The 144,179-nt window shown below is 44.7% G+C and overlaps 2 protein-coding genes across 13 annotated transcripts; one reads left to right on the top strand and one right to left on the bottom strand.

Moving 5' to 3' along the window:
- Nucleotides 1-36,728: 36,728 nt before the first annotated feature.
- CSNK1A1 (casein kinase 1 alpha 1) lies at nucleotides 36,729-77,868 on the bottom strand. 12 transcript variants are annotated; one of them, XR_004968154.1, is made up of 13 exons: nucleotides 77,149-77,868; nucleotides 76,421-76,527; nucleotides 62,294-62,420; nucleotides 59,483-59,581; nucleotides 57,102-57,185; nucleotides 52,544-52,683; nucleotides 51,297-51,375; nucleotides 49,950-50,024; nucleotides 46,980-47,086; nucleotides 45,876-46,024; nucleotides 44,121-44,150; nucleotides 42,112-42,515; nucleotides 40,785-41,389 (listed from the first exon to the last, which is right to left on the bottom strand). XR_004968154.1 is itself a non-coding variant. In XM_036312762.1 (12 exons), exons 1-12 carry the CDS (start codon nucleotides 77,269-77,271, stop codon nucleotides 39,163-39,165), a joined length of 1,128 nt encoding a protein of 375 aa, XP_036168655.1. In that variant the 5' UTR covers nucleotides 77,272-77,868; the 3' UTR covers nucleotides 36,729-39,162. The 12 variants fall into 12 exon arrangements, 7 of the variants coding, with proteins under 7 accessions (XP_036168655.1, XP_036168659.1, XP_036168656.1 ...); XR_004968156.1 differs by having other exon boundaries at nucleotides 45,912-46,024; XM_036312762.1 differs by lacking the exons at nucleotides 40,785-41,389; nucleotides 42,112-42,515 and adding an exon at nucleotides 36,729-39,170.
- A 19,321-nt stretch (nucleotides 77,869-97,189) lies between these two features.
- On the top strand, nucleotides 97,190-131,144 carry ARHGEF37 (Rho guanine nucleotide exchange factor 37). The gene is made up of 13 exons (XM_036313396.1): nucleotides 97,190-97,444; nucleotides 107,607-107,803; nucleotides 109,548-109,671; nucleotides 111,872-112,019; nucleotides 114,795-114,994; nucleotides 116,343-116,473; nucleotides 117,147-117,251; nucleotides 119,421-119,531; nucleotides 120,488-120,817; nucleotides 122,233-122,361; nucleotides 125,687-125,882; nucleotides 127,398-127,555; nucleotides 128,232-131,144. Exons 2-13 carry the CDS (start codon nucleotides 107,618-107,620, stop codon nucleotides 128,439-128,441), a joined length of 2,028 nt encoding a protein of 675 aa, XP_036169289.1. The 5' UTR covers nucleotides 97,190-97,444; nucleotides 107,607-107,617; the 3' UTR covers nucleotides 128,442-131,144.
- Nucleotides 131,145-144,179: the final 13,035 nt, after the last annotated feature.

Below are 144,179 nucleotides of genomic sequence, written 5' to 3'. Positions count from 1 at the left end.
CCTCAATCCCAGCAATTCCCTTCTTCCTAGCCTCCACCCCCTAAATTATATTTATGTTACCTAATCCAGTAGGTCCTCTACTACCCCATTTTACAGCTGAGGAAAGCCGAGGTTAAGTGACTCGCTGGAGGTCACCATGGAGGAAGTTGCCAGAGGCCAGGGACCGGATCTGCCCGGTTGGTTTAGTTTAGAGTAAAACCCTCCCTCTGGCTGGAGTCTCAGGAATGCACACAACTCATGGCTGTCCTGGGGAGGGGGGCCAGCTTGCTGGATGGATGCTGGTCAAGAACGTGGCCTTTGACCTCAGGGAAAGTACTTTCCAGGCCACTTGAAGTTCCCGTCACTACGCCTCCCAGAGCCACATCCTGCGATACATGGCGCGCCCACGCTGGCTTCGGCAGACCGGCTGGATGCAGAGGAAACTGCAGGTGGCCCCGTAGGGGCGTGGCGGGGCCTTGGTGCCGAAGGCCGCACTCTCACCTTGTCCTCACGGTCCAGTTTTCCCAGGAATCCCTTAGATGCTAAGATGGGGATTCCTGGAAATACTGTTCTTGAGGTCATGGCTTAACAGCTGGATTCGCCTCCTTCCCATCCCAGAGTTGCCCCCAGGGGCCTCGGCTGCAGCACGGCATACCGGTCAAGTGGAGGCCTGCACTGGAGGTAAGAGGGCTCTCGACTGTGTTCTTGACCTTTAAGTTGCTTTTCTTTCCATTTGGTCCATTTCGCAACATCCCTTTGAGCCTGGATGTGGGAACTTCACCACTGTGGCACTCTTGGGAAATTCGTGCAGGCACTCAGCTGAGCAGTGGTGGAGCCGGGACACCATAAGGCACCAGTTCCTTCCCGTCTCCACCCACCCTCGCTCCACTTCCCAGCATGCTGATGATAGGGACACAGTATCGTATCCACTTATTGATAAACTAATAAATGCACATCAATTTATTTGTAAAGTTTATAAAAGCCAGTCAGGTAAACTAAAAACCATGAGTCTTAGATCACTTTGGAATGCAGCTATAAAAAAAGGAAAATTTTTTCCAAGGTAGAGAAGACAAACAAAGCTCAGAGCACCCTCTTGTGGTGATGCCTGCCTCTACCCACTCCCGTAATACTGGGGTTCTGCGTGCGCACACAACCACTCACACAGGCACGCACATGCTGAGACTCCGTCCGCCCCACTAACCAGTGACCACCGTGGCCCCATCTGTCATCTCATTACCGAGGATGCTTCCATCAGCAGTGCACTTTTACTTCCATACCCTGGCTTCTCCTTCCAAGCTCCCTGAAGATCATGTAACTAGTGAGGCTCAGAGAGGTGTAGTGACCAGCCCAAGGTTGCCCAGATAACAAAAGGCAGAGCCAGGAATCAATTCCAAGTGCAGTAGCCTATGGCAGTTCCTTAGCCAAAAGTAAAAACTACAAGACACAAAAAAAGACTTTGTGAATAGACATATGGTATGCTAACAACTGAATGCCAAAGACTGGAAGTGGTCCAGGCACAGAGAACTTTTCGCAAACCCTTCCTGGTGCTTTTCATGGGGTTGGTAGAGACAGTAGGTTCTACGGCCCCAGAATCCTCAAGTCTGGGGTCTGATCCCCGTCTTCCCAGGGATCAGGCGGCTTCCACATGTGTCACAGGCTGTCATCCTAACAGGCCTCACTGAAGGCATGTCTGAAGCATGAGGCCCCTTCCCCGCAAACACCAAGGCCCTGCCACACCCCTACGGGACCACCAGAGTTTCTTCTGAATCCAGCCTGAAACAAGAGAAATTTATTCTCCCGAAGTTCCGGAGACCGGAAGTCCAAGATCAAGGTGCTGGCAGGGCCAGGCTCCTTCTGAGGGCCCAAGGGAGCGTCTGTGCCTCGCCCTTTCCATCTTCTGGCAGCTCCCAGCATTCCTTGGCTGGCAGCTGCCATGTTTAAGAATGATATTTTAAATATCTGCCTGTGTCACTCACTATAAATATTTAAAAATATTTTTAAAAAATTTTTTATTGATTTTTTTAAAGCTATACCTGGCTTCAGTCCTGGCTCTTACCTGGACTGAAGGTGAGATGTACAATCCTGACCAGGAACAACCAGTTGCTATGAAGTGCGTGGACATGCATGGCTTCAGCTGTCCTATTAGAGCTGGCCTGACCATGAAGAAATATGACTTGGTCCTAATAATAACAATAACAATAATAACAGTTCCCACTCACTGACTACATACAGTTTTCCAAACACTGTGCTAAACACGTCACGGGTGTTATCGCATTCAATCCTCACAACAACCCAGGGAGGTAGGTCCTATCACTTGTCCGTTTCACAGATGAGGAATAAGCCAAGACTCAGAGAGACTAAGAGGCTTGCCTAAAAATCACACAGCTTGTAAGTCATGAAACTGGAACCAAACCAAGTCTGCGTTGATGCTGTTAACCTGCCCTTGTCCCCTTCCTCCCACTGGCCTGGCCCGATGGGCGGGACTGTCCCCTGATGACTTCCTCTGGGGAAAGGGGGGAAACAAGACTTCAGTGAGACCCAAGTGGTCTCTCCTGTGCTCTGTGACCGTAATAAAGTGCTGGACCTTGACTTGTGTTCTGTTTCTTCCTGGGAACGTGGTAGAGGGAGGGAACTGTGGCGGGGAGGGGGGAGGGAGGAGTTGGGGGGAAGCAGGGAATGAACCTGTCTGTCCACTTTAGTTTGCTAAGACTGTCATAACTGGTGCCACAGACTGGCAGCTTAAGCCATAGAAGTTTACTTCCCCCGAGTTCTGGAGGCTGGAAGAATAGGATCCAGGGTCTCAGGGTTGGTTTCTCCCGAGGCCACTCTCTTTGGCTTGTAGATGGTTGTCTTCCCCTTGTGTCTTCACTCTGCGTGTCTGCGTCCTAATTTCTTCCCATAAGTACACAAGTCAGATTGGACTAGGCCCCACGCTAATGACCTCATTTAACCTTCATTATCTCTTCAAAGACCCTGTCTCCAAATACAGTCACACGCTGAGGTGCTGGGCGTTAGGACCTCAACATGAATTTGGTTGGGGGAGGTCCCAACTTAGCGCATAACAGCCCCCCGCTCCCCAGAGAACCCCGGGAGCCTTCACGTTGCCAGACTTTCCAGAGACCAGCACAGACAGCAATCAGGACCCACACGGGGGAGTCGGAAGCCCCAGGGAGATGCCATGACAAATCTGGGAATACCCACTGTGGAGGGTTAGAGGAGGGAGGTACGGTCCATTAGGGTGGGACCCAGGTAAGAGCCAGGAGCACCCAGGGCCCAGCCACACAGCAGCCGCTCACCTTCAGTCCCAAAGGTGTGACTGACCAGGTTACATAAGAGAGTCTGAAATCACACCCCACATGGGTATCAGGGTTCAGAGTGAACTCTGGACTTCAGCTGTCCCATAGGCATCATGGCCAACATGTGGGGACATTTTCAACACAGGTCCCCCACCTCTGGCAGGATCCTCCAAGTTCTGCTACATTTCCAGGAAAAACCCAACAGCCTGACAACCTCTTACAGGACGGTACCCGGGTTCCCCGGCTCCCCACGTCCTCCTTCGTGCCCCAGAACAAGCTGAGAGGACACCTGTGCCTGCACTTCACCTCTGAGGACCCCGAGGTCCGTGAGGGTGTGGTTGTGAGGACAGACTCCTTGGCACACACCAGTCTGGGCTTCAGCACTGCCCTTGCAGAATGTCAGCGCTGAGACCATTTCTCAGCACAGCCCTAAAGGAGTAACACATTCCTAAATGCTGTGCCATGGGCCTCCGTCCCATGGGGAGAAGGAACTGGCACCCCAGGAACAGGTCCAGTGACAGATCCCCAGAACTAGGCCCAGGCTCTACAGCAGTGAGGTAGGCCAGCACCAGATCCCTCCTGGGAGAGTGGCCACCGGGACAAGACTTGGGCAAGGGAGATGGTGCCCTCTTGTGACCAATCCTGGAAAATCAGGCTTCCTTACTTACAAGGACTTTGTGTTATTATTAACTAGAGGCCTGGTGAACAAAAATTCATGCACTCAGGGGGGGGGTCTCTCAGCCCGGCCTGCGCCCTCTCACAGTCCAAGAGCCCTCGGGGTATGTCCACCTGCCAGTTTAGGCCCACTCCCTGGGAGATTGGGCCTAAGCTTCAGTCAGACATCGTTAGTGCTGCTGCAGAGGCAGGAGAGGCTCCCCCCACACCGCTACTGCGCTTGCAACTGTCAGCCCGGCTTCTAGCTGAGCGGAGCTACCCCTGTGGGAGCTCACTAACCACCAGGGGGGCAGCTCCTGCGTTGAGTGTCTGCCCCCTGGTGGTCAGTGTCTGTCACAGCAACCGGCCGTTCCTGGTCAGGATTGTACATCTTGAAATGCACTTTTCATCCCACGACCTCACTTAATCCTTGCTCTGAGATGCATATCGTCATCATACTTTTGCCAAGGCCCAGAGAGGTCAAGCAATACCTATTAAAACAATAATAGTAGTAATAATACACCTATTGCTTATTGAGCTCTTACTCTGTGCCTGGCACTTTGAATCTGGTTTGTGAGAGTCAGAGATTTGTGAGACTTGTTGTCCTGGTGCAGATGAAGAGCAGTTCAGAGCATTATACATGTGTCTGGGGTCCCGTAACTGCTAAGCAGCTGCATTGGGAAGCAAGCCCCAGCCCCAGCCCCAGGCCAGCCATCTCCCAGAGGATCCTGAAGACAGCATTGTCCAGTCCGAGCCCCGGAACCAACAGCCTCTCTGGAGGGGCCAACTCCTGCCTCCTGGTGTGCCCCACGGAAACTGGCACCCCTGACTCAGTAGAGATTTTTTTCCTGCTTCAAGGAGAAGGCTTCTGGGCTCCCTGAGAGCTGCCTCTCTCAAAAGCAGACAACAGGAAGGGCACCCTGAAATTGCGGTAGGATGTGGTCTGATGATCCAGATAAAGGATGTGGAATGAGATGCTCTGGTCCTAAAAGAAAGCTGCTGACCGTGAGGCAGCCGGGGGAGGCCAGAGGAGGACAGTCTGGCCAGCTGGCAGCCCGTGTAAGCCAAGGTCATTGCTACGAAAGGACAGTGGCCAAAAAAGGGGATCCAGGCCTGTCCTTGCATTTTTCATCCAGACCGCCCCTCTCAGGGTCATGGGAGCAGGCAAAGTAGAAACCAACCTAGTCCAGACTTGCTCCTTGTATGTGAAATATGGGAATGGCACTCAAATGAACTCACTCTGGGGAGAGAGGCATGTCAGGTGTACTCTAGCCTGTGGAAGCCTGGAAGAACCCACAGCTCCGTTAACTTAGAGGCTGTCCCCTCTGACCCAGACCATGTAACACGCCTACATCCCAGGACCTGGCCTGCTCATCCCAGAACCATTTCTGACAGAGAGGCACGCACATGTGCTTGCATACCTCCAGTGACAAGGACCTCCCCACCTCCCCAGTCGTCGCTATGGTCTCAGTCAGCGTGGAGGTCCTTCCCTTGCTGAAGTGAAAGCCTTTTCATTTCCTCTGGTTTCTCCACTGCCTGTGAGATACAAATAGTAGCCCTGGCTTCCGTAGGTTCCTTCCTCTAGCCTGGCTACATATGCCCCAGGCCCCCAGTGGGCCTTGGGGACTGAATTTTTAAGCTTGTTTCCCTTCCTGCACAACCAAGCCCTGATTTCAAGACCCCACCATGTCTTTGGGGTCAGGACCCCTTTGAAAATCTAATAAAAGCTGTCAATCATCTCCATGAAAATCATGCATGTACACACAAAACACAATATACTAGAGCAGTGGTTCTCAACCTTCCTAATGCCGCGACCCTTTAATACAGTTCCTCCTGTTGTGGTAACCCCCAATTTCATTGTTACAAATTGAACATAATTAAAGCATAGTGATTAATCACAAAAACAATATGCAATTATATATGTGTTTTCCGAAGGTCTTAGGGGACCCCTGTGAAAGGGTCGTTCAACCCCCAAAAGGGTTGCGACCCACAGGTGGAGAACCTCTGTACTAGAGGGTCCGTGGACTCTAGGAACCCTCCTTTAGTGTGCGCCCCAGTTCCTAGAAAGTGGGCGGCCTTTAGGTTTAATCTCTGTATTCCACAAACGTTTACGGAGGGCTTCCTATGTGCCAGGCACTGTTTAAGGTCCAGGATGGAGGCGTAAACAAACCAAATTCCAGCTCCTCAAATTTAGTCTAGACTCGCAGTGGTTCTCAACCTTCTGGCCCTTTAAACACAGTTCCTCATGTTGTGACCCAACCATAAAATTATTTTCGTTGCTACTTCATAACTGTAACATTGCTACTGTTATGAATCGTAATGTAAACATCTGATATGCAGGATGGTTGTAGGTGACCTCTGTGATAGGGTCGTTTGACCACCAAAGGGGTCGCGACCCACAGGTTGAGAACCGCTGGAGAGGGAGACAGACACAAACAAGAAAACCAACACGCGGTCAAGATGATGTTAGATTGCAACAAATTGCAAGAAAGAAAGTGAACCCAAGGGCCACAGTGAGTAACAGGATGAGGATTGGGAGGTCAGGGAGGGCTTCCCGGGGGAGTGACCTTTCAGTGAGAACTGATGACAGGAAGGCAGTGGGGACTAAAAGGTCTGAGGGTCAGGCTGGAGCAAGCAGGGGAGTCAGGCTGAGGCAGGAGGAGCGTGGGATCTTCATGCAAGGAAACGGGGTGGGGGTGCTGCAGCCTGGAGTGAAGTGGGGGGTGAGGGACAGGGCCCAGGGCCCAGGGGCCAGGCCGAGTGAGTGCATATCTAAGTATAGTGAGTGACACAGGCAGATATTTAAAATACCGTTCTTAAAAATGGCAGAAACGTGCTCTTATATCTCTATGAAGAACCCTGGACAAGTAAAGAAGAACCTAATAAAAGCAGTTACCTAGAAGAGCTAGATTCCTCAATGTTTACATTTTAGGTTGTTCTGAGACTTGAACCACACGTGTATATCACCTGTACTGGCTTCCTGTGGATGCCATAACCAATTACCACAAACTGGGGGGCCTGAAACAAGAGAAATTTATTCTCCCGAAGTTCCGGAGACCAGAAGTCCAAGATCAAGGTGCTGGCAGGGCCAGGCTCCTCTGCGGGCACAAGGGAGCGTCTGTGCCTCGCCCCTTCCATCTTCTGGCGGCTCCCAGCGTTCCTTGGCTGGCAGCTGCGTCCCTCCAATCTCTGCCCCTCGGTGTCTCCTCTCTTGTCTGTCAAATATCCACAGTGTCTCTCACTTTTTAAAAAAAATTTTAAATTGATTTTTAGAGAGAGAGGAAAGGAGATAGAGAGAAATATCAATTTGTTGTTCCACTTATTTATGCGTTCATTCAATGTTCTTTTTTAAAAAATATTTTTTATTGATTTTTTAAAAGCTAATTCTCTTCTCCTTTTTTAATGTAGTTTTATTGATTTCAGAGAGAAAGGGAGAAGGAGAGAGAGATAAAAACATCAATGATGGGACAGCCTTTGATTGGCTGCTTCCTGCATGCCCCCTACTGGGGATCGAGCCCACAACCCGGGTATATGCCCTTGACCGCAATCGAACCTGGGGCCCTTCAGTCCACAGGCCGATGCCCTACTCACTGAGCAAAACCAGCTAGGGCCATTCATTGATTCTTGCATGTGCCCTGACCAGGAATCAAACCCTCTACCTTGGTGTATTGGGATAACACTCTCACCAGCTGAGCCACCGGCTAGGGCTCCCTGGTGTATCTCTTATGAGGGTACTTATCATTGATTCAAGGCCCACCTGGAAAATCCAGGATGATTTGTTCATCTCAAGATCCTTAGTCACATCTGGAAAGACCCTTTTTATAAACAAGATCAAATTCACAGATTCCAGGAATTAGGATGTAGACATATCTTTTGGAGTGCCACCATTCAATCCATCACAATACCTATTTAAAAAGATCAAAGTAAACTTTAAAATCTTGTTCTAGTTTGGCCGGTGTGGTCAATGGTTGAGCATTGACCTATGAACCAGGAGTTCATGGTTCGGTCAGGGTACATGTCCAGGATACAGGTTCAATCCCCAGTAGGGGGCATGCAGGAGGCAGCTGATCAATGATTCTCTCATCATTGATGTTTCTCTCTCTCTCCCTTCCTCTCTGAAATCAATAAAAATCTATTTGTTAAAAAAATCTTGTTCTAGCTCTGGGGTGTTGACAGACCAGTGGATGCCAGGATGGAGGGAGAGGAGAGGAGATGAGGGAGTCGGAGGAGGTTGGGTATGTGTGGAAACAGACCCACAGGACTCGCACAGGGATCTGACGTAGGAGGGAGGGAGAACAAGTCAGAAAGCGGCATCCTCACCCCCACAGCCTCCCTGGGTCTGGCTTGAGTCAATGGGCAGACTGCTGCTATTGCTGAGGCTGGGAAGATTGGAGCATAAGGGGGCTGGAGGGAGGTGGGCAGTGAGACACAGCAGGGAGAAATTTTAGACATTTCAAGGTAGAAGGTACCGCGTAGGTAGCTGGATGTGCACGCAGCAAGGGCTGCAAAAGCCTTTAAGGAAATGGAAGCCTTGGGTGGCCAATAGGCTCAGGTTGCCAAAACCTCATCACCTCCCACGTTTCGAAAGCACGGAGTCTGCTGACGAAGCCCGGGCTGCCGCGTGTCACAGGGGGTGGCTGTGACTCAGCTTGGGAAATCTAGGTTTCTCCCATCCTACACTTATGCAACCAATTCTTTGAACCTAAATGCAAGACTTCTTGTCTCCCATGTAAATTTCAAGATCCCTGTGACTAATCTTTCCGCATTAATTCTGCCTCCAAACCCAACAGGACAGAACACACAGTATGATCCCCCCCGTGGGGGAGAAAATGACTCTCTGTGCGCACATTTATGAAACGATGCTAATCTTCACGGAGGCGTTCGGCTGAGCGCTGCATACTTTCTTTCATTTAATTCTCTCAGTAACACTTTGAAGGCGGTGCTATCGTTATTCTCATTTTACAGAGGAAGGAAACGAGGCTCCGAGAGGTTCAGTAACTTGCCTACAGTCACCCGGCTGGTAAGTGCTGGGCAGGGACTTGGGCCCTGGCATTCTCGGCCTTTGTGTCTATAATCATCACGGTCACCCCCTCCTTCATGCCCCCTTGTGGATGTAGGTGCCTAAGAAAATGTCAAGGAGGTTCCAGAAAGCTGTTACAGTGGTTGGTTCTGAGAGCGGCGTGGGAGGGAGTACACACGATACGGTTCTGTATTGCTTTGAATTGTCTGCAAGGAACACACTTTTAAAATTAGGCATCTATTCATCCAAAGAAAAATCTGGAAGAACACCCACCGAAATGTCAGCGACAGTTAAATCTCGGAGCGTGAACACGGGAAACTGCCTACCTTCTACATTACATAGTTCAGTGTTGTTTCCTGCTTTTGTAAGCAGAAAAAAGTCATTAAGACCCCCCCCCCCCCCCCGCAAAAAAAAAAAGAAGAAGAAGGCTAGAGAAGAGGAGGGTGACTGGGCAGCTCTTCTAGGATCCCTAGCAGCTCCCAAAAGAAGTCCCATCTACTTTCACCAGCCCCTTTCCCACCTCGCCCCCTCCTTGCACACATCCTAACCAGAAAAACCTGCCTCTCTCCTCCCAGCCTCCAAACCAGGCTTCTGCCGACCAGATCCCACGTGGCTACAATCTCCCCTCCCCTCTACCAGCGGCTGTGTAGTTTATGGACCATCTTCCCAGGCCAGCTCAGGTGTTATCCCAGTGACACTGTGAGCTGGATAGTCTCATGCCCATTGTACAGATGGCAAAGCTGAGGCTCAGATAAGCTAAGATCCTTGCCCAAGGTCACATCACCTGTCTGTGATTGCTCCTGAGGCCGAATTCCCCAGCCAAGCCCTGCATCAGTTCAAGTTCCTGTCAGGAACTCGAGTTTCAGGACCCGAGGCTGACCTGTTGAATCTTGTTTAGCCACATGAAAGAGCAGCTGTGTTCCGATTCTCTGAAGAACCCAGCCCTGCGGCATCCCAGCATGCTCAGTGCAGACAGGCACCTGAGACTCACTGGAGCCTCTCCCCGCACAGCTCAGCCTGGGCCTGAGCCTGAAGAGAGAGCAGAATGGAAGGACCTTTGGGCCCAGACCAGGAGGGTGGGGAAAAGGCTGGAAAGGGGCAGACAGCCAGCATGCTGACAGGAGCAGGCAAACCCTCCAGTCTAGGGTGGTTAGGGTGTGGGCTGGAGAGGAATCCTGGGCTTCCTCAAACCAGTTCAGTTCCTTCTGGTAAATGTTTGCCGAGAGCCCACTCTGCCAGGCCCTGGGATAAGCAAAGGGGATCCAGGGATAAAGTAGACTCAGCTCCTGCTCTCACTTAGCTCACGAGCTGTCTGGGGAGGCCAGCCCGGAAGGAAGACCATGCCTATAGGCCTGCAGTGCGGAGGAATTATTTTGGGGATGGCACTGGGCCACATGGTGTGGGGCCTTCGATGCTAGACTAAGCTGTCTGGGTCTTCTCTTGTCTGCCCAGGAACCACGGGATATTCTCATGCCCATTGTACAGATGGCAAAGCTGAGGCTCAGATAGGAGGTCTTAGAGCAGGGGAATAGCTGGCCCAGTCATCTCACTTAGAAATGGAATCTTAGACCTTGGCTGGGTAGCTCAGTTGGTTAGAGCATCGCCCCGATGAGCCAAGGTTGCAGGTTCAATCCCTAGACAGGGCACATACAAGAATCAACCAATGAATGCATAAATAAGTGGAAAAACAGATCTAAGTTTCTCTCCCTCCCTTCCTCTAAAATCAATAAATTTAAAAAAAAAGAATTTTTAATGGAATCTTATGACCTGTGACCTGAAGGGCTCCTAAGCCATCACTGGGGCAGGAACAACTGGGGATGGGGTAGCATAGGAAAGTGGGGACAGACAGCGACCCCTGGATGGGACCCTCTTGGCTACAGTGAGGGCTGCAGGGAGACTGGGTGAGGCCCACAGAGGTTAGGAAGGGAGTTCAGTTCCAGAGAAAGAGCAGGCAGAGGTAATGGGGCTGCATGGGGAGTGGGGCTGACCACGGGGGTGATTTCACTTTCTTTTGGCTTTTCTGTGTTTTCCCCTTTCTGCACTGAGTAACTAGAAGAAGGGGCCAAGCTGGCATTGTTTGAAAATCCTGGGAAGGGAATCTGGTGGCCCTGCCTCACCCGAGGCACAGGAACAGCTCCTGGGCAGCTGGAGAGAGTGAGCAGGACTCCTGGTGGGGGAGGCTTGGTCGGACATGGATACAGGGAGCTGTGGCCCTGGGCAAATCTGGCCCCTCTGAACCTCGGTGTCCTCATCTTTGTGCGTGTGTAGGGCGGGGGGTAGGGGTGGGGGGGAGAAGAATGATGCTGTGGCAGAGGCAGTGGGTGGAGTGGAGGCGTCTGGGGGCCCCCCACACCCTCCGGCTCCCAGGTGTGTCTGTCCACGTCATCTTCCGCCCAGGCGTGGGCCAGCTCAGCACAATCTGGCAGGACCAGCCTGGGTGCCCAGCAAAGGCAGGCTGGGTTCTGGCCCCTTGCTGTGCCTCCCCAGCCTGGCCGGGCTGCCCCAATTCATGGACAGCCTATTTCTAGTGGGGCAGCCCAGTCAAGTGAGGAAGTCTGGCTCTCGCTGAGCAGGTAACGGCCAGGACTTGCTCCCAGATGAAGCCGTGGCAGAGCAAGCCCTGGGCACCGGGAGGGCTCTGTAGGAGCTCACTGAGTTCCCCTCTCTGGGCCTCAGTTTCCCCTTTGTCTACTGAACCAATCCACTCATTCACTTTCTCTTCTACTGAGTATGAGGCCTGCGATAGCATCCAGGACACCGTGAGCCCCTTCCCGGCCTTTGGGGGCGTCCAGCGGGGTCCCTCTGCAGCCCGGAGTGGCAGCAAAGCTGGAGGGGAGACAGCTCTGCTTGGTGAGGTGGGGCCTTGGCTTCCCTCTGCGTCCGCCCGGGAAGACGGCCAGGAGAGGGCGGCAGAGAGCAGGATCCAGCGGAGGGAGCCCGTGACCTTGGCCGTGCGCTGAGCGGAGGCCTGGAGAGTCTCAGCCTCACTGCTGTCAGGAGGACGTTTCGCAGGTGCCTCTGCTATGTCAGCGTTCTCTCACCTGGGCCCCAGCCGCCCGCACCCCCGCGCTCTCCAGCCCCGGGAGGAGCCCTCCCAGGGCGGCCTTAAAACTGCGGAGGGCGGTCGAAGGGCGAGGAGAGAAGGAGCAGCTGTGACCAGTGCGGACCATCCATGGCGCAGGGTCACGGGTCACCTGTAGGAGCAGTGGGCTCCCTGCAGGGTCTTTGACCAGGTCTTGACGTGATCCCTGTGTGTTTTCTACAGATCATGCTGGTGCTGTGGGGAGGACAGACCCACGCACACACTCAGACACACTAACACACACTTCCACACAAACCACGCCCTGCTCACACACTCAGATTCATATATGTACCAGCACATTCATATGCTAGCACACACACCCCATGAGCTACTCTGACACTTTCACACAAATACACCTGAAGGCACACACCCATTTTCACACCATACACACTCACAAGCACTCTCACACTCACACTTGTGTACACACACAGCTCACACACATTCATATTCTCAAACACATGCTGATGCACACCCATTTTATTTTTTTAAAAATATATTTTTATTGATTTCAGAGAGGAAGGGAAAGGGAGAGAGAGAAAGAAACATCAATGATGAGAGAGAATCACTGATTGGCTGCTTCCTGCACAGGGATTGAGCCAGCAACCTGGGCATGTGCCCTTGACCGGAATCGAACCTGGGACCCTTCAGTCTGCAGGCTGGCACTCTATCCACTGAGCCAAACCGGCTAGGGCTGACGCACACCCATTTTCCCACGCAGCTCACAGAAGTGCTCACACACGCAGCTCTTACATCTGTCACACTATTGTACACTCACACACTCGCACCCTCACACATCCACACATGTGGGGACCTCCCTGGAGATGAGCAGGTGGAGCCAGATGGAGGCTGTCAGCTCTGGACCCCCAGGCATCTGTGACCCACTGCCACCCATCCACTTCCCAAGGGGATTTGAGATTATGGTTTAGAAGATTACATTTCAAATAAAACAGGATAATGAAGAAGATGAACTTGGAGGCAGAAGCATTAAAAGCATAACCCTCGTTTCTCCAGGCCCAGGCCTTCGAACTTTGTGACTATGTGCTGCTTTTGACCATCTTTCCAGCCCTTGGAGACCTCTCTCTCCCCAAGACTTACTCCCTGCCCACATGTCTAACTCTGACTGGGGTGTTAGGGCACCCCAATGTCCACAGCTCCCCAGCATGTGAGTGAGGCTTCAGGATACAAGGAGCTTTGGATTCTGTGATACAATATATTATATGTCAATGCAGCTTGAGACACTTGGAATATGTGATAAGACTTCCTCACATTTGCATAGCAGCTTACACACCATAAAGCACTTTCATAATAGTAATAGTAATAGAAATAGTATCCCCTTTACAGAAATGGAGAGGAATACATAAAATGCAGCATGATAGTGCAAGTTAAAAATAGGAGAAGGATAAAGAAAAACAAAGGCAAGTGGATTATAAAATGTAAGAGACCAATAGATACACGTCATATATGCACAGAGCATCATGAGGTACTTTGCTGCCGTTTTTTTGGGCGCTGATGCTCCGTAAGACCCCAAATAAGCAGGGGGAGCAATGTCATTAAATCCTCACGAGTATCTTCCCAGTGAGATATTATTGCTACTTCACAAATAAAGACAACGAGCCTTAGGGAGGTTAGGGGCCCTTTCTAAGGCCCCAAGGGCTCTAATTGTAAAGTCTCCCCGCCAGACCCCATGTCTACCCTGCACTCTGGAATGTTCTTCCCTGCCCCTTTCTCGATGCACACACCCACTTCCTCCTCCACATCTCAGCTTAAATGTCACCTCCTGGGAGAGCCCTTCCCTGACCCCTCATCTCTTCCCTCTCTGATAGTTCCTTTGTAATGAGTGTTCTCCTTAGCATCCCCCACAGTTTATAATGAGGCGTTTACTCCACGCCCATCCCCCTCCCTCACCGAGCCGGGATGGCATCTGTCTCGTTTGCTGCTCCATGGGCAGCACCTGGATCAGAGCCCAGGACATGCAGGGGCTGACACGTTGGTGAATGAATGACAACCGTGCTCAAAACCATGAGATCACCTTGCCTTCCTGGAAGATGTCACAGACCCTTGACTCCCAGGACTGAAGGGTCCCTCAGAGCTCACCTCATCCCATCCCTGCATAATAGAAAGGGGAAACTGAGGGCAGAGAGGGCAAGGGATTTGTCAGGGTCCCACAGGGGTAGACGCAGAGCTGGGGGAGAGCAGGTCCCGTCCCAGGCCACGGGCGGTCCTAACTGGGTGAGGTTTATGAAGTGAGACAGGACAGCCCCCAAATGTAGCTGGGAGGAGGGGCTGCCTAGAACAATGTGGTCAGCCCGCGGAGGAGGTGGGGAGGAGGAGGAGAGGCCTGCTGGCCTGGCGGGGAAGGAATCCAGCAAGGGCCGTGCTCGTGCTGGGTTTCCTCCCTGCACAGGGGGAAGTAAACACATTCCTGGGCTGTGCAGGCATCCCCCGCTCCAGACGCCCCACTAGCTGTTGAGCTGCGGAGGGGAGGGCCCAGAGATGGTGCATGACTCACTCAGGGGCAGAGTGGTATATGGTGGCTGGTGCCCTGTGCCAGGCTCCTCCTGAGGACACAGTGTCTCTCTCCACACCAGACCTGTGCAGAGGACCAGGGACAGCTGGGCTAGGACCAGCCTGGCTGGGCTGCTCTGAGGATCAGCCTGTGGTACCCTGCACTGGCAGGTCAGAGAGGAAGAGGGCCCTGGGAACCTGGGACAAGGCAGGAACAGCTCCTGACATACAGATGGACTCACCAAGGCCCAGAAGAGCAAGGACTTGCCCCAGGTGCCACAGCAAGACCAGAACCCAGGTCTTAGGGACAATGATTCCGTGTGTCCCTGCCATCTCCCAGCCCCTGCAGCCCCTCTCCCCCACCCACCCCTTCCTCCCTTCAGCTGTCTGGCCCTCTGCATATGCTGATTCTTCCACCCAGAATTCCCTCCCTGAACTCTCTTGACCAGGCAAACTCCTACCTGTACTTCAAAACCATTCTGAGCTTTCCCAGCACAGGGACCAGCTGGCCTGGGGGCAGGGTGGGTCCCGCCACAGCAGCTGTCTCCTGATGCCAGCCGGGGCTGCAAGCGCAGCAGCTGTGAAACCTGCCTCTTGGCAGCAGCCAGGGATGACTCACGGGGAGTGGAGAGCCAGGAAGGCTTGGTTGTCACCCTGTGTGAAAAGTTTGAGGGCCATGGAAAAGTGCCCAGGGCAGAGACGGCGAACCTGTGACACGCGTGTCAGAGGTGACACGCGAACTCATTCGTTTGGTTGATTTTTCTTTGTTACATGGCATTTAAATATATAAAATAAATATCAAAAATATAAGTCTTTGTTTTCCTATGGTTGCAAAGATCAAAAAATTTCTATATGTGACACGGCACCAGAGTTAAGTTAGGGTGTTTCAAAATGCTGACACGCCGAGCTCAAAAGGCTCGCCGTCACTGGTTTAACTGGTGTCTCAGCTGCAATTGATTGATGGTGGCTGCGTGGGGCACTGTGTTAAGGAGGATTCAGAGGAAGGGAATCTGGTGGTAGAGCCACACTTATTTGATACCCCTGGGCTGAGATGTCCTAAGGGCCCTGCCTGTCCTATGATCTGAATCAGCAACTCTCAAGCTTGGGCAGGGCCTGAGGGCAGGCAACAGGGCAGGGCCCCACCCCTCCAAGCCTCTGGCCGCCACACCATACACACACACACACACACACACACACACACACACCCGCGCGCGCGCGCGCGCGCGCGCCTCTCAGAAGAGATAAGGGCCCTTCCCAGGCAAGTGGGCCTCTGCGGCCCTCACCTCTGTGGGCCCCAGATAAAATTCTTTCCAGCTTGTTCCAGCCACTGGTTTTCCTCCCGAGTTCCTGCTGCTGCTGCTGGATTATTTCCGCCAGCTCAGCACAGAACAGACTCAGCAGTGCATGAGGCTAAGCTGCTTCCTGCCTGCTGCGGGGAGGGGCTGAGCTGGGCTGGGCCGGGAGGAAGGAGCAGAGGCTGGGAGGCTGAAGTCCAGACCCCAGCGATAAGCAGCCCGTCACTGCCCAGAGAAGGATGTCCTATTGTGCTTCCTTCTTCCTCCTGAGGGTGGCTCTGGCCCCTCCTCCAGAGCCGTCTGTAAAATGAGGGAAACAGCACCAGATACACTCTGACAGAGGATGGCGAAGGGACTGTACTGGGTTGACTAGTGTACCCCCAGAATTCATGTTCAGCAAGAAGGGAACATGAATGAAGGGAATGAAATCTTGGCACATGTGAGCAGTTAAGATGGGGTCAGACTGGATTAGGGCAGGTCCCTGACTGGTGTCTTTATGGGGAAATGTGAGCACTGAGACCAAACACAGACACCCACAGAGAGAGGGCTATGGGACAACGGAGGCAGAGGTTGGAGTCGTGCTGCCACAAGCCAGGGAATTCTGGAAGCTACCAGGGGCTGGAAGAGCCAAGGAAGTGTCTTTGGAAGGAGCGTGGCCCAGCTGACATCTTGCTTTTGGGCTTCTGGCCTCAGGAGCTGTGCAAGGATGAATACTGTTGTGTGAAGCACCCAGCGCGGAAACAATACAGAGCTGCCTTCAAGCATGTGTCGGCCACACCGTGGCCACTCGATAGCAGGCGCCCCCACAACTGCGCCTGGTGCGTTCGTTTCTTGCCTGCCCCCCTCCTCCATCCCTTTGCCCCGCTGAGCGGTGTTCTTCCCCACCCACAGCCCAGGATGCCTCCCTCCCCGTGGGCAGCCTCCACCCTTGCCCAGCACGTAGCAATGCAGGCCGGGCAGGAGAGCTGACGAAAGACTAGATGTGTGGGGTGGGCGTCAGTCTCACAGAGGCTGGCTGAGACCAGGCCCCGAAAAGACCGGCTTCCCACCGTGTGGAAGACAAAGGTGGGCAGGGGCCCTCAGCCGCTGCTGAATTCTAGGCTCTGTTAAAGGACACAATTCAGCCGGGTACATTTGAAGATCTAATTGGCTGGGTGGAATGGTTTGTGAATCTGGCAGCATCCTATTTAGCAAGTAGGACACCTCAGGGGTTGTACAAAATGGAAGGTTTTACAGGCAGAAAGCGGGTGGGACAAAACGAGGAAAAGAGTGGATTATTTCAGGCAAAGTCACCTTCCCTTAGGGGCAGGCGGGGGTTTCTTACAGACAGATTAGCTCACCAGTGCTGACTAGGACATTCCAGACTAATTGATTTAAAATGCCACTCCTGGGAGCGGTTGAAAGTGTACTGAAGTTAAGCGTTCGGCCTTGGTGGCGCTTAGCAAAAGGGATTCCATTTTGGGTCTGCTGTTTCTATGAGCAACTCCCAGCTCCATGAGGGCAGGGGCCAAATCCACTTCGTTCCTTCAGCTCCTGACACAGGCCTGGGTTCCTCTGTCTCCACTGCTCTTTGTCCATCGAACAGCTTCTGTTTTTTCCATCAACTGTGCCAGGCCCCATTCTAAGTGCTTCTACAAGTAATGAAAGGCTAAAACCAGATTGCAGCCCGCAACAAACTCACACACGTTGTCTGAAAGCCCCATCCCTGCCCCCCACTGAAATCTGTTACTAGACCCCCAACTGAGGGCAGGTGTCACAGGGAGGATGCCATCCTCCACCCAAGTGGCCCAGGAAACAGTTCTGACTGGAGTTGCCTGTCCCTTTAGTCACCCCGACTCGGTGATCTCGCGACATGTCCTCAGGAGCCCACCGTGACATCCACAGCTGGAGACTGGGCCTGGAGCAGGCCTGGAAGGTGGGCTCAGCCCCCAGCCCTCAGCCTTCAGTGCAGGAAAATCCTTTGGCCAGAAACAGGTCCAGTGGGCTATGGGGGCCTAACTGATAAACCAGCAGGCATAGCTTTTGCCCCCCACACCCTGCCCAAGGGGACCCTCAGGGGACTGGTGTGTCAGGAACTGAGGAATTGAGGGTTGTCGTTCCTGGGTGTATCCTTAACCCACTCAGCTTCTCTCCTCTTTCTCTTTCTCTCTCTCTCTCTCTCTCTCTCTCTCCACTTCTCTTTGTTGATAGTACAGTTTCTGTTTTTTTGTGACCAACTGTCCTACTCTTGCCTTGAATTCATGTTTCCCAAGAGGATCTACTTGGGGCAGTTAATTTTCCCACCAGGCCACCCTAAAGGCTGGTGAATCTGCCTATAGATTGGGTCTTCACCAGGGAGGTGGGGTCACCTGGCACAGCAGGACTGCTTCTGAGGAGGCTGTGGGAGTGGCGGGCAGGCTGAGGCTGGCTTGGACAGGTGCTGCCAACTGTCTCCTTCACATCTCAGCTCTCCTTGTAAACTGCAGAGCCCAGCTCCCTCTCATGACTCCCTTCAACCCCAGGAAAGGCCTCTGAACTGCCCCACAGAGTAGAGTCAGGATGCGATTTTGGTGCAAACCCACCACCTCTTACTCTGTAACCATGGCAGGCATTACCAATCCATCCTAGCACTCGCACTCCACCCCGTTCACTGAGCTGAGCACAGAATCAGACTCGGAACCAACAGGGCGCTCCAGGCAGCAGTCGCCAAGAGATTCCAGATGACATGAAGGAACGAGACAGGACAGACAGAGTGGACAATCTCTGGAGCTGCCCAAAGGCACTGGTATGGCCTGAGTCTGAGTCAGCGCTTCGTTCCAAGCAGAATGTGCAGGCGGGCGGGGGGGTGGGGGGGGGGGGGGTGTCAGTGATCGGAGGGGAGGTTCTAAGGGCTCGTAACTTTGAGGATCTTGGCATGGGCCAGGCTTGTGAGGGTTGCCCAGGCCAAGAGCGACGCTGGGGGTGAGACGCTGACTCACTGGCTCTGGGTTTGAAGTTCATCACCTGAACTCCTTTTGTCTCTGTCTCTTCAGTGACTCAAACAGGCAGCTTCCCCCACACCACCGAGGTGCTCCTCAGCCAGCTCACTGAGATGTGCCCTGGGCTTTGAGAAGGTACTAAAACATCACCCTGGTGGGGGCCACCCCAAAGGCACAGGGACCAGGGTGTCTGTCTGCAGAGGCACCCACTATATCAAATGGGGCCCATTGTGCATTGGGAAATCGAAGGACTTCTCAGTGCCTTAATACATTCACGGCATCTGTGCAGGGCTTCCTCAAACTGTTGGATTTATTTTGACAGATGGACTACATAGGAGTTAAAAACGAATTCACCCACCTGTGGAAGGAGATAGAGAACAGAAATGAGGGAAGGGGGCCGAGTATAAGGAAATGGCCATGGTTAAAAGGCTCCTGAATGAGGAGCTCAGGGCTTAGCTTGTTAGAAACCAGAGCATTTAGGAGCTGGGACGACTCGTTTGCTACCTGAGGGCCCCGACCTAACCCCACACAAAGGTGGACTCCAGAGGGATTCATCTCCACGGAAGAGGCAAAGCTATACAGTTAGCGGACAGAAAGGGAGGGGAACATCTTTGTGACCCTGAGGCAGGGAACAATGCATTAAACAAAACAAGTATTTGATTATAACAAAATTCAGGATTTGAGTTCAAAGAACACCTGCAGGAAAGGGACTAGACAAAGAGACCCAGAGATGTACGCACGGTCAAAAACAGACAGGGAACTAACACGTAGATTACACCTGAGAACCCAGGAGAAACAGAGAGAAACCCGAGATGTAGCCTCAAAGAGCTCAGCTCAGAGCCCTGGTAGGCCCCCGAGTGCACCACAGTCTCGAAGTCTCAACCACATCCCACTCTTAAATATTAGACAAGATAATGTACACTAAATTCATCCAATACAACAGCCTTTGGCTGTGTCTGTTCGCAGCTCCTTCCTCAACCACTGGCTCGGCCCTTCCTTCTTGTGGCCTTTGAGGATGAGGGGAAGCAGAGAAGACACAGGTCTGGGCCTGGGCCTGGGCCTGGGCCCTGATCTCCCTGCCATAGCAGAGGAGGGGCAGGAGCACACAAACCCTCCAGAACTCTCCTGGGCCCACCTCAGCTCCTCCATCATCCCAGCTGTCTCTCTAAGGCTCTGGCAGAGTCAGAGTCAAGCCTGTTTCTTCATCTTAACATGTGGATAAAAATAGTCCCCACCTGTAATAGCTTGCCAGGGCTATTACAACAAAGGACCACAAACCAGGGGTGTGTGTGATGGGGGGGGGGGGGGGTGTTAAACAACAGAAACGGATTTCCTCCTAGTTCTGGAGAGTAGAAGTCTAAGATCAAGGTGTGGCAGGGGGTGGGGAGTTCCTACTGAGAGCTGTGAGGTACAAGGTGTTCCAGACCTCTCCCATAGCTGTTGGGGCTTTGCTGGCAATCTTTGGCGTTCCTTGGTTTTTAGACGAATCACCCAATTTCTGTCTTCATCATCACGTGGCCCTCTCCCTTTACAAGGTCATTGGGTTGGGGCCACCTTAATAACCTCATCTTCACTTGATCGTTGGCAAAGACCCTATTTCCAAAGACCATCATGGTCACCGGTACTGAGGGTTAGGGCTGCAACGTCTTTCTGGGACACACACAATTCAACCCATAACACCACCTCCAGAAATGTTGGATTTTTAAAAAATCTTATTTATTGATTGATTTGAGAGAGAAAGGGGGGGAGAGAGAAAGAGAGAAACATCGATTTGTTGTTCCACTTATTTATTCATTCATTGGTTGCTTCTTGTACGTGCCATGACCGGGAATCCAACCCGCAATCCCGCAATCTTGGTGCATCTAGACCAGCGGTTCTCAACCTGTGGGTTGCGACCCCTTTGGGGGTCGAACGACCCTTTCACTGGGGTCGCCTAAGATCATCGGAAAACACATATATAATTACATATTGTTTTTGTGATTAATCACTATGCTTTAATTATGTTCAATTTGTAACAATGAAATTGGGGGTCACCACAACATGAGGAACTGTATTGAAGGGTCGAGGCATTAGGAAGGTTGAGAACCACTGATCTAGACGATGCTCTAACCAGCTGAGCTACCCGGCAGGGCAGACATGTTGACTGGATTAAAAGAGCTAATACATGAAGTAATCGCTCAACAAATGTTCTTTGTTATCAGTGTTATTTCACTGCAGTGGCTGCCAGCGTGTCCCGTGGGGCGAGGTGACTGCCACAAGGACAGTGTGACTGTATCCCTGGAATGTGGCCGGTGGTGGCTCCAGTATTTCACTGTCAGGATGAACTTAAGGGTGACAGGGAGTTAGCAAGCTCACTAACAGTTCTTAACTCTCACGTACGAATCCACAAAGACAGAAATGGTTTTTTTTGGGTTTTTTTGGTGCCCTTGACCAGAATCGAACCTGGGACCCTTCAGTCCGCAGGCCGACGCTCTATCCACTGAGCCAAACCAGTCAGGGCCAGAAATGGCTCTGAAGACACTTAATGTGTGGCTCTGAAACTGTCAATGATCCACCACATCAAATACTATTGCTGTTGTTATCAGTCCTTTGTAATGGTTTGCAGGGGAGGTGATGGTCATCGCTGGTGGGGGGCGGGGTAAGTGCTCCCAAGGCACCCCTTGGCACAGCCACCGTGAGTGCCACGTCACTGTGGTCAGGCTGAGTCATGAGGTGACACTGAGATCCCCATAATGTACCCAGGCCCCCTCAGTGGGGCTGAGCTTGGTGTGTGGCCGCGTGGGTGGGGACCGCAGCTTTCTGTCTGGGAGGCACCAGACCATTGAAAGTGGGCGTGAGTGGCTCAGACCTCTGCATCTGCAAGGGCAGGTTGAGTCTCAACTTGGTGCCTGCCTCCTGCTTCTAAGCTACTTCTTTACTCAGCACTTTGTGAAGCTCAAGTTCAAAGTCCTGAATGAAAGATCTGATAATGAATGAATCCTCTCCAAGGAGGATACAATGGTGTCCTTATGGTGCTTGTAAAAGGCCCCTATAAATGTGTGCTTCCTTGTTTTTCTTCCGGGTTTCCGTTGCTTTCTGTGCCCATTTATAAAAATGTTTTAAAAGTTGGGGAAATTGAGGCCTGAGCAGGCAGCGGTAGGGGTGAGGGGAGACAGCCAGCAAATAGCTGTGGATCGGCAAAGATCCCAATAAAGACAACTATGGGGGAGTGCCTGGTGGTCTAAGCCATAATAAAAATAACTAGCACTTAGCAAGCCTCTGCTATTCCTGAGCACCAGACTCATGGATCGTGTTCTTTAATCTTCACAGCAATGCCACACAGTCATCGTGTAATTATATGTGTATTTTACAGATGAAGGAAGGAAATGAAGGGTTAGTGGCTTGCCCAGGGTCACCTTGCCAAGAAGTGGCAGATGAGCAATTTGAACTCAAGCCTGACTCCACGATGCCGGTTTGGCTTTGATGCTGGGCTGTGATGAGGTCCCCAAGGCTGGAGCAAAGCAACTGAATTTCTCCAGCCCACACATCCAGAAAAAGCTAGAGCCCAGAGGGCTGAGTGAGTGTGGAGGCTCCTGTGTCCCTGTTAGGCCTTAAGATGTGGAGAGGAATATGTATATATAATCTCCAATTCCTGTGACACAGGACAATGTGGGGAAGCCTTGCAGGCACAATGCTGGGCAGAAGACGCCAGACACAACGCACATCCCATGTGATTCCATGTAAGTGACGTTCTAATGGGGACAAAGCCAGTCCTGTGGTGACAACATCAGGAGAGTAGTTGCCTTTGAGGAGGCCTCCTGCATGATAGAAATTGCTCACCTCTTGACTTGGGAGGCTCGGACCCAGGTGGACGTACGTGGGAAAGGTCATCAAGCTGCACGCTCCAGATTTGAGCCTCTATTGCAGTGGTTCTCAACCTTGGCTGCACATTAGAATCACCTGGGAATCTTTTTAAAATCCTGATTTCTGGGCCTCATCCTCCGGAAATTCTGTTTCTTTGCTATGGGGTGGGGCCACAACATTAGTAACAAAGAAACAGAATTTCCGGAGGATGAGGCCCAGTAATCAGGATTTTAAAAAGATTCCCAGGTGATTCTAATGTGCAGCCCAGGTTGAGAACCACTGCCATAGGCACATACAAGAACTGTCCAGTGAATGCATAAATAAGTGAAACAACAAATTGATGTTTTTTTCCCTCTCTCTCTCAAATTAATTTTAAAAACTTTTAACATTCATTTATGCATTTCCTCGTTTATCTTTTCAGTGTTCAACAGGCTTCTGTAGAGGGCTTGCTATGTGCCAGGCACCATGCTGCATGCTGGGGATACACCAGTAAATAATCTGACAAAAACATCTCGTGTTGCTGTCCTCCTAGCCAAGATTGAGATTATTGGTACTTTAAAATCGTAAGTATACAATATGCTTGTTGAAGAAAAATAAAACAGGGAAAGGGGTGAGGCGTGAAGGGCAGGTTGCATCTTCAAGTAGCATGGTCAGAGAAGACCCTGAGAAGGTAACATTTCAGCAAAGATCAGCTGCAAGTGCAAATCCCTGAGACAGGTGCGGCACGTCTCTGGCCAGAGGGAAGCAGTGAGGGGTCAGGGTGGCTAGAGGGTGATTGAGGGGGAGCCATAGATTGAGGTTCGGGAAGTGACAGAGAGGGAGACAGTGTAGGGCGTTCAGACTTAGGCTCTCTGGGACTGAGGTTGGGTTTTGAATGGAGAGCTGCGTTGATCTGGCTGCATATTTGTAAAGGGAGACCGCTGCTGGCTGCCACCCTGGAAAGAGACTGTAGGAAGGCCAGGAAGCCCGAGGCCAGTTCTGGGCTCCCTCGCTGCACTGCCTCTCTGCTCTCCCACCTGTGCTTCTCCAGGGGAACCTTGACCTCTAGGCACTGAGAGAAGAGGAAGGGGCCTTGCTGTTCCCTGTGGAGGCCAACAGGACAGGCTAGAAGGCGGGGAGGAGCAGCCCCGAGCCTCTCTGGACAGGGTGTGCGAAGGCCTTTGGAAAACGCAAAATGCAGACATGGACTGCTTCCTTTCGATTCTCCTGGAGGCTTTCCAAGGAGGCAGAGGTTGCTTGACAAGGCTCCTGGCTGGAGCTAGAGCAGCAGAGGTGAGATGGAGGCTGACATCACCTCAGGCAGGGCTCCCCCCCTGCCCCCTGCTGCAGGAACGGCTGACCTCACCCCTCCTCCTCCAGGTGGGGAAGGTGCAGAGAGCCCTGTGGGGGCGGGACAAAGGGATCCCTCCCATAGCAAGGGCCTTTCTTCAAGGGCCGAAGGTGTTCTTTCATAGGGAAGTCTGGATTGAAGGGAGGACCCCTGCATCTGCAGGCCTGGCTCTCCCACCGCCTGCCTGCCTGCCCTGTGGCTTGTGGACATCAAGCTGTGACTGTGCAGAAATTCCATCTCTTTAACGTGACCCTTTCTCCTTTCTGTCCATCCAGTCCCTTCCTTAATCACTAAACCCTTAGGACATCAGAGTCAGGTCAGCATCAAACTATCTTAAGAACAAAGCCTCGGGTCTGCTGACCACAGAAACAGAGCTGTGGTCAAGCTAACGATAACTTCTTGACTTTAGTCATGTTTCAGCCCAAGGCCCATGAAAGTGGAACCACCCTATGGACCACACCCTCAAGAAACCAGACAGAACATGGCCCTGGCTGACGTGAGGCCTGGTCTGCTGCTCCCTACTCTGGCCCTGTGTAGGCAGTTAGACGTGAGCAGAGCTAGGATGATGGGCCAGGTACAGAAGGTCACCAGGGTGGAAAGCCCAAAGTGCCTAGCAATGGACAATCAATGGTAGGGGGGACCTCACCCCCAGGGTGACTCTCCCTTCCCTAGCATATCCCTGGTTGTGGGGTTTGGACCCTCTGACATTTCCTCCCTGGAGATAACATCTAGGCCTCAGTTGAATTTCAGCTCCAGGCCCAGGTAAGCAACAAAATCAGCCTCAGGATGAGCTGTATGGAATAATGACCCCTGCCCTGGTGCCGGCCAATCAATCATTGGAGACCACAACCCTGAAAGGACACACCTGGAGGACTGCTGAATATTCTATTGAGAGCTTCCCCCAGGACCTCACCTGAAATCTCCGCCCTTAAAACCCTTAGGGGAGGACCAGGTGTGCTCTCCCTGCAGGGAACAGGCTCTCTTGCTCACACCATTCCCTTCTCCCTTCCCCTCACCCCTCCCCGCCCCAGGCACGTTACCATTAGCTTCCTCACTCCCAAGCTCCAAGGGCCCCTCCTTTACTTCTATAACTTGTTTCCTATGTCCATTTCTTTTAGGAATCATTTTTCTACCTCTATGATTTACCAAATAAATGTTCTTTTACAGTTTGAGTCTTGGCTCTGAAATCTTTTCTAGCCAGAACCCAAGTACCAAGGTTGCTGAACCCAGGTTTGGTCTGACCCCACTGGTCAGACACCTGGTGCCGGTTCACCGCCTCCAACAGCCCCAGCCAATCAGTAGAGCCCATGACTCCTTTAAAGGTTTACTGGCCTCTTCCCCTATGTAACGCATCCTCTGGAAGCCATCAGGGAACCAGGTCGTTTAGACTGGCTTACCTGTGACTCCAGGCTTGGCACCATTTTCTTAACTACTAAACGACTTTCTTTGCTACAAACTCCTGTTTGAGTATGACTGGGCTTTGATGCACACAGGAGAACAGACCCCCTTAGTCTGGTAACCAAGCTCCCACTCTGGGCTCTTCTCCCTCCTGCAAAATATAGCGCCTGGTCAGAGTCTCCAGTGTTTTTTTTCTTTCACTTTACAACCGTATCCAGAGAGCCCACTGCACCCCTGGTCTCTACCCTGGGATCTGGGCCTAAAGGAACTTGGTCCAGGTGTGTCCTAGAGCTGAGCCTAGGGTCACCCACTGGCATCTTTCCTGAAGGGTGAAGGCTGAGGCTGTTACCTGCTGAGGGTGTGTCCAAGGTAGGCTGATGTTTTGCCTTGTCCTCATGGTCCATGTCAACTCCCCAAGGAACAGGCCAAGCTTTATATTTGAAGACACAGTAGAGCCCTGCCTTCCAGAGCCCTGAAGTCACCCTAACCCAGGGGTGGGCAAACTTTTTGACTCGAGGGCCACAATGGATTCTTAAACTGGACCGGAGGGCCGGAACAAAAGCATGGATGGAGTGTTTGTGTGAACTAATATATATTCAAAGTAAACATCATTACATAAAAGGGTACGGTCTTTTTTTTTTTTTTTTTAGTTTTATTCATTTCAAACGGGCCAGGTCCGGCCCACGGGCCATACTTTGCCCACGGCTGCCCTAACCCCTTGCAGATACGCTGACAGGCTCCCGGTGGCCTACGATGTAAAAGCCTGTTTCTATCATCTGGTCTTCGTGACCCCCACAGTTGGGGCACCGCCCCATCTTTCCCCTTCCCCACCTGCACTCAGCATTTCAGACCTCTCCTTGGCCTCCTCAACCCTCAGAGGACATCGCTTTCCACCCTCAGCCATGGCTTTGGCTCTGCCTGGAATGCCCTCAACTCCACCAGCCAGACATTTGCAGAGTCCTTTATATTGACCTGTTTTACAAAACATTATTGAATTCTCATAAAAATTTCATGGGGCAAGTGTCATCCCCTCCTTTACAGCTGAGAAGTTGAGTGATTTTGCCTAAAGTCAAAACAGCTAGTATCTTTGGGGCTGGAAGCCACGCCCAGACCTCCCTCCCCGCACCAGAGACTCCAGTGCTGAGATCTTAATCACACACAAGCTTCTCCCAGCTCCTGCCCGCAGGTGGGTCTCTTTGCTCCAATAGACTTGAGCTGTCCGAGGCAAGGCCAGGGCCTCCTCGGCCTCGGGGTGTGGCCCATGGTTGTCTAGCAAATGCTCTTTCCCCGGTGCGACTGGGAGCATTTCCCATTGCCCACCTGAGGGCTGAGAGCAGGCTCTTCCCTGGGCAGCCACCCCGGGCTGGACTGGCTTTCCCAGCCTTTTCTCCACGAGGCAGGTAAGGCTAACTGCTGCCCAGGCATGCAGCGCCATGACTCATCCACTGCAAGGCACCACCCCAGCCGCCCCCTGAGAGCTGGGGAAACCAGCTGGGTGGGTCCAGCTGGCAAAGCAGTTGGCCTGCTCACTTTCCCTACCAGCTCAGACCTCAGCCATGTGGCCCTGGCTATTCCAATTGGGATGATGATAAACTTAACATTTCAATCCGTCAAAATCCACCTAATCTACCATGTTCCCCAAGATCATGAGAAAGATTTCCTAGTGAACCAGGCCTCAAATTCTGGGCAGCGCCTTCCTCTTGGATATTAATACTGGCAGCTAACATTAGTCAACAGCTCCCTGTATGTTTGGCACCGTTCTGAACATAGCAAAACTTTTTTTTTTTTTTTTTATAGCAAAACTTCTGCCTTTCCCTTGGTCCCAGGTAGGAAGATAACACAGAGCAAAACTGTATCTAGTTGTTCAGATGCAGCAATGGAGAGACAGCTAACCTGGGCTATCGTCGGGAACAGAGTGAAGTCTAGCAAACCTCATCTTCTGTCTCCACTAGTATTTCCAAGGCCTTCATCAAGCTGCCTTCCAGAAGCTCAGAGGATTCTGCTTTTGTTTCAGATCAAAGGTTAATGCAAGAGGAAGTTGCTGATGTACACACACAGCTTTGATGTTATGACTTCATCTTTATTAGAAATGGGAGCCAGCCAAGGAGAGAGAGTCCTGGTGAAACCTGAGATAATGAATGTGGTCAGAAAGAGGCAAGAATCCAAGTAGGTTCAGATACAAAAGCCAAGTTAATGCCCTGAACGAAAATGCTAACGGAGGCGAGGTGGGGCCAGCGCCTCAATTCTCTAGAGTGGCCTAGTGAATGGGGTAGAGCCAGCTAGTTCCCTCTGTGTCAGAGCTGATTGTAAATGGCCCAGAAAGCTGACACCGAAAGCTTCCAGGAGGGGAATGTGGTAGGTGAGCTCTCAGAGGCCATCTCTTTGTGGATGCCGTTTTTGTTTGAGAGCCACACCATCATTTCAGATGGCTGCTCTGATTTGCTAATTACACAGGGTGAGTCTGTCCCGCAGAGTCAACTCGAGAGAGGTGGTTAGAGTGGGAGGCAGAAAACAATCCTGGTTTTCAGCTCAAGGGAGTTTCTGGCACCAGATTCAGAGAGTCAAACCTGGAAAGGGAAAGGAGTAAGGACAGAACCCGAAGAAGCGTCCCAGGGGCCCCAGGAGGGTTTAGGACCCTGAGGGCTGAGGGCAGCCGGGCCCTAGAAGCTTCTCTCTGGGGCCTCCAGCCAGTGGGCGGATTGTAAAACTGCTCTACCTTGTTCTAGAAGCTCCTCAGGGAAGCAGCCTTAGAGAAAAGAGGTCACAGCACAAGACTGAAGAAAGCTCTAATGGAGTTGCTCACGGTTTTCGATCAAAGAGCTCTAAGTGATTTTTGGCGTCTATATATACCCAGGGGATATTGCACTTGGTTCCAGACCACTGCAGCAACTCGAGGACAGTCAGCTTAGTTTGGAGGGAGAGAATGGAAATTGTCAGATTAGGCCTGCAACACACTGACCCCTTGAAAACGTTCTTAAACACAACATATACATACACATTGACAAAATTCCTTTTACAGTAGGGAGAGATTACAATTCTATATTCAGGAAGCTGAATCTGGAGAGTTTAGATCTACTTTGGGGGTAGTACTGATTAATGTTGGAGCCATTTAAAAGTTTTGAATCTAAAATCAGCATGTAGGAATTTATTTTTTTGCACAGGTCCAAGATAGATGTGGCCTGGCAACAGACTTTGAAAAGAAATAATGCAGGATTTTAATTGACTGCAAATCCAATGACTCAACAGCTTACTGGTGTGGAAAGCAAGCTAATACTACTCTAGTCTGCATTGATATTCAACAGCAGCTTTCCTGGCCACCTTTTTGTACTAGCCTAGCCTCTATGAACACAAGGGGAAAAAGAAGCTATGGCTTCTTCCCTAAGACTCCTCTTCCAGCAGGGAGACAGTCTTTCCTTCCGAATTCTTATGCCGAAATAGAACGATAGCCGCCACCTCCCCCCAACGTCAAGCAGCTGTTGGTCATTTATGGGAAAGCTGCAAGGCTAAACCCTCAGCAAACAGGCAGGTTATTTCTTGCTGTGTTTACACATTTCCTAGCAACGGGAATGCATGGCTTGCTTTCCTATGACAAGCCCTGAGGAGAGGCGAGGAGCCGTGCCAGAGAGCCATCAGGGTTAAACTCCAGGCTCTGCCTTTCTGGAAGATCTAGCCCGCATACCCGCCAGTTCCAACAGCAGGTCCCTGACACACCCAACTTTCTTTACAACAGCACTTGCAAACAATCTGTGACCAAGAAGATTAGAACTTCCTAAATACTTGTCCTCTTCCCTATATTGGTAAGGGTTCTTGGCAGATACATTTTAGGTCTGACTAGGTCTGGCCAATGGTCGTTGGGGGGGGGGGGGGGGGGAGGAGGGATACACATCACTCCTGCTGAGGCAGTTCATTGCTGGCATGCCTCCAGATCTAAGGAGAAATGCATTTTTCATAAAGTCACTATTCTAGAATCTGCCCATGCCAGCAATTAGCATGAAGTACCTTGACTAATACAGCTCCTTCCTCCGACTCCTGCGGACTTTCTGGATGCCCTCCTTTGTAACTACTCCCCATCCTCCTTCAGTAATTCATCCTTCTTTATCCTCGTATGCCCCAGAGTTCTGTGTTCAACCTTCTTCACATCCAGATCAACACTGAGCCTGGAAAAAACTCACTCCTAGTTCCAACTATCGCCCTTGTAGTGATAATTCTCCACTCTACATCTCTCACCCGGAGCACTCCTGACCCCAATGCCTTAGTTATTAAAAAGCGTGAGGCTTCACAGGATTTACAGAGGAGCTGATAGAAAATGAGGTCGTTAGGTTGTGTAAGTCAGACCTTTCTCCTAAATTAACTTTTTTTTAAAAAAAATATATTTTATTGATTTTTTACAGAGAGGAAGGGAGAGGGATAGAGAGTTAGAAACATCGATGAGAGAGAAACATCGATCAGCTGCCTCCTGCACATCTCCTTCTGGGGATGTGCCCGCAACCCAGGTACATGCCCCTGACCTGAATCGAACCCGGGACCTTTCAGTCCGCAGGCCGACGCTCTATCCACTGAGCCAAACCGGTTTTGGCCTAAATTAACTTTTTAAAGTTTGCAACTTACAGGGATTCTAACAATCATTTAAAAAGTACTTTTAACTCAAGTTCTGAGAGTTACAAATCAGGACAAGGAACTTTGTAATCGAGCCGGCGGAGAGGTGGGGGTGAGAGGACGGGGCGGAGCGGGTGGGCAGCCCTGGTTATATAGGGTTTCCCCCTTTCCCACCACAGCTACTTCGAGTTAACATGTCCCCAGGTGCGGAATTGGGAAGGGATGCTTCAGCCTTCCACTGTCTGGGGCAAACCTTTGACGTATATGGTTTTTCTGAGCACTCCAGACTCAACCAGCAGCATGGTGACAACCTAGTGATTATTCCATTTTTATAGAAGAGGAAACTGAAATAATAGGTCTTTACACTTAGGTCTCTTGCCAGTTCATGTTGGCCAGTGTTTCTCACGTTAGTGCTGGTTCTGCAGTTCTGGAGCAGGGCAGGAGAATTTGCATTTCTAACAAGTCCCCAGCTGCTGCTTGTCCTGGAACTAAGAATCACTGCCCTGGGCTTAGAGTAGTTTAGTGACAAAAAGGCACCAGCTGGGTTCTGTCCTAGCTCTGCCACTAATCAGCTGTGACCTTGAAGAGGATATTTCCAAGGCAGATCAGAGTTTCAAGATTCAATGATCTTTGTTTACTTTCCATGCATTGTTATTTTCTTGCTTCTCCCCACTCTGTATATAGTATCTGGAGACAAAAGGCATAGGGTTGGGTATCTCCAGATTTTGAAAGCTGCAAAATCTTATCAAGGCTCCTGACAATGCACATTTGAGTAAAATTAATGTCTGGAATTTCCCTTCCTGATGTCCAGTTATAAATATAGCACATTTCCCACTAAAGATAGAAATCAAAGATGGACAAGTGGCATTTAAAGCATTAGAATATATTTAGACCATAGGAGCAGATTATCAGCCTTAGCATTCAACAGACTTGCTTCAATGGGATTGAACCCAAGGAGTCCTCACCACCACGAATTTGAGGCTGTTTTCACTTTATCCACCTCCTCTGTCCCCACCATTTACCTCATTATCATTCAGATCTCCTTGTAGACCAGTAACATTGTCTTTGAATAGACCTGGCTGGCTGAGAGTTTTCCTTACTCTAAAAATGTGACTTACATACTACTCAGGACGATCTCATTATCTGATAGATGTGCACCTCTAGCACTCACCACCTGTATCACTCATCTTGGCCCTATTATTCACGTGGGTGTGTTTTGCTATACCACTCTTCCAAGATCAGTTTCTTCAAGGTGAGTCTTCTTGGCCTCGTAAAATCATACTCATCCTTCAAGATGCAATTCTGAGATTATCTTTTCTGGTCTCCATCTGCTCCACAAGTACTGCATTCATTTTGGTAAACATCCCATAATGCATATACCCCAGGGAATAGCAGTTTCTGGCACGTGAGACTCAGTAAATGCTCCGTAATCACTCATCTATTTGTGAGTTAAATTAATCCCTATCACTTTTTGTGCAGAACTTGCATTTTTATATATAAGCTTAAAAAATGCCTGCTGTCACAAAATTCAAGATAAAGCAGCAGTTCTTCACTATTTGACAGGGGCAGTGGGGTAAAGGATGTTAAAAATTGTTCAAAGTATTTTCAGGTGTTTTTTTTTTTGGTGGACACACACACACAATCCAGAGACTAATTTGTTTTTGTCTACATCTATACTAAAACACCACTCTTAACAGAGCTGCATGCTAGCACAGTGCAAACCAGTATTGCAATTAAAACATATTTACTTAGCAACTGTTGAAAGCAGTTTCTAAAAATATTCATCTCCCCCTTTCTTCCAATCCTAAATATCTAAAGTAGCACTTTACCACTACAACTTGTGCCATTGTCCATTGGCAGAGAACCAATGGATGGCTGCCTGACATCCCAGAAATTGTTTCCAATAGTTATTCAAACTGTTTTATTGATGACTTAATATGGTAATGTTAAGAAAGGCTACATTTTTTTTTTTTTTACCCATTCTACTCCATAAATGACATTATCAGGACAGTAAAGTACTTTAGTACTTTGGGGGAGAGAAGCCCCTTTCAGTAAATACCAGTATGTTAGAATAGCCTATATAATCCTAGTTACATGGAAATGCTCTAAACATGGAAGTAAAATATTCACAATCACAAGCAAAACTTGACCAAATTTATCTAGATACAAATTTTATTAATGCATCCTACTCCTGAATATTATAATGTATCTTAAATTCCTCACATTAAAAAATTTCATCAACAGTTAACTGATTTTAAAAAAACCCTAATTTCAATTTTTATTAAAACTGTTTAGTAGCAAAACTGGCTTTTTTTGCTATCAATACACAACTGAGGTGCTTTGTGATAAGTAGGTAAAGGTTGGCTGACAAATGCAATATAATTGCTCTGGCTTAATGGTGCCACTAAAAATAACAGTACTATTTGGCCCTGGTGAAGGTCCTGGTTGTGGGAACCTTAACACACCTGTACATCTTTTTGGGCTTTACTTTCACCAACTTATCTCCAAAAGGCCCAAGAACACAAGATCTAGCATTTAGTCCTAAATATGGACCCTGACAATCATTTGAGTGGGTGACTTATTTATAAAAACCCCCCCATCACATCATCCTATTTGATATTCATTTAAGATACACAGACAATATCTTTTAAAAGGGCAAAAGTTAAGTTCTCATTTAAGAAACCAGAGAACTTAAGCACCCCCTCCAATCCTGTGCTTCGGTATCCTCAAATGTAAAGTGGCTCCAGACTTACCCAGTGGAAGCTGAGGATTAGGTAAATACATGTAAAAAATTCAGAAAAGTACCTGGCAGATAGCACTGAGTGATATTGAATTTTAAATGGTGATAAAAAATAAAAAGGGGACATCATGGTTTTAACGGTATGAAAACTTAAGGAAATCAAGGTTCACTCCTGGCTATGAAGAACTTACCAACCCATCTCAGCTCAAGTAGTCCCACACTTTTCTTGGTTATCTAATAGGAATAAGTTAACTGTTTCTTGCAAAATAGTCTATAAAAGCATAGCAATCTTTAAATGGGGATGATCATACTTCCCCACTGAGAATGAGAATACGAAAATGTTAATGTCTGAAGTATTCAGGCCAAGTATTTTTAAGCAAGTAAGTCCCTCAATGGCCCTGACCGGGTAGGTCAGTTGGAGTGTCATCCTGATGTGCCAGTTGCAGGTTCGCAGATCAGTGCACACACAAGAATCAACCAATGAATACATGAATAAGTGGAACAAATGGATTTCTCCTTTCCTATCTCAAAATCAATTAAAAATTTTTGAACTTCAGTAAGTAATGTGATGTGTAGATATTTTTAAGACAATGTAAACGTTCCGCTCATCAAAGCTGTATTTGCTTTTAGGTAAATGATTGTCTGATGATTACATTTACCTTTATTAGCTGACATTCTGAGCTTTCCCTTCTCCCCATTTTTCTTAAAAAAAAAAATTTTATTGATTTTTTACAGAGAGGAAGGGAGAGAGAGAGTTAGATACATCGATGAGAGAGAAACATCGATCAGCTGCCTCCTGCACATCTCCTACTGGGGATGTGCCCGCAACCCAGGTACATGCCCTTGACTGGAATCGAACCTGGGACCCTTCAGTCTGCAGGCTGACGATCTATCCACTGAGCCAAACCGGTTTCGGCCCCATTTTTTTTTTATATCAATATTAGAGGCCCAGGATATGAATTCATGCATGGGTGGGGTCTGGCTGGCCTGCCCCGATGGGGGCCCATTGGACCAGGCTGACAGGGGGAGGGGCCACGGGGAAGTTGGCCGGGCGGCCCCACCCCCAATTGGAGTGCTGGGGGCCGGCTGTGTTGGGGAGCAACTGGGGCCAGGATCAGGCTGGTTGGCTGCTGCAGTGCCAGTCATTCTGGTTGTTCCACCATTTTGGTCACTGGGCTTTTATATATATAGATGAGAATTTTAAGTTCTCATTCACTGAGTTATGTTAATACCACTATTTCAATAATGTATGTGATACAGATTTGGCTAATAAGAACCCTTCAAGTGGTTCCCTCGCCCTTTGGACATGTACCCATCCTTTGTTGAGATTTCCTTTCTTCCCAGGAACAACAGAATGTTACAGGTTCATCTTGTACTTCCTCTGTCCCAGGATTAAAGTCAGACATTTCTCCAAGAAGCAAGGTTCCTTTCTGTATTTAGAAATTGAGATCTGGATATTAGGTGTACTCATTGCTGTTGCAGTTACTACAGGTTTTAGGTCCTCAGTGAACACAGCTGGGAAATAAAACATTACATACACAATCGCAAAGTCATGAAAGACAAATTAAGGTCACTACACAGACCCACTCAACAACTGAACACACTGGACTACAAATCTGTGTCAATACTAAAGTGTCCTGATTTTAGTAATTGTACTAACCACACTAAAAATATTAGGTGTTTAAAGGGATAAAGATCTGTAACCTATTTTCAAATGGTTAAAAATTACAGAATGAGACAAAATGTTGAACAGCCTAAGGGAGAACCATTGTACTATTCTTGCATTTTAATATCAAAATTAAAAGTTACAAAAAGCTTAAAAGCAACTTATAAACCAAAGGATTACGAGCCACAGGTCATTTCTAAGGGTAATGACTCAGGTCACTGAGATGGCCTAGTATAGTTTATTTGTTTTGCGAAAGTTTGACCCATGTTCGCATTCATTATTTAGTACATAAATGGGGCAATTTATTCTTTCTTCAGAGACAAAAGCTTTTATCTTAACTGAGGATAAAGTTAAAACAATTTATATTAATATTTAAAATGGTGTCAAAAGCAACTTTTACATTTTGCCACAGCAATTTTTGAGAGTAACTGGAAGTAGTTCCATACAGCTGCTCAAGTCCAGCCTAACAGGAATTGACCCTTTAAAACTTCCCCCAGATGAGATAACTGAAGTTGGAGAACTGAGATTTGGAACTGAAACAGACACAAACCCCTTTGAAATCCAACTATGATTCTTGTCACCTTCAGCGAAGATGCTTCAGTCTTTTTCACGATTTTGACAGAATAAGGAATAAGCTGCAGATTCCGTCCTCTTTTCACTACCAATGAATGAGCCAATCCTCTCCCAGTTTTTGTCTAAATTTCCTGCCAAATGGCACTTCCAATTTTGTCCATCCCTTTAATGGCCCTGCAGTTATTTTATTCTCTTCCTGACATTCTCAGTCCCATCCTTAGTTCAGATTTCTCATCTGCTGCTCTCACCTCTGTCTAGATCTAACCTACTCTTTCCAAAAGCCTTAAACAACTTCAAGACTGAACCGGCTGTCCTTGCTAGGTGCTCCAATAGAACCCAAACCCAAATACTTCCTCCTTTGCAATGGTTACACTGTGGAATAAAATTGCTCTTTTCTACACCGCAAACTGCTAGGATGGGATTGTTCTGGTCACTTCTGAACTCCCTATAGTTGGCACAGCTCCAGACAGCCCAAAGGTACACTGTGATGCCAAAGCAGGTCAGTTCATTTCTTCACTCTTCTGCATATATTTACCTATGAAAAAGTAGATGCTTGGGAGTGGTAAATGACTAAGTAAAACAGAAAATCCTAAATTTAAAAAACTGTAACATACACTCTGGGTGGCCACCTCACTATGAAGAATGTGGACCTATTGGTCTAATAAGACTTTCTCCACCTCCATTTTATTCTTCCATTCATTCAGAAAATCACCCAATGTATCAGATGCTCTGACCCAGTTCTTGGGGTAGTACGGACACCAATTAACTCATCACTGCTCCCAATTCTTAAAGCAACCAATATTACAAACATTTCTTCGTTATTTTGATTGTACATGGGAGACAACAGGGGTACCACAAAAATCTTCAAGGGATATGGTTAGACAAAGATAAAAGGTAGACTGAACCCATGCACCCCACCAGGCTGAAAAGGAGCAGAGACCAAACCAAAAAATTAAGTGGGAATTCTCAGGTCTCTCAAACTTGCTGAATCTGCAGTACCACAGAATTCCACCCACTGTGGGTCCACAGTGTCCATCAAAATAAAAGGCATTTGATCAACAACTTGAAATGTGTCTTACAATTACTCAAATAGCTCTGATACTGCTCAATATTTTCATTACATTTTTGCATATACAGTATCCTTTCAGAAAACAATCCTTTTACTTCAATTATATACTGGTGATGATTAAACACAGAATGTATAGCCTGATTAAACTTATACTTGATTAACCATCTCTAGCCTTTCCAGATAAAAAGTAGACTAAAAAGTTTGTCATTATTAAATATATTCTGAGGAGGAAGTGGAAAAAATTGTTTTGGGAGTTAATCCCCAAAATGTTGTGAGCAATAGAAATGCGATGAAAGAAAAGTGGTCTTACAAGTCTACTTTAAAGGGAAGAGCACATCTGAGATACCACTGCAGACTGCTGAATTTTGCAGGAGCTGAGCTGAAAGCATCTAGGCCACCCCTTCTTGAAATTCTCATGGTTCACTCTAGATGAGTTGTCAAGAACTTATTCTTGATAGCTGGTTCAGCAAACATCAGGGAAACTAGCTCATTGGCTCGGGTTTTAAAAATCCTTGTTTGTTCTCTTTTATTATAATGAAATTAAGTTTGTAATTGTTACAGTATACTCTGTTTAAAACATTAAATAGTACTGCAAGGACTGGTAGAGATAAAAATATCTCTTAATACTTGTTGATAAAATATAATAAAAGCAACCCCCCCAAGATTCTACTTAGCCTTAGGAGCATGAGCACAACCATATGGGGAGGAGATAACCAGTCTCTCCCTTCATATATATTTTTTTATTTTCTTGTTATACCTTCCCAAAACAGAGACATTCAACAGTAGTTAGAATGGCCATCTCCCAACATTAAAAAAAATCCTGTTACCCCCCCACCCCCAATGGGTGAACAAAGTAAATAGTAGTAACCTAGAGTTCAGCTGAGTGAGCCATTGTGGAGCCTTAAGTGGTGAGGTCTTCCAATTTCAGTGATGTGTCTTCAACTTGTATCATCATTTTAGTGGAAAAACATAATTTAATTTTGGTGGAATGAGATTCATCTCCCAACAGGATTAGTAAACAGCATTCACTGAGTTTCAAATTCTTCTTTCGTGAACTGTGAAGAAAATGAATGGTAGCTAGAAGATCAATGGGATTCCAGCTCCAGCTGCAGATGGAATGACGATATACCAGGACAAAAACACCTATATTTGATTTACAAAGCTAACAGCAGTTATAAATCTGCAACTTAATTACAGACCAACTACACCACAACCTTTTCAAATGGCAAAAATACAAAAAAGTGTTACAAAAATATTTCAGAAAAAGTGCATAGTCTAAGTGCATAGTAAATAAAAGCACTGAAAAATATCTTGCTAGAGGGAGTTCAGCTTGGAAAAGTTATTACCAAAGCTAAACATTTTTATTTTACACAAGCTATACTCAAAAATAGCTTTATGAGACTGATTTCTGGCTAAAAGTTTCAAAGGGTTTATTAGTCAAGAAACAAATACCTTAACTGACATGGGTGGATAGAAAAGAAGTGAAGCTGCCTACCCCACAAGTTCATACTCATGATTTCTGCAGTATGATGGTGCTAATATATGTAGTAATCACGGAATTATTGCTAAAGTAGTTTTCAAATAAAAACGAAAAATTAAGCTTGACACAATCTGACCAAACTAGTGTCATTTTACAATTTCAAGATTATTTTACAAAACACCTACATTTTTTTTACACAATAGGCAGCATTTTCAGACAAAAGTACTTTTAAATTTATTCTGACATGCTCTAAATGAATAAATTACAGTTAAAAAAAAAGTCAACTAATCTTTCTCTTGGGTCAGAAAAAGAAAAGAGCGGCATATGAGATTGAGACAAGTGCAGAAAACCTACAGAAAATGAGTGGGTATGGGAGGGTCAGTGATCACATTAATCTCACATGGTGTGATGTTCTCCAAGGTTAAGAGTCAATCTGCGCAGAGCCAATTAACAAAAAATTTAAAGAAAAACTTCATTCTGCAGTTAAACCCTTTAATGCTTTCATTTATTCAAAATCAGTCCAGCTGTTAGTCTGAGGCTGCTGGAGTTACAATAACCAAGTCCTAGCAGTTGCAGCACTAGGTATTTGTGCCTGCAAGTCATTAAAAAAAAGAAAAAGAAAAAAAGAATGCCTTTCTCCTCCAGACCAAAAGTTTGAGTAACAGTTTTAACACTAAACCTAAAATGATTTACAAAGGGGTTTTATGTAACAAATGGCTTGAAGTAGTCTATTAAAAAATTGGGGAGATTTTGATTTCATAGTGACTCAGCAAGGCATTTTTGTTGTTTAAAAAAACAACCCTCATTTCCTTACAGAAACAGTTTTTAGTTTTTAATGAACTTGTAAACAAAAAAGCTCCCATTTCAAAATAAAAACAAATCCCAGATCATATAGATGTTTACAGTGATTACATTTATCTAAGCAACATACATACATATTCAGTTTTAAGATGTTAACTAAATTTCTGTGACAAATATGCTTTTTTTTTTTTTTAATACCAAGAACATTATAGAGTTAATGCAGAGTCCTAAGGATAATCTAGTAGTCACTAAGTTTTTCTTAAGTCTTCACTTTAGATGCTGTTATTTCTAGCACAGGTAAGCAGGCAGTCTTTCATATGCTCAAACACTGGAATCTTTGGTTGCTACCGTATCAGCTGGCTTGCGAACAAGAAGCCAACCATTTTAAGAATGTTTTAAGTGAACAACTTGCAAACCCCAGGGGTGGATAAACCCTAAGAATGCACAATTGTGAGCATTTACAACCATCACAACTGTGGCTGAAGACTGTTCATGCCGTTCTTCTGAAATGAGATCTCAAAGCAGTATAGTTCAAAGAAAAAGATTTTAACAAAAAATTGGCATATGCACAATTTCTCCACCAATTTGTGGTGTCAACCATTTAGTTAACTTTTCCACTTGAAAAAATGCAATAGAAAACTGGACACCATGTTTCACTATCTCAGTTAATATTCACAATTACAGCGGCTACAACTCGGGACACAGCATCACCAATGCTGCCCAGAGCCAGTTTATACTGAAATTAAGTTCTTTACACCAAGTAAATGGTTGTCCACAACCACTGGCTAGTGTACATATGAACTAAAATTTCTAGATTTTGGGAGAAACAAATGCTGCTCCGATCATCTGCACTGCTTCTTCTGTTCCTTGATTCATGCTTAGAAACCTGTAAAAAAATAATAATAAAAAAAATAAGTAAAACAGGAATAAAAGGTTAAAATTCCACGTTAAAAAAAATTCTTAAGCCACACCCAAATTAAGGAAATTAGTTAGATCTGAGCCAATGATTACTTTAGAATTGTGACTGTTGATTTTTATCTATTTGAAAATCATGAGCTCTTTTTTTAAAAAAACAAAACAGAAAAATAAGAAACTTTTTTGTTCTGGATATTTCTAGGTAGGAATAGTGTGCAGTGACTTAAAGCCTCCCAATCAGCATACAATCCTCAAGCTAGAGAAATAATGGTAATTCCTATAAGCTTGTTTTTTGTTTTTTTGTTTTTTTTATTTCTGTGTTTCTAGTACCTAGAACATATGTTTACAACTATTTGTCAAATAGATGGAAAACAGATTGCCCTAACAAATGGAAAGTATAGTTTTAATCATACTATGTATGAGTAGGATTTTTCTGCACGTTATTTCTGATACAAATAAGGAACAATAAGTTTTAATAAATGTATTCAAGGCATAATTATTTGAGTTATTCCACTGAATACAAAACTGAATATGGTTTTTTTTAAAGAAACTTAGACTCAAATTTTTTTAATCTCCATCAGTTGCATTAAAAAGGCTAGATTTTGTCTCTGATTTGAAAATGCAGATAGGTTGCTCTTTTGGCTTTATTTACTTCTCATGCCTTCCCATCCTACAAACACTCCCCTCAGCCACAATTAGACTCTAGGGCAGTGATGGCAAACCTAGGGCAGTGATGGCAAACCTATGACGCGCGTCAGAGGTGACACGTGAGCTCATTTTTTTGGTTGATTTTTCTTTGTTAAATGGCATTTAAATATATAAAATAAGTATCAAAAATATGTCTTTGTTTTACTATGGTTGCAAATATCAAAAAATTTCTTTATGTGACATGGCACCAGAGTTAAGTTAGGGTTTTTCAAAATGCTGACACGCCGAGCTCAAAAGGTTCGCCATCACTGCTCTAGGGCAAGCATGTGAAACTCGCAGCTGGTGGCCCACATGTTTGACATGCTTGCTGGGCTACACGTAAAGGCATGTTACCCTTATAGGCAGATCTATTTGATCTCTCACTTCCTTAGCACAAACCATGTTTCTGTCAATCACAAACTGCTCCTTTTTTGAAATATTCTCTCACTTGCTAACTAGGAGTTTGTCTTTTATCTGAAGTCAGAAAGTCATCTTCATTCCTTTAGTAAATATGTTGTGCTACGCCTTGTCAGATGTCAGTGCTACACTTCCTTGTCTCTCCATAGTGCCTAAAACAAGGCTAGGAACAAACAGATCTTTATTGCCTGTTTCTGAAAATGTACTTTACCACAAGGAATATCATTACCTGGTATATATTATTGATAGGATTACCAAGGTAAGCCATTAAAAAAAAAAAAAAAAGGCTACCAAATCAAACCTGATTTAAAAATCTGACCATATTCTATAATCTAATACCAATTTTAAAATACAGAGTATTTTAAAGCAAATTAAAACTATGTATGGATTAGCGAAATAAAATGACTTTTTGTGATGAGCATTTGATTTAAAGTACTGCAATTATTCTTAAAATGCCATAAAAAAAGTTTCCACAACTATGAATATTGGGTTTTCTTTTATCATAGCTTGCTTACATAATTATATTGAATAATTACTATTTTGAATATTTAAACAGCTTTAAATGGAAACCAGTCACTAACAAACTAAAAAGGAAATATGTTACATTGGAGGCAAAATATGAAGAAAAACTCGTGTGTTTTTAACAGGGATAAAAATTATATCTAGGTAAGAATTTTATCTGTTCATCTTTTAATATGATTTGAAGAACTGCTAGGTCAATTAATGATTACAATTGTTATGGATTGGTTAAAGGCTAGCCTAACAATATTCCTGGTACAATACAACAGTCAAATCCAGATTGGACTCTTCAGGTTAGCCGGTAGTAGGTAGGACACTTCGCCCAGGAATCAATGTTTCTCCAGTGAATTGTCCTAAGATGTTACTAAAGTTTGTTCAGAAAAAAAACAACAACTCAATAGGAGCATCCAGGAGGTATCCGACATTCCATCTTCAAGTACTAAGCATTCTTTTCCCCAGTGTGCTTGGTTTTGATCTTGTAGTTTAGGTGGCATCTCCAGGCTTCTCAAAGTTCAAACTCATCTTCACTGCAACAACACTTAAAATAAAAAATGGGTGCCTTTGTTCCTAAAAAAAGAGGGGAAAGAAAAGTTAAAACAGGTTTGGAGGGTTACTGTGACAGATTCAAGAGTTAATAGCTATATTTAAGTTTCTTTTTAAATCTGTGAAAGAAAAAAAATGTTTATTTTTATATAACTAACCAGGAGATTCTATCCCTCAATATGAAAAGTATGTATCTGCTCCTATTTGTAAATTAAATTCAGATGTCCCTGAAAATGTTTTATAGAACCACAAACTAGTTCAAAGGGATTTTTATGTAATTATAGTAAGGCTTAAAAGTTTATGATGGGCTTTTAAAATCCTTTCACAGTATAAGACATTAACTTTAAAAATTTTTTAAATATAATACTCATTTTCATTACTATGTAATGTCATTTATATTAATTAACTTTTCCTATAATGTGCTTATGTGGTTTTCTTTTTTTGGTCACACAGAATCAAGCCGACAGAATCTGAAGCAGATTGGCAGTATAAAAGTTAAAAGAAAAAAAATTAAAGAACCTATATATAACTCTTCCTTCTCCACAGAAAAGCATTATATTAGGAAAGATAAAGGAAAAAGATTTTATTTTTATCACTGCAAATAAGATAAATGACAACTTAAGTATACCAAGTATACATCATCCCTAAACTGCATTAAAAAACAGACTGATGATCTGATTTCTTGTCTTCCCTGTCACAGAATTCATTCTGCTACAGATCTCTGAGTTTGCAGAATTTTAAAATACCTGTTACAATTGATTCCTTCCCCAAATGGTAGATGGTCTGCATTATACACCACTGAGTCACAGTGACACTGTACTCTTCTGGGTCTTCTGAATGGTTGTATCATCCAGACAATCTGACAGGCTGCAAAGTTTGACAGGTCCGGCAAGCCTTGAAGATGTGGGCTTCAAATCATCACAAATCAACTCCTGCACACTCATCTTCATTTCCTGTTCATTTGCTTTAGTTCTTTTCTCTCCACGTTTATTGTTCCACAGTGAAAAAAGCTGACAAAAATTTCAGCAAGCAGATGCAGCTCCCGGGCACTTCCTTGAACTGAGTGTATTCAGAGCACACCAGTCGCTCCAGATATCTCAAGGTCTTCCCCTGTGATTTGGGTTACGTTGCTAAGTGACCAGCCACGTTCCTAGCAGCAATTGGTGAAGTCAGAAAAAGTTAAGCTAGACATAAATGGTAGGTGAAGCCCAGTAAATACTGGAAGGTAATTCAAGGAAGACCATGGATATGGTAGGATAATGTGATGAAAAACCATTACTAATCTCTTGAATGCCAACAATTTGACATCCAAGTACTTATGACAAAACTATGCTTAGTACTGATGGCTGGAGTAGTGAATTGATTGATAGATGGGTTAAGGTGATAAGAACAGTAGACTTATGTGAGGATCAACCTTTGGTTTATTACCTTCTGAAATTCTCCCATCTCTGCCCTTAACTAAAGAAATGAGCAACTTAATTGGATTGGTAATATCTTAAAAATATTTCCCTTTCCTTTACTTTTTAAATGTCTTGAAAAGTACTTGGAGGAAGTGTATTAGGAGTGAATCTTTTCTTTTTCTCTTTAACATGTATAAAAACAATAATTATAATCATGTGATACCTGAGCACTGAAAACTAGTACAGAGCACAGTAGGCATTAGGAGAAACACTTGTTTCTTATATCATTCTTTTGATGGGCTTTGTAATGGAACATTTCAAAAGATCTTTTCTTTAGAAAAGTAATTAGGATAGAAGCCTATTACATATAATAAACCTTTCTTAGCTGAATTCAGACTTTTACAAGTCTTTGGACATTTTTAAGTGAATTGCTAAAACAAGTCATTATAGCTTTCTATGAAGAAACATTATAGATTTTTCAAAAATAAAAATAATCACATAAAATATATTAGTGAATGCCACCATTTGGGGGATTTTTCCAGGAATAGATATTCCTGTGATACAAAGTTCTACTTGCTGAAGATTCATTTAAGAAACTGAATTCTGATGTGGAAAACTCTGAAAATATAACTCCATGCATAACAAATTGACAGGATGTATTTGAAAAGCACCTTCTAGCCCTGGCCAGTGTGGCTCAGTTGGTTGGAACATCATCCTGTGCACAGAAGGGTCTCGGGTTTGATTCCTGGTCAGGGCACATAACCTAGGTTGCAGGTTCAATCCCTGGTTAGGGTGTGTGTGGAGGCAGCCAATTGATGTTTCTTTCTCACTCTCCCCCAAACTAGAGATTGGAATCAGGAATAAGTAGACCGACTTTCAAACTCCATACTTCAACAATTTCTTAATGGATGGATGACCCGGAAATGGTTGGGGTTAAGGTTAGGGGAATTGGCTCCCCTTACTCATTTCAAGCCGCCTTCAAACCCAATAAAAACCCTGTTTTGTGTAAAATTTGCTGGGGCACTAAGTTCTATATCCAAAATAAATGTTTTCAAGAAGTCAAAGATCAAAAAGAATTTTGTTGTTTGTATTCTGTGGGATGGCACATTTTAGTTGCAAGCAATATTTTGCTTGGGGTCAAATTATACTGCATGGACATTCATCTCTGAAAGTAGTCAATGACATGTGATGTGTTTTAAGCAAAGTCCATTTTAATTGAACAATTTGTATAACCTGTGTCTAATAATGTTATAAGATTTTTATAAGATTTTAAGTTGCTTTTTATAAAAAAAAAATAGCTACAAAGTAAGGATTAAACTTAAGTTTAATTTTTTTTCTCAAGGAAATATACTAACTCAGTGGATCCAACTGCTCATCTTTAAGACCTGGATAGGGCAGGGCAGGACAAAAATTTTACTTGTTTATTGAGTAAGAAATACACAGTAAACTAACAATGAAACTAGCTCAAAATAAAGTATAATTCTTTCTGAAGGCTGCTGAATGCCTGAAGTGAAATGTTCTAGGTCAGCTGATATTTCAATCTAATTTTAGTTCTAGAAACTGCAAATCATGATGATCCTATTATCCCAGCTAGCTTTAGGCAAAAATTGGTTTCATTTTGTGAGAAAAAGCTAATATACTATAGGTGTCAGATGTACCAAGGCCTCAGTTTAGAGACTCTAGGTTGTCTTACCTAAACAGTAGCATTTCTTCTATATTTTGGTGCTATGATTAGTTATACAATGATTAAAACACTCAAAAGGGGCAATTAAGTACCAAGTGAGATGCACAGGCAGAACACTGGGCAAGCATTAGTGTTTGCTATCCTGAGCTGAAATTTCATTGTCTAAGAACCCTCACTACCTTAAAACTTCAACTGTGAATCCTGCCCAATACGGAAGCATCTCTACTTCATTCCTAATAGATGAGCTGCTGGGATGAGGATGACATCAGTTAATTATACTTCTTATAAAGTATCCTCAGAGTAGAGCCTATTTTTTCATTATAAAATCGTTTAAACACAACACTAAAAATATGGATCAAAGAAGACCAAGTTCAGACTAGAGCCGTCATTCAGAAATTAAATAATTAAAGCCCCCAAACCAAACTTTACCTGCCCACTACTTCTAGAAAGTAGGCAGGTATTAGGAGGTAAGCCCTAGAAAGGGGGGAAAAACAAACAAAAAGCATGAAACACAGGAGTTGAACTGTATGACAACAGCAATAAGAAATGGAGCTGTACTCTAACAGTTCTACTCCTGTAGCACCAAGAGTGCTGGAGAAAGACAGGAACAGACTAGCAGTTCAATGGCATTTGCCCCAGTTTTTTTTTCAATTTGCAAGGCCTAACTGCAGAATTCAATTCCACATCAGACTCCTAGATGTTGAATATTAGCATGATTAAAAAAAAAAAGATAAAGCCAAAAGCAAATGATCATTTGGAAATTAAAGAACACATGTAAGTAAATATTAGCTAAGAGATTTATGTGTCGAGCTTTTCAGTTATTTCAGCATTTAAGAGCTTAAGCTAGATGCTCTACAACTGAGAAGATAGACACTTTGGGGCAATGCCAAACTCAGACTCACCTCTTGAAATCAGATGGTGTTCACAATATTCCATTTTAAATGCTAAAGCATTAACATGCAGAAAAAATTCTTAACACTGTTAGTCTGAAAGAAAGTCAAGACATCATGGCTAACCAGCTTCATTATTAAAAATCAACAAGTGTTAGGTCTAGGATTTTGGATTTATTGACTATACCATATTCCCAACACCAAATGTTTATTTTGGAAAGAGTTAATGAATGAGTAAAAAAGATGCAGCTGTTAAAAATGACCCAAAATCCCAAGAGGAAATGATATAATATACACACATATATGTATGTACAAATACATATACATGTATATATGAACAAGGACATTTGGGTTTAAAGTTAGTAGTCAAATTTTCCAAGGACGTTTTTTTGTTTTGTTTTGTTTTTAAACAAAGCCAAATTTTTATGCATTTTAAAACCACCTCCTCGATCTAACACTGTTAGAAATGAATGAATTACCCAATTTTGTGTTCAATTTTTTTCCCCTGTAACGTCACTTGGTTCTTGGCTACTAACCTTTCATGTTACTCTTGGTTTTGTCAGTTTGCTTGCCTGTGGGGGTTTGGGCCTGTTGACCCTGCCCACTTGAAGAGGCTGCCTGCTGTGCTGCTTTCTGCTTTAACATTGTCCAATCAAATGTGTAGTCATATTGGTGGTTCAGGGTTCTGGAAAATATAAAATTATATGTTAATCCTTCAATAAGACTCTAGTTTAATACACAACTGAACTTTCAAGACAGGGCATTTTTTTAAGGAACTGAGTATTTTCTCTTAAGGGTGATAACTTCCAAAAGATTTCTTTCCCTACTGATTTTTTTTAACCATTCATTTAATTAAGTCTCACTTTATAAATGTCAGGATAAAGTGGGAGGAAAATGATGTCACCACATTTGATCTGCTATATTTGATAATAAATCCTCTACTGTTAAAAAAAAAAAAAAAAGCTGCCTTTAAACTTTCTTAAAAGGGGCAAGAGGGTGGGAATGGAAGGCAGCATGAATAGCAAAAACACTGTCAATTATCTTGTGGGAATAATCCTAACAAGGAGGTACTGCTGAAAACAAATAGAGCAGGAATGGGACTCTAAGTTTGTAAGAGATCTATGCTAGTGGCTTGGGAAGACTTTTCTGGGGTTAGAGGATTACCTCCAATTCTTATTAAATCCAACCCCGTGCACTTTATCTCTCCCCTCCCCTCTTCAAGACCAATTCTGGGTTGCACCAAGGGAATCCTAGATTTGGCCTGCCTCCACACTATCGAACACTCTATGACTGATATTTTAATTGCTTTTCATTTTGGTATTGAATAAGGTCCTGTACCAAAGTTGGAGACTTCCATGGGCCACCAATGTCACTTAGATGTAATGTAAAATGCAATTATTGTGGAAAAGTTTGATTCTACTTTGAGCTTGATTCAACTGTTTATCCATCCCAAACTAAAATAATTTCAAGTACATTAATACTACAAGTGGTAAAAAGCTGAACAAAATCAATTTCTTAAAATTTTACTCATGTTGGTTGGGCCCACTTTAATTTTCCACTTGTCAGAATAGATATGTTGAGTAAATTTAACTAATCCCCCTTCACTGGACTTTAGAGTCTTAAACACTTTAAGAACTGACCTGAAAAGAATGCGGAATAGCTGCCTCAGATACATGTAATCTGGGGCTTCCTCAAAGCGCAGCCCACGACAATAGTTTAAGTACATGGCAAACTCTGCAGGAAACCCCTGTAAGTTCAAGAGTAAAAGACAAAGTTAAAAAACAAACAAACAACTTATTTCAAGATAGAAAAATCAATGCATTTGAATACAAGCAAAATATGTATTTGAGGAGGGGGTTTACTACTTTATTGGATGATCTGAAAGTAAAATAACTGATTTGGTATCCTCATAAAATTAACAAAAGTTCACTATCTTGACCACCTTATTATTACTTTATCATTTAATACTGGTAGATAAATATTTTTTCCCCATTAACATTATATTGCAAGCACCCTTTTGTTATTTCCAACTGCTTCATAAACCTCTGTGTTGGCTGCATAACAGTAGACCTAATGAATACATCATAATTAACTTGTACCCTTTAACTAGACATTTAGGGGAGCCAAACTTTTTTTTAATAAACAATACTAATAATCACATCTGTGGGCATAAACTTTTTCCATGTTCAATTTCCTAAGGAAGATTCTCAAAGATGTTTATAAACATTTAAGGCTATAGATATTAGTCATCAAAAGTATTTTGCCACCAAGAATATAAATGTGCAAAGCATTAAAATAACAAAAATCCCTACAACTCCTCTCCTTCAGTAAATGTGAAAGTGAAGGGAGGTAAGTGAAAAGTCTCTTTGCACAACCTTACGATTTCAATGAATTTCTCACATCTAGAACAAGGCAGGATAGAATGGATTTATTTGCAACATTTATTTTTAATAATTGTATTGATATAAACAGTTTTAAGTTTTACAAAGTACTCTTATGCTATTTTATTTTTCTAGGGTGAACATCTGAAAATAAAGTCATGAATATATTATACATCTTTGTTTTTAAACTTTTTTTTTAAAAATATATTTTATTGATTTTTTACAGAGAGGAAGGGAGAGGGATAGAGAGTTAGAAACATCGATGAGAGAGAAACATTGATCAGCTGCCTCCTGCACACCTCCTACTGGGGATGTGCCCAACCAAGGTACATGCCCTTGACCGGAATCAAACCTGGGACCCTTCAGTCCGCAGGCTGACGCTCTATTCACTGAGCCAAACCAGTTAGGGCTGTTTTTAAACTCTTAACCAGATTTAAAACATTCTCACTATTTTATAGTAATACCTAATACTTCTGTATTTACTACACACTGAATCAATTGTATGTGGCTAATCCAAAAGACAGTCATAGCCCACAATTTCTATACCAAAATTAAGATGTAGTCCACATGTAGAGACTGTTATAATCCTTTCTCTTTTGGAAAAATGGCTGACTTTTCTAATGAGACAAATGAAACTTTCTGTTCCATGGAAATGTAGTCTATAGAAAATATGTTTTGCTCTTGAAGCATATAGGTTTTAAAGTTATCTGGGTGAATTACAACATAACGTTTTACTTATTAACCTAAAATATATTTCATAATTGCCCTAACTAGTTTGGTTCAGTGGATAGACCATCAGCCTGCGGACTGAAGGGTCCCAGGTTCGATTCCGGTCAAGGGCATGTACCTTAGTTGCGGGCACATCCCCACTGGGGGGCATGCAGGAGGCAGCTAATCAATGTTTCTAACTCTATCCCTCTCCCTTCTTCTCTGTAAAAAAATCAATAAAATAAAATTAAAAAATTTGAGGGGCAACTTTGCATGCCCTCCCTCCTCCATCTGCCAAATTCTTAGTCCTTGGACAAAAATTACTCCTTTGGGCACAATGTCAGATGCCTCTTTGAAAGTGGAGAGCAAAGGAATGAGACATAAGACTGTACGATTAAAGGTGAGGCAAAGGGAGAGATGCTGGTTTGCTGTCTGGGGAGGACCTGGCTGGATGGGACATAGCCCTGGCCAGTCCTACACAGCCAGAGGTCAGTAAAATAAACAAACAAACAAACAAATTTCATGATTTCAAACAATAAATCCCAAGGTGTCTCAGAAAAGATCATAGTCTCCCACTCCACGAGGCATGACATTCGTGCACTGTGTGTGTGTGTGTGTGTGTGTGTGTGTGTGTCCCTCAGCCCGTCTGGGAGCCCTCGTGTTGCTGCGGAGGCGGGCCGCTGTGCTCGCCAGCCATCAGCAATCAGCTGGCTTGTGGCTGAGCAGCGCTCCAACTGTGGGAGCGCACTGACCACGAAGGGGCAGCTCCTGCGTTGAGTGTCTGCTCCCTGGTGGTCAGTGTTGTGTCATAGCGACCGGTCATTCCGCCTTTCTGTCAATTTGCATATTACCCTTTTACTATATAGGATATGTATAGAAGGCGAAAACAAATTTGTGAATGGGGAGGCACATAAAGATATCACCAATTATCCCCTCCAGAGTACTATTTCAACTCATGCTGATTTCTACTTTCTATCACCCAATTATGTAATTACATACTATTTTCTCATTATTTCAGCAGGTATTCAACAGTCTAAAAGACAATCATGTGGTCATCTTTCTGTGGGAAACCATGACTAACATGGTTTCCCACAGAACATCTTTCCATTCTAAACTCACATGCTTCTCTACAAAGTTTGAGATTTCAGAGAAATAAGCCTGATTCAGTCATCTGTATTGTCACACATGTACTATTTTATGTTGTTCTGATCTGCTAGCCTTTGTTTCCCTACTCCTTTTGTACCAACTGTCAATAACCTTTTTAAATTTAGAATATTTTAAAATGTAATATTTCTCATAAATTAGTGAGGTTCCATTAGAAAAGTTTGCCTGCTCTCTTATTTTCCCTATAATTTTTAACAGATGACAGAGCTCAAAGAAACCAGAAACAGTAAAACACACACTTAATGGCAAATGGCTAGCTCCTAAAACGATGTTTAAATTCCAGAGATGGCAAGAAAAGTGTTTCTTTTTGTTCGTGGGTCATTTATATTAAAAACAAAATCAAGCATGTACACCTACCTTACATAAAACTTCCACAGGAGTGGACATCTTCTTTTCACTAATTTTTTCATATTTTTGTTTCTTTGTTGCAGCCTGTGGAAAAGAATCAAACCACACAGACATGTTCAGTACTACTGAGATCCTTATTAGTTTAACATACTAGACACAAATGTAAACTTAAGATTCAAGAGAACATAACCTAGATTTAAAAAAACCCCAAAGTACAACATATTTAAGTCCCCCACCCCCGCAAAATTGTTAATTTCTATATGGGTTTCTATTTCAATAACATTTTTAGCTATTAAGAGAGGGTGAGTCTAATAGGAACATGAAGATATATATGACTTAAATAAAACACGGGTGATCAAATTTGAAATTTTCTTAACCCATAGTCAACACAAGAGCAAAGATATAAGCAAGTCAACACAAAAAAAAGAGCCCATCATTTAGTGACATTAATAACTCGTGCCACCTGGTCAGTGTAGCTCAGCGGTTGAGCATCGAACCAGGAACCAAGAGGCCATCGGTTCAACCCAGTCAGGGCCTATGCCCAGGTTGCAGGCTTGATCCCTGTGGGAGGCATGCAAGGGGCAGCTTATCAATGATGTCTCTCTCATTGATGTTTCTATCTCTCTATCCCTCTCCCTTCCTCTTAAAAAGAAAAGAAGAAAGCAATAAAAAATATATAAAAATAACTGGTGTTAAGTCAAAATACCTTTCCAATGAAAAATATTAATAATGAATAAAGCTACTCATACATAAACACAAAACATGTTCCTAGTCTCACAGATAATTAAAAAAAAATACAGACACCGTTTTCCTTTAAAGGATGAATAAAATATTAACATATAACATAGCCATTCAATTCTAAGACACAGATATTTATCATCAATACACACAAAGAAATGTTAGGATAATTAAATAATACAGCTAGTATTACTGGCTAAACCAGTTTTACTGTACACTAAAGTATAATGGCAACACGTCAAAATGAGAACGTCTCCACCTAAGTTCTTAGCCCATGTTAACTTCTATCCAGATAAAGCTTCTGGTTGCCAATGGGTACCTGGCTTCCTGTCTCCCAAAAAATGTGTGTTCTTCAAGTGTGAATGTGGGATTCTATTAGCTTATTCTTACTGAAATGATCAGATTTTATTTCCCAATAAAAAGTAAAAATAAAGTAATTTCATTTTAGAACACCTCCTATTTGAAAGAGACTTAAAGTTCATCCCCAATATTATTTTTACTCTTAAAACAAAAGAGGGGGTGTGGGGTGGAGAGGGGAATAAAAGGGAAACATCTGTAATACTTTCAAAAATAAAGATAAATTAAAAAACAAAAACTGGTCATTTGAGTCTGGTTTACCTTTAATCCTTGCCATGGCAGGCTGGTTCTATTAAAATACATCAAAACATATCCTAATGATTCCATGTCGTCCCGGCGACTAGAAAAGAAAATGTAAATTTATAAGCTGAAATTATTATGAAAAACGTGAAAGAAAGGTACACAGAAGAATTTTGTCAAGTGAGGAGAGAGCAATTTGGTGTCTTGTACAAGGTACATAGTTAAGATAATAAAAAAGTTCATTAATGGGTTACTTCTAAATAAAACTCATAGAATCCCAACGTAATTTTTAGAGAAGAGCAAAAAGGATTTAGCTAAACAACTTTCCAAACCAAAGAGCAGAACTCTTGTAAAGTTTTGCAGAACCTCATAACTTTATCGAGGCTGAAATAAATTAACAATGTAAACCTAATTAAACATCTATATGATCTCTCTCTCTTTCTCTCAACACTTGAACAAAAACACAGGTTTGAAATGCAAGGCTCTACTTATATGCAGGCTTCTTTCAATTGACCACATTCAACAGACCAGACCCAGAGCAGTTCAAACCTGACTTGTTCAAGGGTCAACTATCACATACATACATACATTCAGACAGGTCTATATATTTAAGAACTGGTAGTACTTTGACCTATAGAAAATGTGAAATCAGTTTAACCCAGGGTATTCAGATATTCATGGATATTTTCTAAGCTTGCTTTAAGGAGCAAAAAATGATTTATAAAAGATGGAGAACATGAAAACCTAGAACTCAAGCCAAGAAACAGCAGAGATTATGAAGACTTATTCAGACTAGATGCTATTAATTTATGGTATGCAAGAGTAGGACAGAAGATGATCCACCAACCCCTTTTGGTTCATTAGTACTCAGATAACATTTTCCTTGTAAAAATAACTTATAGTCTTCCCCAAAACTCAACTTGTATCACTAAAACATAAAAGCTCAAGATCATCATTAAGAAAATGAAGTACTATCTTCAGCTGCAAATATAAACATCATGATAAAATTGCATTTTGCATCTAACTTTTCACCATGCAGTATTTTTCTTCCCAAGGAATTGACCTTCAACAAAGAAAACAAAAAGGCCTCATTTAATTGGCTTCTCTGCACTGGCTAAAGCAGCAGGTAAAAGATTTAATAAGCACCCTTCAAATCCTCAGCCAAGAGATATCTTTAGATACTATAAGAAACTAACTGAAATATTTAAAAAAACACATTAATGGCTTTTGCTATGAATTTTATTAACACATTCAACTGTCAAACTCACCTCTGTTCAATACCAAGATGTGCATTGATGCTAGCATATCGGGCAGTGCCAGTGAGATTTTTATCTTCTCTGTATGGTATGTGTTGCCTTGTCCTGTTGTCTCTGTACTTTTTGGCCAAACCAAAATCAATAAGGAATAACTTTAAAAGAAAATAAAAAGACATTATTAGGTTTCTACCTTGTTCAATTAAACTATTTTATTCATTAAATGGCATCTACTTTCTTTGTTCAAATACATCAAAGTATCATAAGTAGAACAGATATCATGAACAAACGTAACACTCCAATAAGCTTTTATTAGTCCTCATCAATAAATCAAGTTTAAAAAAATAGTTAGGTCAAGTGTTTGATTCTGTCAACTGAACAATTTCACAGGCTCAGTTCATTCCACACCCAGAGGCCTGTGTGCTGTGTGCCATAATGGAACCCGATATCCAGGTACTATTGGTAAACAAGACAGCTCTCAAAGTTTGATATTAACAAGAAAAACCAACATTTTTATTAACAAATATAAGCATTTTTTAAACAAGCATGCATTACATTCTACTACATGAAGTGACATTTATGCATGTGATCAGGTTAAACTTCTAGAAACTATAACAAGTTGACCTACAATCTTTAAAAAGTACTTAATATCAAGGTGGCTTACAATCAGCAGTTTAGATAACCTAACCAAAAACCAAACTAATATTGTATTATAAAATAAAGTTTAGTGCTCTCTCATATATGGTACAAAGAGATTAAGATACTCATTTATAATATTAATTTTTAAGTAATTCGCCGTTTACTCCCCATAATTAAAACCTTTAAAAGAGCCCTAGCTGGTTTGGTTCAGTGGACAGAGCATCAGCCTGCAAACTGAAGGGTTCTGGGTTTGATCCTGGTTGAGGGCACATGCCCAGGTTGCGGGCTCGGTCCCCAGTGGGGAGCGTGCAGGAGGCGGCCGGTTGGTGATTCTCTCTTAACATTGATGTTTCTGTCTCTCTCCCTCTCCCTTCTGCTCTGAAATCAGTAAAAAATATATTAAAAACGAAACAAAACACAACACCTTTAAAAGAAAAAAACAAACCAAACTATTTTTGACAAAAAAAATCTAAATATGTTCACATTTACCTACATTCTAAAGCAAAATAAACAATATTTACTTTAAAGTGTAGCTTTTATCATAAAATCACATTAAGACTATTAAGCAAAGCAAGTCTATATGCCCTTACACTAACATAGCCCTAGACCAGTGGTCGGCAAACTCATTAGTCAACAGAGCCAAATATCAATATCAACGGTACAACGATTGAAATTTCTTTTGAGAGCCAAATTTTTTAAACTTAAACTATATAGGTAGGTACACTGTTAACTTAATTAGGGTACTCCTAAAGCTTAGGAAGAGCCACAGTCAAGGGGCCAAAGAGCCACGTGTGGCTCGTGAGCCGCAGTTTGCCGACCACGGCCCTAGACTATTAATCTTTACTAGTTATGCCTAAATTTTGTAGTTTTTTCCATTAGGCTGACATTGGGGTTCCTTATGTGACAGTTTATAATTTGTGATATGCTGGAAAACCTGATTACCTAGTCTGTTAGGGTTTGTGTCAAAAAATAAAGCAAGTTATTAATTTAAGTGAAAAAGATTTGACCAAGTGTTTCTCTTAGTTGGATGAAAAATACCTATTTCAGGCAGGCACTGTTAACCTAGTCTCAGCTTTAAGCTGGATCAAAAAGACAATGAGGTTTGAGCTTCTGTAACTATGTTAATGTGATATTTATTTGATTTACTACTATAAAAAATGAAGATTAAATTTTTAGTAAAATGTAGTTGAATAAAGAAAGCTCTTATAAAGACACTAACTTAAGCAACTGAGTTATAGAAATATAAAGTGTTATAAAACAAAAAACTCATGCTGTTTGTCTTCATATGAATATCAGTTTAGTACACAAGTATCAAAATGAGCAAAATATTTCTCTTAGGCAAAACAGAAATTATGACGTAAGCTCCACAGATTCATATAGAAAATCAATCAAGGGAAAAATAAACACAAAAGGACACCCAGCCTCAAAGTATTTAAAAAATATCCCTAAGAATTATGTGGATTTTGAATAAGAAGTGATTAGAACAGTGATGGCGAACTTATGAGAATAGGAGATAGTTTCAGAACTCATTTTTTGGTTGATTTTTCTTTGCTAAATGGCATTTAAATATATAAAATAAATATCAAAAATATATATCTTTGGTTTACTATGGTTGCAAAGATCAAAAAATTTCTATATGTGACAACGGCACCAGAGTTAAGTTAGGGTTTTTCAAAATGCTGACACGCCGAGCTCAAAAGGTTCGCCATCACTGGATTAGAACACAGACTCTCCTCTAAGGGCTATTTTCCAGGATTTCTTCGTTCATTATTTCAAAGTAGAGAAAATAGGAACATCTCTGACATGATTATGTCTGATAGCTTCATTCGTGTCTAAATCGACAATCAGAAGCTGATGTGCAATTCAATAACCACACACTTTCTCACAACTAAAAAGACTGCTTTAGAAACTGTTCACTAGAGTATTTTTCCTTCCACAACTCTAAATGATGAAATGTAATGAAGAAAACAAAAAACATTCAAACGCTATCTTCTTAAACATCTCAATCATTGGTATCAAAACAAAATACTACAAAGCAAATCAATTTAAAAATTTCTCTTGTAAAATCTAAGTCAGGAAAAGTAATGTCACTGCCAAACAAAGGTATCCTATTTTAAGAGCAAACAACTGAAAGAAAAACTACTTAAAAATTTAAAAAAGTTTTTAAATCTCTTGGTAATTCATCATTTTCTGAGACCTATTAAGCATCTTTAGTAGCTTTCTATGCTCTGAATTTAAAAATGAATGTAAACATATAATGGAAGTATATACATGAAACCACATGATACCAAGGATACAAACAGCCGCAAGTATGTAAAGGTAGAACAAACAAGGAAGTCAGTATTTAGTAAGTCATAAGATAATGCATTTTTATAGGTTTATATATGCAAAGAGAAGCCTAATCTCTTTGCTGAGTCAAGCAAAACTGTGGGTTTTAAAAATATGTATGTTCTAAGTAAAATTTCTTCCTGTGTTAAAGAATACAGCACGATTCTTCAAAGGCATGTGGAAATGAGTTAATGTTGGATATACTGGGATAACTCTATTCAGTAGAGGTGCATTTTCTTCAGAAACACTACTGCCAATTTTAGTTTTTAGTATATGCAGCAATTTCTCCTAACCAGGGGTCACATTACCCTGCCCTTCCAAAGACTTAACAAATTCACTTTTCCTCACAACCCAGCTAATCTACAGAGAATATAAACAATTAAAAAAAATTAATGGAAATTATTAAATAATTATGGTACAAAATATAAGTAAAATGTGTGAATTAATGAATAAGTAAAAAGGAGAACCAAATTTGCCTTGCAATGTGCCTCACACACTTATAACACTTCCCTCTTTCCCCAACCAAACCTAGTCACCACAGTTGGTACTACTTCTTTGTCCATGAATAAAAATAAATGTAAATTTATGAAACCTTTGTGACAGCAAGAGAAGGTGGCCCCTAAAATAATGCTGGGTAGTATGTACAAAAATTACGTATCACTCAGATGATGCATGTGGTAATTAGGGAACTACAACATATGCTCACATATAAAATACAACTTTCTTTTTTAAATTACTCATGGCAATACTTCCTTCTCAGTGTATCTTAAGTTGATAAAGACTCATTTGCTCTTGAGCTTCAAAATTTACCTAAATTTTATGATTAAAAAAACTATTATTTAAATAGAAAAAACCCCACCTATTTCCCCTTGTCTGAAAATTCATCCAGTAAGAAACATATTTAATATCTACAAATGTAAAAGATTGTGAAGAGTTCTGTTTACATTTTAAAAAGTTAGAAAATTATGAGGGTGTTTATCTAGACTGCCAAACACTAAATCATCAGATTATACTTTCACTTAGTATTTGTGTGTTATTAATGGCAATTGTTTAATTATGTTATTGTTATATTGTTAGAATGCAATGTCTTCTATTTCCAGAGCATATGTTCTTACTGAGGTAAATCAATTCTAGAAACAGTAGAACTGAAATCTGACCTACACTTACCTGAAGGTCATTAGGGAAGGAGAAGAGAGTTAAGGCATAATATATTCACCATTCAGTACTGATGTATTTCATGCACTGAGTTATGCAACTCCAAATACATTTTTAAACTAAAAAGTCTATTTCAAGTTTATCACCAAGAAAAGAATTTCCATACTAGACTAACATATTATTTCCTTACATGGATGTTAGGGATCTAAACATAATCCTGTTTTCATTAGGTTTTCTCTAAACTTTAGAAGTTTAAGCGAAAGCCACAAAGAAACATCTTAGTAATGTTATGTTTGCCAAGTATGTCTGAATAATGCCAACGTAAGAGGTGCTTGAGAAAGATCTACATTTTCCAGAATTAAAACAAAACAAAAATAATCAAAATAAAACAATAAAAAAAGAAAAGCACATGAATTTGGGATTGAGTTTGGAATAGGAGACAGTTTCAGACCTGGTTTAATCCTGAGAAAGATGGGTCCTGAGAAGTACTAACAGTCATGCTTCTTTTCCTCTTCCCCACTGGAGATTCTAAACACTAAACAGACAATAGAGGGTGGCAGTGCATCAAACAGTATTGCTTACATTGCAACAATGGCCGGCGCAGACAGGCAACACCGAGGCATTAGAGAAAGAACAGGGTAGCCAAATGCCATCCTTCTTCCACCAAGCACTGAGCTTCTCAGTTTTCCAAATAAGAATCACATGATCAAGAACATTTGAATTCTGGAAAATACTCAGGTTTTTTAATGCCGCTATAATGTGTCACTGCCTGAAACAGGGATAGCAATGGTGACATTTGGCTCTTTAATTTTTTAATCAAAAATGGGGAATTTGGATTTGTAATCTTTAGTACCATAATCTGCCCTTCTCTCCCCAAAAATTATACAGGGGGGAAAATAATCTTCAGTAAGGAAGAGGTAGAAGGCATTTAGTCACCTTAAAATTTATTTTCATAAGCATGCAGGGCTGATTACTGGAAGAGATGAGCAAATTCACTAAGATTGGAGTGGCCACTCCTAAACATCAAATTCAGAACAATTTTCAAAATAATAAATTTTACTTGAAAAGTCAACCTCAAAAGCCCCCCAAAACTATGTTTTCCAATTAACAGAAAACTACTAGAACAAGCTGACCAAAGAATCCAGTCTCATACAACTGGCATTTTTCAAACTACAATACAGAAAACACTAGAAACCAACTACATAAACAAAACACTAGTCTAAAATGTTCAAGAACATTTAGAATTTGAGTCTTAGCTAAGTTAAAACACTGTGCTTCTACCCTAGGGGGGCTCTCTGAATCTGTGTAACAGCAAGTAGCTCCACAGTATCCTATTTAATATCGCTAAAGAGGACACAAAATCCTAAAGATTTTCATAGCTGGGCAATTTGGACTTTCTAACACAACTGTGTAATTAACAAGCTATTTGTAAAGGGGGAGGGGAGGAAGCAAAGAGGAATTATCTAGATCATAATTTCGTTTAAGGCAAAAAACCATGTCCTGCAATATCAATACAGATCACATGAGGATAACAGATCTTGGGGGGGGGGGCAGGGAAAATGGGGTGGGGGGCTGTGAAATGCCCAAAAGATTAGGGTCAAACTGACAGAACTGCCCCAAAATTAAGACCAGTAAATTCTTTCAATTACATTACCAGGTTTGGCAATAACAATTTAGAACCTGGATGCTTCAAAGAGAGAAGCAATATAATATTTAAAAAGAAAAAAAAAACGATGATGCAATTTGGGAATGTCAAGGTAAGTTATACATAGATTTAAACACCTTTATTTTTTAAATATTTAACTCAGCTTCCAACAAAAAAAATTTAATTTCCTAAAACTTGGTCAGACCAGCATTAATGTCTCACACATTAACAAATAACACCAGTTCTAATGGTAATAGCTCCAAGTTGGCATTCATACAGGCAAACAAAGGTAAACATATATAGCTAGACCTCAAACACCAAACATTTCTTAATGGTTTAATAAATCAAATGGGAATCTTCCTTCCAAAAACATAACAAAACAAAAAAACATAAAAAAAACAAAAAGCCTCCAAGTTGTCCTGAAGTTGAGAATTTCTATCAGATCATTAGATCACAATATGCTTAGTGTATTGCCAATGCTGCCTGTCTGCCCGAGCTCAACATTGAATCAATCGATAAATAAAGCAATTCACTCAAGACACTAATAATTGCAAAAAAAGTTAACACAATTTAGTTTCTAACTGCAATCATGCGTCACTAGCTAAAACCCAATCATCCCCCAAAAGTTCAACAGCTCTGAGACCCCAATGAACACTAATTTTGTTGTATGAATATTCATTCCACTTAATATTTTCCTTTGAAAGGGGGAGAAGGGATAGAGAATCCACCCAACTTGGCACCCCAAAAAATGTCAACTACTTTGAAGCAGGCCCAAAAGTTATCCTTTTGAATACAGAAATCCAAGGACTGAAGAATGCTCATTATCAACCATGCTCAGTCAGCAAATGTCAACACCATGGTTTCCACGCTGGCACAAGCACATATGAATATAAAGTAGCTAAAACTGTTCAATAGTTCAGTAACAGATTATTACATTTCATTATAAAGCCCCTGGGAATTTTATATTTCATATAAATAACTAACCTTGGTTGGGTAAGTTGGAGAAAATTTATTTCAAGTTACTAAGTTAATAAGAGTTAGCTGATATTCTTCTAGTTAGTACAATATTTTAAAGCAATTATCAATAGCAAATTAAATTTACTATGACTTTTTAAAAAACGCAAGTTTACCAAAGCAATTCTTGGAGTTTTTACTCTGTTCTTTCATGCAAAGAACATTTGACTAACCTTATTACAGTGACGCCCAATACCCATTAGGAAGTTATCTGGTTTAATGTCTCTGTGTATAAAATTCTTTGTATGCACATATTCAATTCTACTGATCATCTGGGGAAAGAAAAAGGGAAGAGAAAATTGAGTCAAGCGATTTGAATTAGATGATAAAAGCTATAAATTGTTATTGTTTTCAACTGAAATAGAAGCACTTTATTAACTTTATTCTTGTTTGCTTATTTATTTTTAACTACACATATCCAAAACATTCCTGGAAGTTGGTAGCATACAAAATAAGCATATGACTTTATATAAATGAGGCCGTATACATGCTGGATTTCCTTTTCTTTCTTTCTTTTTTTTTTTTTAAACATTTTTTGGATGCCCCCATTTTTTTCCCCTCCACACTAATATAATCATATTCAAAATCTGAATTGTTAACATGCCATCTCACAAGTTTTTCTTGAAAATTCTATCAAGTCAAATGGTGTAGGTCTTACAAATATTCTGTGGTATAGATACGTTTTCCCCAATCATCCCCAACTCACAGTATTATTATTTCCCTACTGTAAGCAATAATTATATTAATAAACTTAAATATGCTACCTACTAGTGCTTTTATTTCTATGGGCTCTAAGTTCCACACAATTTCAGGGAGAGTTGCTGGGTTAAAGGGTATTTTTCATTTTGATAGGTATCTTTTAAAATAGGTTATTAACAATTCATTTTTCGACTATGAGTATATGAGAGTATTCTTTTATCCCACTAGTAAAGTGATTTCCGTTCTAAATTTTGCCACTTTGACAATTATCCCCTAACACTTAGTTTGGAAATCTGTTCATTTGTACTGATCATTTCAATTTACTATTCTATAAACTATCAATATATTTTTGTCCATTACTCTTTTGACTTGTTCTTTTCTTGTCAATTTTTCAAAAATTCTTTGTATGTAACAATCTTTTATCTGTAATTTGTTATGTAAATAGATTTACATTTTTAAAAAACCTGTCTTTTGACTATTTATGATATCTCTTCTAAAATAGTTTTAACTTCAAATGATCAAATATGTCTACCTATTCTGCAAGAGATACTTAGAAATAGTTTTATTTGACAATGTTTGCCATAGCCATACTGCCAACATTATCCTACCCAGTTCTTGCTCTTCTCAGTAGTACGTGTAAAGATTCTATTTTTTTTATTTGTCCTAATTTTCCCGAGTTTTTATTACTAGGAATATAAAGATTCTAAAACTTACTCATTTACCTTGACAAATGTCTTTTGAAGCCAAATCTGGAATCTCTGGCTTACACTGTTTACTCTCAAGGAAGTAGATACATGCAATGTCCAAGTACCACCTTGTTTATTAAGGAATTAAACAAACCACTTGGCTCACTTAATGTACACATTCGTCCTAGCTAAATAATACCCTTCATTAAACTGTGACTATTAACTCACTAGGAAAACACTGGGGGAAAGACAATGGCACAAACTTTAGACTAATTCGAGTGTTGCCTATCATCAAGACTTAGTTGGTACCTGCTAAAACAAATGCTTTTCTGCATCCTGAATTACTCTTTATCCTTCTCAACCAGTGTACCCAGAATATACTTTTATCACAGAACCTAGAACATTGTATTTTTCCATTTTTCTCTAATACTGGTAAACTCTAAGCTCCTAGAAGGAACTAGTTATGTTTTTTCATACCCCTCTCCCCCCAGTGCTAATTACAGTAGCAGGCCCTGAAATGTTTCCTTATAAATGCCTATGTGTTACTGAGGCTATAGAATATAAAACTTTTATTAGGATTCACTTACATGTTAGTTCAAACATATTAAAAGGCTGTAAACTTTTTAATGTTTGAGCATATAATATGCCAAAAAAAGAACACTGTACTTTACTAATATGTTAAACTTGGGAAATATCAGGCGCTGATTACAAAAAAAGTGAGCACTACTTTCTAATCCTTTGTATTTTTCCTAAAATTCTACCTCAAATGCTAGTTCTGTTTATCATCTCATTTTACTTTCTTATGATATCTGATCTAAATTTTTAAAATGTTTTTCTCTTCCACAGCAATTTTACACATTCAGTTAACTTGACCCAATTCCAACAGTTTCCTGCCCTTAAAGGTATCCTGACCAAAATTAAAAATTATATGTATTACCTGTTTCCGTAAGGCTTGTTCTGACTCTATTCTCATATCTTAAAATTCTTTAAAACACATCTTCTTTCTTATAAAAAGAAAAACCTAAGCTCTGGCTTTAAAACAATTTAATCTAACACCAGCCAATGCATAGATCGAATTCAATACACGTCCAAAAATTCCAACTTTGCTTAAATTCTACCAATGGCTGAGTTTCCATCACTTCGAAAAACATCTATTTGGCCAAAAAAAAATAAAAAGTAAAAAATAAAAAAATTGATTTTAGTGCCTTCTTTATTAAAATATAGCTTTTATAAGGTTCCAGACATAATACATAGCATTCAATCTGTATAATTTAGCCAACAAAATTTCAATATGTACATTTACTTATATTTATATACTACACTCGGAACCCTTTCTTCAAACAAAATCTTATAAGGAAACTTGCTACATTCAACACTAAAACAAATGCACTTCATCTGATGGAGCACCATGAAAACTACTAGTCTAGAGGTGAGTAGTAAACCAGCATAATCCATTTTTGTCCTATACTGATCGGAAAACATCTACAAGTCATATCAGAGTAGTACACTTGAATGAGTACATCCTCCTGTTTATCTTATTTGCTGATCCTAAAGTTAAACAGTGGTGAAGAGTCATATTCTCATCAAAATTTCACATACCTGGTCAGCTAACATAAGTACAGTTTTCATTGTGAACCTTCTTGAACAGAAATTGAAGAGGTCTTCAAGGCTGGGTCCAAGAAGATCCATGACTAGCACATTGTAGTCTTTTTCCTGACCATACCACCTAACAAAACAAAAAAGAAAAAGGAAAAGCAAAGGCATTATGAAAAGCTGATTATCACTTAATATCACCAAATTTTTTTATATTCTTAAACCTTAAGAATAAGTTTTCCCTCTCTGGTTCAGATGATAAAGGCACCGAGTAAGTACATTGTTGAACACAAAGTAAGGGTAAGGTGACTTTTCTTCTGTCAAGTGACCTCATTGTCCTATTAAGACAAGTCTTGCCTGGCAGACTTAACACCCCTCTTATAGGACAGCTGAAGTCTATACACATCTGCCACTGATTCCTGTGGCCTTGGGCAAGTTCTTTAATCTCACCTGGTCTTACTTTCTAATTGAAGAAATGAAGAAGACTATGCATATTAGTCATTTCAAAACATTTCAGAAAGCAAAGATCCCTAATATTATATGTCTTGTCCCATTCCCCACCAAATATTTAATCAATAATTACTTATCCTATTTCTTTAAAGGAGTCACATTTTTTGCTTAGTTTCAGATTACAGGTAATTAACCAGTATTACAACAAAGATGAAACTCGTTTTTAATGGGAATCATGTTTTCCTTATCCCATGCTGTATTGTGAAAAATTTGTCCCCAATAACTCTGCTAATTTCAGAGACTTCAAGGACTTGGAATCACTTCAATAAATGATTTCAAGTTTCTATCTATACTTATAGTAGGTTAATATGCAAATTGGCCGGGACGCTGTCAAGTAAGGACCGTATCAGTAGGAGAGTGGGGCAGCGAGTTACATGCGGCGGAGAGCAGGGTGGCCAGCTGAGGCAAGCGGCAGCGAGCTACTCACGGAGGGCCACTAGTATGACTATGATTCTGATAAGAGTATTTTCCTAAACAATCAACATTATTCCCCTAACCTGTGTGGCTCAGACCCAGCTGTTTGGAGCATCATTCCTTGACCAGGTTTGATTCCTGGTCAGAGCACATACCTAGATTGTGGGTTCAGTCTCCAGTTGGGACGTGTGCTGGAGGCAACCAATTGATGTTTCTCTCTCTCTCTCTCTCTCTGATCAATAAAAAAAGTAAAAACTAAAAAACAAAAGTTTATGTTCCTTTCTATACTTTAGCTTCAACTGTTCTTGAAAACTTGATACATGAATAACTGCCATCAAACACAGAAGGAATTCACTTCACACCCTATTTGCAGAAATAGGTATCCTGGTGGGGAAAGAGTTTCTGCTTAAACTTGAAGAAATCTTGCCTACTAAGCCTAAGAAAAGCAACAGATGTGGCTATGGCAGAGTTGGTCTGCCCTTACTACCCAAAACTGTTACCTACAATAAGTATTCACTTAACATTGCCAACAGATTCTGTGACTTTATGCAAAAATTAAGCAAAACAAAATATGACATTTTAACTCTTGATATAAACAAGAGTTAAGTTCCTATGGTATCTCATCAATGTTTTAACAAAATGACACTGAACAAAACATTATTTGAGAACCTGCTGTACAAGAATGTTCTACAATTTTCCCTTTTCCTTCCTTATTTTCCATATGGGAATTTAACACTTCACATTCCTTCAAACATTTACTTGAAGGAAAAGCTCACAGTGGTGAAAGAGGAAGAAGTGAATAAAACGTAAGGAATAATAATAATAATCTTAAAAGGTAAATGATGAACAAAGTGAATAGGTTATGTTCTCCTTCCCTTTTTTTCCTCTTCCATTACTTAATTGCAGAGGTAAATTTGAGCTAGAGAGCTGTCAGGAACTTCCAAAATTAGTTCTTGCCACTATAAATGCCCAATAATAAAAACTGTAGCAATATCTACTTATATAAAAACCCTGGGTGTAACATCACGGCCAGAACCGCGACCAACTGGAAGGAAATCAGTCCTGCAGGGGTCGTCTTGGAAACAGCTGCGCCCTCCCCCAGCTGTTTCCTGGAGGGTGAGGTTTTGGGCAGGAACCGGCCCTCAAGGTGAGTTTTCAGGCAGGAACCCGCCCTCAGAGCAGAGCGTGGAAGTGAAATGATTTGTAATGGATCTATTATTGAAGCTACCTTTGAAAATACTATATCTAAACATGCAATTTTTTGTCCAAAAAATGAGCATGTTCAAAAATTAAATGAAGAAAATTTGGATATACTCGATGGAGATTTTCACATATATTTGAATGATGATTCCATTGATTCCACAGATGATGCTGAAAAGGAAAATTTTACCATCGAATTTCTTAATTCTCCTCCAAATTTCTCCTTTGGGAATGCCGTATCATAAATTAAAATTGAAAGTGGGTGCAATCATCACGCTATTGAGAAATCTCAACAGTAAATGGAGTCTTTGTAATGGTATCAGATTTATTATCAAAAGATTATGACCTAACATTATTGAAGCTGAAGTAGTAACAGGATCTGCAGAGGGAGAGGTTGTTCTGATTCCATGAACTAATTTGTCCCCATCTGACACTGCCTCCCATTTAAATTGATTCGACGACGTTTCCCGTGATGCCAGCATTTGTGATGACTATTAATAAATCACAAGGACAAACTCTAGACAAAGTAGGCATATTCCTACCTGAACCCATTTTCGCAGATGGTCAGTTATATGTTGCTTTCTCTTGAATTTGAAGAGCATGTGACGTTACAGTTAAAGTTCTAAATACTTCATCACAAGGGAAATTAGTCAAGCACTCTGAAAGTGTTTTCACTCTTAATGTGGTGTACAGGGAGATATTAGAATAAGCTTAATCACTTTATCAGTCATTGTTTGCATCACTGTTGTTTTTATATCATGTTTCTGTTGTTTTCATATCATGTTTTTGTCATTTTTATATCATGCCTCTGTTGTTGTTATATCTTTTTACTGTTTATTAATAAATTTGTATATTATTTTCTTATATATTTTACTAATTTCCTTTCATCTCTCACACTTATATTATAGAGAAAGGGCAAATAGCAATATTAAAGTATCTCTCCGTTCATTAATTCCCTTTAAAAAAAATATTTTATTGACTTTTTACAGAGAGGAAGGAAGAGGGATAGAGAGTTAGAAACATCGATGAGAGAGAAACATCGATCAGCTGCCTCCTGCACACTCCCCACTGGGGATGTGCCCGCAACCAAGGTACATGCCGTTGACCAGACTCGAACCTGGGACCCTTAAGTCTGCAGGCCGATGCTCTATCCACTGAGCCAAACCGGTTAGGGCAATTAATTCCCTTTTTAATGTGCACGGATTTTGTGCACCGGGATACTAGTTTTAGTATAAACCTAATTTATTCATATTATTAAAAAAGAGAACTTATTCGCTACAAGAATACCAAGTCCAGAAAGAGTGAAGGCAGTGAGGGAAAAGCACAAAAAGTCAAAGGCAAAAGGGAAAGCATAAATCAACTCTCATAAGACCACATCTCCTCTGCATATCAGCAGATATGCACCAATGGCTTGCTGACAAAGCTGCAATAAACAACCATCCAAGCCCAAATCCAAACCTGAAATGTAAAAGACACACATTCATACTTTGTATATTCATGCAATTACTTACACATAATTTCACAAACACTTTTTGAGAAGTACTTTAAAATAAGCCTTAACAAAATACTCTGCAAAATAAGCCTTAACAAAATACTCTTATAATAATTAGAAATGAGAATCAGATGAGCTTAAAAAAAAAAAAAAAATCAAGTTTTTTTGCCCGGCCAGTGTGGCTTAGGGGTTGAGCTTCCACCTATGAACCAGGAGGTCATGGTTTGATTCCTAGTCAGAGCATATACCAGGGTTGAGGGCTTGATCTCCAGTGGGCGGTGTGTAGGAGGCAGCTGATCAATGATTCTCTCTCATTATTGATGTTTCTATCCCTCCCTCACTGAAATAAATAAAAATACATTTTAAAAAATAAATCAAGTTCTTATTGGGCATTTTTCTCCTTCTTGCTTAGTGTATAAGACATATCCACTATTCTCAATGTTAAGATAAATCAGCCATAAAAATAGCTTAAAAGTAAATGTTTCAAAGGCACTCCCCCCGCCCCCCCTGAATAACCATGCATTTCTAAAATAATTAGGTCTTCCTGCTTTGTGTATGTCGGTTATACTTCCTTTTGATCTCAAGGAATTTATAATATAGCTTATTTTTCTAAAGCTAACACCTCATACTCTCCCCATCTGTGCTTTCCACCTGTCTAACTCATCCAGACATTATCACACACAGATTAGAAACCAGGAACAGTCTTCTGTTTATCTGAATCCTATTTATTCAATTTCTACCTTCACCTCTATATTTCCTATTTCTATTCTGGAAGGTTTTAACTTCTATTGAAAAAAAAAAAAAAGGTGCCTTAAGGTCTTAAGAATATGCTAAGAGAAGGCAAGGTCCACTTCTTTGTTCTCATCTCCTTTCCCCTAAACCCATATCCAGCCTAAGTCTAGTTTAAAATATTAAGACACACATAAAAACAGAAATGTAAGATGATACATTCAGAAGTCACTGGGGCCGACAAAAAATGTTAACATAAAATGTAGAAAACCAAAACATCACGGGAACAAAATTTGTCCAAAGAAGCCTCATGAAAATGATCTGTTACACTCAGATCCTGAAGAAGGAACAACATTCTGAAAGGGAAGGTAGAAAAGGGCATGCTAGACAGAGACAAGAACAGACCTATTGAAGGAGAGTCAAGGTGGCTGATAGCTTCGGGCTGTAAAGACCTTTTAAATTTTATAAATAACTGGGGGAATTATCAAGAGTGTGGCTGGAACTTAATATAATTAAATCAATATTTTAGGGTTAGCCTTGGCATCAGAATGCAATATGAAAATAGAAAGGGAAGGAATGACAGTGGCATGGGGAACCAACTAGACATGTTATATTACAGTTGGAGATTTGAGGCAAGGTTTTTTTTTGAGGATTCTCTATAAAAATGGAAATATCTTAGAAATGACTAAAATAAACAAACAAATAAATAACGTGTTGCTATGAGATCTAAGGACTTCCCAGAGCAACAAATCAGTGTAATTTTCATAAGTATGCAGTTCAGATTAAAACACCCAATTATGTTCCATTCCTATGACTAGGACAGTAACAACAGAAATAAAATGTATTTTTTTAATGTAGGTCTTCCCCTTTAAAGTATCAACTTGATAGGTGTAATGGTTAATTTTATGTGTCTACCTGACTGCATTAAGCGAAGCTAAGTAAACCATTATTTTGGGGTATCAGTGACAACTACCACATGAGTCAAGAATGACATTTGAATGACAGACTAAATAAAGAAGATCATCTTTCCCAAGGTGAAGGGCCTGAATAGAACAAAAAAGGTGGAGGAAGGGAGAATTTACTCTCTTCATGATATCCATACCCCTGGTTTTCAGGCCTTTAGGCTTAGACTAGAATTAAACTGGTTTTCCTAGGTCTCCAGCTTGCAGACCAACAGTTCACAGGATTTATCTCCATAACTGTGTGAGTCAATCCCTCCTAATCCCTTTCAGTATAACTATATATAATCCATTGGTTTTGTTTCTCTAGAAAATCCTAACACACACCAAAAAGAAAATCCTAATACAATAGAGGCAGACACTATATCTGTCTTGTTCACAACTCTATAGTCCCAGAATCCAGCACAATGCCTTATATACAGGAAATGCTCAGTAACATTTGCTGAATTAGAGAATGAAAAACCAAGTAAGAGGCTGTAAAACACTAAGTGCTTGATTTGACAGGTAAGGAAAACAAAAGGAATGCAGAATATTCTCTGCACTGAAAGTTTAAAGGCAAAAGCAAGCACCTATTCACGTTTGATTCAAATAAGCCAAATAATTATACAAGTTTAAAAGTTAAAGTTTTAATAGGCAAATGTCTTTCTTTTCCTATGCCGTTTATCTTCTCATCTTTAGGTTATTAATGTCAGTCCTCAGTGAACAATTAAAAAGTATAAGCTCTGAATCAGTACCATAATATACCATAAAATGTAGCATCTACATTTTCAAGACCCTGTCTCTTAAGTTTACTCTTGACATCATCATCCAAACTGCTCTCAGAACATACCATTGAGTCAACTAAATATATTTAGTAAATGTATATTTACTAAACATCATTATATACTGGGCTTCATTCCATAGCAAAACCCCAAACCTTTTAAAAATCTCATTTCCTGTCTGTTTCTTGGATGTATGTTACCTCTTCCTAACAACTGGCTTCTTCTGACTTCAATAGCCCATTATCCCAACTCTCCCCTTGATAAACTCTGAATTCCACCAGTCATTCTCAATTTACTTTTTCTGCTATCTCTTCTATCCTAATCTTGCTCGGATCTACCCCCAGTCCTAATTCCCTGGCCTAAGTTTAGTTCTGTATTTTCTGCTACTAACTTAACTATATAAATGAGCGAAACTTGGGTTACTCTGTCACTTTAAACTCAACATGTCTTTTCATAAAAGCCACCTAAGGGACAGAATAGTCTGTGTAGGGAATCAAAGTTTTGCCACCCCAAAATATACCTTTGGAAATACTGATTTAAGCTGGTTATTAAAAAACAAGACTCCGAATTAACCTTTGACTCTCCCCGTTACCTGCCTGAAGAAATGCAGACAGAAACTCCTGCTTAAAGGAAGGAAACATATGCTTAGCATCATAATATGAAATGTGGCAGAGTGGGAGAAACCTAGCAATGCCTGTTTGAACTTTCTTCTGTGTACCATTGTTTCTGGGTGGCCAACAGGAATTTGTTTACCATCTTTGCTCTTTCTCATCCACCTGCAAATTGTGGGCTTTAAAATCTCAGGCCTCTGCCCCCATTTCTTTCTCCTTTGTCCGAAAGGGCATATACTGGTAAAAACCTCCACAGCCTAATGCTCCTTTGGGTCTCATATTTTTATAGCACCCCTGCACATACATCCACAATAAATTTTGGATATTTTCTCCTGTTAATCTCTCATGTTAACTCAGCTAGAACTTAGAAGGTAGGAGAAAAGTTATTTTTTTGGCCCCTTCCATTATCTGGCAGTATAGGGAAATTAACTTCCTGATGTTGCTGAACTAGAACCAAAATAAATTCCAAAATATCAACACCACTGAGATGCTAATAGACACCTAAACTGATGAATGTCCACAACAGCAAGCCTTTACTGTCAAATTAATGGACACTGGCATTTAATGATTTGAATTCAAACCTAAACACGCTAGTTTACATTTTGTAAACTGGCTGCCAGTTAGTGAGTTCAGCTGAATATTTAAGAAATCCAATGTAATAAAAGCCTAATATGCTAAGTGTCCGACCATCGTTTGACCAGTTGCTATGATGCGCACTGACCACCAGGGTGCAGACGCTCAGACCGGTAGGTCAGCTTGCTGCTGGGGTCCGGCTGATCGGGACTGGGCCAGATGGGCGGACACACCCTGGAACGGTCCTGTGGTCCCTACCCGGCCCCAATCGTGCACTGGGCCTCTAGTAGTAAATAATACAGAGATGATGAATATTCCTGGTAGGAACTGGAGTTAATAATGCAGGTACTCCTAAAATTCTGTATGTGAGCCATAACTTTCTACAGGGCTCCATTAAAAAAGTAAATGCACATAGATAAAATGAATCATGCCTTCTCTTTCCCCAGCACTATTCTAAGAATCATAAAAGATACTTTCATCAACAAGACACAGTTCTTTCCCTCAAGAAATTTCTAGAACGCTTTCCTGTAGGAATGCATTTAAAAGAACAGGAAAATGATTCACATATTGGTTTTCAGAAATCAAAGTATTTGATAGTATGAGATTACAGTGTACTTTCCAGTACTTTGTTTCCTGGTAGTATAGGGTTTCCTGAATTAATCTAATTCATAGGAGGTGGCAAGTAAGAATCCTTATCAATTTGTAGTTCTAAGAAAAAATGGGAGTCGGTGGGTGTAAACAGGGAAGCACTATCATTAATCTGTGAAATATGGTACAGTACAGTGGTTACTAAACTTTGCTGCACACCAGAGCTTTTATAACTTATGATGACTAAGTCATACCCCACATCAATTAAATCAAAACAAGTAGTTCAGGTTAGCTAGAAGCTAGGTGTCAGTATTTTTTAAAGTTCTCCAATATGCAGCAAAGTTGGGGAACCATTGGTATAATTGAAAGGCAGTAAAATCTATTCAAATAACATATTAGCTATGTGACTTGAAGCAAATGAACCACTTTGACTCACAATTTACATGAAAACCCAACTTAGAGGATTGTTGTAATGATTAAATAAGACCAGGACAATGCTTGAATAATGGGCAAGTATATATTTTTTCTTGCATGAAGACATAAAAAGGAATGTTTAGCCACAATGAAGTGAACCAACTACCCACTTATTTCAATAGCATTTATCAATGTGATGAATAAAAGGCAACCATACATTAAAGTAAGAACACATTATTACTACATCAGAGAATGAAAGAGGTATCTTTTATCCTTATCATCCCATCGATTTATATAATGCATTTTTAAAAAACCTCTTAAGACCTAGTTGGTCTTACAAAATCCCTTTTATAAATGAAAGCTGATATTACAAATTGCAGTCTTCATTTCAGGTTCAAATCTATGACATCACAGACAGAATCCTAATTCTCATTGTAACTTTTCCCATTTTCCCTTTATATTGAGGATCGGAATATGCTAAACCTTTTTAAACAGCACTTCTGAAGTCCCCCATTAAAACAATGCATTTCACTGATACCTTACAGATAAGAAGAAAAAAAAAGCAGTATTCTAGTTCTTCAAAAGAGTAAGGCAAAGAGCTCAATTGCTACTAAGCATTCACCACCCCACCTGATTATTTTATTAGGTAAATCTAACAGTATATTTCATGTTAATAAATATTACTAACCTGCAGCCCTGCATAAATAACATAAAGTTCAGAAAAAATAATATGTACCTGTAATCCAAAAGACCAACTTATATATATATATATATATATATATATATATATATATATATATATAAAGGAACCTATATTGTCACAGAGCGTAGCTTTATTGAAGATTAGCAGTATTTTAAAAAAAATCAAATATTCTTTCTCTCAGTAGGGACTACACCAGTGCATGCATTTGTTAAAACCGAATCAGTGGCACATTAAAATTTGAACATTCACTCTGTAAATCACACCTCATTTAAAAAAAAACCCATTAGGACATGCATTAGTTCATGTTGTATGATTATTGGTCATTCAACATTTCAAGAACTACCTGAGATGGTATTAGAAACAAAATAACAAAAAGCATCATTTAAACTAGGTAATCATTGTATTATGAAAGCTATTAAGGTACTCATTTAACCTCAGAAAAACTTCTGTTAAACTCAAGGACTAATTTTAATATAAACAGAATAAGAGTAAAATACTCAATTTATAACATGTGCTTCAAATTCTAGTTTTGTTTTTATAGCATTCTTGACATTAACATTCTTACTATAAACATTGACAGATGAGAAAACCTTACTACCAGTAAATGCTACGTTAGGTACAGCTTAAATATATTTTGAAACAAACTGATCTAACTTTAAAAATAAACCAAGGTAGTAAAATCCATGTACTATACTACACATGGGTTCACAAATATTTACTCCAATTTAAAATACAAAAAAAGTTTTCATCCTTCAATCCACAGATTGAAAAGGGAGAACAAGAATTAGAAGCATCTAGTTAAACAATAATACAAGAATTCCATTTATAGAAGAGCTTTTCAGTTTCTCTGTATAAGGCCAATGCCATAAAGTAAAGGAGGCAAAGTATGGCTCTGCAGCATCAAATGAAAAGGTGTGGGGCATGTGAACTGGCATGACTTGACCCTGGCATAAAGTGAAAATGGTTCACAGGAAAATTCAGAGTTAGGAGACTCTAGTACCCCTTTGAAAGTCAACAGTCTAATTTGTATTATGAGGTGTTAGGCTGTATCTCTCAGGTCTCATCCAGTCAAAAATGCTACCTAAGCATCATTACATCATTCCATAACTAGGAATACATTATAAGCCAATATAAGCATCTTTAGTATACTGTGGATTCAGTTACCCTATGAGTTCAAATCACATTTCTCGTGCATTCAGTGATCTTTCTAATAAAGACATACCCAGTACAGATGTCACCTTTGTTCTCTGATAACAGCATTAGAATTTATTACAGGATATATCCTCAGTGCTAAAAAGCTAAGATTAAAATTTTTTTTTTAAAATATATTTTATTGATGTTTTACAGAGAGGAAGGGAGAGAGATAGAGAATTAGAAACATCAATGAGAGAGAAACATCGATCAGCTGCCTCCTGCACATCTCCCACTGGGGATGTGCCCGCAACCCAGGCACATGCCCCCGACCGGGATCGAACCTGGGACCCCTCAGTCCGCAGGCCGACGCTCTATCCACTGAGCCAAACCGGTTTCGGCCTAAGATTAAAATTTAAGCTGCTTTTAACACTGAAGAGGAAGTATTAATTAGTACTTTAAAAATATCTTCTATAATACTTGACATTCAGAGCGGGGGGGGGGGGGGGGGGGGGGAGTTAAAAATACAAGGTAACAATTGTCCTGTGCCCCTCCCAACTTCTTTATTCATGATTTCCTTATAAAAGTAGATTTTACTAATATACTTCCATCTAAACAATAACCTGAGGTTTCCCTCACAGAGATGTCATTTTTAATAATCTTTAGTGGAGTCTCATCTTATATAATAAAAGGCTAATATGCAAATCGACCAAATGCTCAACGCAGGAGCTGCCCCCTGGTGGTCAGTGTGCTCCCACAGGGGGAGCGCCACTCAGCCAGAAACCCTGAGCAGGGCTCATGGCTGGTGAGCACGGGGAGCCGGCCTAAGCCGGCAGTCAGACATCCCCTGAGGGCTCCTGGACTGCAAGAGGGCATAGGCCGGGCTAAGGGACACCTCCCCCCCCCCCCCAAAAGCATGAATTTTGTGCACTGGGTCTCTAGTTACTAAATAACATTCAAAGGTAAGATCTAAACATGACATCAAACTGTGATGAAATGGTTTCTAGCTTCTATTTGAAAACAAGTCTTAAAATGTCAGGGTTGAAATTTCTGAGATCAACTAGGCCAGTGACTTTAAGTAGGGAAACTTGTTCAAACAAATCCCTGCTCAAAAGCTCATATGCAAAACTTTTCCCAGAAGAGTAGGAAACCTTAAACCTTTCTGTCCAGAACTCTCCCACTCTAACAAAATTAGAAAATTACTAAGTTGGTAATAACCTTTTCATTTCACAGATCTAAGAAAATGATAGGCCCAAAGAGGTTAAGGCACTGACTAACCCCAGATTACTCAGTCTGCACATGGCAGATCTAGAGCTTGGTTATACCATAATTGTTTCTTTGGAGAACACATTAATTCAGAGTGTCACAAAGAAAGAGTGTTGTAACAGAAACACAGTAATTTTAATTGACCTCCCAGAGGCCAATTCACAAGGTCCAAGGATTTCAGTTTCTTAAAAATATCAAAAGACTGAATGTCATCCTCTCACTCTTGCTCTTTACACTGGATGCTATGTCTCTAGGTAACAATAGATACTTTAATAAGGTCCTTACTAGGTAAGGGGACCTGATTAGGCAGGTCTGCTATGTAGGTCAGGTAATTTGCAGCTCTTTTTTTCAGATCTATCAAAGTATATTAAAGAAAATGGGGGTTAGGGGGTGTCAACATGTCTGAAACAATGGATAACATATAGATTGCCTTATTCAATCTAGCTAAACTAAAGTCAGTTTAATTCACTATTTACCAAATAAATATTGAGTGTATATAATATGTAGGTAATGTGGGAAAAAACTGCCACCCAAAGAAAGATTTATCTAAGTCTTTCTTAATCCTTACTGCTTCAGTGGAAAAACAATTTCCATACTTAAAACCAATGAACCACTTTTGTGTCTATGTACTGAACCTATCACTCCTAAAACAAATTTACTCGTTCCCCACCCTCATCCAATTACTACATTTCTGCCTGAGCCTACTCCCAGAAGCCACACTCTATTCTTGGATGCCTGCCCCAACCAGTTCACCAAGCTCTCGTAGAGCCAGATCCTGAAATCCCATCTCCTCTCCCAGAAAGCCTTAACTTGAAAGCCAGGTTAATCTCTCTAGCTCTACCCACAGACAGTTTATAACTGCCACAACTCTCGGTACACATCTTATAATAGATGCCTATTAGTTTGTTCACAAGTTAATTTCCTTTAATCATTGCTTATTCAGTATATTAACCATTACTCTTGTTAGGTACCAGTGTCGTTATTAAATAAAAGCTACTGGATAAAAAGGCATGTATTTAATTTGGGTTCAGCACTGAAAATGCCAGGTGTTTAATGCCTTTTTCTAAACATGACTTCTGAAAATGATTTCAAATATATTAAATTCAACCTGTCTTGTGAAATTTACAAAATCTCCCAATATGGATAAATCTAAAAAGCATTATGCTAAGTGAGAGAAGCCAGACACAAATGTTACCTCATATATGATTGCATTTACATGAAATTCTAGGAAAAACTAGTGATGAAAGCAAATCAACCGGGGCCAGGGATGGAGAGATTACATGCAAAGGGAAAAAGAGTTTAAAATTTTTAGGCTAATGCAACTGACATTTTCTTTGAGAAGGAAAATATGTAGGTATTTAAATAGAAATTTTCATTCTTCCACAGTAACAAATTTACTTTCCCACAAAGCAGGGTGTTTTTTGTTTTTAGGGATGGGAATTAAAATCTCAAATCTGGATCATTTTAGATTTCATATTAACCTTTATCTCAAAAGATAAACCTGGGATTTTCTTCCAAATAATTTACTTTATCACTTAACAACCAACAGAACATTTCATTATTCAATTCTCCCTTTAAAATGTCTATCAACATTGGAAATTGTTTCAGGATAGTGTTAATTTGGTTGTTTCCCCATCAGAATGAATGTATGTAATCTAGCCCTTAATTCAAGATTGGAGGAATAGAAATTGGAAAAGGAAGCCACAGTACATACCAATTCCACTTAATTCTCAACTATCCTGGATCTTTGTTATTTTTGAGTAACTGCTGGAGAATTGCTGGGTTTTATGCTATCTTTTAGTATCTATTCTAGGAAAGGACTCTTTAATCTCAAAAACCAAACTATTCTAAAACCTTTTAAACATTTTCCCTGATGTGACTGACAACTCAACAGGTTAAAGTTACTTATCAAACTGTGGTTTCGTGATGAAGCTTTCTTTTAATATAACCGAGATCTGAGTATAAATTTCAACATAGCGCTGCGCTCAAACTGCCTTTGCCATTACCCGTAGAAATTTAGTACAGACTGAAATGCAGCCAACACTGCCATTCTTGAGAGAGTAATCAACACCTTGAGAAGGACTTCGCATAGTATAATTTAGTAATTTCACGTCGCATCTGCTGCAGAGATCGCAGACTGTCATTATGCCATCTCCTTCCTTGAACCCCACTACCACCCGCAGCTTTCTTCTTGGCTTTTCACAGGTTTAATCCACTCAGGTCCGCTAACGGGGGAATCGAGGCACCTTCCCTTGCGAACCCACGCAGAGAAAAGGGCAGGAAAATGCGGTTGAGTCACGTCGCTCCGCCATTTTCTAAGCGGAGGAGGAAGACATGTTGGAACAAAAACACAACAAAAGAGCAGCCATTTCCCAAGCCAGCTCCAACAGCAGCCCGCGCTGGCGGGGCCGGTCCCCTCGGCACCTCCACTTCCACCTCCCGGGGCAAACCCAGCGCATCAGAGGTGCCGGCGGAGGAAGCCGCCTCCGACCCCGCCGCGCAGGGATCGGGGCTGACCCGCAGGCCCACGAACCGCAGCGCCTCGGGAAGGACGACGCACGCCGGACGGGGCCGAGTGCCAGCCACGGAAAAGCGACATTAAGTTGACAAACTGAAATGTACTCGGTGCTTGTGCCGACGAACGGTTCAAAGGAAACCACTGGCTAAAGGCAACCAGGTACCACTCAAGTCCCAGGGCCCGGCTGCAGCTGGTCCTGCTACCTGCCTTTGCCTCGGCCCCGGCCCCGGCCCCACTCCCGACCCGTGCGCCCGGGGTTCTTACCGTATGTGGGGGATGCCAACCCCACCCTGAAGAATCTTATAGAGTTTGCTCTCGTACAGCAACTGCGGGTGCCGGGCCTTCTGGGACTCTAGCTTCACGGCCACTTCCTGCGGGGGGGAGAGGGGATAATGGCATCAACATCCCTGCGGGCTCCATGCCGCTCGGGAAGGAAGGGAGACATTAGCCAGGCTCCAACTCGTGACCAGAAGGTGAAAGTGGGAGGCCGCGGGGAGAGAGCTCCCTTTGTCATCATATAAAAGGAGGCTCCGGCCTCAAAGGCCTTTTCAGGGGTCAGTGACGAAATCCACACGTCCTCTCCAGTGCAGGGCAATGATTCATGCAGAAAACCCAAGGAGAGGTTATGAAGAAATCGGGCGATCGGAAGCCGTCCTGATTAGAACAAGAAGCCCAGTCGAATTAATATATATATATATATATATATATATATATATATGATCACATATCGCAGGAAAAAGATTTTGCCGTTTTCACTTTAAACGACGGTAAAATAGATTACAATACGGGGAAACTTCCCAGTTCACCCAAGCTTTCTATCGTGGTCTTTCCCTTTTAGGGCAGGAGCGTGGGAGAGGTTCCTAAGCCAGGGGAGCGGGCTCCCTCCGGACCCCGGTGCGTGCGTTGGGGGGGGAGGGGGAGAAGGTCCGAGCAGTTGGGGGGGCGGGGGGAGCAGGAGCAGCGTCGTCGCGAACCCCACCCCAGGGGATTACCTCGCCATTGGTGATGTTGATCGCCAGATAAATGTCCCCGAAGGAGCCAGACCCGATCTTCCGTACCAGTTTGTATTTCCCTCCGACAATGAACTCGGCCTTGGAGCCGCTGCTGCTCGCCATCGTGGGAGACGAAGGCGGAGGCTGGGGCCCAGCCCCGACACCTCGGAGAGGAGGACGCGGGCCGCTGGGCTGGTCCCCTGAGCAAGGCTGCGGAGGAGGGCGGCAGGGAACCGAGCACACCGGCTCTGGCGTCACAGGGCCGCGAATCCGCCGAGGGAAACCCGATCACGGCCGCCCAGTCAGGTTTCTTTTTGCTCGGCTGCAGTTTGTGCGGGGTTCTCGCGGCTCCCCGGCTGGGCCACTTGTGTCCGGGCGGCCGCCACTGCCTCGCTTTCGCGGCGACGTCGCGGGCTGGAAAAGGGGCGCGGTGAGTTAGGGCGGTGATACCGCTGCCACCACTGCCGCCGGCTCCCCCCCGGAGGGACCCCTGTCACTCCGCCGACGCCGCCATCTTGTTACTCCGGCTCCAGCCAACGCAAAATGCCCCCAGTCCCCGGGAGCCGCTTCTTCACGGCGCAGAGCACTCTGGGAAAGACTTCTCAGCACAAGCCCCGGAGGGTCGGCAGTGAGAAGAGGGCGGAACCGGACCCGTGAAAGTCGCGGCTCACGCTCCAAGCGTCACCCCGTCACCGCCCAACTGCTCATGCGTACTGCAGCCCGGCTGACTGCGCAGGCGCGCGGTGGCAAGCTCCTCACTCCCGCCCCCGGCTCATTCTCACTTCCGGTCGTCGGCTGTTCCAGTCTTGCTACCTGTTTGTTAGTCACCTCGGCAACGCCCGGTCCCGGAAAGGCCTGGCGGCGCCAGGCCTCCGGAGCAGTTAGAGAGGAGTCACCTTCATTGTTCTTGTAAGATGGAAGCTTCAGGTCTTGGAATTGGGCATTGACCTTCGCTTTCTGAGGCGGTTTTAAACCTTTGATCTTTCCGCCGCTCCCTCCGCCCCCGACTGGCCTAGCCCAGCTCCATTTGTTTTGAAAGGAGCTGTCGCCTCTGGTGGAGAGGCAGAGGAAAGCAGCCCAGGACTGGCTGGGTTTGTTCAGGGCTCTCCAAAAATCAATAAAAACATATTTAAAGATAAATGAGTAGCCAAGCCAGTGTTGCTCAGTGGTTGAGCGTGGACCTTGGAACCAGGAGGTCAGGGTGGGATTCCTGGGGAGGCACATGTCCGGGTTGTGGCTCCATTCCCAGGAGGGACATGCAGGAGGCCGCCCATCCATGGTTCTCTCTCACCATCGACGTTTCTGTCTCTCCCTTTCCCTTCCTCTCTGAAGTCAATAAAAATACATTTATAAATAAATTTTAAAAAATAAAATTGTACTTTATGCTGCGGTTTTATAAAATGGTGCTAATGGTAGGTAGCAGTTTTGCTAATATCCTTATTTGACAAAATTAAAGTTGACATTTTATCTGCCCTCTTTTTTTTTTTTATTAACTTTTATAAGCTTTTGAAACCCCACACTCTGGAACCCATTCGTTTAAATGTCTTTTAGAAGGCCTTCCACTGAGATTCTATGATTTTGTGTATATATTTGATGTCTCCGCATTTGTTTCCAGCACTGACAATACCCAGCAAAATGATATGAGTGGCCATAGCCTTTTCAAATGTTATTTCATTTTACTCCATCTTAAGATGTAAGTTTGTCAGACTTAAGAAGGACAAAGGTTGGTTTTTGTTTGTTTTTTAAGGAAGTGAAGTTTTTAGGTGTTAGCTATGACTCAGCCTTTCCCTTAAAATCATGTATCATTTACTTTCAGCCTCAGCAATTGAAGAATTACCTGTTTGAGGTGCTATTACTTTAAAGGTACAAGACATTCTGTGCTTATTGAATCAGCAGCAGCTTTGGTGTAATGGAAGGAGTCTTCTAAAATGTGCCAAAATGCAATTTCTAACTCCCGGATCAGATGAATTCACTGAAAATATAATCAAAAGTGTAGGCCTAGGGTGGGCTGGGTGAAGGGGGGAGGGCGTGGGAAACGGGGACATCTGTAATACCATCTGCAATTAAAAGGTATAGGATAAAATGTTAGACTTCGAGGGAGATATCACATCTAGTTCAATAATCATATATATTTTTTAAATATATTTCACTGATTTTTCACAGAGAGGAAGGGAGAGGAATAGAGATTTAGAAACATCGATGAGAGAGAAACATCGACCAGCTGCCTCCTGCATACCTCCTACTGGGGATGTGCCCGCAACCAAGGTACATGCCCCTGACCTGAATCGAACCCGGGACCTCTCAGTCCGCAGGCCGACGCTCTATCCACTGAGCCAAACCAATCACGGCTCAATAATTATATTTTTAAATGCTTTAGAATTTCCACATATCAATTATGCCCTACTAGGACAAAAGTGGCTTGCCCAAGATCATACAGATGCTATTAGAGGCAAAGAAAGGACTAGAACCCCCAACCTCTAACAGGAAGAAAGATAAAAAGGAAAGGGTAGGATGCAAATGGGGACAGTCATGGCACAGTGAATACTTCTATGTTCATAAAGAGGTCAAGATGAATTGAAAAAAAATTTTTAAGCCCTAGTGTTTACCTTAGAAAAGGTCACTGTAACCAGAGTATGTTTTGAGTAAAATGATAAGGACAAGCACAAGAAGTATAGATGGATGTTGTAAGAAGGAAAATGTAACACAAGGGCAGCCTGCCAATTTCTAGAGTTGTTTGTTGCAAATAAGTAGGAAAAATGGAATGCCTTAGAATATGTCACTGTTTCAGGTGTTAACTGTTAACACAGCCTCGTGTATGATCGGTTATCAGATAAGTTAGTGGAGTGATAGAAAACATGAGAACATCAGAAATGTCCGTCTGGGTCAGTGATAATCCATTCAGCCTGTTTTCCAGTCATTGACTATGACAGCAATTTCTGTGTCCCTTTCTTGTTTCAGTTCCTTCCACCCTCTGCTGTGATTCAGGTTTTGTGAAAGTGGACTCTATCTATGACAGCAACTTCAAACACATTTGAGATATTCCATGAACATTTCTTTTTATGTTGTCATTAACCATAAATTTTTTTAAAAATATATATTTTATTGAGTTTTTACAGAGAGGAAAGGAGAGAGATAGTTAGAAACATCGATGAGAGAGAAACATCGACCAGCTGCCTCCTGCACACTCCCCACTGGGGATGTGCCCGCAACCAAGGTACATGCCCCTTGACCGGAATCGAACCCGGGACCCTTCAGTCCGCAGGCCAACGCTCTATCCACTGAGCCAAACCGGTTTCGGCCATTAACCATACATTTATTTCAATCAATTTTATTTGAACTTATACTTTTGACCCATAAGGCTTCAAGACTCTAAAGATGAATAAATTCCATGTGTATGCTACTCAATGATCTTTTAATAATCATATATATATATATGTATATAATATTCACTATTCTTTTCCTTATAAAAGTGACAAATATTCACTTGAAAATTTTAAGTAAATCAGAAAAAAGAAAACAAAAATCTCTTAGAGCCCTAACTGGTTTGGCTCAGTGGATGGAGCGTCAGCCTTCGGACTGAAGAGTCCCAGGTTCGAGTCCGGTCAAAGGCATGTACCTTGGTTGAGGGCACATCCCCAGTAGGGGGTGTGCAGGAGGCAGCTGATCGATGTTTCTAACTCTCTATCTGCTGGGGTCCAGCCCCAGCAGGTCCAGGGGTTCCCAAAGGTGTGGACAGAGTCGGCGAAGAAGGAATGACAGGGAGACAGTGTTCAGTTGGTCATCATAGCCAGGTTCTCTCTTTATTGTCCTATTACATCTATATACTATTTGATCCCATAAGCATGCCTCTATAATTACATCATGGTATGTTTTGGGTCAGGTTCTACAATTCCTTGTTTCTTATCTGACCTTAGCCAAAAATCCGGTCTCTATCTAGTTCTGTTGATTTTAATCTTGTCTAGGTTAATTTCTGTGTTCCATTACAAGGGCTATTCCAAGGTCACTGCTCTACTGATAGGCTACGAGGAAGTGACTGAAGGAGATTATCCTCCCCAGTCAAGGTTATGTCCTCCCAGCCTCACTGCTTGCCTTACCTGGGACTGCCCTGTGTCAGTGGGTCTCCAGGGCTATAGGCTTTGGTGCTTTCCCTGGTGGGCAGACCCCTGGGGATGTGGGCCCATCAAGTCCCAAATTTATTGCCAACAGTCTTAGTCCAAGTTCTTCATAAGTAGTACATGGTATTTCTGTAACACTAGGGGGATTTACTGATTTATTCTCTTCCTTAGTCCTGTTAACCCCTAACCTGGGGAAACAACCTTTCTCTGGGAGGTGGTCCTGGTTAAAACACATAGCGTTTAAGAGGGGGAGCAAACATATGTCATATACGCCAGGTCCCTTGAAACATAAGCTGTGCAGATGTTTCTTCCCTGCAGCGACTGCGTCAAGCAGCAAGGGTGGACCGGCTTCCAGCATCTATCCCTCTCCTTCCTTTCTGTAAAAAATCAATAATATATATATTTTTAAAAATCTCTTAGAGATAACAAATGTTAACATTTTGTGTTATATAAATGTACAGTCTTTTTTCTGTGCGTCTCGTGTGTATGTTGTATGTATATGTATGTATACATATATTTGATTTTATTTCTTAAAACTTGCAACAAGTAATCATAGTGCACATTCAGTTTTGAGACTTGTTTTTTTCATTTAGTGATTTGTTTGAGTCATGTTCCCATGAGTAAATAATCTTCCAAAATACCATTTTTAATGTGTATATATTAAATATGTATTGTATTGATGGAACAACATTTAACCAATCCCAATTTAGTATTGCAGTTATTTTCAAACTTTTGCTAGTAGTATAAACAATGCTTTAATGAATATTCCTGTAGTAAATCTTTGCTCATATCCAAAATTAATTGGTTAAGGTATATTTCTGGAAATGCTACTGGTCTTAAAGCCCCTTGTATAATAAAAAACAACTTCTGGTTCTGTTTTGATACAGTTTGTGATGGATAAAACTATGTTCATGTGTTATCCCATTTACTCCTTTCTTAAATTTATCTTCAAATTTAAATTCTAACCCTTCACTTTCTTAAAAGTGGTTGTTAGATTTTCTCCGGCCACCCATTGTTGTAAAACCCAATAAACTTAGAAGAGCTCTTTGCAACTCTCCTATTCCCTTCCCCACACATTTCAAAATCTCAAGAATTTTGCAAGTCTGTGGTTTGTGATGTGCTCATACAATTGAGAATGTCCCTTTTATGGACGCAGCTAACAAGACACATTTGTTGGCTTGGCCATTGGTGAAACAATTGTGTTTTATAGACATTTCGATTTAGTTGAAGGAGGGGAGATGGTGAGGGGAAGAGTGGAGGGATTAGTTTCCTGTAAGAGGTCAAAGGACCCTCAAAATCAAGAATATATTTAATCAAGTATGAAAACAAAATAATCTCATATATGTTCAAATCTCCCATGTTTTGCATGAGCTCAAGAAATAAATGTGCAAGGTCTTAGAGATGGGGAAGAATTCAACTTGTCACTGTTCCAAACAGATTAACCCAGGCTTTACTACAGAAATAGTTTACATTTTTGAGTTAGGCATTTCAGTGTACTTTGTTAAATGAGAATGTGTCCTTTTCTACCTTTTGTTTACAAATAAAATGTTGCCATCTACATTTAGAGTAGTAGAAAATCAGGAAGTTTTCCTAACTTTAAGCAAGAGCCATGGAAACAATACAAGAGTAGTGAAAATTTATTTTATTTTAAAAAAATAGTTTGGGGTGGGAGAGGAGAAACCAAAGTATCTTTTTATTTGGGTATTTAAGGGCTAGGTTAAATGGTGTAAGGAAATACTGTATATGCTGACCTAAGTAGTCAAGAAATCTGAATTTTAGTTGTGACTGAGGCCAATATAACAGGACAAGTGGAATAGGGAAACTGAGACCAGATAGTTAAACAGCAGTGTGCAGTCATCTAGAAAATCCCTGTGTTCCCTAAACCAGGGACATCCTCCTATATAATAAAAGGGTAATATGCAAATAGACCGAATGGCAGAATAACCAAATAACCAATCAAAGCGTAATATGCTAATGATATGCTAAGGCTGCTCAACTTGCTATGAGGTGCACTGACCATCAGGGGACAATCAACTGGTTGACCAGTTGCTATGACGTGCACTGACCACCAAGGGGCAGATGCTCCAACCAGTAGGTTAGCTTGCTGCTGGGGTCTGGCAGTCGCGACTGAGTGAGATGGGCCAGACACACCCTGGAGCCCTCCCACAGTCCCTCCCCGGCCCAATCATGCACCGGTGGGGTCCCTCAGCCTGTCCTGCGCCCTCTCAATCCAGGATCCCTCGGGGAATGTCAGAGAGCCAGTTTCAGCTCGATCCTGCAGGCCACTCCTCTTGGGAGGGCGCCAGACGCAGGGCTTGTGGCTGGTGAGCGCTGCTGTGGCAGCTGGAGCCTCTCCTGATTGGGACTGATTGGGCAAGAGCCCACAGCAGGCACAGTGGGGCTGGGATGAGCAGGAGTGGAAGCGGCAGGTAGGAGCTGCAGGCGGCGTTGGACTGTGGGTTTTGGCCCGATCCCTGCAGGCCACTCAGAGAGACCCCACCCGTGCACGAATTTGTGCACTGGGCCTCTAGTTTAAGAATAAATGATTTACACTTCTCCCCAACTAGAGGGTAAATAGCTTAAATCACCCTACTCAGGGAGATAGCAGAAATCTAATTAGTGCCATTTGCCAACCATACCCAAGGACACATGAAGTTAAGAGAATAGCCCTGGCCGGTTTTCTCAGTGGTTAGAGCATTGGCCCACTGACCTAAGGGTTGTGGTATGATTCCTGATCAAGGGCAACACCTCGGTTGCAGGCTCGATCCCCTGCCTTGGTCAGGGCAAGTTTGGGAGGCAACCAATTGATGTGCCCCCAGCCCTTTCTTGTTTCACTGTCCCCAGCTTTAATGTCCTCTAAAACTCACCTGGACTCATGTTGTGAAATTTTCTGCAGGAAATTAAGAACCCACACACTACCCGCTGGCCCTAGGCAAACCCATTTAGGGCTAGGTCCCCTTACCAGTAACAACTCTACCTTAAATATTTTTCTAGACTTCAGAGTTGTAATCTTTTAAAAAAGAAGTCAGATTCTAGCTTTAAAAATATTGTGCTAATGCCTGGCCAGTGTGGCTCAGTGTTTGAGCCATGACCCATGAACTTGTCATCTGTTCAATTCCTGGTCAGGGCACATGTCCAGGATGCGGGATCCCCAGTAGGGGGCATGCCAGAGGCAGTCTATTGATCTCTGTCTGTCCTCCCTTGCTCTCACTAAACTCAATGCAAAAAGAACATATTAAAAAATATTATGCTATTTACTGAAGATGACTTCTATACTCTGGACTCCCAAATTAGAAAGAATTGGGAAATACCTTCTAAAAATATTTAAGAAAGGCAATACAGTCATCCCTCAGTAGCCACGGGGGGTAAGGGGATGTTGGCTCTGTAGTAGGCAGTTAGACATGACCAGTATGGGAGGTCCCATACCTAGCAAGGGACAATTACAAGGTGAGATGTCTCCTCCAGGGTGACCTTTCCTCCCCTAGCATACCGCTGGTCATGTGATTTAGACACCCCCCCCCCCCCCCCACACACACACCTTTCATATAGCTGGTCCCGGAGAATAGCCTCCTACTACTTCCATACTTGCACTAGCACTCCCTTAAGCGTTAAGCCTTAAAGATAACATCTAGATGCCAATTGTGTTTCAGCTCCAGACCCAGAAATGCAGCAAGGCCAGGCAGGGCAATGCCATGGCTGCCATAGGACTGGCTGCCAGCAGGACCGGCTGCCATGACAAATGACCCCCTGCCCCGGCACCTACCAGTCGGAGACCAGGACCCTGAAAGGACACACCTGGAAAGCTGATGAATATTCTATTGAGATCCTCCCCTGGGACCGCCAGATAAAAACCCTCAAGACGCGTAAGAAACATTCAAACCTGTGAAGAATTTTTTGTGAGTTTGTTTGGGCCAAACTGTCGGCAAATGCTGGGAAGCAGAATCTCAACCGATTGAGATAATGCTCTGGAGAATGGCAGTTTTGCACTTGTTTTATAACTACAATCAAAAGAGGAGATGTAGGTGGGTTACATGAAATCCACTGGATATCACCAGATTAGGGAAGCGAGAGAAAGCAAAGCAGGGGGGGGCGAGGGGGGAACCTCTGGGGTTGGGTGAAAAGTAAAATGATAGACACATACTTCAATGAGGGGATTTGTGGTCTCTGCAGAGCGGTGCCTGTGCTTTGAGGGGTCCAGTAAAAGAAAAATTACTTTGACATTCCAACGATATGTTATTGTAGATGCAAAAAGACAATAGACAGCCCTAGCTGGTTTGGCTCAGTGGATAGAGTGTCGGGGGACTGAAGGGTCCCAGGTTCGATTCTGGTCAAGGGCACATGCCCGGGTTGCAGGCTCGGTGCAGCCTATCAATGATTCTATTCTCTTTCAATCTCTCTTTCTCTCTCTCCCCCTTCTTATCTGAAATCAATAAAAATATATTAAAAAAATAAAAAAGACAATAGACAGGCTCAGTTAAAATAAAGATTGACCTTTGTCAGGGAAGATACTGGCCTAGGACATGACTACTTGCCATAAATTGCTTTTAATTAAAAAGTTTTAATTTTAGACTATTCTTGTGGTTACTTTAGGTCTCTGAGTTTGCAAGGCCACCAGGAAGGCCTTCCCTGAGCTAGTCAGCATGTGGCCCCTTTTCGTCCACAAGACAGAGGTCTCTCTCTGGCACATACCTTTCCCCACCACCTTCTTTCTCCAGGCTAGAGCTCTCTCTGGACCACGCTGGGATCTTTCTCCCTCTCCTTCCCCAGGCGCATTTTCCTTGCCTTTCTTTCTCCTAAGCTCCAAGGACCCTTCTTTTGCCTCTGCGACTTGCTTCCTGAGTCCAGGCAGCCTAATTGGCTCACTTCTTCCCTGGCTCACTTCAACATTGTGACTTTCTAGATAAACTTTCACTTGTATTTGAGTTCCTTGGCTCTGGATTATTTTCTTAGCCAAACTCAAGGACGGAAGTCTAATATCTGGTCCCGATCGCTGCCAACAGTTTCAGGACTCCCAAGGACACCAACGTCCACAGATGCTCAATTTTCTTATATGAAGTGGTGTAATATTTGCATATAACCTATGTACAACCACTCATATACCTTAAGTCATCTTTATGTTACTTATACCTACTACAATGTAAATGCTGTGTAAATAGTTGTTATACTGTATTGTTTAGGGAATAATGATAAGAAAACAAGGTCTGTACTTGTTCAGTACAGATGACCATTGTAGGCCTAACTACATACAGTAGTATGTTTCAGCAACAACGTAACATCCCCTCCCCCAATATATTTGATATGTTTGAATTCACGGATGTGAATGAAGAACGGAGATACAGAAGGCCAGCTACAATGGTATCTTAGTTTTAGGTACAGCTCTCTCTGGAGGTGAGGGAGGAGCCTCACTTAAAAATTATCTCTCAGTGCCTATATTCTGCAACTTGGTGATTAGTCAGGTCTGGGTCCTGTCTTACAGCTGAGTCTGAACTCCACAATTTTGAAGGCTGACACCCATCTCTTCCATGGTCCTTGTTAGTCTTAAAAAAAAAAAAAAAAAAAATCCTTGCTTATTCTCATAGAGAAAAAGTGTGAAATGATTTTACTTTTCAACAGTCTTATTCTTGGCAAGGAATAAGATTTAATAGTGAAAATCAAGCAAAGCTAGTTTTTCTCTTCTTATATTACTGTTTCCACTAGCCCCACCCCTGCCTCTTAGAGTTGCATTGAGTTAATGCCTACAGCTTTAACTCTTTTGTCTGCAGCGAACCTTCTGCAGTGTAATATTTAAATGCCAGAGATATGTCCTGACAGGGAGGAAATTCAAATCATAGATGTTCATGCACTCATTGAAAAGCTTGCTAAGGCCAGGACTTGAAAAGCACTATAAATGATGTAATTCCTGAGTTTCCCCTGTGTTCCCCAATCCAACCCCATTATCTTGTTCTGGTCACTCTGTCTGACCTGGCAATATTTAAATAATCAAATTGTACTTTAAAATCTCTGTTTTAATCAGATGAACCATTAATTCCTGGAAATGCACTGGGATGCGTGGCATTTGGGGATATTTGTGCTAGCTATTTTTATTTGGAAGGATTTTATTAGTGTTTTGAAGTTTCTGCAATTTCTGTCCCCCCTTTCTTTCTCAGCCCTGTTCTCTTTCTCTGCATTGTTCATTAGCAAGGGCATGAAACTGTGCTCCTTGTGACTCATTATTACTCACTATATTAATCTATTCTTCCTTGTGAGACTAAATTTGGAAGATGCTTGAGTTGCCATTCCTGAGGAAAGCCAGTCCTAAGAGCACATCCTGTTAACTCTCAACGCTCCATGCTAATGCCAGGAATCAGTGATAGAAATCACAGGAAATGGAATAGCTGCTGCATTTGATTCTGGCTACGCCTTGTATTACCCCAGAAAGACTTTCTACAGTCAACAAAGCCAGGGGTTTGATTGAAAGAAAAAAAAAAAAAGGAACTCTGGATTGTAGGGCTCCAATGCACAAAGCAAAAAAGTCAAACTATATTTATGTAGCCCTTTACAGTTCATAAAGTATTTTGTGCTGCACTAACTGGTTTTCTTCATGACCAGTATGAGAAGCAGGTAAAGCGGCTGCTGTTATATTCATCTTGTGTGTGAGGAAGCTGCACCGGTGTGGTAACTTATCCAACACCACCAGTTTTTGAGAACTCCCCCTCATCCACACCACTGTTCCATGATGTGTGCTTGTTTGCCCTTGAAGTTAGTGTGTCCTATCCAGACCCCGGTGCTGTGCTAGGTCTGAACAGGGAACATCTTATCAGTCACCACCACAGTAGACCTACATTCGACGTAAATCACCCCCCTCCAACTGAGTGGCTCAGCTCATCTGCCACTCAATTGATCTCTCAGTGTCCGTGTTCTGCAAGTTGGCGCTCAGTCGGGGTCTGGGTTCTGGCCTTGTACTATGTCTGAACTCCCACAGTTTTGAAGGCTGACACCCATCTCCTCCATCGGTGAGTCTCAAACCCAGTAGTCCCTGGCTCTCTAGCTGGTTCCTTGATCCTGGCTGCCTGATCTCAGTTATGTACCTCTACCCTCCTGTCCCCACCAGCCATCCCTCCTGGACAATGCTGCTTACTCCTGCTTTGCCAGTGTTAATTACTCCTGTCTCTCATCTTTTGAGATCCTGAAGCCAACTGATCTATTTAATAACAACCTTAGCTACCTCCTGGACTTTCTAGACCCTTTTTTACTTCCTGTTGGACTCTGAACCTGAAACTCCTAACAACCTCTTATCTGTTGTGTAGACCAGGCAAATGATAGATATAGGCCCTTTCTACTTACCTGTCCGTCCCCTGTAATCTATATGAAATTCATACTTTTTAATATTTCATTGCTTAGAATTTCAAATTCTATTGTCCTTCTAAGCCTGTATTTTCTTGTCCCACACAATCATTGATTGCCATAGGTTCTAACCTAGTTGAAATAGGATATCTAAAAGCACTTTGTTTAAGCCATAACCCTTGTACAAATATACTCTACTGCTGTTATTATTAGGCAATTCAAGCCAAATGTGACCTTTTTTTTAACCTTCCTGGTGGAGGGGAAAAGGCCGTTAGCTGAAGTAGGACCTTTACAATTACTGTCCAAAGCCCAAATAAGACAAGTATAACAACAACAAAAGGTGTAATAACTATGATACTACCACAACTGGTTGAATTATGTAGATTATTCCTTCTGAGAAGGTCCCCACCCTAGGCTTTTAAGATGTGTCATAGGAAACAAATATTCTAGGCAAGTCTAAAGGCATCAGAACCTTTCTTCCAATCAACTTGAAGATACTGAGTTTTCAGATGGTATCTACCCTGATTGGTAATAATTCTACAGCATTTAAAAATATGTTTTTATTGATTTTAGAGAGAGGAAGGGAGAAGGAGAGGGAGGGGGAGAGAGAGAGAGGAGAGAGAGAGAGAGAGAGAGAGAGAGAGAGAGAGAGAAACATGGATGGGAGAGCAAAACATTGATTGGCTTACCACCACTGGGGATCAAACCTGCATCCTGATATGCCCTAAGCGGGAATCAAACCAGTGACCTTTCAGTGCACCAGATGATGCTCCAACCATTGAGCCACACAGGTCAGGGCTATACAGCATCTTATGTCATAAAAAAAATATTGTGGGGAAAGTAATTTCATCATTTAAAATTTTTAGATGGGACAACTGAGGCCCAGAGATCTTAGTTAACTTGCCCAAGTGCACTAAGTGAGTTGGGGATATCTTGTATCGAACTCAGGTTTTTCTGACTCTCAAATGAACTGCTCTTTCATTTCTCTGGTCCATGCATCTTAGAACGGTAAGACTTCTGGGGAAGGAAACTGCCCATATATTTCACAAGTAAGTGAAGCTATAAAAACAGGCATCCACTCAATAGATCACAGAATATGCCACTGAGGGGTATGTTCAAGAACCTGGCCCCACCCTGTTTTCAATAATTGTACAATGCTGCCATCTTGTGGATATGCTCATTTGGCGTTACTACTTTAGCCGTCTTCTGTAGCCTAGTATGCATGGCCAGAATTGCCTAGTTGAATCTGAACAGTCAAATGGTAAATGCCCAGGAAACAGCTGGAGTCAGGGAACTTAGAATAATATTTGAGGGGCTCCCCAATTTAACTGGAATTTCCCACTCCCTCCTGCAAAGGATACTCTTGGCAGCCTACTCAACAGCATTCCCCCCTGTCCTTCCTCTTTCCCAACAAGACTCTAATTTTGTTAAGGCTACATGATTATATGCTTCAGAGGGAGGCTGGCTCAATGTTAGGTCTTCATCTATGCAAGCCAGTCAGTGATTGGTTTAGATATGGTTAGGTATGGTCGATGGGACTGGAGGAAGAGATGATCTCTTTGGTCTTTGGTCTTCTAATGGACATTATCATTTCTGGGTGAGTTGGATTTCTGGCACTGGGATCAAAGGAGTACTTAACTAATCAAGGATTATGGTAAAAGCAAAGAAGTTCCCCCAAACTGGGCTAAAAAGTCATGATGGTAACAGGTTGTTGGGTTGCAACTTCTTCCAGAGAGATAGAAACATCAACAATGAGAGGTGTAATCTGAAACCAGCCCCCATGCATAGAGAACAGGGAGAGACTGAAGAAAAAGGCAGATCACTCCAGATTGGTAGGTGGCACGTTTAATAAGCAAGCAAACTTATGAGGCTTATCTTAGATGACTACAAGACGAATAATTTTCTGTATCTGCCCACCAAATATTTGTTTTAATTTATTAGAGAGAGAGAGAGAGAGAGAGAGAGAGAGAGAGAGAGAGAGAGAGAGAGAGAGAAGAAGGAAGGAGGAGAGGGGGAGAGAAAAAACCCCATTTATTTGTTATTCTACTTATTGATGCATTCATTGGTTGGTTCTTATATGTGCCCAATTAGGGATTGAACCCCAACCTTGATGTATTGGGATGACATTCTAACCAACTGAGCTATCTGGCCAGGCCCCATCACCAAATCTTAGAAGTTTATGTGAAGACCTTAACTGGGGTCAATCATGTACATAAGAGGCCTTAACAGAGTTTAGTCATGTACCCAGTCTAGATAGTCTCATCACCACATTACTATCTCAAGACTGTGTCCTTGGGCAGCTTCTATCTAGCTCAGGGAAGGCAAGCAGAGTGCACAGGGCGGGGAGTGGGGAGCCTCCAATTGCAGGTCCAGCTCATAGGTCAAACTGGCGGTCATGTCTTCTTGATGACCTTAAAGCTGAATGCTAGAACAGAGGCATTTATTCAGTAATGGAGTTCCAGCAAAGTAAACTTAGAGGGAATCTCCTAAACTTCAGAACTAAGGCATGTAGTAATTAGTATCTATTTTTATTACTGTAGAAATTAGAGTGGTAGATTTCACAGAGTTGAATGAAAAAATAGATATGATCCCAAGACTCTAAAAGAGGTAGGTAGGCAGTTGTTTTTATTTCAGAGAGAGGGAGAGAGAGAAAGAAACATCAACAATGAGAGATAATCATCGATCAGCTGCCTCCTGCACGCCCCCCCCCCCCCCCCCCAGGATTAAGCATGTGCTGTGACTGGGAATCTAACCGTGACCTGGGACCCTATCCACTGAGCCAAACCAGCTAGGGCAAGGTAGGCAGTTTTTTAAAAAAACTTATCAGAAAAACAAGTTGGATTCTTTAGTCTCATGCCCTGCCCCCCTTTTGTTCTGCTAAGTACACATTTGGCACAATTTACCTCTTTCTTCTCCACTTTTCTTTGCTCTACTCTGCAATTGTAAGTGATTCCAACAGGAAAGAAAAGGAGAGGCTTGGGAAGAAAATATTGGTGTAAAGAAGTTCTTGATGAGCTAAAAATTTTAAAGGGTGAGTAATAACCAAGATAGGCATTCCCTTGGTTTTTTGTTGTTGTTGTTGTGTTTTGTTTTTTAATCATCACCTGAGGATATGTTCATTGATTTGAGAGAGGGAGAGAAAGACAGAAACATTGATTGGCTGCCTCCAGTAAGTGCCTGACTGGGGATCAAATCTGTAATCTAGGTATGTGCTCAGGCCAGGAATCAAACCCGATGACAACGTTCCAACCAACTGAGCCACCCAGCTGGGCACCTTCTGGTTTAGAGAGTTCAGGTCAGGTACTGTATTAAGTACTTTATATAGATTATACTCTTTTTTTTAATATATATTTTTTTATTGATTTCAGGGAGGAAGGGAGAGGGAGAGAGAGATAGAAACATCAATAATGAGAGAGAATCATTGATCAGCAGCTTCCTGGACACCCCCTACTGGGGATCGAGCCTGCAACCTGGCCATGTGCCCTTGACTGGAATCAAACCTGGGACCTTTCAGTCCACAGGCGATGCTCTATTTACCGAGCCAAACCAGCTAGGGCTAGATTATACTCTTTAATTCTTTCTGTTTGGGGCCTATAAATTATTAGAAGACTAGTAGCCCTGTGCACGAATTCGTGCACATTGGAAGGAAATTAATTAGAGGAAATATTTTAATATCACTACAGTGGGGCCTTAACTTACGAGTGTCCCGACTAACGAGTTTTTCAAGATACAAGCCGTCTCTCGGCAGATTTTTTGCTTTGAGTTGCGAGCTAAAATTCGGGTTATGAGCCAGCTTCGAATACCCCACCGCTAGTTGGTGCAGCAAACGTCACAGTGAACGCCACAACATCAGCCCAGCATCACATGTCTCACTCATTCACTTTATGATTTGACATACGAGTAATTTGAGTTACGAGCTCCGTCACGGAACGAATTAAACTCGTAAGTCAAGGCCCCACTGTATTCACCCTTTCTCTATAATAGAAATGTCAACCAAATTCACGATCGACAATGACAGATGGAAATAGACATGTGCGATTGGTGCCAGCAAGAGCTTTATATGTATCGCGCGTGGTCGAGTCAACTTAACTTTTTATATATATAGAATAAACTTGCTTATTAGGCCTGCTTTCTGATTTACCTGAACTTTATCCAGTCCAGTAAAGCACCCCAACTTCTCTTTCAGGTAATTGTCAGCAACACAGCAGTAAATATTAACATGAAGCAGATTATTATTGTAGATCACACAGGGAGAACAAAGGGTAAAATATTTAACTGCAGCAGTGTTTGACTATATTCTGCACAGTGAGGAAACCGGAAATCATTTTCAAGGTCCACCATTTCTTCTTTTCAGTCCGGTCAAGTTTCTAAGCTTTCTATATCTCCATTTTCCAGCTAATGAAAAGAAAATAGGATTCCATTGAGTGTCCTATCTACCTACTCCAGGACTTCTGTGAGGATCATATGAGATGAAGCATGGGAAAACGCTTCACAGACATTTGGTTACAGTGTAAAGTGTTTGCACCTGCTATCAAGCAAGTCGGGTTCCTGGGCTGAAGAAACTGCTAGGGCAGTGATGGCGAACCTATGACACGCGTGTCAGAGGTGACATGTGAACTCATTTTTTTGGTTGATTTTTCTTTGTTAAATGGCATTTAAATATTTAAAATAAATATCAAAAATATAAGTCTTTGTTTTACTATGGTTGCAAATATCAAAAAATTTCTATATGTGACACGGCACCAGAGTTAAGTTAGGGTTTTTCAAAATGCTGACACGCCGAGCTCAAAAAGGTTCGCCATCACTGTGCTAGGGAGAGGAAGCCAGACGTTGCTACGTGACGTCATTACCCGGTGCCCACAGCGAGCGTTTCTGGGCTGGCCATGGAGTCTCATGTGATTTGGTGGGCTGTTGCTCTGGGGTGGTGGCAGGGCCAGTGTCCCACTTAGGGGATGCCCAGTGTTGCTTTGTTGGCCAGGTCCGTACTGCTGTTTCTCTGTAAATGGCAAGTGTGTGTCACGGCAGCTCCTGTGTTGAGTGTCTGCCCCTCTGGTGGTCAGTGTGCATCATAGCGACCGGCAGAAGGTGGGAAGGACACTTGGCATATTAGCCTTTTCTATAAATAGATGACTGCATAGTGGGCATTTGTCATATTTCTGGTTGCCCAGCCCCCAAATTTCCTTTAGAAGTTTGAGGAATAGGCCACTGTGTGAGGCAGGACCCTGGTATCAGTTTTTCATGATCACTGACTGTTTGGGACTCACGCATGACTGGTGAGCCAATCCCTCCTGGATTGTGATGCTGGAGATAGGAGTCGAGAAAAGCAGGCAATGTGTAAAATTTATGCTGGTAGCAGTGACATCCAGTATCTTGTAGTAGTGACAGCAGCTGGGTCAGCTATGGCACCCAGTCCCCAGGGCATTGCTAGTGTCCAACAGTAGTATCTCATGGCATGGTTTCCTCTGTGGGTCTGGCCACCGAGCCTCCCTTGGTGCCTGCCTGTATTCCTAGCCTGACTCTCTAGCCTTTTCATTGATTCTTTGAGCTCCCACTATTTAAAAAAATTTATTTTCTGCTTTAGTTAACTAGCTTCAATTTTTGTTGCTTGCAACCAAAAGACTAACACATAGTCTGGCTAACACATAGTCTTTAGGTAATTTTCAACCCAAAAGAGTATGATGCTACTGGATAAAGTCATGGTCAAATTTGCAACTGGGCCCTGGCCGGTATGGCTCAGTTGGTTGGGGTTCATCCTGTGCATCAAAGGTCAGGCCATATGCCTGGGTTTCTGGCTTGATCCTGGGTGGAGGGTGTGCAGCAAAGCAGCTGTTTGATGTTTCACTTTCACATCGATGTTTCTTTCTCTCTCTAAAAATCAATAAAAAATATTTTTAAAATTTGCAACTGGTCTGGGAGTTTTGTCTGAGCTTCCTTTAAACTCATGCACCTCAGATAAAATGTCTGCTGCCCCACCCTACACCACCTCTTTCTCTGTCTTCCACAACTTCTTAATTCACACTCACTCAATAAACACTTATTCAGCACCTACTGTATACAAGGCAATATGCCAGGCACTGAGAGGACTCCAAGGCCAATAAGCTGTAGCTCTGACAATACTTTCAAATTTGAACCGGTTAATATATTTTCTTTTCAAAAAGTAAATTTAAACATTGACCTCTCTGTTGAGAGTAGAAGTGACAGGGAACTCTTTTTATCTTTGAGTTAAAAGATCACTGGGGGCATGATGATGTCCATTTCTTTGTAAATGTTTCAGAAATAAATCCCAAAAGGCAACTGGATTCCTTTATTAGATGTTTCCAGTAGAAAAGAAATAAGTAGTTCTCTAGAGCACTGAGAAAAGAATACATTTTTTTAAAAAAAATTGCTTTTAGAGAGAGGAAGGAGGAGAGAGAGAAAGAGAGAGAGACATTGACCAGCCACCTCCCTTATGTGCCACGACTGGGGATCAAACCAGTAACCAAGATATGTTCCCTGACCAGGAATCAAACCTGCAACCTCTTGGTGTAAGAGACACACACTAATCAACTGAGCCACCAGCCAGATAAAATACGCCTCTTCTGAAGTTGACAACTAGATTGCTGCTCATCAAAATATTTGTGATGAGGATGAGAGATGGGGAATTAGTGCCCGTGCATTAGAAATTTAACTCCAGATAATGCAGAGTCCTAACACAGAATCAAACATCAGTTTCACATACACATACTACCCAGTTTGTCTCCTTTCCTTTAAATTACCAAATAAATGTTTCTCCGGGGAAGTGGGGATCCTGTTGCCCCTGGGACCCCTATAATACAGGAATTTCGCAGGAGGGTTGACACTTGTATCTGAAAACAGGATACTCAGCACAATCCAGGAGGGCACACATGACTAATGTAAAGCGGGTAAAGCAGATGTTCCCACACATCCAAGAAAAGCCTGGCCACATACACCACACTGACTTTACAGGAGCTTACACCAGACCCTCACCCACAAACAGGAAGTTTGATCCAGAAGTCAGACTTTGTTTGGGGGTCAGGTCTGCACTCCTTGGGTGACTTTGGACAAGTCATTTAACCACCATCGGACTCACTTTCCCTTCAGATTTCCTTCCGAATTGGAAGGAAACTTGGAGACGATCCAAATCAGTCCTTAACTTTTACTTGACTTTTCTCTGAAGCATCCCCAACCTGCTTGAATGCTGACGTTTATTAAATGTGACAGATGTCAATTTTGAAATGCTCTGATTGTCAGAGAAGTTCTTCCTCACATATTTGCAATGTGTCTCCCTATACTCATAGCTTTCTTCATGGTAGTAATCTCTAAGGTCAAGTCTAACCCATAAACAGCTCTTTAAGAAAGCTCTCAACTTCCTTTGCTTTATTCCTCTACAGGCTACAACCACCCCCTCCTCTTCCATTGTTCTCATCCATCACATTCAAGATAACACCACCACTCTGGGCTTCATATTTTTATGGACGTGGAGTAGAGGTTCAGTACTCTGAGGCCTCAGACAGTCGAGATTTGAATACTGATCCTGTCACTTAACTGTTTAACAGTGGGCAAATTACTTTCATTTCTCTAGCCTGATTTCTCTCTAAAAGGAGGATAATAAAAAAGATAAGCAGCAGCAGCACCATACCTATCTCTTAGGGAAGTTGTTAAAGAGAAAAATTTAAAAAAACACAAGTAAAATGATTAGTACCTGTAATATTACTGCTGCTGTCACTAATGATAATAAATATATAAGCTCTAATAATGAGGATAAGGATAAATGTTAGAACCCAGAAGATTTAGAAATGTTAATCTAGCCTAGCCGGTGTTGCTCAGTGGTTGAGCGTAGACTTATGAACCAGGAGGTTACCATTAGCTTCCTAGTCAGGGCACATGCCCAGGTTGCCTGTGATCCCCACTAAGGGGAATGCAGGAGGCAGCTGATCAATGATCCTCATCATTGATGTTTCTCTCTCTCCCTCTCCCTTCCTCTCTGAAATCAATAAAAATATTTTTAAAAAAGAAAAGAAATGTGAATCTATTCAATTCATGACTCCATAAATAAGGCTTGGTTGCTCTGATATGAAACTTCCCATACATTTCATAGTAATTATCACTTTCAGTTGTGTCTTCAATGTCTGACCCAACCCACAAGAGGGCGAGTTGACTGCTGAATACTTAGTTTCCAGAACAGTGTCCCATTCACAGTATTAAGAGAATAGACACCTTCATAGCATAGAAAAGGAAAATGGGGTGCCGGGGGGCTCGCAGATTTCTCTAAGATTGTGCATGGGGCTCCCAGGAGAGCTGGGACAAGAACCAGAGGTACTGAGCAGGTGGCGCGCAGAATTAAATCAAGGTCCAGCCCTAACGTTTGGCAATTCAGGCAAGAGTACATGTATCTAGTGATCCAGGCGTCAACATTCCCACCGGGTGGCCTAAGTGCCCGCCCCTTTTTGGGGGTGACGACCAAAAAAAACCACCCAACGACAAGGCTGCTTAATGAGAAGCCATGGGTGGGTGTGCCCCGGGGCGCGGCGGTAACACCCACTTGCAATGCGGCCGCTCAGGGGTGTTGCTGCTGCAGCTGGGCCACCTCAGCTGAGCCAACTCCCAGGAGCCGGAGAGGAAAACAACCTGGCTGCGCTTAGACAATTAACAAAGGCGGGAGACCGGGCCGCCCCTTCCTGCCGCACGCACGCGCGCAGCGTGGGCAGAGCTGTGTCGGCCCGCGCCCTCCGTGGGGACCGCGCTCAGAGGCCCGGCGTGGCGGGGTCCCGGCAGCCCGACGCCCCTGCCGCCCTGGCTGCGCAGTCACCCGGGCGGCCGAGCTCCGCGCGCGTGAGCTCCGGCACCTTGCACGCGCGGTGAGTCTGCCTGGCAGCTCAGGGCCCGGGAGGGGTGCGGGCGCACAGCTGCTGTCAGATCTGAAAAGGGTGGTGGGGGAGCGCGGAAGCTACGACGCCCAGTCCCAGGTGGCTCTGAAGTTAGCTTTGTGTCTTGAGCCTTAGGTAACGCGAGCCACCTGATCCATGCGACCCAACCGAGTCACTTTCCAGGTGGCAAACTGAGGCCCTAGAGAGGGAAGCTGGTCTAGAAAAGACATCATTCCTTGTTTCTGTTGGTCCCTGCCTACTTCAGTGTAGGATATGGGCCGACTTTTAGTAAGAACCCATGGAATAATACAGACAATGCTAAGGAATCCTTGCCAAGGGAAGTATAATTATAAATAGACCGTCAAGGCCAGGGGACAAGCGAATGGGAAATCTGATGTTCATTGGGTGAGTTGCCTTGGCCAAGGGCCCTCAGAAAAATAGTGCCAGCGCTGGGACTGGAAGCCAGAACGCCGGGCACTGCGGCCGTGCTCCCTGCCCAGAGAGCCCCTGGACCTTAGAGGGGAATGGAGAAGTGAGCCTGCCCAGGCACTGGTTTTTAACCTTGGGATCACTAACCCCTTAGAAATCGGGGTGCCCTCTCCACAGAGGGATTCACACATAACTTTGCACACAATTTCAGATTTGACATGAAGCGTTCCTGCTGTCAGGAATAGCTAAAGGCTGTCACTCAGCTGCCCAGTTTCAGAACAGTTTATCTTCTCCTGTAAGGGGAAGCAGCTGGTTACAGAGTATCTGCTGTGAGCCCAGACAGCGACCTGGTGTCACCAGCTGTGTAATCTTGGACATATAGTTTATCCTCTCCAAGGCCCAGTTTTCTTTGTAAAATGGAGATAAGATTGTCCGCTTTATACTTCCAGCTACCGACAGACTTAAGAATGAGTGCAGAGTACTGAGCTCCTAGTAAGTGCCCATAGCCCCGTGAATCACAGCTGTGCCATTTGGAAAGGGTGATGACCTGGAGAAAATTGGTCTGTACCCAAAATAAAATAAACTTTAAAACGTTATAAACCTGCGAACATAAAGTCAACCTTGTTATGACTTACACATGGCAGCACATACGTTGGTGGTAGTAATCTAAATGAGAGTGCACTTATTTAGGATAATGCAGTAGACTTAATATTTGACCCAAGGTCACATGCTGAAAGTAGAAACTACCAGACATTAAAAAGAAGAGAGAGAGGAAACAAAACAAACAAACAAAAAACCCATGAAACTACCAGACATTCTAACAAGGACTGTTTATTGGGCCTCACTTTCCTCTTTGAATGGGTCAGCACTTATAATTATTAAATGAGAGGAAAGAGGAGAACATAGGTGGGAACCTGGGTAATACCCAGTCTTGCCCGGCAGTGGAGGTTCAGCGGAGTTCCTGCCAGGGTACAGACTTGCTGGCGGTTGGCTCACATCCCTTTTGGGTCAGCTGCTTGCTATGGAAAACAGTGCTTTGGCTGATTCCCTTCTAGATCAAATAAATGGCTTTTTATTTAACTGATGGGAGGGGGGTGTCTGTGGATGCTGCAACTGAAGCAAAGTGGCATTTGTTGACCATGATTTTCCCAAGTCTATAGCTTGTTTATTGACAAGCTTGAGAATTTAAAAATCTGTGGATCCAAAATTGTGGGGACAGGGCCTGGGCAGGCCTATCTATAAAAAGAACTGCTTTTACTAAATACAGTGTTGTTTCTTTTCTCTACCATTTTAGGCCTTATAATTATAGCCAGGGAAAGCTGGCTGAGGGCAAATAGCTAGGGACAAGAATGTGCATGCCTAATAAGTGCTCCTGGTGATTCCTGTACACCTTTGGTTCCATGTGTTGGGCAGTGGGGATTAGTAGTGGGGTACTATTAATTCTTTTAAATTTCTGTATTCTTTGTCTAGTTATGTAATGAGTGAGAGCCTCTTTTGTAATTTCAACAAACAAATAAGCAAACCACCGATGATGTCCAGTGAAGATGTATGGGTAGCAAATAAGTACTTGAAAAGATGCTCAAGATCATGAATCATTGGGGAAACACACACTAAATTTATATTGAGATATCACTTCACACCTTTTAGGTATGGCTACAATTAAAAAAGACTGGCTACACCAAGTGTTAATGAGGTTGTGAAAGAACTGGAACTCATACACTGTTGGTGGGAATGTAAAATGGCACCACCACTTTAAAAAGTTTTATATTTTCTCCTTGGTTGGTGTGGCTCAGTTGGTTGGAGCGTCGTCCGAGGTTGCGGGTTTGATCCCCAGTCGGGTCACGTAGGGGAGGCAACTGATTGATGTTTCTTTCTCACATTGATGTTTCTTTCTCTCCCTCTGCTTTCCTCTCTCTCTCTAGAATCAATAAAAACATATCCTCAGGTGAGGTATAAAAAAAGTTTTACATTTTCTTAAGTTAAATATGCACCTATCATGTGACACAGACATTCCATTCCTAGGTCCAGCTTTATTGTAACAGAGAAATGGGAAACGGCCAGTGGATAAACAAACTGGTATATCCATATAACGAATACTGCTCAGCAGTAAAAAGTAATGAACTATTGATACATCCTACAACATGGATGAGGATGAATCTCAAAATAATTTTTTTGAAAGAAGCCAGGCCAAAAAAATAAAAGAGTATATGCTGTACAATTCCATTTATATAAAATTGACTTCAAACTTTCGGTGGCTATCAAGAGTTATGTGTATGATCACATTAGTCTAACTCCACTTGTAATAGTGTCATTGGCAATTTGATCATTATTCTGCCAAATGTTTATCTATTTTGTTCATTTATTAATTCAACTAGGTTAGCACCTACTATGTGCTAAAGCTATAGTAGACCTAGGCAATGTGTTGATGAGTAAAAGAGACATGATCCCTGGCCTTGTGACCTTACATTCTACTGAATGAACTAGTAAAACAAGTAAAATAAGAAAAGTAACTATTGATGGAAAGGAGTGGTTCTTTGGAAGGGGGATGGGAGTCAAGGAGGACTTGTCTGGGTTTCCAGCAGAGAAGTAAAGCAAGCAGTTCCATGTTTTTGAATGACCACTCCATTCTTGGGCTGTGCATTCAGTCAGGAGAAAGGTGATAGAGGTTTAAACTCAGGTGGTCTTAGAGATGGAAAGCACTAAGGGATATCCTTAATAAGACAAGGCAGATCCCAGAGGTTGATACTGATCAATGCTCTTTGAATTTGGTAGTTTTATCCATTAGTCCACATTACGGTCCTATTGCCTCTCCCACCTTCAGCCTTCTTTTCCTTATTCTTTATTCATAAGGATGCCAGGAGAGACTGACGTCAACACCTTGCTGGTCCAGTTACACTAGCTTACAGCATTCCTTTGATCTACTGATCTAGTTAACTTTAAATGAAGAAATCAGGATAGCTTAGCATGACCTGTTTTTGTTGTTGTTGCTATTCGGTATGCTGGTTTCAAGGGCTCTGTTTCCTTTTCCAAAGGTTGACAGACCATCTGTTTTAATCAAGTGACCAAAACCCAACTCAGCATGGATTACATCAAAGCAGGGTGGGGGATGAAAATATAAAAAAGTTCAAAGGGAATCAGATTTCATCATGGCGGACTGAGTAGTGCCATCAGGGCTCAGTCTCATGGTCCCTCTATCTCTCAGCTCCATTTCTTTGGTGTCAGCTGTGTTCTCAGTCAGGCTCTGGTGTATCATTCTTATAATCATCATCATGATTACCTGTTCTCACCATCTGCTTCAACATGATCAGTCAAATGTCCTTAAACAGCTTCTTCATTCATCTGATCCATGGTAATGTAATGGTTTCCAATCTATATACATAAAAACCCTGTGACTGGAATGCCGGAAAACCAGAATGACCAGAACGACTGGTTGCTATGATGCCCACTGCAGAGGGCCAACCTCCCGCGGCCCCCTCCCCCAAGCCGGCCCAGCTCCCAATCGTCTCACCACACCCCCCCCCATCGGCTGGCTGGCCAGCCACCTGCGGCCCCCTCCCCACAACTAGCCCAGCCCCAATCGGCCACCATCGGGGCAGGCTGGCTGGACCCCACCTGTGCACACATTTGTGCACCAGGCCTCTAGTTTAACAATAATAGCAAAAGCAACAGTTACTATTATTTAGAGCTTACAATGTCCTGGGCTCTCTGTTAGACACTTTACATGTATTATCTAATTATAAGATAGGTTATATAATTATCCCAGGAAAGCCAGCCCATTGATTGCAGAATCCGAATTTGAAATAAGGGTTTCAGGCTCCAGGATCTGGGCTCCGAACCTTCACAGTGCCTCCTACAGTCACTCTTTAGGGCCAAGAGGGAAGCAGCGCCATCAAATGTGTGCCCATTTCTTACTTTTTCTGAACATGAATCCTAAAATGTAGTTGGCAGTCCTAGTAGTGGCAGAGCTTTGGATGTTCTTATAATTTTCTATATTCTAGCTCCTCCTGCGTGTGAGTTCTGGAAGCTCTTTGTGGAGGACCCTGCCCTCTGACTAGTGTTTATATCTTTATAAACCAGCCTCATTAACCAGGATCCCCATGTGGCCACTCTTGTTTCTATAGGTGTTTCTTCCCTTTATTCTTCAACAGGGTCATTGGCTATCATGATGCTTAAACTTTATTTTTGACAGCCTTCCCTAATCCCTAGAGTCTCAACCTGGGGGTTTTACTTCCCTTTTGTCCTCTTAAATGTTTAAATTGATCTACCTCTAAGACTTGAAGTTGGAGGATGGATGTTCAACTTTCTTTGCCATGACATTTTACTTTCTAAAAGAACTTCAAGATGATGGTTTCACTTCTCCATGTAGATCCTCTTACTTTCATTTCTCCAGTTCTTCCAACTGGTCAGAATTGGGTTAGGAGTATTATTTTCCCCTATTACTTCCTTTGTCTTGAAGGGATGAAATAATCAGGATGTCCATTCTATTTATTTGGTTCCTCTTCTTTCAGAGGAGGAACCATGGAACAAATAGCCAGATATTTTAAATGGTTACACCTTTAAGGATTTATTGTAAAGTCACTTTTTTCTTCATCTTTATATCCTCAGAATCTAGGCGAATGCTTGGCATCAAGTAACTGCTCCAAATATTTGTTGTGAATGCCCAAATTCTTCTGTGCCAGTGTGGACAGAGGAGAAGCGAGAGGAGGAGGGAGTTAATTGTTTTATCCTGTCTTAGAGCCAATAGCAGTTGCTGCCAGACTGATTTTAGTTCCTGTTTGGCTCTCACAGGGCATCAAGGATAAAGTAATCTTGGTTGTAGGTTCTTGGTATTCATCACTTTGAATATTTCTTGCCACTCCCTTCTGGCCTGCAAAGTTTCTGTTGAGAAATCAGCTGACAGTCGTATGGGTATTCCCTTGTAGGTGACTGAGTTTCTTTCTCTTGCTGTTTTTAAGATTCTCTCTTTATCTTTTGCTCTTGGCATTTTAATTATGATGTGTCTTGGTGTGGACCTCTTTGGATTCCTTTTGTTTGGGGTTCTCCGCGCTCTTGGACCTGTAAGTCCATTTCTTTCACCAGGTGGGGGAAGTTTTCTGTCATTATTTCTTCAAATAGGTTTTCAATATCTTGCTCTCTCTCATCTTCTGGCACCCTATAATTCTGATGTTGGTACGCTTGAAGCTGTCCCAGAGGCTCCTTACACTATCCTCGCATTTTTGGATTCTTTTTTCATTTTGCTTTTCCGGTTGGGTGTTTTTTGCTTCCTCGCATTTCAAATCATTGACTTGATTCTTGCGCTCCTCTGGTCTGCTGTCGGGAGTCTGTATAATATTCGTTATTTCAGTCCGTGTGTGCTTAATTTCTAGTTGGTTCCCCAATATAACATCGAGGGTCTCATTAGTTTTCTTGTAGATCTCATTAAGTTTATCGGCGGCTTCTAAACAGTTCTTGAGAGACCTTAAAAGTGTGGTTCTGAACTCTATATCTTCCATTGACAATTTTGTCCTGTTTCTTTGTCTCCGCATTTTGTTATGCTTCCTTGGTGCACCCCCTAGTGGTCTTTGTGCGCAGTCTTGTAGTTAAACCTTGTTGTAGCTAATACCAGGGAGGGTTTGACCTCCAGGCCAAGTGGCTATGAGAATCAGCTGTGTCAGCAGTGAGAGAACTTCTGTCCTCTAGGGAGGTGCTAATCTGGCGTTTGCCTGAGGCTATCCGGCAAATGCCTGTGTGCAGGGCTTGGGCGGGGCTGGTCGCACCGGATCAACAGGGTGGGCTGGAGAGAGCAGTTATGGCGGCTCTCAGTCCTGTCCCCAGGGGCTCTGCCTCTCTGAGTCCCAGCACCCGCTGCAAAGCTCAGAGAGAAAGCTGCACTCGCTCTGACCGAAGCCAGACAGTCCCGCTTCTCCCGTTTGAGTCTGGGTCCCTAAAGACTCGCCCGGATCTGGAGCTCAGAGTCTGGGACTCCCTCCCGATTGAAAACACCAACCGCGCCCTCCGCACCTCAGAATTTGACTTCAGCACTGCGCCTCCTCTGAGTGTCCGTATGCGTTTCTCTTTCCTCCTAGTTGTAGGACTTCCACTCAGCCAGCGTTCCTGTGGTTCTGGGTGACCTCCGTTCCGTCTTTTAGTTTCACTTTTGAAGTAGTTGTTCAAGGCAGCAAACTCTGGCTTGAGGGTCTAGCTTGCAATTAACCTAACTACAAATTAATGCTATTTTTAATATTTAGAAGTTCCCTATAAAGTATTATGTATGCTTTTTGTTTATTTAGCACCAGTTATGAATAGTGGGATCTGAGTAGTTCTCCTGAAATCCTATTGGGATCTTTCTAGAGAAGCTGGGCATGGGGTGGTGAATGCCAGCACTTCAGGCCAGGGACAGGTCAGCAGACCACAGGCAGTGTTCAGGGGCTGGAATAGATCTGTGCAGCAGACAGATGTGTTCCCGGACCTTTCTAGGCCCTTTGCCTTCTGAACAACCTCGCTGTCCCCAAACACTCACTTTACATATTATCTGATCCAGGGTCAGTGTTTATGGCACAGGACAGAAACTTCTGCTACTAATGCATCCCAAAGGGCCATTTATGTATGCAAATATGTAGTATCACGAGGCACAGAGGAGGACACAAGATGAATTGGTGCTCATCTTGTCTCTCAGAGCTTAGTGTCTAGCCAGGAAGATGAGGCGTAGCCTTAAATAACCCAAGTACAAGGCTGAATGGGATGCATGCCACTTTAAATATTAGGGAATATTTTAACTATCAAGAAAAGAACAAAGAACAATAAACAAATGCCTATGGTCTTCCCACCTAGCTTTGTTTAATTTTAACATTTTTGCCATATTTATTTTAGTTTTAAAAAACAAATAAAACATCTTAGATGCTCAGCAATAAAAAGGAACTATTGACACACCCAACAACTTACATGAATCTCCAGGGAATTGTGCTGATTTAATAAAGTCAGTCCCAAAGGCTTCATATTGTGTGGTTCATATATACATACTGTATGATTATGTACATTCTTGAAATGCAGCAATGGAGAACAGATTCCTGATTGCCAGGGGTAAAGGGTGGCGTGGGGCTGGAGCCAAGGGTGAAAGGCAACATTAAGGATCTTTGTGGTGGAACTGTACTATATTTTGACCATCAATATCAATCTTCTGGTTGTAGTATTGTCTTTTTAAAATAGTGTGTTATTTTTCAAGTACAATTGACATATTATATTAGCTTCACGTATACAATAGTGATTAGACATTTATATACCTTCTGAAGTGATCACTCTGATAAGTCTAATACCCCTCTGACTCCATACATAGTTATGACGATATTATTGACTATATTCCTGTAGCTGTACCTTACACGCCTGTGACTTTTCATAACTGTGCTGGACAAAAGTCTATTTTGTCTGATACAGCTATTGCTACCCGTGACAGTGTGTGCATTTTCAACTTTTATGGATAGTGCCAATTTGCTCTTTAGAGTAGCTGTAATAATTTACACTATCACCTCAGTATATGAGACTTCTCACCACTGTCAGGCCAAGGAGTTCCACTCCTAAATATAGCTTGCCTTCAAGAAACTTCTCCAGAGTTAAACAAAGAAGATACAAGAAATGGTAGCAATGTTGATAATAACAGAAAATTAGAAACAACTTTAATGTCCCCAGGGGAGTGGATAAATAACTTGTGGTATAGCCATGTAATGGAATTCTGAACAATAGTGAAAATGAATTCATGAATACTGTATTCATGTATCAACATGGACATCCTCATAAACACTGCAAAGAGGGAAAAAAACAAAAACCAAGTCCCATAAGGGTACAGAGAGTATGATACTATTTTTCAAAGTTTTAAATATGTAAAACAATGCTACTTATTGTTTAGTGATATATACATGTCCAGCACAGGCATTAATTTTTTTGGTAAACATTCAGGATAGTGTGACTTTTGGAAAAGGTGACAGAGGAATGGGATTAGGGAGAGTATCAAAGGGGATTTAGTGATATCTGAGACTTTAAAAAAAACTTTTAATTTTGGGATACTTATAAACTCATATGTTGATGTACAAAATAATACAGAGGTTCCATATACCCTTCAACCAATTTTTCCATCTACAGTCTCACCAACATTTTATTTTTATATTTTGCCAATCCGATGGGAGTGAAATGGTATCTCGTTGTGGTTTTAATTATTCATATTTGTCTAGTTATTAGTGAATTGAGTATATTTTCAGCTGTGTATTAGCCATTTACATTTTTTCTTTTGTGTATTACCTGTTCTTACCTGTATTAATCAGGGTTTAGTTGGAGAGAACACAAACCATTCTATTTTTAACCAGAAAGGGGTTTCCTGGAGGGCATTACGTGTTTACCAAATTAGTGAGGAGCTGGAGGAGCAGGCCACAGAGTGGGCCTCTAGGAATGAATCCCAGAGCAATACTACAGGAAGGGCCTGTGTGGGTGGGGGGATGTTTTGTTGTTTTTTCAGATCCACCATTTCACCGGAGTCCTTGGGGACCCCAGTTCTGTGAAGGAGACTATCTCCTGATCCTGCCTGGGCACTGCTGCCCGAGTACCCGGTTCACTGAGCTCGGCAATGCCCTCTGCCCTGCCCACTGCAGCCCCTGGGACAGCTGCACAGCTCAGCTGCTCCTGCTCTGGTTTTCAGTTCCCTCTGTGTGGGGGCCCTGCTGATTTCCTTTACCCTCTAAGCCCTGCCACACAGCGATAAGGAGCTTGTTATAGCTGATCTAGCATTTTGATGTTTTGTGGTAGGGAGGATTGTCAGGCCATCTTGTCGATTGCCATCTGTATTTTGTAAACTTTGAGATAAAGAAGGTACCTCTGGCTGGGAAGACCAGGAGAGGCCTCAGAGAAGGTGAGTGTTGGAGGACAGGGACACAGGAGGGCGCCCAGCAGGTGCAAAAGCAGAGGCCAGAAGCGACCATGCAGGTACGGAGAAATGCACGTAGCTTTTCGCTGGAGTGCTCCAGGAAGGGGAAAATGAGGTTGGAGCGGGACCCTGAGCCACGGGGGCTCTCACAGCAGAGACTACTGTAGTCACAAGCTTGCTTTCAGGAAATTTAAACTGGAACCATGTCCAGGATGAGTGAGTGTGGGTGGCAGCAGGTGGGAGAGGGGTTTGGATTTAGGAAGTTGATCTTGGAGGCTGTGGAAATAGCCCAGATGACATGTAGTATGGCCTGAAAGGGGAAGATGGGGGTCAGAGAGAAGGGGGAACCACTGGGGGTATGGGTGGAGGAGAGAGAGAGAGAGAGAGAGAGAGAGAGAGAGAGAGAGAGAGAAGAGAGAGGAGAGAGAGAGAGAGAGAGGGGAGAGAGGAGAGAGAGAGAGAGAGAGAGAGAGAGAGAGAGAGAGAGAGAGAGAGAGGAGAGAGAGGAGAGAGAGAGAGAGAGAGAGAGAGAGAGAGAGAGAGAGAGAGAGAGAGACTGACTTAGCTGAACCAGATACAGAAATCTGGGTCAAGAGCTGGGGCAAAAATAGAAGAAAAGCCAGACAAGCACATTGTCCTGGGCTATGAATTTAAAATGTCAACAATTTCCTGAGTTGTGTTCTACCCACCCACAAATGCTAATACACGGTTCATCTTGACTCTGTATGCAGCTAAAGATGTTTTCTGGCTGCTGGGTGAATAGTTACCTTTGGATTAGAGACAGCATGTCCCAGTAGAGCTCTTGGAAATGAGTTGGCATGTGCTTGTCTTCCCCAGAACCTGCTGGCATGGCCGATCGTGGGGCCGATGAGCCATCCTCCAGGACAGGGAGTCCGGATGGAGAAAGTCGGGTCTCTGAGGACAGGTGGTCGCTCCATCAGAGGCTGGCCATCAGGGAGCTCATTGACACCGAGGTCTCCTACTTGCACATGCTCCAGCTCTGCGCCTTGGACATCAGGAGCCGCCTGAAGCAGGTACCTGGGTGGAGCCGCACACAGCCTGTCTTTGTAGGGGCAAAATGGGTCCTAGGTTCTCACATTGGCTCCTGGAACAGGCTTGATGGACGGAAAGTCATGGTGGATGTGAAGTCACCTGGATGTAAGCCCTGTACTTCCATTTATTGGCCATGTAACCTTCAGCCAGGCCTGGAGCCTTAGTGTGTTCATCTGCTGGATGGGGAGAGGGGTAATCACCTCAGGGATTAAGTGAGCTGATGGGTAAATTAGCCCTTTATCAAGCTTAGAGCAGATTGCTTAAACTGACCTACATTCTCATTGTCTCATTTGGGGGATGGTGGGAGGGAGAGGTTATTACTATGATAGCTTTCTATTTTACTACTCATTTTTATGTCTTTTTTCTCCCTGATTGAAGAAATGATACAAGCTTTCTCTATAAAACTTCAAGAATCCCCTAACATGTAAGCTCCTTGAGAACAAAGACCATTTAGTTCAATATATCCCAGTTCTTTTTTAAAAATATTTTTATTGATTTCAGAGAAGGAAGGGAGAGGGAAAAAGAGATAGAAACATCAATGATGAGAGAGAATCACTGATTGGCTGCCTCCTGCACCCCTGTACTGGGGATAGAGCCCGCAATGGGGCATGTGCCCTTGACCGGAATCAAATTTGGGATCCTTCAGTCCATAGGCCGATGCTCTATCCACTGAGCCAAACCAACTAGTGCAATATATTCCAGTTCTTGACATATATATAATGGGCTACAATTAGTGTTTCTTAAATGAATGAAATACTAAAGTAGGTAATGTAGAAGGTGAAAATTCTCTCATATTTTACTCTCCAGAAATTAAGATTTTTTTCTGTAGGCATTAAACAAACAAGAATAGATTGTTACTTATTTTAACAAAAATAAGAGCATACTCTAAGTATTTTTCTATAGTTCATTTTCCCACTTGGTCATGCATCCAGAACATCTCATCTCTTTCTACATATCTATCTCCTGTGTATGCCCTGCACATAAATACAGGATATCCCCCCAAAATGTATACATACTTTAATAGCTGAGAGTTCAACTTTTAAAATGAAATGTATTTTAATAAACAGTGCTTTTATAATTATTCAAAGTGTGTATAAATATTTTTGGGACACCCTATAGCTGTCCAGCATCCTTTTTTTTTTTTTAATCCTCGCCTAAGGATATTCTTTCCACTGATTTTCAGAGAGTAGAAGGAGAGAGGAGGGGGAGAGAAACATCGATGTGAGAGAGAGACAGACATTGATTGGTTGCCTCCCCGCATGTGCCCCCACTGGGAATTGAATCTGAGACTGTTTGGTCCGAGAGTCGATGCTCCAACCATTGAGCCAATTTGGCCAGGGCCCCGCATCCTTTTTAACAGTGTAATAGCCTAGTTAATAGTGTCTGGAGTTCAGAATACATCTCAAGGTCACGATGGAAGGTGTCATGTATATCAGAGCTGGAAAGAAATCCAACTTTCCACCCTTTTATGACAGATGGGGAAACTGAGGGAAGAAAAATGATAGTTGGCAGCAGACTTAGGGTAATACCCCAGCTTAGCTTTCCATTGTAGAATAATGGAAATAACCTAATTTATAAAATTTCAAAGTCCTTGCAAACATTCCACTGGGGCAATCTTCCCAAGAGTGATGGGCCCCTGGGGGCGTGAGTGTTCTGGACTGTTCCCCAAACAAGTCACGCCACGGACCTCCCAGCAACCTCCCACAGCTTCTTTGTTCCTCCCAGCTGCCACAGGGAGATCTGGATGTCTTGTTCTCAAACATCGATGACATCATCAAGGTGAACAGCAGATTTCTTCAGGATCTGCAGGGGACAGACGCCATGGAAGAGAAACAAGTGCAGCTAATTGGTAAGCAAAAGACAGGGCAGCTGTCAGCCTTAGATTCCTGTGGAGTTGTCTTCAGCGTGGGGTCATTACTGAACTGTGTCCAGAGTTCCAGGGAAATGCAGCTCAATGGGAGTCTGGGTTTGTGACCCTTGGAACCTAGCATGTCAGAGCTGGCAGGACCCTCCAATAATATCTAGTCCAACCCACCACTTTACAAAAGGGAGAGTGCAAGTACTTACCATGTAGTAGCCCTTTTCATTCTCATGACACCATTACTTATTGATGATTATTATCCCTATTTTACTAAAGAAAAACCCAAGGCTCAGAGAGGTTAACTAACTTTCCCTGGGCCACACAGCTTGACCAGGGAGAGTGAGGATTTGAACCCAGCTCTTTCAGACTCTAGAACCCTAGCTCTTGACCATCCTGCCTCCCTACTCTTCTTTTTCACTAATCCCAGCTACAGGTCGAGTACCCTTTGACACTGGGAGTAACTTCTTTGCTGCTGTTACTCCATTATAAGCTGTAACTGGAGAAAGACAAGAGGAGAGGAAATAAGTCTTTATTTTGGTGTCCTGGGCATTCCTGCTACTTTGGACAGTCCTGCTCTCTGAGAGTTTGTCTTCCTCTGTCCCTCAGTTACTGGCACGCCCCTGTCCCTGGCCATGCTGATAGGATACAGTTCCTTTGGCATCAGTCACATTGCTGTGGAAGCATCCACGTTGGGGAGAATGTGGGAGCTCCCTAGGTCTCATGGCTACACCCTTTTAGTGGAGATCTCTGGTAAAAAGGCTTCCTGGGAGCCTTCCCTAGATAGATCTCCCACCACTCTCCAAGGTTTTCCTGGCTTTGTCTTGGTTCATGGCACTCATCACTACCTGGCATATGTACAATATTTACTTATTGTCTGTCTTCTTCTAGAGCAGCGGTTCTCAACCTGTGGGTCGCGACCCCTTTGGGAGTCGAATGACCCTTTCACAGGGGTCGCCTAAGACCATCGGAAAACACATATATGATTACATATTGTTTTTGTGATTAATCACTATGTTTTAATTATATTCAATTTGTAACAATGAAAATTCATCCTGCATATCAGATATTTACATTACGATTCATAACAGTAGCAAAATTACAGTTATGAAGCAGCAACGAAAATAATTTTATGGTTGGGGGTCACCACAACATGAGGAACTGTATTAAAGGGTCGAGGCATTAGGAAGGTTGAGAACCACTGTTCTAGAATATAAGCCCCATGAGGCAGGGGTTTTGTTTCATTCGCAGAGCTTAGAATAGTTCTGGGCATATAGTCAATAAATAAGCAGTTAGTAAATATTTGGTGATTGAAATTTGTGTAAAATGCTTTACATGCATTATTTTATTTAATCCTCATTTAAAAAAAAAACACTTGGAGTTGAGTACTATTTTTAAATTAAAAAACATTCATTGATTTTAGAGAGAGGGTGTGTGTGGGGAGAGAAAGAAAGGGAGAGAGTGAGAGCGAGAGCGAGAGAGAGAGAGAGAAAGAGAAAATGAGAGAGAGGGAGAGAGAGAAACAGTGATTTGCCACTCCACTTATTCATGCATTCATTGGTTGATTCCTACATGTGCCCTGACTGGGATGGAACCCACAACCTTGGCGTATTAGGATGAGCTCTAACCAACTGAGTTACCCAGCCAGGGCATGAGTACTATTTCTATTCCAATCTATAGATGGGAAAATGGAGGCTTGCCCCAGGTTGCACAACTGGGGAAGGGTTGACTGGAAATCTGGCCCTAGTTCTCCCTGAGCCTGAAACCCATCCATGCCTGTCACTTCCTGGGCTGTGCTATAGCATGTTTGTGCTGCATAGCATGCTTACTGGGTTAGTGGTTGTACTTGGCACACACAGTCACTGTAAAGACATAACATGAACACATTTTGTCAACTGTAATGCACTGTACAAATATGAGCCTTATCAATACTATTGCTCTAACTATAGCTACCATGTATTAAGTACTCATAGTGCATTAGCCTGAGCTCTACATCATTCTGTCACCCAGTCCTTCTGGCAAAACGATGGGAGTAAAATGAAACAAATGGAAAGTCAGGAGGATGAGGTAACTTGCCCAAGGCGAGAAAGTGGATTAAGCCTGCAGTTGTCTTCCTCACTACCTCCCTGTCCCAAGCAAGGGGCCATACAGACATGCCTTTGTGAACTCCTTGTTGCTTTTCCACTGTCAGGTAACTTATTCCTGGAATTCCAAGAGGAATTGGAGCGAGTCTATAAGGTCTACTGTGCCAACTATGACCAGGCCTTGCTGCTGGTGGAGTCGTACCGAAGGGAGCCAGAGCTGCAGCGGGAGATCCAGGCCATCATTGAGGCAGTGGTGTGAGTAGAATGACCAGTGAGAATTTGCTCCTGGTGCATGGACCCCAAGGTCAGGGACCATTGAGGTCTCACCTCCATTTGGTGCTGCTCACACAGCTTCAGGAGTGTCGCAGCAAGGGCTATGCTAGGCTATGCTACAGAAACAAACAACTCCCAATTCTCAGTGGCTTCAGACCACAAAGGTTTATACCTTCCTTTTCCTCCTTGCAGGGTTACTTGGGGCTCTTTGCACTATGCTCACTCTGGGATCCAAGCTGACAATAGCCAATGGTCAGAATTTTGTCACTAATTGTGGCAAGATATCCATCACTTCTCATAATTCATGGGCCAGAACTATTCCCATGGTTTTATCCAACTACCAGGAGGTGAGCATGTGCTATCCTGCACATGTGTCTAGGAGTGGAGGAGCAGAGACATTTGGTGAACAGCTTTGATGACTAACATAGGAAGGGCAGTGAGGTTGGGGAACCACATGCTGTCAGCAACAGTGTTAGGAGGCAGGTGTGTAACACCTGGGGAGGCCTCTCTACAGATGGCTGAAGTTCTGCCCCATGGAAAAGGCTCAGAACTGCCCCGGGTGGCATCACAGCCAGAGCTGGCACCAGTGGGTGGAAGCTCCAGGTAGAGATATGTAGAGAACAAATTTTTAAATTAAAATTTTGAATGGGTAGCATAGTTACATGGTTCAAAAATCTTTAAAACATCCAATTTTATACAGTAAAAACGATCTTCCCAACCTTGCTCCTTTATCCGCTCAATTACAACTCCAATCCCCAAGGTTAAGGTAACCACTTAAAAATTCTAATGGATCTTTGCATACTTCCTTTATGCATATATAAGCAAATTCATATATGTGTGTGTATATATATATATATATATATATATATATATATATATATTTAATAGCTGCATAGAGTTCTTTTCCAGGGCAGGTTTATGGTTTATTTTATGGTTTATTTAACCAGTGTCCTATTGGTAGATATTTGGGCTGTTACCAAATTTTTACTGTCATAAATGTAGTTGCTGAATAACTTCTACCTTGCTCACCTGAGTTGATATTTATGTGGGTAGATTACTAGAGTAGGACTGATGGAACAAAGGGTTTGTACATTTCACGTACTGCCAAACTGCTATCCAAAGAGATATCACCAATTGATACTCCAACCAAGAGGGTCTGTTTCCTCCCATTCCTCTAGTTCTGGGTATTATCTTGTCATTTTCGTTGCCTATCTGAAAGGCAGCATACAAATTTTTCTCCCAATTACCTTAGAAAGGCCGTACAGGTAAGAGGTTGCTGTTACTCTGCAGTGACAGGGTTACTTGATAATTGCGGAGAAGAGATCTGATCTTCTCTTTGAAGACCCCCTGCCTCTGACTCGTGAGGTGACAGTTGTCCCCATGAGCAGTTGGCCCTTTCCTGTGGAAAGTAAGCCCAGAGGACAGATTTTGCCAAAATCTGGCAATTGCTTCCCCCTCCCGTGCCCATGGTCAGCCAAGCACTAGGAAACCTTTGGTGAGAGCAGATGGTCGACGTAGGTGTGTCCTGAAGGTTTGATCCTAGCCCTGCCTGCCCATTCCCTGCAGGGGGTGGAGGGGTTCTCACCTGCTCTGCCTATTTTTAGCCTCATGGCTGATCTTTGCTGGCCATTTAGTCTGGAGCTTTTTCCTTAGGAAAAAGAGCAAGAGGCTAGGATCTCATAGAGAGGGGGGCCGGAGAGTGGTCATGAGCAGCACTCATGTGAGTCTTCATGGAGGAGGTGTGCTTGCACATTGAAGTTTGGAACCTTCTTGGGTTTCTCGAAAGCCAGGACTGAGGGCTACGGGTCATGGTCAAGGAAGGACTGTTGGAGATAATCTAGATGTCCCAGTCGTGAACTAGGGCTCTAGAAGGGACCTTGACACTATTAGTTCCTGTGCTTTATTTTTTACTTTTTTGATGACAAATGTCAAACATATAGAAAGATAGAAGAATGTAATGAACACTCACACATCCACTACCTGAAATGAACCAGTGTTAATCTTTTGCTGTTTACTTCATCTATTTTTACACTAAACTATTTAAAGGAAAATACAGATGTTATGACTTTTTCCCTTACATACTAAATACTTCAAATGCATCTCTAAACATTAAGCTCCCATAATTTTGAAAGCTTTTCTTTTGTGAAGTAGCAGAACCATTTTATTAAATGAAATATCATGTGGATGCCCAATATAGAGAGTTGTGCTTGGGACATATCCAAGTGAGATATTAAATAGGCCATGGGCGTCTGGAACTCCGGACAGAAGTAGAAAATGAAGATCTGAGTTTTGGATGTGTTTAAAGCCATAGGACTAAATGAAGTCAGTAAGAGAGTGGGTGAAGAGGGAGGAGAGGAGGCCCCAGAGCACCCAGCATTGGAGAGAGGCCAGCAGAATTGGCCAAGAGAGCAGTCTGTGGAGTAGGAGACAGACAGAGGGAGTCTCTGAGGCCAAATAAAGAGAGTGTTTCGGTAAAGGGGGAGCGGTCTTCTGTGTTTGCTGTTGGGTGAATGAATAAGCTGAGGGCATAAAACTGATCATTGGGTTTGGTACAAATGGGGAGCCAAGGTCCATAAAAGGGGTAAAATGAGAACTAGCAGCTTCCATCTAACTTCTAGACCTCACACATTACAGATGAGGAAACTGAGAGCCACAGAAGGAGGTGACTTGCCTGAGATCACTCAGTGAGTTCAATGACAGGCCCCTGATGCCCCCAAGGGTGGCCTTTTCCTACCTAATACCAGCCTTCTCCCTCAGGCCACAAGCTGGACCCTCGGGCCTCAGTTTCTTACTGGTCATCCCTCTGCAGAGGATTACCAAGTACCCACTGCTGCTGCAGAAAATTCTGGAGAACACACTTCCCGATGCCAGTGCCTATTCTGTCCTCCAGAGGGCAACCTCTGCCCTCCAGGACGTGAACACCAACATCAATGAGTACAAGAGGCGCAAGGAAGTGGGTAAGGACTTGGGTAATTTAGAGGATACATCAGTGAGCATACTTCCAGTTATAAAAAGCTCATATCAGATTGGCTTCACCAATGAAGGGCAGGTAGTAGCTCATGTAACCACAAGTCCAGAGGTAGGTGGCCTCTGGGTAGGGTTTGATCAGGTTGCTGGGTCAGTTTCCCTATAATTCTCTTGTCTCTGTTCTTTACTGTGTGTCACCTTCATCTTCAGATAGCCTCCCTCATAGTACTACATGGCTGTTGCTATTCCAAGATACACATCTGCATACCACACCCCCCAAGATAAGACAGGGCCTTTTTCCTCTTAGCCATAAAAATTAAACTGGAGCTTCACTCTGATAGGACCCACTTGGGTCATGTGCTCACCCTGAACCAATCACTATGGTTAGGGGAATGCCATGAGCTGATTGGCTTAGTTCTTTGAACCAATCACTGTCACGAGGGGGATGGGATTATATGGGTTGGTTTATAGCACTTAGCCCCCACCCCTTGAACTAAAGTGGGAGCAGTTCCATCCAAACCACATGGCTGCTATACTGTGGAGGAGAAATGATGGCGGGGGGGGGGGGGGGGGGGGGGAGGAGGGCGGGAAGACAAAGGGCTGTGTATATACCTAGGCAGGGAAGGGTGATAAGTGGGGATCCTGCCTCTCAGATTGTTAAAACAGAAAGGTTTGGGGGGAAAAATAAAGCAATGTCCCAAGGAGAGAGAAACTCATTTGCACAACTGAGACAGTATAATAACGATAATTTAGCTAATGTTTATTACTAAGAGCTAACTAGGACGTGCTTTTCATTTACTATCTTGTTTGAGCCTCTGAGGCTGGCACTGCCAATCCTATTTCACAGTTGGGTAAACTGGAAGCGTTAGTCATTTGCTCCAGGTCACAGAGCTGATAAGGGACAGAGCCAGGTTTAAAACTCAGGCTTGGGGTCAGGCAATCAGTAGGAAGTTCTGAGCCCAGTTTGGCCCGGCTAACAGTGACTGAGGGACCTCAGGCAAATCACCTCTCACTTGGGTTCTTTAGAAAGTAGATCAGGACCTATCATCTTAGGTGATCCTCCCAGCAATCTCACGAGCTGGCTGGCCTCATTTACAGATGAGGAAACTGAGACCTGAGAGGGGCGACTTATCCAAGTCAAGCAGGCTGTTCAGCCGGGGCTCACACCTCGGAGTGAGGGCTCAGCCCTGTGCCTGTGCTCCCTGACTCACCACCTCTCTCTTGGGGGTGACCCTGACGTTGAGAAGAGGGCCCGGTCAGGTGCCTAGCCAGCTGTGCTGGATGCTGGCTCTCCTGGGTCAGCTTCTGTCCCCACGCCCTCCCTCTCTGTCGGTGCAGCTTCCAAGTACACCAAAGTGGAGCAGCTCACCCTCCGGGAGCGGCTGGCCCGCATCAACACGCACACCCTCTCCAAGAAGACCACCCGGCTGAGCCAGCTGCTGAAGCAGGAGGCGGGTCTCGTGTTGAGGGTGAGCATGGGCAGGAGGAAGGGTCACATCTCAAGGGACAAGCAAGACTGTGCAGGGGTGGGCCAGGGTGCTTAGACTGCCTTCGGAGATGAGGAGGCGGAGGCTCAGGGAGGGAAGTGGTTCCCAGCAGTGATAGCGGGCACAGGCGGAGTTGGCATCCCACTGGATTCTGTGGAGCCTGGGGAGGGCTTTCTCCATTGCACCTTGTACCACTTTCTCTCTGGGACCTCTTTACACAGATAGCAGAGCTAATCTCTGAGTCTGGGCACGGACCCAGCTTTGCTTGATGGCTACCAATAGCAGCTCAGGCTGATTAAGTACTTACTGTGAACCAGGCACTACTTGGTCCACACAATGAAGTTGGTGTTCCTATTCCTCTCCCCCACCCCCCGCCCCCATTTTGCAGATGAGAGGCTCAGAGAGGGTAAAACACTTGCCCAAGGTCACACAGCTTGGAAACAGAGGAACCAGGACTCATATGCTTGTGTATTTGATTCTGTGGTCTGAATACAAAACCACTAAGTTGCACTCCCTGCCTCTAATTGTCCCACTCAGCTTTGGGGCAGATCTGGGGAAAGGTGGTCCCCAGTGAAGACTTGGGGATGCAGGTATATGGTGCACACTGCCCCCTTGAGGATTTTCATGGCTCTCACAAGAATAACTTGACTCTCAGACAGAAGACAAGGAATTTGATGACTTAGAAGAGAGGTTCCACTGGGTGTCGCTGTGTGTGACTGAGCTGAAGAACAATGTGGCAGCTTACCTGGACAATCTGGAGGTGAGGATCCTGCGGTTCATAGTGGGTGGGGCTGGGTTGGGCTCCCTGGGCAGAAGGCGTGCAGGGCCCATCCGACAAGCTGGCAAAGGTACCAGCTGCAGGAACCTAACGGAAGAGGTCTTCCCGGGCTGCAGGCCAGAAGAGGGCCCCGGGGCAGGCCATAGGACAGGGGCAGCTTCTGAGCCCATTGAGCTCTCAGGGGTTGGGGTTCCAACTGGGCAGGATAAAAATTCACTGGGGTCAGAATCCTCAGAAGAACCCTGTCAGACTGGCACCCAGAGCAGGGGCGGCAAACTCGGGTGCTTAAAGGGGCCAAGTAGGTAACATTACTGAGTGAAGTGTCCATGTATATAAAGCCTAATGTCTGTTTATGAGACCTTTTTGGTAATTAAATCAACATGTAATAATATTTGGAATTTGAATGACTTGAATGAATGAATAAAATCTAAAGGGGCAGTTATTACTTGACTCGGGGGAGTGGTTGCTGTGGGCCCTGGTCAGCCAGTTCTGATTTTAAGGGGGAAAAAAGAAAACTGGAAATTCAGACTTTTAGGTGAAATCTCACAATGTGCCCACAGGAACAGCTAATGAAAAGAAAATTTAAGTGTTATTCAGGCCCAAGGAAATATATTTCTATAAACTGAATTCAGCCTACAGGAACAGCAGCTTGCATTCCCATCCAGCATGTTGTTTTCCTTGTGCCAAAATTCTTGTCATCGATGCTGACTCATTCCATCTACTGTGTCCCTCTTACGTGGCTTTGTTCTCAGGATGTCCATTTGCGCAAACCCAGCTTTGGTCACACGATAATGGGCTATTTAGATAATGGGACTTGGGGTGGCATTACCGGAAGTACGTACAAGGAGGGGGGTGGTCGTTTCAGACTCCTCTGTGGACACATCTCCCCGCTTGTTCCTGCTTCATTCTGGCCCCCCAGTGGAAGGATTTGAGCAGCACAGGGAGAAGGAAGGGAAAACACTCAGGGCCGTGAGGGAGAGAAGGCAGAGGCACAGGAGAGACGCATCTGGTTTTGTCGAGGAGGGTCATGTTTGGAGGCTTTCGGGCTGCATTTTCCTAGAGGCAGGACTTACGGGACAGATCCAGGGTGACATGGAATCCCACAGGGACAGAGTGGTTCCCTTTGTTCATCCTGAGCCCAGGAAAAGCCTCTTTGGCTGGCAGGCTGCTAACATGGCAGAAGCAGTCTTGGGCTGGGAGCCTTCAGCAGGCAATGGCATCCAGGCAGAACTTCATAATTTTGTTTTCACAGCAATTGATCTTCCATGACTATTTATGGCAGTTATTACTGGCTTTCCCTTTATGGTAGTGTCATAAGGTATTTGTTTTTTTAAATGCATTGTTTTAAGTAGGAATGCTTAGTTGATTTAAAGAAAAGTGTTAATAGAACACATGGAATATAGACATGGCAAAAAAAAGCCAGGCAAGGCCATCCTAAGGGAGGAATGCAGATGTGTGAATTTGGGAAGCGCTGGAATAGGGAGAAAGATGTCAGTTTAGTCTATTTTTTTAAATATATTTTTATTGATTTCAGGGAGGAAGAGAGAAGGAAAGTGAGAAAGAAACATCAATGATGAGAGAGAATCATTGATCAGCTGCCTCCTGCATGCCCCCTACTGGGGATCAATCCTGCAACCCGGACATGTGCCCTGACTGGTAATTGAACTGTGACCTCCTGGTTCATAGGCCGACGCTCAACCACTGAGCCACGCCAGCTGGGCTCAGCTTAGACAGTGGTTGGCAAACTGCGGCTCGGCAAACCGCGGCTCACGAGCCACATGCGACTCTTTGGCCCCTTGAGTGTGACTCTTCCACAAAATACTGGCTCTTCCACAAAATACCGACTTCTGCGCATGGGCCACGAAGTTTCAATCGCACTTTACGTGCGTGCCCACACGTGGTATTTTGTGGAAGAGCCACACTCAAGGGGCCAAAGAGCCACATGTGGCTCGTGAGCCATGGTTTGCCGACCATGGAAGGAGGAACTGTCTAATCCACCAAGGTGTCCAAGGACAGAATGGGATGTGCTTCCTTGTCACAGAGGATGTGCAGGCGCCTGGACAGCCTCTTCAGGGGTCTGCTGCAGGGGATGCTGGTGTGAGATGTCCATGACGGGCCATGACTTTCTGTCTCTCATTTGTCCTGGTCCAGGCTTTCCTCCGCTTCCGGCCGCAGCAATATGACCTGGACATGCCCGCGGGGCCTGTGGGGCAGTACTGCAACCTGGCAAGAGACCTTCAGCTCCAGGCCTTCCCTGAGTTTGTGAGTGGAATTTCTCCCTTCCTCTTTCTTTTTTGGGCAGATGACAGGACCTATAAGGATAATATTTAGATGCCAGGTCCTTCACACGTTGTCACATCCATAACTACCCTGGGTAGTCAGCAAGGCAGAGATTATTTTTAGTGTTTTACCGATAAAAATAGCCCCAGCTAATATTTACTGAGCCTCACTGTCTGCCAGGCACTGAGCTAAGCACTTCGCATTCTTCACCTCATTTAATCCTCACCGCGCTGTATACGGGCTTAGGGGCAGGTACTATTAATAGCCCCATTCTGCAAATGACAGCTGAGGCTCAGGGGGGCTGGCCACCCACGTTATTCTGATGGTCGGTGGCAAGCTTGGATCTGAGCCTCAAAGTCTATGCTTTTGACCACCACTCTATACCACATCTTTTTCATTATCCAAGCACAGTAAAGATATTAAGAAGCGACATATTAGCCCTGGCTGGTTTGGCTCAGTGGATAGCGCATCAGCCTTCGGACTGAAAGGTCTCAGGTTCAGTTCCAATCAAGGGCACATACCCGGGTTTCAGGCTTAATCCCCAGTAGGGGGCGTGCAGGAGGCAGCCAATCAATGATTCTCTCTCATCATTGCTGTTCCCCCCCTCCCTCTTTCTCTCTCTCTCTTCCTCTCTCTCTCTCTCTCTCTCTCTTTCCTTTCCTCTCTGAAACCAATACAAATCTATTTTTTAAGAAAAGAGGTGACATATTAAATACCTATTCTGTTCCACGCACTCTGCTAAACTCATTACCTTCACTGTCCCCATTTTTCAGATGGGCACACTGAGACCCAGAAAGGTTAGATAGCGTGCTAGAGGTCAGAGCTAGTCAGTGGGGGCAGGACTGGAGCCCAGGCCTGTCTACCTTCAAAGCTCCCTTTCCCCGGTGCCCACCCTCTGCCACCTCTTTCCTGGGCTCCCAAGCTCCCCTCTCCCACAGAAGCGGCGGCTGGAAGACCTGGTGGGGCAGCCGCTGAGCAGCCTGGCCAAAGCCCTCGCCGGTCCTCAGAACCTGATCAAGAAACGCCTGGACAAACTACTGGACTTTGAGCGGCTGGAAGAGAAGCTGCTGGAGGAGGGCAGCGTGACCTACGAGGAGGAGGAGGCCCGGCACACGTACCAGGCACTCAATTCCCTGCTGGTGGCTGAGCTCCCGCAGTTTAACCAGCTGGCCGTGCAGTGGCTGGGCCAGATCCTGGGCACATTCATGGCTCTTCAGAGGGACCTTGCGAAGCAAGTGTTGCAGAGGGCAGAGAGCAGCCTGGCCCAGGTAAGGCCTCCGGACTGGGGGGCACCTCTGGGAATAGCCAGGCAAGGCCATGCGGCCCCTTCAGCCGTCTTTTGCAGGAGCAGAGAGGGAGGTTGGGCCTTCCAAACAGGCCATCAGGTGCCGAGGAGGAGGCTGTGGGGACCGTCTGGATCTCTCTCATGCCTGTTCTCCTTCCATTAGTAGAGTCGGATCATAAAAGCAAGGATGGAGCGGGAACTCCAGGCCATTTCCAGGCTCTGGAGCTCAGAAGCAGAGAGGCTCTGCTGGGAGACGAGCACTTTACAGAGCCTGCCTCCTGGGGTGATGGATACAGCTGTTTCTCCTCTCTGAGGGGGGCTGGGACTATAGGCTTTTCTTCGTTTTGGCCCTCACAGCATTTAGTACAGAGTTCCCTCTCAGATACTCTTTTTGAATTGAATTAGGCCTGAACCGACTGCAGGAAGAAGCATTTATCTTTCCTAAAGGCAGAGGGGAAATCTGATTAGAGGATATTTTCATTCTCCTCCCGTCCTCTAGGGTTCTCTCCAGACCCCGTTGTATTAGGCTAGGATGTGCTGGGCTGGGGAGTGTTACAGATGCCGGTAGGGGAGGTCAACTCTATGAAAGCAGAAAGAGGGCACGTCTTGGTGGGTCCTGTAACGTAGAATGTTAGGGCCTGTCAGTGATTGATGGACTCATCCATGGAGCCTGGGTAAGACCTGCATGGTAGAACCTCAGTCTGTCTGCATCCTGGGGACGGGGGAAAGGAGGCGCTAAATCAGAACCAAGAGCAGCAAGTTTGTTAACAGAGAGGACGTGTCTTTGTTAGCTGCGGGGTCTCACTCACTCCTCGGTTATCTGATCAGAGTGCAGGAGATGCCAGACAGGGCCAAAGTCTCTGGACGGAGCGTTATTCAGAACCCCTTGGGTTCCAGACCAAGCCAGGTGTAAAGAAGAATGTATTGTCTTGCATAATTGGGAGACCATGAGGGGACGGAGCCGGACACCCAGCTGCATTCAGTACGAATTCAGTACCCAGCAGGGCTCGACTTCACTCCACCCCTCGCTCTTTGGATTGGCTCTGCTCTCAGGCAGGCCTCTCTCTGTGGTGGGAGAGGTGGCTCCTAACAGCTCCAAGCTCTTACCTTCCCATCTCAGAATCCAAAGGAAGAACGACCCTCTCATTCCCAGCCTTCACAGCCTAAATCTGATGGGAGGACTCCGATTGGCCCCACTTGGATCCATTGTCCGATCCTTGGACCAATCATGGGGCCTAGGAGAGGGGGTGCCATAACTGCCACTTCTGTGGCTAGAGCACCATCATGGGCAGGAAAGTGGGGCGCTAGGCAGACAAAAACAACAGCTGACCAGGACACAAAGGCCCATCGTAACGCACCTGGGTTTACTGTGGGCTGATAGTGTCTGTCCCTACCCAGCTGCCCCACCACCACCTCTCGGAGCCGGCCTTCAGGAAGCTGGTGGAGGACACACTGGGTCAGACCGGTCACCAGCTTCGCTCCTTTCAAGAGAACTTCGAGAAAGTGCTGACACCTCCCACTGTTCAAGTAAGTGACCTCCTTGACCCTCTGTAAGGGAGGGAGGCTGAAGCCCCTACTTCCTCCCCCTTTTGTAGTTTCAATGTTTCCTGTTACCCAGGGACACGTTCTCCCTTTCCCTCTCTCCTTTTCTCTGAGAGCTGGGGGTGGGGGTGGGTGGGATTCACATTCCCATCCACACATGCTCTTCATGGCCAATAAGCATCAGAGAACAGAACTCATGGGTCAAGGGTAAGAAAGCCCGAACATTTTACGATTAAGTAAATTAGGCATAATAATGAGCAAGTGGCATTTAACACCCAAAACTGGAACTTCTTCAAAATTTTCATCAAAATTTACCGTCTCCTTATCACCTTCTCACTGAACCTGCTTCAAATACCAGCATTCAGAACGAGTAAAATGTTTAAATAAGAAGTCATTTAAGTCCTGGCCAGCGTAGCTCAGTTGGTTGGAGCATCGTCCTGTATACTGAAAGGTCAGGGGTTCGATTCCTGTTCAGAGCATATGCCCAGGTTGCAGGTTTGACCCTTTGTCGGGGTGCATGCGGGAGGCAACCGATCCAGGTTTACCTCTCTTTTTCTCCCTCTCTCTTCCTCTCTTTCTAAAATTAATAAAAATATCCTCAGGCAAGGATTGAAAAAAAGAAAATTGAAAAAAAATTAAGACATTTAAATTTTCTTGTCACTATGGAATTTCTTAAAAATTAAAGTATAGTTGCTCTAGCCAGTTTCGCTGAGTGGGGAGGACATCGGCCACAGACTGAAGGGTCTCGGGCCTGATTCCGGTCAAGGGCACATACCTCGGTTGCAGGCTCGATCCCCAGCCTCAGTTGGGGTGTGTGCAGGAGGCAACCAATCAATGTGTCTCTCTCACATCAATGTTTCTCTCTCTGTCTCTCCCCCTCCCTTCCACTCTCTCTAAAAATCAATGGAAAAATATCCTCTAGTGAGGATTTAAAAAAAAAATTAAAGTATAGTTGACATACAATATTAAATTAGTGTCTGGTGTATTCAAAATTTATATACCTTAAGATATAATCACCATGGTAAGACCATCTGTCAGGGTACAAAGTTATTATGATATTATTGAGTATATTCTCTGTGTTGTACATTACATCCTGTGACTTATTTTAAATGCAGTTTGTATGCTCCATAATGGTTTACAAAACTTTGGATGGCCAAGTGCTGGGTTTTTGTGTGTGTGTGTGTGTTTTTTATATTTTATTGATTTTTTACAGAGAGGAAGGGAGAGAGATAGAGAGTTAGAAACATCGATCAGCTGTCTCCTGCACACCCCCTACTGGGGATGTGCCGGCAACCAAGGTACATGCCCTTGACCGGAATCGAACCTGGGACCCCTCGGTCCGCAGGCCAATGCTCTATCCACTGAGCCAAACCGGGGCCAAGTGCTGGTTTTGGTAAAGTATGTTTCTCTAAAATATGAGGAAAGGGTATCTTTCAGTCAGTCCGCTTGACTATACCCACGTAGTATATGTTTTAAAAGTAACGGAAGTAGCTGAAGGGATACGGGGCTCCCAGGGTTTCAGAAAATGGAAACTGTGTGTTCAATCACATGTGAGATGTGAAGCGAAGGGTCAGGAGACACCCAAGGTTCCCCAGGAGGAAGAGGGGGCCCGGAGACAGAGAGAGATGAGGAAAGGGGCCCAGCAGCGCTGGCCGATGCCAGCAGCCTTCGCACCTGTGCACAGGGCAGAGACCAGCAAAGACCATCGGAGATGCGTGTCTGCTCCGAAGGGTTGGGGCTGATACTCCTCAGACCACAGCTGTCCCACTCCCCCCGACACTGAGGCTGCCCCAGCAGATTGTTTACTGGAAAAGCAATCCATGCTAATTGCCCCAAAAAAGAGAAGACTTGGAAAAACAAAAGGAAGAAACAAATGGGAACATAATAATACCAGCGCGATTTGAAAATTGGTGCGCGCACACACCCACACACCCTCCTGTAAATTCCTGACTATTTGGCTAAGGGAACAGAACCCACAGAAGTGAGGCGGCCCATCCGGGGACAGCTGCTGTCCTCTACACAGGTAGGCGCTGCCAGACTTGAGAAAGAAGGCACGTATTTGCTACCCCACTGGCTTTCACACTCAGGTTAGCTCCACCGGTCTGAAATAAGCGGCCCCATCGCCACACTTCTGTTTTAGGGCCTGTTTGAAACATTGGGTTCTCCTGGTTCTTGATCCCGACTCAGTGAACCCATTGGAGTATGGGCTGTGGCAGAGTCTGTGCCCAAATGTCCCCGAGGGCATCTCTGTCTATCTCCCTATACCCAGCACCTCCCTACCCAGAAATAACTAACCACAGAAACATGGTGAGTGTAAATACATCCATATGTATATAGTAAGAGAAAGAGAATACACTGTAAATCTATATGCAACATTTTCCCTTTCTTCTTTGTTTTATAAAAAGGGGACAGTCACCCCATTCCCCTCTTGTTGATACTTTTGCTGGAAGCAGTGAATGAAAAACAAAGGTCCTGCCAGGAGATTGTGGGATGCGCTGAGTCGTTCTCCCAGCGAGATGGCAGTCCACTTGCTCCTGTGTTTCTGCTGCACCATTCACAAGGCTCACCGTGCCCAGGAAACACGTGTAGGGCCCAGTAAATACCGGTGGACTGGAAACTCACGGGGTAAAAGGCAGCATTCCCTTCCGCCCCACGTGTGGGAGGGCTCCCTGTGTCTGCCCTGTGCTGGCTGAGGAGCCCGATGAGTAAGGTCTGGTGCCGCATGAAGCTCACAATCGAATGGGTTGAAAGATCCATACCAGGCACCTCCCTGAGGGTCAACTTAGCCTGGTGCTAGGGGCAGGATGTAGAGCACCTAAACTGGATCTCTGTGACTGCGCAATTTCAGAACCTGAAAGTAGAACTTGGAAAACTCCACAAGGTTAGACCTGGGAGGGATTTCATTTTATTTTTTTGTTAATCCTCACCTGAGGATATTTTTCCATTGATTTTTAGGGAGAGTGGAAGAGGGAGGGAAGGACAGAAACATCGATGTGAGAGAAACCCATAGATTGGTTGCCTCCTGCATGCGTCCTGACCAGAGTCTGAGCCGAGGAGGAGCCTGCAACCAAGGCATGTGCCCTTGACCAGAATCAAGCCCGGGACTCTTTGGTCCATAGGCCGATGCTCTAACCACTGAGCAAAACAGGCTAGGGATTTTAGAGGTTAAATGAGGTGAGATCCCTTGGATACTAATTGCATGTGTTTCTCATCTGGCCCAGCTGCCTAGTAGGCAGGGGACTGTGGGCAGATGTTGGCCCCAGCTTTGACACACTAACTCAAGCACTGCCTCTATCCCTCCTCTCCCCAGCCGCTCCTGCCAGGGGCTGAGCGTCAGGTGCAGGCTCTCCTGACTAAGTATGGCCCGGGAAAGCTGTACCAGGTGACAAGCAACACCAGCGGGTCTAAGACTCTGGACCTGTCATTGCCTCGGGGCCAAATCGTGGCCCTCCTTCAAAACAAGGACACCAAAGGCAACAGCAGCCGCTGGCTGGTGGACACTGGGGGTATGTGGGACTTGGTGGGCCCTTACCCTTCCTCTGGGAAAACCACCCAACAGGACCAGTGGGAGACACAGGTGCCCTCAGAGGTCAGAGTCTGGCCATGCAAATCCAAGGTGGGAATTGAGCCCAGGTGAAATGCAGGGCCTGGAGCATAGCCAGGTCAGGGTGGTGCATGAAAGGCCAAAAAGAGGAGTTCAGTCTTTCGTTGCCACATCTGCTATCAGGCACCCTGTGTGCTGGGCGCTGTGTAAGGGAGACAAGGACCCTGCCTCGGGGACCTCACAGACCAGGGGGGTGGGCAGAACTTCAGCATCACCCTGAGAGACAGAGAAGGGGGTGCTTGGATCCGGCTACGTGGACAGACGTCTGATGTCCAGAATGAGGGCGAGTTTCCTGTGCACTGGTCACACCCTGGGGGTGTGGTGCTCAGGTCTGGGTGCCCCAGTGTAGCCGGGCCGGAGGGAAGGGGCACCATGAACCCAGAAAGAGATGGACCAGGAGGGAAGGGGCACCATGAACCCAGAAAGAGGTGGACCAGGAGGGAAGGGGCACCATGAACCCAGAAAGAGGTGGACCAGAAGGGAAGGGGCACCATGAATCCAGGAAGAGGTGGATCTTCCAGAGAATATGTGACCCAGAGGCTGGGGTCACACAGGAGGACGGGAGGGGTCTGTGGACAGTTCCCCCCACCAGACAGTTCATTGCCATTGCTACTTAAGGATATTAATTTTATTGGGAAAAATAACTAGGATATAAACCCATGACTTTATTTATTATTGTATAGTACAAGACCAGATTTTAAAAAGTGAGTCTATGAAAACATTAAGAAAACAGGATAAATCCAGCAGAAATGCCGGAAGAACAGTCTCCTGACTCAGCTGAAAAGAACTGAGTGGGGATTAAAGCGAGGCTCCCGGGTGGCGAGGACTGAGCGGGACCCCAATCCCACCACGGAACTAGCTGCATAAAGCGGGAGAAGGGTCGCAGCTCCCCCAGCCCGGCGGGCTCAGCAGTGAAACGGGTGGTTGGTGTGACGACTAGATGATCAGTGCGGGACCTGGCTCTACGGTGGCCGTTCCTAACGACAGCAGCCAGAGCAGCACTGGAGTAGTTGCCACATGAGAAGGAACCCGGGCACTTAGAGAAGAGAAAGGCCATGTCTGCCTCGTGGGAAAGGCTGTCCTGGGCGAGGAAGCAGCTGCCTCAGGGGAAAGGGACCAGTGGTGCAGTTTTCATCCCAGACTGAGGAGAACTTGTTCTCTCTGTCAGAGTGTTCAGAACCGAGTGGGTCGCCTCAGGAGGGAATGAGCTCCCTGTCACTGGGGGTGTGCAAGCAGAAGGTAGAGGCAGCGTGTCCAGGGGGTCGGGGGGTGGGGGCTGAGAGGTTCCTAGATGTCCCTTTAGTGCTGAGAAGCTGTGTTGGAGGCATTGACATCCATGCACAGCAGTGATTTCCTCTCCCACTCGAGGTGGTGGAGAAGGTGGCCTGTAGCCAGTTCATGTTTGGTATGTCCGCAGGACATCGAGGGTACGTGCCAGCGGGGAAACTGGAGCCCTACCAGATCGTCCCCCGGGAGGAGAAGCTCAGGGTGCAGGCGGGGCCTCACGAGGACTCCCGGCATCCGACACCGGAGCCCACCCCAGCCCTAGTTGCCTCTGTCCCAGCCGGGACCCAGGTGAGTTGGGGAGCGGAGGGGGGCTTGTCTGGAGGGGGGGCTCTGATTTTTCTCCTCTCTGGAGGGGCCACTACCAATGAGTCTGGGGCCTTGATTGCTGGCCACACCAGTGTCCTGTCCAGGGGTGGGACCCAGAGAAAGGACGTGCCAGTGCATGCGCCCACATGTAGTTAGACACAGAAAGCCAAGTAGTGTGTGATGGTATGCACATCAAATGTTCAGAGACAGAAAGATCAGTGGTTGGCAGGGGCTGAGGGAGGGATGGGAAGTGACCACGAACTGGTGTGGGGTTTCTTTTTGGGGCGATGAGGATGTTCTGGAATTCGACAGTAGTGATGGTTGCACAGCCAGGTAAACACATTAAGAACTACCCGTGTGATTTTGAATAAAACCCTTAACTTCTCTGAGTCTCAGTTTCCCTATCTGAAAAACAGGGCAAATAGAGTCAGAATTGTGACAGTCAAGACCAGGCAAAGCGCTAGGACAGAGCCTGCCTCACTGTGGGTGTCAGCGGTGGGAGCAGCAGAAACAGAAAGGCCACGGATGTGCTTGGAAGGCGATGCCTGCCCAGCAGTGGGGGCTGATGGGCTGGGAGGGATCTACAGACTTCCTGGGGGGAGGGGGGGTGTCTGTCTGTCTTTCCACCCTGACCACGGCTGTCACTCCCCCGTTTCAGGTGGTTGCCATGTACCCCTTTGTGGCCAGAAACAGCCACGAAGTGAGTCTGCAGGCAGGCCAGCCGGTGACTGTCCTGGAGGCCCCGGACAAGAAGGGGAACCCGGAATGGAGCCTTGTGGAGGTGGCCGGACGGAGGGGATATGTGCCTTCCAGCTTCCTGGCCAGGGCCCCGAGCCCCGCTCCCTGGGGCTGGAGTCTGCCCTCCTAGGCTGCCCTCCTTGGAGCCCAAGTTGCCAAGGGACGAGGAGGATTAGAGGCTGGGACCCCAGGAGGGAAGAGAAGAAAGAGAAGGCAGGGTGGAGGGGAGAGCAGGTCAGCGTGGGGTGAAGGGCACCCAGGAGGCAGCCAGAAGAGCTGGGCGCTGCCCTTGCACAATGCCTGGCGTGGGCGGGCACGGAAGGCTCCAGCCAGGACGGCTTATTTGTCCTCATGAGGAGGTGGTTCCAGCCTGGAGTCGCAGCATGGAGGATGGCAGGTCAAGTTGATAAGGATTTGCCGTCGCCAGTGGCCAGTCCTACCGGGGCCCCCATCTGGGCCTGCCCATGGAGAGGGCCGCCCAGGCGAATGTCACCCGAGTGCTATGTGGGTGTAGGGAGGGGCGCCGGAGAAGCCCAGGGCTGCTGGCCTGACAGTTCACTTCCTGCATGTGGTCCAGGAGGCACTGCAGCCGACCGGTCGGTCGTCTCTATTTCTCCATGCTGGGAGTGAGCTGTCCTGGGCAGCGAACCCCTGAGAGCCCTCTCTAGTTGGGAAGCGGGTTCTTGTTGGGGCAGCAGGAGGTTCCCAGGACAGTCTTGCCCAGGCCTGAGAGTGGGTGTGGCCAAGTCACAGTTCTGGAATGTGTGTAGGTACATTCAGAGCCCGTGCCAGGGGAGAGATTTGGAGGGTGCGTGAGGTGGGGTGTGCGAGGCTGTTGCCAAGCAGTTGCACACCGTTGCTGTGTTCTCTGAATAGGGCACAAAGGGACATGCAAATCACAGAGGAAACTGAAGCAGGTGACTACAGGCCCGGTGGGTGGGGAGGTTAGGTCATGGCTTGGTTTCCTGCTTCTGGAAGCAGGGGGACCCCGGTGGTTTCAGGAGGCCACTGAGGGCCTGGAGCAACAGTGGACGGATGCCAGGTGACTGTGGGACCTTCCACTTAGAACACAACCTCAGGTTTCCCATCCACAAAGCCCTAACTCACAGGATTGCGGTGAGAATGGCCTGAGGCGAAGGGCGTGGAAGCTCCTTGCAAATTGTGAGCGCATATAAATGTAAGTTACCGTCGGTAGCAGGATTTGCCGGAAGTGGTCTCAGGTTGGCCCCCACATCAGCATTCATTCTGCTACTTCCCATGCCCACTGCAGGCATTATTAGTCCACATGGCGTCCTTTCCCATAAACCCAGGGTCCTCCACAGGCTCCTTCTCAATGCTGCAGTCCAGGAACCGAGCTCGTGAACTTGGTGAGATCAAACCTATTGTCATGGCTTCCTAGACCTTGGAAATGGAAGCCCCTCAATAAAAACTGACCCATTGGGGCAATTCTGGGTGCAGCTGCTGTTGAATCACCTCTAGGATGTCACTGTGGGCGGAGATAAATTGCAAGGCTCACAGAAGAACACAAGGGCGACCCAGCACGATCTTGAATACAAACGACAAAATTTGGGGCCAACCCAAGTTAGTGTGTAAAAACAGGTGGCAGTTGAGACTTCTTTCCAAGAACATCTCTATGTGGTTATAACTGCAGTGCCTGGATTTTAGAGGGCTTTTAAGATGTATCTACACGTCTGTGCCAGACAGCCTGCACCTCACCTCCTCTGGGCTTGTGAAAGCGTGAAGAATGCATAATGCAAGGGAAGCTGGTCCCCACAATTCCTTTCCCAGCTCCAGTTCACTTTATAAGATGCTCTTGACTCATTTTCTGTTCTCTCTCCTGCTCAGCTTTCCGATACAAATAGGAAGCAGAGGGGAGCAAATAAAATAAGAAACCCATGTGTGGTCCCACAGTACTTACTGAGAGCCTGCCCTGGGCTGGAACCCTCGCTCAGGGTTCACCGCAGTCACCTGGGCAGCTTCCCACTGTGCCTCAAGCCAGGACCCACCCGGAGATTCTGATGGGATTGGCCGGGGGGGCGGTCTGGGCCTCAGGACCTCAGGACGCTCCCAGGTGCTTAGTGTGCGGCCAGGTTGGGAACCTCTGCCCTAGGCACGCAGTGGTGGACGAGAGAGTCCTGGGGTCGGAAATGGCCACAAGCTGTAAGCCAGGACGTGCCCCTCTGAGCCTTGTACCAGCTCAGAGGTGGTTTGCGACAGGACAGCCTGTTCTGTCAGGTCCCAGAATGTATATTTATTAAGTGCCGTTAAAAGGGACCTGAACAAAATTGGATGTTCTTGTAGGTACAAGGGAGGAAACGGAAATACACTTGGAACTAAATGGATCCCATGAAGGGACAATAAAAATGTATCAGTAGCACGTGGGTATGGCTTCTCGTGGACCAGGGGATGAGATTGAAAGTCACTGAAGGGTGAGAAAGTGCATATTGAGAAGATGGAGAATGGCCTGAATTTTCCCCAGGAGACTCTGCATTATGTGCTCCTTCTCCTCCCACCTCCCCCCTCCCCCCCCCCCCCCGAATGCCTAGGACCACTGCACTGTGTCCTGTTTATTTCACTGTTGAGCTTGCTAAGGTATTTGCCTGTGAACCGAACAAATCTTCTAAGAGTGGAAGACGGATCACAGGGGTGTCCCTTGCTCCCTGCAGCGGAGTGACCCCTCTTTAACCTTTTGGGCCCCAGCGCAGTGTTGGACATGAGGACAAGATGACAATATCAAAGGAAGGATGAGTGGATTCTTGGTTCATGTGATAAGCTCTAGCTCAGTGAATAACTGATGTGAACCAATGGGAATAAAGGACTTCAAAGATAAAAATGCCTCTTGAATTTGTGTGACTCTAACCATTGGACAGTCAGATTCCCCTGGGTGACATTTGTTCTCTGGGCACTCGCTACACCTAAAAATGGCACCTCATTCATTCGTGTGTTCACTAAGGAGTGTCTACAGCACACCTTGGGTGCCTCCTGGAGTCGGCCTTAGCTGCTGGGAATACCGCAAGAAGTCAGACAGATGGGGGCCCTGTCCTCCCAAAGCCCACAGTCTGGTGAGAAAGGCAAGTCAACAGTCAGTTACATGCAGTGTGAGTGTTAGGGCAATAATAGATGCCACCAGAGCCCGGGGGCGGGGGCAGGGGAGGGGGGTGATCCAGCCCTGACTCAGACCTGGCTTCCTGAGAGAAGCGATAGCCAAGCTGAGGCCTGATGGGTAACTGGGGTTGAGTGAAGGTGGGAGGGAGGGCATGTGCCAAGGCCCAGAGGTAAGAGCTAGCACTGTTGGTCAGGACACTGAAATGCTGTGGCAACAGAACATGGTGTGTGGGGTGGTGGGTGCAGTGAGCGACGGTATAGAGAGGTCAGCGTGGTGAGGAGCTTCGGTTTTCTGGGGGCTATGCAAGGGGGTGGGGGCACTAAAAGGTTTAAAGTAGGGCAGTGACAGGCCCAGGGCTGTGTGTTAGGATGCAAGCTCTGGTTCATCCTGGACGCTCCCTAAGGGTGCACGAGCCTCAGGTAAGAGAGGTTCTATACCCGTTGCTCAGATAAACATGCCAGAGGGGAGGGGAACACAGAAGCCCTGCCTCTGAGGAACCTCCCAGCCAGCTGGAGAGCCAAGACGTACGAGCATCACGGTTACCTGGCCACACAGGGCAGGAGACAAGAGGGAGGCTTGAGGGGGCTGAGGTGGTCACGGAGGCGTCTTGGAAGAGTTGGGGCAGGTGCTGGGCCATGTGAGGTAAGTAGGACCGGGGAAGGCGAAGGGGAAAAGAGGCCTTCTCGGGCCTGGGAGGTCGTGTGGCGGTGTGAGAGTGTCCAGAACTTTGCCTTAGAAAACCTGAGTTCAAGGCCTACCTGCCCACAGGCAGTAGCAAACACACTTACCTGCATGTGAAGATGGATGAGGTCCCCCGTCTCCCCTGCCCTCCCCAGTAGGTTCCAACCTGCTCGTTGTGGAGTTCTGGTTTATCTCTAGGAGTCCTGGCTCCCTTCGCCAGGACCCAACTTCCAGTGTAGAAGAGTCCGTGTAGGGCCTGTTGTGGCAGGGAAGAGACTAAATACCACGGACCAGGGTGCAGGCAGAGCCGGTTTCCACTCCTGGCAACATCACAAGGAGCTAGGATCCCGAACAACCCATTCACTTAACCTTGCTCATGCGTTTCCCCTTACGTATGTATGTATGTATGTATGTATGTATGTATGTATGTATATATGTGTTACTTTTTTCAATTACATTTGATATTATTTTGTGTACAGCGTAGTAGTTAGACGATCGTATACTTTACAAGGTGTTCCCCCAGAGCTCATCTGTTTTCTTATTGGTAATTTCTGAACTTACCCTTTCTGATTTATCATCTGTAAAATGGGTACAATTCCTGTTCTCACAGGGTGGATGAGAGGAGTAAATGAAATAAATGGCATCACATGAGGAGCATCACAGCTGTGCCATGAGGAAATGTGAACTGTGACCACCAGATGGCAGCAGGGCTCTACAATTCCGCTGTGGGAGGACCCACGGCTCCCTGGAGTCAAACTGGGCAGGTGGTGCAAATCAGAGGCAGGACCAGGTGAAAGACATTAGGGAGTGGTGGAGACTGTGCTGCTCCCAAGCATACAGGCTCAGAAAGAGGGAGCGGCTTCCTGGCTCCAGCCTCTGTTGCCACATCAGGATGAGGGCCCAGTGGTGCCAGGTAGTCTGGCTTTTCGAGAGAAGCCACAAACCAGATGTGTGTGTGTGAGAGAGAGAGAGATGTTAATTTGTTGTTTCACCCATTCATGCATCCATCAGTTGAATGTGTCCTGACCGGAGATTGAACCTGAAACCCCAGCACATCAGGACAATGCTCTAACCAGCTGAGCACAGGGTCCACAGCCATACCACCCTGAACTTGCCCGATCTCATCTGATCTCGGAAGCTAAGCAGGGTCGGGCCTGGTTAGAACTCGGAAGGGTTTTGTTTTACTCGTTTGATGTGAGGGAAGTCTTCTGCGTGGAGACTGTGCGGGCCACACTGGCTGCCTCTTTGTAGCTTCTGCCGGAGTGTGGATCTCTTCTGAAGAACTGGCTTCTTATCATTGTATTTCCTGTAAAATGCCTCCCTGTCTTTCCACTTTACTCATCAGACATCCACTTCTCTATGTTAGGTCTCTGGGGAGAACTGTTTCCTTTTATGCCACCATTACTTGTCTCAAGCTTTCATTCGGTGGTGCACCATATTTTCTGACTCACCTGTGCGGGTCGCCATCGCACGTATCTTACAAGGCCCTGTTGAGGATTAAACGAGATACTGATGTAAAATCACTCAGCTCAGCAGCTGGCTCATTTGTGCTCAGCAAACGCAGTTGTTGTTATGATGGGGACGGTAGAAGAGATGGCCTGACATCGGAGAAAGGTTTGCAGGGCCTTTCTCTAGGATGGTGACGAGGCCTGGCCATTCCCCTGTGTAGATGAAGCCCCTTGGTCTTGGCTCCTGAGGGCCTGGCTGGACTTGGCTGTCACACTCCGAAGACATTCCTGAGACGTTCCCTCCTTGGCTATCACTGATCCTGCCAGCTGGGTCAGGGTGGCCAGGTTTCCCATCCAGGACAATGCTCATGGGTGCCAATGGCCCAGACTCTCCCGCCTCCTTCCAGCCATAGGGCTTCCTGCTGCCCACTGCACCTGGACATGCTGGGCAGGTGCTCAGGAAATGATCAGGCTCTCTGAGACTGCTGGAAGCCTTGCAGCCAGGAGCATGCTCTTGGGGTGTTCCCAAGGGACCCAGCAGCTTCGGGGCCCCCAGATCCTCACTAGGGAGTGAAGAGGAGGTGGCCAGGTTTGTCATAGGTGCTGACTATGGCTGGGCTCGTGAGCATCAGCAGCTGCTGTTCAGTTAATCCTGAGGTCTCAGGCAGCCCCCAGGGATCCAGGATATTCGGGTGGTCCTGGGTTCCCTGCCTAGGGCCCACCTGCCTGTCATCAGGGGTTCGGGCATCCTTGGGCCCTGTGCGTGGAAAGAGCTCTAAGCAGTGGCTGCAGGCTTGGGAAGCCCCGAGCCCCCAGGGGGTTGGACTAGCGTGGGCATCGGAGTTGCTGCCACCCTCTGAGCATCTCACATCTCCAGAGGATGGGGATTTGCTTGTTTGCTCTCAGTCATTCCCTGCCCTGCTCTGCTCAGTAGTTAAGGCAACTACATTTCCCAGGCCCCTTTGCCCTCTGGTTTCCTGGTGGGTTGGCCAATGGGAAGCACTGGCAGGCAGGAGGAGGGGAGAACCCGAGGCATCTCTCCCTCCCCCTGCTTCAGGCAGCATCTCTGCCTGTGGCTGGTCTTCTCTGTGGCTCTCCCCTTCCTCCAGGCCTCAGGTCCTGTTGGACGGGTCTGACTGTGTGTCCCATTTCTGTCCAGTGGCCGCAGAGCCTGGGCACGACTAGCACTGCCTCTTCCCCATGTCCCTCCAGCCTAAGAACTGGAGTGTCTTTCTGCTGTTATTCTCTGGGGCACATCTCAGATCTTCATTCACCTGTGTGACCTCCTCCCTGTATTGAATTCCTTCTGTTCGGAATGAATAGAGCGGTTGTCTTTCAAATGGACAGTGACCGGCATGCTGCTCAGCAGCTGGGGGTACAGGTGGGGCTCCCAGGTGCCTCTGTGCCTCAGGCTGCCCAACCCTCACGGAGGAGCGGCACCATCTCCAGGTCGGCTGTTCTCTGTGTTAGGGGACCATCCTGCTTCCCCACCTGGAACTCGGGGAAGTGTCTTCAGCTGCAAACAGCAGCCGAGTGGGTCACACTCCAGGTCCAGTGGCTGCGAGTCTGCTGAGCCGCTCCTGGTTTTGACCAGCTGAGGCTGCTCCTGCAGGGCCCAGCGCAGACACACACACAGGAGGGCCCAGGGCTGCTGTAGGAGAGCGGAGCCAGGCTGTGGGCAGGGGGAGCATGTCACCTCCTTTTAGCGTCTCAGCAGCATCTGTGTCTGGCCCTGGCTCAGGAAGGGGTGGGCCGTGAGCCCAGGCAAAGGAGACGGGAAGTGGGGCTTCTGGCCAGGGAAGAGGCTGCTGGTCTTGATTCTGAGATCTCTGGGCTTCTGGGCACATCAGCCCAGCCTCTGGCCTGGGGAGAGGCCAGTGCGTGGACAGCACTCACTGCGGCTTCTCTTCACTGCTCATGGGGCTCATGGGCTGTTACAGGAGGGAGTTACACAATGAACCCAGTGCCTGACACAGTTTCCTATGTGTCAAGAGCTGCAAGCTGAAAAATGAACACGAATCTCTCCATCAGCCCAGCCACCGCGAACCTCATTCCGGAGGCATTTCACGGGATAAGCTGGTGTCACAGTTGGGATTGAGGTCCTGGCCTCTCCCCTGGAGCAGAGCCAGGGCTGGGGACACAGATCCAGCTGCCAGTCCTACAAGAGGGTCAAGTCAGGTGAAGGAGTTGGGAGGTTGGGAGGCATGGTGATCCCAGGGCACACTCCCCAGGGGTGTCGGGGGAGGCAGCTAGTACACAGCAGGCAGTTAGAGCCCCAAGGGGGCACTTGATGACAATTATCTCTTAGTGTCCAGGCAGGACAGAGATCAAGGTCAGAGAGTGGGCAGCAGGGTCCCATCTTTGCATTGAGGGTGGAGTACCCGCCCTGGAGACTCCAGGGTCAGGCCCACTAAAGACATGGACATCATGGCAGGAGACAAGATGGAGAGCTGGGCACCAGGGTTGGCGCCAGCTTCTAATGCAGGGGCTTCCTACCAAGCCCTGGAGGGGCTGCCTAGACCCTCCCACCTGAGGCCAGGATTGCAGCTGTGGAGCCAGGTGGGCGGGACCTGGGAGAAGGGCTCAGCTAGAGGCTGGGGCGGTCAGAAGCCCAGACTTCACATTGCAAAGCACCTGAGTTTCAATCCTGACTCCACACTGACCAGCTGTGTAACCTCGTGGAACAAGTTACTTCATCTCTTAGAAACCTCACTTTCCTCTTTGTGGGTAAACCCGGAAATAGTCCTACCTCAAAGGGCTGTTGGGATGTTGAAAGGGGATAAGGATGGAAGCATTTGGTCCTGTACTGGGAACGTACGAGCGCTTAACAGTGATTGATCCCGGGTCACACAGGCCGCATGGCTCCCTCCCGCCCCCTCCCCCGTCTTCCTTCCCGCTGTGCCGGTAGTGACCCTGCGCCCAAGTTTTCTGGGCCAACACGCCCCGTGCCGTCAACCTTTCCTCTAATGCCGTGTGCTCCTGACCCTTCACCACCTCAGACTCTGGAAAATGGCCCCTCGCTGCCTACGCTCTTTCAAAACTGAAAGCAAGTGGATGTCATAAGAGGCCAAAGGTTGTAACTGTGACCACGTCCTCAGATGCTCCCTGTGATTAGTCGGCCATCATGACTTCATTCTCCCAGGGCGCATCTGTGGATAGCCTTCCTGATGAGAGCAGCGTTTGTGGGTCTGCCTTCCCCCTGCTCGCCCCCCACCCCCATACAGTTCTAAACATTTTTATCACACATTCTTTTTCATCTCTCCTTCCTGATCAAAAAGAAAGAAGCCATAGGTCAGAACAGCAACTATAAAATACAAATTTTTTAAGAACATAAAAACAAAACACCCACCTACAATGACACGTACACAAACGATTGGAAAAATTTCAACATCCATCCTCTTCCCCCTCATAGCAGCCCCCTGGCCGCCTCCCAGGCCAGAGCTCCAAGATCTGGCCTTCCCCTTAGGGTTCCTGTGTCCCCACCCCCAACCGGAGAATCAGGACCTGCCCGAGGTCCGGATTACTCTCTGTGGTATGTATTGCGCCAATGCTGTGCTCTTGTGTTTCTTCATGTATTACAGTATGCGTTTAATACATTATTTTTAATACAGTTGAATATGGAATTTGAATTACATCACTTCCTCCCCCAAGTCTGTCACACTTCTTGGCCTCCTGTAAGGTATAGCGCCAGCAAATACCTAACCTGCAGCCACAACCCCAAAGCTACTCTGCCCGCAGTCTGCCCTTCAGTAAATGGCGCCCTCATCCACTCAGTTGTTCACACGAAAACCTGGGATTCACCCCAATTCCTCCCTTCCTCTCAGCCCTTCACATTTAGTCCTTCAGCGAGATCTCCAAAACCTTCCCCAAACTGGTCCCCGTCTCCTGCTCCACCATCTCCACCGCAGGTACAGCTGCGTCACCTCTCACCCGGCTCCTGCAGGGGCCCCCTGCGGGTCTCTCGGTTCCCACCTTTCCTTCACCCTCAGCCCATTCTCTGAAGAGCACAGTGATTCTTGGAAAAAGTAAATTAGAGAATGTCACATCTCTGCTTAAAACGGAGCAAAACCCCAACTCCTAACTCTGCCCTAAAGGCCCTGTGTGATGGGCCCTGCCTCCCTCTCACCCCCCCCCCCAAACCCCCCCATGTACTGTGGTTTTCTCCCCAGTCCTGAGCTCCTGCGGGCTTTCTTCCTCTAAGGCTCTAAGCTGTTTCTGACCCAGGGACTTTGCACTGGCTCTTCCCTTCCCGGGGGCGCTCTTCCCCCAGATCTGCCCAGGCCTGGCTTCTTGTCACACAGGCCACCTTCTCCGTAGCTTCTCCGTGATGCCTCATTGGCCACTCCACCTGGGAAGCTTCCCACCTTAATCGCTGTCACTCACTGTTGCATCACCCCGTCTTACCGTCATTATCACCTTATCACTCCCTCTTTCTTGTTTGTTGCCTGATTCACCCGTTGGAAAGTAAGCTCCTCAAAGGCAGGGATGGTATCCATCCTGTTCAATGCTAAATCCACATCCTCTTTAGTCTGTGCCAAATGAAACGTGCTTATGTGGGAAAATTACTGATGGTTTATCTGAAATCCAAATCTAACTAGCGGCCCTGTGTTTCTGCTGGTCCACACACAGCAGATGTGTTCAGCTCTCAGCCTGGCGGGCCTCTCTTGCAGAATAAAAGGGATCCCGACTCCTTGTCTGAATGCTTCGGGATTTTGAATAGAAAAAAATGTTGCTCCTTCAACAAGAAAAATTTTAGGCGATAGAGGCCTTTCTTGCTGGTACAGAGAGGAGGGAGAGTTGGGGCCTCAGCCCGGTTTCAGGATGGCCTCAATTGGCCCGGGACTGACTAATAAAGTGTGAAATTGACTTCATCCTCCGCCACGTCTCCTCCCCAGCCAGTGTGTCCCTGTAGCACTCCCTCTGCTGCCACTGATGCAGGCGCTGCAACGTCCCCTCCGTCACCCGCAGACAGGCGGTCATCAACGCCCACGCATCCCAGGGCCCAGCGCTCTGCAGAGCCCACGAAGCGGTTGGCCTCCGGCCAGGATGTGCTTTCAAAGCCAGAAACATCCCGATGTGGCCGGTCTGATGCCCCTTCTGAGTCAGCCACGGGCCCCTCCTGTTCCTACTCACCCTCTGGCACTGGCTTCTAAGGGAGGGGTGGGCGCTGGAGGGGAGACAGCATTAGGTGAGCTCTCTGGGACTCTCCTTGCCCTTGCCCTGCCTGTTCACCAAATACAGGGTTGGAATCAGAACGAAAGGGACTTCAAAGAGCAATGAAATGAGGGAGCTCATGGGAGCCCCTGGGGACCTTCAGGGCTGCTTGGGGGGCGGGGGGTGATGGCCTGCTTGAGGAGGGAAGTGATGGGAAGTCCCCGAACCCCACCTTCCACCAGCACAGAGCTATTTTTGGATCTATTTCATTTTCTCCTGTTTAAGATTTCCTAGGAAGACAAGGGATTCCGTGGCTCTAGGAAGTCCTAAAACCAGTGTTCTAATCTTTTCCAAGTATGTCTGTGCATCAGAATCAACTGGTGAGTTGGTGAGAAATACAGATTCGGAGCCGTGTTTGCCTGCTCAGCACCGACCTCTCTTCCCCTGAGGATGGCCTCTGCGTTCTCTTCCAGAGCCCTCCCTGCCCACACACAACCCATGTGGTTTGGCTGGAGACTCTACTCACTCGGCCTCCAGGGGCGAGCATGGTCCCCAGACCGGGCCAATCAAAGACAAATGATCAGCCCAAGGTCAAAGCCTGGCTGGTGGCAGCCCCGGGACCTGGCGGAGCTGTAGGGGAAGAGATGCTCTCTTTTCCAGATGCCTTAGGTGGTAGCTGTCAGGTGAAACTGTTGGCTAAGAATGAAGCTAACACAGAGGCGAACCACGACCAGGGATGAGAGACAGACAGACACACTTGCCTCCTGACATGTTGTGAACACCTGGATCCAGCCATGTCGGACGCTTATCCCCCTGGGCTATTCAGACACACAAGCCAATAAGTTGCCTTCCTCTCCCCCAACCCCTCCTTCAACCAGTTTGAGTTGGATTTCTGCCACTTGCAACTGAGAGAATCCTGACTAATTCACAGATCCTATCTCAGATCTATTGAATGTGACCTCCATGAATGGAGTCCAGAAATATGGACTTTTCAAAAAGCTTTTGAGGGAATTCTAATAAAATGTCACCACTTTATAAGTCATTTGGACATCATTGAGATCCTGGTCCAAGGATACGCAGACAAAAGCTATCCTTCCACAATTAGCCATAATTAGTAATTGTATGTCAAAACCCCATGCATCTCAATCCTCACAACTTGAAGAAGTTGCAGATTATTCTTCCATTTTATAGATGAGAACACTGAGGCCCAGAGAGGTGAATTAATGTGTTTAAGGGCATGAATCTAGAAGCATGAGTCTCTGAAGCACATCTTCTTTCCACCATTCTACGCTTCCCAGAATGGCCATGTGGCTTGGCTAGAGCCTCAATAGCTGGTGTTGGAAATTTCAGTCCTCTCTCTTTAGGAACTCTCTCAATAGACAACGCCTATTTGAGTCACTTAATGTGCTATGGCTACAGTAAGAGAGGACACCAATGGGATTGGCCGAAACAATAAGGGAGAGTTATTACACTAAATTCTAAGAAGTCCCAAAATAGAATGACTCTAGGGTTGGTTAATTCAGTGGTTCAATGTCATAATCAAGGGCTCAGGTCCTTTCCATTTTTCTGTTCTGCTTTCTTCTGGTTTCAACTGGCCGTTGGGTTGGCTCTCTTCTTGGTTACAAGATAGCTGCTCCACTTTCAGACATAACAATGCCCAGCATAGGAGTCTGGTCTGTTTCTTCTTGGGTGTTTCTCTTTCAGTGGAGAAAATGGTTCTAAAAATCCCTCTGTGTGTCATTGGTCAGAATCTCATCACATGCTCCTAACACCTCATCCAATCATTGGCAAGAGGGGTGGGAGCATCATGACGGGCTTGGACCAATCATGATTCACCTGTGCTAAGTGCACACCTGAATAGAACAGAGCTCTTCAGGAAAGAAGGAAGGAAGGAAGGAAGGAAGGAAGGAAGGAAGGAAGGAAGGAAGGAAGGAAAGAAAAGGTATTAGGTGGTGTCTGAGCACAATTTCTCTCCTGCTCCTTAGCTGGGCCCAAGCTCCAGAGGCATCTCGCTTTTCATTAGCCGTGATCCTTGCAATAAGGTCACCTTTAAAAGTTCAAAATCCTCCCCATGGCTCCCTTATCCTTTCTTCCAGTCTTCTCCCATAGCCAATGTGGGACTTTCCCTCCAGCACCCAGAGTCCTCTCCTGGCTTTAGTTCCTTTACTACCAGACTACTAGGTTGTTGGGAGGACAGATACCACGTACGCTGTGGTGGGCAGGTGCTGTTGCCTGTCCATCACCAGTTTCTCCAGCTCCTAACAGAATGCACATAGTACCTTAGGGACTCACTCTTTCCCACTCTCAAGCCCTGTGGTATAAGCAACACTGACCCCCCTGGTATCCCCAACTCTTAGGTGGTTTCTTCCCCTGCAGCCTGGGGCATGTGACTTAGGTCTGTCAATCACTGTGTTTAATGCCCCTTGCCGCAGGACTTGATTTGGGGTGGGCAAACCTCTGTCCTGTCACTAATTTTATAACTTTGGGAAGGTCACTTAATCTATATGTGCCTCAGTTTCTTCTGCAAAATGGGAATAACAATGGTTCTCACAGCACCCCAGTCTGTTCTATGAGAGTCAATTCCTGAGCCTTAGGCTAAAACACGTGGGGGAGAGAAATTTTATTTCTACTTAGGATATTGAGCTGCAAGCTTTTAGCAACCATTTTGCAACTTCTGAGGGGAAAGCTGGTCTGAGAATGAAGCTAACATAGAGCCGAGAGACAAAGACAGAGAGACCGTAAGCTGCTGGATTCACCTGGGCCTGATGCCAGGCAGCCCTGTAGATCTCAGTCACAAGAGCCAATAAACTTTCCTTTCTTGGTCAACCCGGTCTGAGTTGGCATTCTGCCCTTTGCAATGAAAAATCAACTAATATAGCCTGTTTTTTGAAGAAGCTGAACTGTGCTCTCCTTTGGCTGAGCTGTGTATGTGTAAATGGAAGATAAGGTTGGGAAATTAGGCTGCAGATACATGGCAGGGGGCCTTGAAGAATTAGAGATGGGCTGTGCAGTCTCCGAAACCCCTGGGGGACGCAGGATCTCCTGAGGCCAGGTGATGCCAGGAGCTGCCAAACAGGCTGAACTCTGCCCCCAGGGACCGGATTAATGTTTTTGTAGCTGCTGACAAAGTAGAATTCTTGACCTGCAGCAGGACTCATTTTCCAGGCATGCTTTCACCAGGAGAGGTGGGTTCTATGTAACTGAGAATGTTTGGAAGAGAGAAGCTAATGGCTCTTATCAATTGCTCCTGATGGCCAGGGATAATAAGGGTGGGGAGAAACCCAGTGCAACTGATGGGAAGGTCTGGGGATACCACCAACTGTGTCCATGTTCCTTTTAAATTGCCCAGAATAGGATATAGGCTGGACAGAGTAGAGTGAAGGGCATTACCTCCCTCTACCTACAAGACCTACTCCATTAATGCAGCCTGAGATTGCACTCACTTTGGTATTTAAATGATGATGTCACACATGCTGCTGACATGTCTCCCTGGTCACCTCAAGTCTTCCAATCCCTTGTCCATCTTGAGAAAACTGATTCCATTTTCAACTGCTTTTCAAGACTCCAGGAGTCAAAAATCTTGTCCACTTGGGGAGGTGAGGTGGTTAGGGAGGAGACAAGAAATCAGCTCTTATTTTTAAAAAAGATTCTTCAATGTAGCAAAAAACAAAAAAGCAAAACACATGTTGATATCTTTGTAGAGTAACTGGCCTCACTGAGGTTTAGGTTCATGCCTCCAAATTATCTTCAGTAACTCAGTGCATTTGATCTCGACAGAGCCTCTGGGAATCCAATTCTTGGCTGGTGTGTCTCTCCCCGGTGGCTCCCCCTCCCCCCCCCCCCCCCCCCCCCCGCAGCCCCCCAGTGTATGCTGCCAGCTTTTATCGGAGGTCTTTGAGTGTCTGGCAAAAAACAACAGTTGTCCACCAACTCCAAAACCCACAATACAAACTTAGTTCTTTATACATATGATTTCACTTTTTATTTCCATAATACTATGTACAGACATGGTCCTGGTGCTCCACAGATATAAACTCATTTAATCCTCAAAAGAAGCCCTAATAACAATTAGTCCCACTGTACAGAAGAAGAAACGGAGGCATGTGCAGATTAAGTGACCTTTCCAAAGTCACAAAATTAGTGCCAGAGCAGAGATTTGAGCCCAGGCGGTTTGCACTTTTAAACCTGTGCCAAGGAGAGGCAAATTTCTCCTGTAAAGGGCCAGCAGTATTTTAGACATCGAGTCTCTGTCTCAACTTCTCAGCCTTAAAGCACTTGCAGACAGCACATGAATAAATGGGCATGACTGTGGGCCAATAAAACTTTATTTAGAGACACTGAAATGTGAATTTCATGTGGTCTTCAGTGTCATGAGATGTGGAGAGCGGCTACAGCGTTTGGAAAGGTTCAAGCCTGGGATTAATGAGAGGGTACGATCCTCTGTGGCAAAGCCACGTGTAAGTCCAAGCACAATTATAGCCAAAGGCTATAGTTGTTAGCTTGACCTTATGGTCTGAACCTGTGGTCCCACATGGCTGAGTGATGTGGGCTTGATAGAGTTCAGGTGCATGTAATTGAGTAGATTCGAACTCCCCCGAGAACGTTGTAACCATGCCCTTCCTTTGCCTCATGGAATCTGGCTATAAAATAGACTCAGCTTGCAGGCCGTGGCGCTGTCTCTCCATCAGAGAGCAGCGTCCCACCCAGACCCAACTTTCTTCTCTTGTCTGTCGTTTCTAAATCCTTCACTGCCCCCTCTCAGGTTCACCCATGGCCGTGTGGGCTCGGCACATTGAGATATTACTATTTTGATTTTTCCCTTCTAACCATTTAGAAATACAAACTCCTTTCTTAGCTGCAGGTCATATAGAAATAGGTGGTGAGCCAGATTTGGCGGGCAGGCTGTGTGCCCACTGCTGCTCCATGCTATGCTATTGATCAACCTGATCCTTACAACTCACTTCTTATCACCTCCATCCTCCAGACAAAGAAATCGAGGTGAGGCGAGGTTAATGACTTGCCCACGGTTACACAGCGAGGAGGTGTGGGAGTCAGAATTGGACCCCAGAGGCTGCAGCGGCAGGACAGCTGGCAGAGGCCGGGATGGGCAGGAAGCAGGGCTGAGCTGAGGGCATCGGTGCTGCCTGCCTTGGCTCGAAGCCGCCAGTCACCAAGTGCTGGAGGATCCCCCTGCCGCTCTCCTCCCCAGGAGCTGAGTGCAGCAGTCTGGGGTCTCTCTCCCCCATTTGTCACTGAGGTCCCTTTTCCACGTACTCCTGGGACATGCAAGAGACTGAAATGCCCCGCCTTCCAGTCCTGGACCAGAGCCCCAGAAAAACACAGGCTGTCTTGACTTGGTCTGATCTTGCCAACCACAGCTGTCAGGGGAGGGAAGAACTGGTCTAAAAGGGCCCTAAGCTGCCTCTTGCGAGAACACCTCAGCTCTGGCCTGGCTAAGATGGGAAGAGGTGGGGGAGGC

This window comes from Myotis myotis, unplaced genomic scaffold (assembly GCF_014108235.1).
Source record: "Myotis myotis isolate mMyoMyo1 unplaced genomic scaffold, mMyoMyo1.p scaffold_m19_p_6, whole genome shotgun sequence".
Lineage (NCBI taxonomy): Eukaryota > Metazoa > Chordata > Mammalia > Chiroptera > Vespertilionidae > Myotis > Myotis myotis.
The sequence above is the reverse complement of the archived record's forward strand: the minus strand, read 5'-3'. Positions and strand labels throughout refer to the sequence as shown.

Excerpts from the sequence above, each read along its gene's own strand:
- ARHGEF37 (XM_036313396.1), top strand. The coding sequence starts at position 107,618 with ATGGCCGATCGTGGGGCCGATGAGCCATCCTCCAGGACAGGGAGTCCG. Across the intron at positions 107,804-109,547 it reads TCAGGAGCCGCCTGAAGCAG|CTGCCACAGGGAGATCTGGA; the intron begins GTACCTGGGTGG and ends TGTTCCTCCCAG. Across the intron at positions 127,556-128,231 it reads CTGTCCCAGCCGGGACCCAG|GTGGTTGCCATGTACCCCTT; the intron begins GTGAGTTGGGGA and ends CCCCCGTTTCAG.
- CSNK1A1 (XM_036312761.1), bottom strand. The coding sequence starts at position 77,271 with ATGGCGAGCAGCAGCGGCTCCAAGGCCGAGTTCATTGTCGGAGGGAAA. Across the intron at positions 62,421-76,420 it reads GTTGGCATCCCCCACATACG|GTGGTATGGTCAGGAAAAAG; the intron begins GTAAGAACCCCG and ends TTGTTTTGTTAG. Across the intron at positions 57,186-59,482 it reads TTGGGCGTCACTGTAATAAG|TGTTTAGAATCTCCAGTGGG; the intron begins GTTAGTCAAATG and ends TTGTCTGTTTAG.